Here is a 144179-nt window from a genome sequence, read left to right as displayed (position 1 = left end):
CTGCAAAATATACTATACACCTGTAACTTAAAATTTTCTTAATGCTTTTTTACCAAGCACTATTCCGGAACTTTCATGTTCCTGTACTTTTAAACTATATTGGGGGAACTTTCTGTTCCTATTAACCTTCCCTACACACAAGTACTACAGCATAATTATGTAACATACATTTTAAAAACAGGTTAAGTACATTAAAATACACACAGTAAAACATTTAGCAATTGAAAATATTAGCTATGGAAAATAAAACACAGTTAAATTATAAAGAAAATGACTTAATCAAGACAAAGATGCAGGTGGTTAGAAATCAGATCTTTAAATGGGCTAAACTGTTATTACTCCTTTTTTTAAAACCACTAACTAAAACTTATCCCCTCACCAACTGTGAGTAAAATATATGACTACCTGCTTAGTTCCTACACCTAAAACCATAAGTCCAGATGCTGGTTTTCCCACGCTGATCTCACCATGTGGCTTCTTTAAACTTTCTGCGGGCTGGTTCGCTCCCGCCATTTCACCTTTGTGATCTGGAGGGTGGATTCCAGGCTTGCCACTTTTCCATAGCAGAGCCAAGCCGCAGGTGTTGCCATTTTGGGGCTGATTAGGAGTTTTTCGCCGCTTCTTTGCAGCAGGACGGGCACTGTTGGCTGATCACTGCTGCCGCAACGCAACTTGTTTGCAGCTTTTTTTCCGCAGGGCATGTGTGGATGTTGAGTTCAAAGTAAAAGTCCAGTCCAAAATTTCCAAAGTCGAAATTCAAATTCAAGCCGAAGGTCATTCTCAGAAAATCAGTCCACTTGTAGAAGCTTTTTCTTTCTGAACCTTTTCCAATTAAGGCCCTCCATCAGTCTCTGAGGAGGCCGAGGTTTTTGGAAAAAGAATTTTCGGCAACAAAGTTTCAGTCCTGAGTCTTGGATGGGAGTGATACAAGTTTTCAACTCCCCTGTTTTACTGATATTTTTGCCCCTAGAAGGGGTCGCGGCCATCTTTGAACATGGCTTCACGTGGCCAAACACTTTGGGCTGACTCCATCTGAAAAGAGCCAAAATCAAACAGAAGAGCAGAAATCTCACCATATTCGCTGTTTTCTTGGGTCCAGGTTTTAGGTCAGAGTTCGGAGCGCCAGATGTAGCATTAAATAATTAACAATAGAGCAGGATAGAGGTGGAGGATTTTTCTCTGCCATCCCAGGCCACGTGGCTCCGCAAACCCCATCCAGCTGGCGGGTCCCAGGTTTAGGTGAACAGTTTAGGTAGATACACCTAAATCCAGGGTGGAGTTACACTTATGTATGGTATGAAGGATAAGATTCCCTAAAGTGTCCAGAAGAGAGCTTTTTAGTTATGTTTCACTTTGGCATGTGGATTGTTTCAAGATGAGTTCAATCAAAGGCCTGCCATCTCAAGAGGAAACTTGTATCATCCCTCAACAGAAAAATAAAATTAAATATATTATCCAGAATTAAAAACGTTACCAGAAACATCCTTTCTACTAGAGAAACCTACCTATATAATAGGAGCATTTGATTTTAGTCATAAGAGTTGCCCTTTCCTATTCAAATGAGTTCTCTTTTCATACTTTGAAGAGCCCTCATCCATTATTTAACTTGGGATTAAAAACCCTTGTTTAAAGCTATCATACTCAAAACTGCATGACACTGGGATCAAGGTAGATGGGCAGATTCATGGATCAGAACTGAGTCCTGAGATAAGCCCCCCCAGATTTATGGGCAGTCTATCTATAACAAAGGAGTTAAGTGCATGCGGTATATGAAGCAAAGAAAGTCTCTTTAGTGTTGGAAAACTAGATTTTTTTTTAGATTGTTTAAAAAAAAAGAAATTAGTATCTCACACTATTCATAGAAGTCAATTTAAAGTGGATTAAAAACCTCAAGATTAGACTAGAATTCATAAAACACATTGAGTAGGTAGAACTCTCCAGGAAATGGGCCTTTGAGGTGTCTTCAATGAGATGAGCACAGAGATAAGGTCAACAGAAGCAAAAATAAACAAATAGGACTCCATAGTCTAAAAGTCTTTTTGCACAGCAAAAACAAAACAAAACTCAAGCTAAAATTAAAAAGACAATCTACTGAATGGGAGAAAATATTTGCACATAACACATCAAAGAAAGGGCTAAGTTCCAAAATTTAGAATACACTCACACAGCTCAACAACAAAAGCATCCAACAATTCTATCCAAAAAATGGGGAGGAGATAAACTGACACTTGCCCAAAACAAGACATAGAGATAGCCAATAGGTATCTGATGGAGAGTATGGTGTTGGAACACTGCATGCATAAAACCCTATCAAGAACAGCATTGTATCATGGTGTCCAATTATATATATAATGTATATAAAGCATACATATAAAATATAGATATTATGTACAAATGCTTTAAATAAGAACTAGAGACACTAAGTAGGGCACAGGCCTTGCCCCTAGCAAACCCAAGTTTAATCCCTGGTACCACAAATGATCCCAGAGTGATCCCTCAACAGAGCTGGGAATGAGCCCTGACCTATACTTGGCGTAGCCCCCAAACAAAAATTAATTAATTAAACTAAAATAAATCTTGTAGTTATCTGTGCAAGATATGATTATGCTATATGGTAATTTTGGTGAATAAAATTACTCACTGACTTAAAAAGGAACTCCATAAGCGGGCCCGAAGAGATAGCACTGCGGTGTTTGCCTTGCAAGCAGCCTATCCAGGACCAAAGGTGGTTGGTTCGAATCCCGGTGTCCCATATGGTCCCCCGTGCCTGCCAGGAGCTATTTCTGAGCAGACAGCCAGGAGTAACTCCTGAGCACCGCCGGGTGTGGCCCAAAAACCAAAAAAAAAAAAAAACAAAAAAACAAAAACAAAACTCCATAAGCGTGAGTATTACCTTAAGTTAAATTGTTCATAGCCATATAACCCAATATAATCTATCAGAGAAAAAGAACTATGTTTCTAGGAACGTGAGTGATCCAAATAGGAACACTCATGCAATTTTGCAGTCACATAAGTCAAGAAAAGGTATTCTATGTAGGGATTTATGTAGGGATCTCTACAGAGACAAACTGACCGTACCTTCTTCATTTAAGATCCACCAATATGCATAAAACGTGTCAGTGACAAATGAGGCATTCTTTCCTTGTGATCCACATTACCCAGAAGCCTTTGGTTTCCTGGAATTTGTGTTAAGTGGTTTTCAAAAAACATAATATTTGCCAACATTCCCTGGGGCACTACTTAACATTTTCCTGAAACCAAAAGTGGATTATTTGGTCCATATTTCTCATTTCTATGGGATTTTGCATATATTAATTCTTCTTCCCCTGGCATTAAATAACAATATGTTTTCATTAAATTTCAGGATTATGCTAGTGTTGGTTAAACATTGGTTGTCAATTATAGTTAACAAATCTCCCTGACATTCTCATGCACATTTTACTCAGCAAGTATTAACTTCTCACTCATTTTAAGAAATATTGCTCAGAGCAAAGTGATAAAATCTGTGTAAGGAGTTTGCCTTGCACGCAGCCAATCTGAGTTCAGTCTCCAATAGGAGTCAAGAGTAACCTTGAGCACAAAGCCAGGAGTAAGCTTTGAGCATTGCCAGTGGGAGAGGGAGTGGCCCTAGAAGAAGACCAAAAAGAAAGAAATGAAAGAAATATTGGTCACAGACATCCCAAAATCAATACTTGAGAATCTGATTTTTAACAACCTCTCCCAATGCCTATCCAGTCTAAGTGACTGCATGTTATATCAAGAAATAATCTTTGATATTATATAGAAAAAGAGAGCTATTGTATTGTCATCTTATCAACAAAAATACTCACGAGTGATGACTTCTTATTTTCCTTCTCTGGACTTTTTTCTACTTTTTCAGATCCTTAAAGGATGTTGCATCATACTTCTTCCTACCCAAAGGGAGTCAAAATTCTAGTTTTTCTGGAAAATCCATTTTTTCAACATCTCCACGTTGCTCTCAGGAATCTCGTCACTGTATTACCTGCTCTAATATCTTAGATTACATTTTCAGATATTACTTAACTTTCTTACTGTACCACATAGTCCATAAAAAATCATGTACCCTAGCTCACCACAAAGAGTGATGAGTGTAGTTAGAGAAATAACTACATTGAGAATTATCCTAATAATGAGAATAAACAAGGGAAGTAGAAAGGCTGTCTCTAGAGTATGGGGGGGGGACGGTGGGGGGGATGGGGAGGAGGGAGATTTGGAACAATGGGGATGGGAATGTTGCACTGGTGAAGAGGGGTGTTCTTTACATGACTGAAACCCAACCATAATCATGTTTGTAATCAAGGTGTTTAAATAAAGATATTGATTTTAAAAAATTATAATGTGGGCCTGGAGAGATAGCACAGCAGCGTTTGCCTTGCAAGCAGCCGATCCAGGACCAAAAGTGGTTGGTTCAAATCCCGGTGTCCCATATGGTCCCCCATGCCTGCCAGGAGCTATTTCTGAGCAGACAGCCAGGAGGAACCCCTGAGCGCTGCCTGGTGTGGCCCAAAAAACAAAAAACAACAACAACAACAAAATTATAATGTAAAAAAAACTCTTACTATAATGTTTTTGAGGTTCTATCAGCATAATTTAATTTATTTATGATTTTTTATGAGTGAATGAATGACGTTTTTCTACTAATAATTTTATATATTTTCTTTACAAATTGTTGCTTTAAATTTAAGATATAATTAAGGTAGATCTGGAACATTTTTTATCATTACTTTTAGAACATATATTAATTATATTTCATGTATTATATAATATATATAAATATATATTCAATATTTCACATATATCATGAAACTTCTATTGCTCTTTACCTCAGAGTTCACCCTGTTTGCCACACTGATGACTACAAGAAAGTAAACTTCCTGAAGACAGAGATAGTCTTTGGTGATTCTCTCTTTTGACTAATATAAATTAAGTACTCTCTCATTTATGTATGTAGACATATACACATCAAATTAATCCTTAATATCCAACTAAATTTCTTTTTTGGTGGGGCAGCTTGAACCACACCCAGAAGTACTCAGGAGTTACTTCTGGCTCCTAGATCAGAAATCATTCGTGGTAGACTCAGGAGACCATGTGGGATGCCAGGGATAGAACCCAGGTCAATCCCAGGTCAGCTGTGAGCAAGCAAAGGCCTTATCACTGTACTATCACTCCAGCCCTCAATTAAATTTCTTTCAAGATCTTTTCTAACCAACTCAGGATTCACTTAGGGACTTAGGCCAATGCTACAAATATGTCTATTCCTGTTTTCACTTATTCTTTGTGTATAAATGTTTATATAGAGTTGACCTTTATACAGCACAAAAGTTAAGACCAACCCAAATGAAGCCTGAAATATATATAAAATATATATCAAATATACACACACCACACACATAGATTGCTTTTTTAATTATTGATTTGGGGAATCTAGCTAACAGTGATCAGGGCCTAACTCCTGGCTCACTGCTCAGGGATGATAGCCAGGCATACAGTTCCAGGACTAGAACTCCAAGTCTCACTTGCAAAACAAATGCTTTATCAAGGAGCCAAATTCCTGGCTTTTTTTCTTTTTTTTGGGGGGGTGGGGGTGGGGGGAAGGGAGTGTGTCACACCCAGCGGGGCTCAGGGATTACTCCTGGCTCCTGGCAGTCACGGGGAACCATATGGGATGCCGGGATTCTAACCACTGTTCTGGATCAGCTGTGTGCAAGGCAAATGCCCTACCACCGTGTTCTCTCTCCAACTCCTGCTATCTCTCTGGTGCCCAAATTCCTGGCTCTTGACACTACAAAATCTTACTTAACTGCTAATATCACCTATTGACTAGAAGCCTTACAAATACTGGCAAAAGTCAATTAAAATACATTTTGTATGTTAGAAATAATAATCCTTGTAACTCATTAAGCTAAAGAAAGTAAAAAGTTAAGTTAATTGTAAGAGAAAATTCATGTACAGAGCTATTGAACCACATTGCATAGGTATGTAATTTTATTTTATTTGTTGACAAAATTCACATGTAAGTGTTTATATATATAATTGAAAATTGTCGAGACCGGAGAGATAGCATGGATAGCAAGGTGTTTGCCTTGCACGCAAAAGGTCAGTGGTTCAAATCCCGGCATCCCATATGGTCCCTGAGCCTGTCAGGAGTGACTTCTGAGCATAGAGCCAGGAGTAACCCTGAGCGCTGCCGGGTGTGACCCAAAAACCAAAAAAAAAAAAACCCTGAAAATTGTCCTGTCAACTGTATACTTTTGGGGGTGAGGAGGAAACTATGTAAAGCCATACTCAAACCTTATTTCTGACTCTGCACTCAGGGATCACTCTTGGTAAGACTCAGAGATTGAACCAGGGTTGGCTGCATACAAGGCAAATACCAAAACTATTTTTTCCAGCCTTATTCAATTTTTTTTGTGGGGGAGGGGGGTTTGGCCCATACCCAGAGATGCTCAGGAGTTACTCCTGGCTATGCGCTCAGAAATCGCTCCTGGCTCAGGGGACCATATGAGACTCTGGGGATCAAAACCAGGTCTGTCCTGTGTCAGTCGCTTGAAAGGCAAAGGCCCTACATCTGTGCTATAGCTCCGGCCCTTATTCTTTCTTTGTTTTGTTTTATTTTTGTTTTGGGGTCACACCCAGCAGTGCTCAGGGTTACTCCTGGCTCTACACTCAGAAATCACTCCTGGCAGGCTCGGGGGACCATATGGGATGCTGGGATTCGAACCACTGTCCTTCTGCATGCAAGACAAATGCTCCTCTATCTCTTTGGCCCTTATTCATTTTTTTTTAAACAATAAATTTGTTAAATCACACATAAGTACTTAAACTGGTGTATTTTTCTGCTGGGCCAGAGTGGTTCTGTATCCATGGGCCCAAGTATCAAACTGGCAGGTTCTTGGGGGCGGAAGCAACAGTAAAGCAGGCAGGGTTCGAGCACTACATAAGGTCTCCCCCAGTACCATCAGGAGTGATCCCTGAGCACAGAGTCAGGAGTATACCTTGAGCACTGCCCCTTATGACGCCAAAACAAAGTAAAAACAAAAACTGTCATCTCATGTTGGCTGAGATCCCCCGAGATAAAACAAAACTGATCCTCCAAGTCCTTCCCCTTTCCCTGAATACCATGATTAAGCTTCTCAGACTCAATATTAGAGGCTCAAACAAGGAACCTTGGGAGGGCGTCAGGAGCTCACCAATGCTTCTCTTTCTTAGCCTGGCTGCATGACTAACGAAGGGCAATTTGTTTGTTCCCTTATTCTTAGCTGCGCTGAGTGGCCAAAGTGGGCAAAGTGTTTAAACTGCTCTGCCATATTCCAGACTTGAAAGAAGGGTAATAGCCTCCATGGTCCTCTGTGGCACAGGACTCGGCACATGTTATTTGGTGTCAGTTCACAGAGACACTGCTCAACTCTGTAGATTAAGCAAGATTATATTGCTGAAAAGAAATCAGCATCACTTTAAAAAAAAATGTATGGGAGGTCACACCCCGAGATGATGGGAGCCCTGTGCCACTCCAATATTGTGATGCTCCAGAAGACACAGCCAGCCACCAGGGCCTCTACCTTGCAACGCTGCAGGGGAGCATAAGGAGGGGCAATAGTGCCTGCGATAGACCTGGTGTCTGCCATATGCCAGATTGTGCTCTACATTACTGGCTCCTCCACCAGAGATGTGGGTTTGTGTATATGTTTTGGGGTTACACCCAGTGGTGCTCAGGGGTTACTCCTGGCTCTGCACTCAGAAATTGCTCCTGGCAGGAACTGGGGATCATATGGGATGCCAGGATTCGAACCACCGTTCGTGCTAGATCAAGGCAAACGCCCAACTGCTGTGTTATCTCTCCGGGCCAGAGTTGTTTTGGTTAGGTTAAGACTCAATCTAGGGGCCGGGTAGGTGGCGCTGGAGGTAAGGTGTCTGCCTTGCAAGCGCTAGCCAAGGAAGGACCGCGGTTCGATCCCCCAGCGTCCCATATGGTCCCCCCAAGCCAGGGGCGATTTCTGAGCACATAGCCAGGAGTAACCCCTGAGTGTCAAACGGGTGTGGCCCAAAAACAAAACAAAAAAAAAGACTCAATCTATATAACAATGTTTCTCTCAACTATCCTTATGATCTTTTACTTCACAGGTTACAAGTAGATTTTGCTGACGTTTTGTACTATGCTAATATGTTGTCCCATGCCTATAATTTCTCTATAATTAAGTGTTCCTTGAGGACTGTATATGTGAACAATAAAAAAAAAAAAAAAACAATCCTTGGAGCCGGAGCGATAGCACAGCGGTAAGGTGTTTGCCTTGCATGCAACCAACACAGGATGGATGGCAGTTTGAATCCCAGCATCCCATATAGTCCCCTGAGCCTGCCAGGGGTGATTTCTGAGCACAGAATCAGGAGTAACCTCTGAGCACCGCCTGGTGTGACCCAAAAATAAAAAACATAAAAAAGCAATCCTCCTTACTTGCAGATTTTATATGAATCATTAAAACTTCCTTGTTTAAAATAGGAAAGCCTGTTTAGTTTTGTTTATATTTGCATGAAACATTTTTGAAATTATTTTTAATTCAAGATTTTGGGGCCACACCCAGCAATGTTCCCACTGCTCGGGGAAGCATGTGGTGCCAGAGACTGGTTGTACACAAGGCAAGAGCCTTAACCCCTGTACTTTCACTGGGGCCTGTAATTCAAACACTTAGCCTGGTACAGGACCATGATTTGATTGACTGGCCTACTGAATCAATAAATACTGATTAAATTTTATCTGTTTCCTCATTTTAGACATGTCTTCTTTTTTGGGGGGGGCCACACCCGGCGGTGTTCAGGGGTTACTCCTGGCTGTCTGCTCAGAAATAGCTCCTGGCAGGCACGGGGGACCATATGGGACACCGGGATTCGAACCAACCACCTTTGGTCCTGGATCGGCTGCTTGCTAGGCAAACGCCGCTGTGCTATATCTCCAGGCCCTCACTTTTATATTTTTTACACGTGCATGTCTCTGTTCATAAATGAACAGCACCATTTGATGTGTCCTGTGAACATTTAAATATGATATGAACATTTAAAATACATGTTCTCCAGCTCTCGCCCTTCTACCTGTCATGTAACTCATGATCAATTTGTGCATCTTTTTGGTCCCAGTGTCATTGTTTGTATATATGAATATGACATATTTATATGCATTTACATATATAAGTACATATATGTAAGTGCATTGTTTTGCAAATCTATCTTCTTTATAATGTGATTTCTGTCGATTATGCAGCCATATTTATTTACATTTAATGATTTCAAGACTCATTGCTATCATCAAGTGTACCTGGAGTTGTTTCAGCCCTTTAGGAGATTTTATTTATTGGTAAATAAACGTTTTAATTTTAGTAAACCAAAATTAGTTTAATTTGCGTTTTTTTTTTTTTTTTTTCAAAACAGGTTTAGGATGTAGTTCTGGGATTTTAAGTCTTAAGTATCTGAAAACAACATCATAGTTTTGGAGTTGACAGATTGACTGTGTAGAACTCCTAGTCACAAATATTTGTAGATTTCTCTGTCAGTTGCTCGGCAATTCAAGTTTGTCGGTAGGAAATATGAAATCAATTTTATATAACAATTAACACCCCCCTACACACACAAAACTTTTGATATACATGTATACATACAGAATCAAGCAGAAGTCCTAGGGAGTTAGGAAAAAACTTGTGAGAGCAACTGAGTAGACAACCATTGTGAATTATTAATATTTACTAAGCACCTACTGTGTACCCAGCAGAAAATAAATAGGAAATTATAGCAGGGGCCAGAGAGATAGCACAACAGTGGGGCCTTTGCCTTGCACGTGGCTGACCCAGGACAGATGGTGGTTCGATTCCAGACATCCCATATGGTCCCCCTAACCAGCCAGGAGTGATTTCTGAGTGCAGGGCCAGGAGTAACCCCTGAGCGCTGCCGAGTATGCCTCCCCCCAAAAAAAAAAAGGGGTGGGGGAGGAAATTATAGCAGCAGAAGCCTCATAAAATTAAGTTCTAGCAAGAATTTTCTGGGCAAAGTATAAGTTCTCTGTTCTATTTTTGTTGTTGTTGTTGTTTACAAAAGTTATGTTTTTTGTTTGTTTGTTTGTTTTGTGGTTTTTGGGTCACACCCGGCAGTGCTCAGGGGTTATTCCTGGCTCCAGGCTCAGAAAATGCTCCTGGCAGGCATGGGGGACCATATGGGGCGCCGGGATTCGAACCGATGACCTCCTGCATGAAAAGCAAACGCCTTACCTCCTTGCTATCTCTCCGGCCCCAAAAGTTATGTTTTTTAAAGTCAGCAAGATTCTTCTAGGTGGGCCCGGAGAGATAGCACAGTGGCGTTTGCCTTGCAAGCAGCCGATCCAGGACCAAAGGTGGTTGGCTAGAATCCCGGTGTCCCATATGGCCCCCCTTGCCTGCCAGGAGCTATTTCTGAGCAGACAGCCAGGAGTAACCCCTGGGCACCACCGGGTGTGGCCCAAAAAAAAAAAAAAAAAAAAAAAGATTCTTCTAGGTGATGTTGATTTCGCCATGAATTTGATCTCAGGCCTGTGTTACATTTCTGGGTTTTTCTTTTATTCTGAAATATTTTTGTTCTATGTGTTTTCTCCCTTTCAGGATAGCTAGTTACCCGCATGTTACTTATTTACTTTTTGTCTCCCATATCTATTCTGATCCTGCCAATTCACTCAATCCTTTTGTCCTTTTCCTGTGTGTAGTTAAAGAGCTTCTTCTATTCAACTCTATCTTGACTGAGCTGATTCTCTGCAGTATTAATTCTCCTCTTTCATTGATAATATTTTTTTCACGGTCATTTATATGTATTCTCTTCTTCTTAGTCTCACATTTCCTTTTTATTCTAGTGTTGTTTCACCAAACAATGTTCTATTTATTATTCAAGGAATTCTCAATTTTTAAAATACTCTGAAAATGGTAAACAAATGTTCCTTAAAATTTAATAGCTTTTCCAGAATTATGCTCATCCTTTGGCTTTAAACTCTGTGGTAACCTTCTAATTTTATGTGACAGATTTTTTTCCCACCATATTTCCCAATCTTGCTTCATTTTTATTGCTGTTTGCTAATTTTTTAAAGTATCTGTTTAATTGAAAAATACTTTAAGCAAGGATCTCCATGGGGCAAGCAGGCTTTGGAAGAAAAATGGGAAAAGAAATAAATCCTGCCATCAATTTAGCTTATAGTTTTATTGTTCCAATGTGAAAGACAGACTAGAAACTAATGAGGACAAAAATTTCACATAAAACAGGAAAAATTACTGAAGAAAAATTGAAAAAATAAGGGAATCCCCAGGGTGAATACCTGGGGAAACCTTTATTTTAGGAGATTTTTTTTTTTTTTTTTTTTGGTTTTTGGGCCATACATGGCATCATGCACAAGGCAAACTCCTTACTTGCTGTGTTATTGCTTCAGCCCCTTCAGATGAGATTTTTTGAAAAGCAAAAATCCATAGGAAGAAAGTAAGTATGAACTTTGTTTAAAAAGCAACACATAATGGGGCTGGAGTGGTGGCTCAGGTAGGGCCTTTGCCTTGCATGAGGCTGACTAGGACAAACCAACCGAGATTCGATCCCCCAGCATCCCATATAGTCCCCCAAGCCAGGAACAATTTCTGAGCGCAGAGCCAGGAATAACCTGTGTGACCCAAAACAAAGGAAAGAAAGAAAGTAAGAAGAAAGAAAGAAATAAAGAAAGAAATAAAGAAAGAAATAAAAAAAGAAAAAAAGAAAAAAAAAGAAAGAGGAAAGAAAGAAAGAAAAGAAAGAAAGAAAGAAAGAAAAAAAGAAAGAAAGAAAGAAAGAAAAAGAAAGAAGAAAGAAAGAAAGAAAGAAAGGGAGGAAGAAAGAAAGAAAGGAAAGAAAGAAAGAAAGAGACAAATAAAGAAAGAATAAAAGAAAGAAAGAAAGAAAGACTGAAAGAATAAAGAAAGAAAGATAGAAAGAAAAAAAGAAGGAGAAACAAAGAAAGAAAGAAGAAAAGAAAAAAGAAAGAAAGGAAAGAAAAGAAAGAAAGAAGAAAGAAAGAAAGAAAGAAAGGAAGGAAGGAAGGAAGGAAGGAAGGAAGGAAGGAAGGAAAGAAAGAAAGAAAGAAAGAAAGAAAGAAAGAAAGAAAGAAAGAAAGAAAGAAAGAAAGAAAGAAAGAAAGAAAGAAAGAAAGAAAGAAAGAAAGAAAGAAAGAAAGAAAGAAAGAAAGAAAGAAAGAAAGAAAGAAAGAAAGCAGAACATGACTGGTGGAAGAGTGGTGTACACTGTATAACTGAAATTTGATCAGGAACAATGTTGTAACCACAAAATTTATTTATTTATTTGTGTTTAAATAAAGCAGTTAATAAAAAGCAGCATATGCAAAATCCCACAGGTCAAAATTACTTTTGCTGAGTCAGAAAAAAAAAATATCAGATGTTCTGACCCCACACATTATAAAGAAGCAAAGTAAAAAAAAAAAAAAATAGCTAATCCCCAGTGGAAAAACAGCTCTGAAAAACTGACAACATTATAGTGAACTGCAGTTGTAAATGAGAAGAGAAGAAAGAAGAGACCTTGGAATAGCATGCAGGGTTACGGACACTCTCTGATGGGAGAAATAGAGACCAAACAGATAAGGAATAAGGACAACAGAAAAAAAATCACCAAATGTTTCGGGGTTTCTCAGCTGGCTGCACCCCAGGCAGACACACCCCTCCCCAAACATTCCATGCAATCAAGGGTCAGATGGTGGAGAAATTGAGACCGCAGATAGCCCCTTGGAATCCTGTCCCACAACCTGCACGTGCCAATTAAGATTTGGCAAGAATTCTGTGCCATCCAACATGTCACTCTAACAGACCCCAAAGCACCTTCCCTCACACCATAGTCATAAAAAATGTCCCAAAATATGTTCCTAAGGGTCTTGAGACTCAATCTACTTGGTTGACTCTGCTTTTTATGAGTGAACTTGCTTTCTGGTAAACCATTTCTTGATCAATGGTGTGTCCTGTTCCATATTTTGTTCAGGTAACAAGGATCTGGCTGAAGTCCAGTAGTCAATAAGAATTGTAGCAACAGGGATATGAGGCAAAATAGGGGTCAGAGGAATATAGTACAACAGATAGTTTGGCATGTACATGGCAGATCCCAGTTTAGTCCCCAAGATCTTATATGGTTCCTAGAACTGAGTCATTCCTGAGCAGAGAGCCCAAATAACTCCAGAGAACTGATTGGTATGGTCCCCCCCTCCACCTTCACTCCACCCCCAAGCACTAAGAACTTCCTTATCTTTCTAGAATTGACCTGGAATCAACAAAAATCAAGGAAAAAAAAAAAAAAACAACAAGGTATTTCAAGGAATGGTAGACAACACTTTAAAAGGGAAAAGTTAAGGTTCTTTGTACACTTTTCCTCAAAGTAATCTCCAAACATAGAGAATGAGAACAGAAACAACTTTCAACTCTAAAGAATCCTGGAGACATTGGGAAATGACACAAACATGAAAAATGAAAAAGATATTAAGACATAGTAACTACTTGTCAGAACATTAGAAAGTAAAACTTGAGTGAAGTGAAAGATATTGAAGAGAGAAAGTAAACGCCAATTTCCATCAAACCCTGAAAATAAACAGGAAACAAAAATAATTGTCTTAAATTGTTAAAAAAAAAAAAGGGGGGGGCAGCGAGGTGGTGCTAGAGGTAAGGTGTCTGCCTTGCAAGCGCTAGCCAAGGAAGGACCACGGTTAAATCCCCCGGTGTTCCATATGGTCCCCCCAAGCCAGGGGCAATTTCTGGGTGCTTAGCCAGGAGTAACCCCTGAGCATCAAACGGGTGTGGCCCGAAAAACCAAAAAAAAAAAAATTGTTAAAAAAAAAAAAAGCAGGAGGCCAGTAACATTGAAAATGGCTCTTTGGAATTTAGAGCTCTTGCTTCTCAATCTGACTGAACACCCAAGTTATAGCTAGAACAACATTTCCACTGTTGTGGAAACAAATATTTAAGCTAACAAAACAAATTGTGATGAGACACTTGACTAAGAAAAAGAAAAAAAACAATGCCAAGAAGATCAGAGGAAACCTTGAAATGTTTTAAAATGTAATTTCCTCAGAATGATGAGATTTCCCCCCTCTATAAATCAACAATAGGAAGCCACAGGAAAGAAAAATTCAGGGAATAAGAGATCTTGGATTATGAAAATGTATCTTTAATTCTTTTTTTTGGGGGGGGGGGCACACCTGGCGGTGCTCAGGGATTACTCCTGGCTGTCTTCTCAGAAATAGCTCCTGGCAGGCACAGGGGACCATATGGGACACCGGGATTCGAACCAACCACCTTTGGTCCTGGATCAGCTGCTTGCAAGGCAAACACCGCTGTGCTATCTCTCCGGGCCCTGTATCTTTAATTCTTTAGCTAGATCTCCCCAACTTCTGAAGAGCTAACAAGCATATGAAAAAAAAAAGTGTTTGTTATCACTTATCAGAGAAATACAAATCAAAACTACAGCGAGCTATCACCTCAAATCTGTGAAAATGATATATATCATAAAGGTCCGTAATGGCAAATGTTGGCAGGGAAATGGAGGAAAAGGCAGCTTCAAACATTGTTGATGGGAATGTAAACTGTCCAGATCTAGAGAAAATAGTAGAGAATTTTCAAAATGGTAAAGATAGAACTACTCTAAGATCCAGGGCCGAAGAGATTGCATGGAGGTAAGGCGTTTGCCTTTCATGCAGAAGGTCATCGGTTCGAATCCCGGCACCCATATGGTCCCCCGAGCCTGCCAGGAGTGATTTCTGAGCATAGAGCCAGGAGTAATCCCTGAGCACTGCCGGGTGTGACCCCCAAAATAAAAAATAAAAAAGAACTACTCTAAGATCCAGCAGTTCCATTCCTGGTATAGAACACAAGCATAACATCAAACTAAAATAAGTTTTCCTGTGTTTGTTAAAGTTCCACTTACAATAGTCAAGATCTAGAAATTTCCCAAATTTCCCAAATTGGTGAGTTAGAAATATGGGGACTGTAGTGATAGCACAGCTGGTAAAGGGTTTGTTTGCCTTGCAGAACCTGAGCATCCCATATGGTCCCTTGAGCCCATCAGGAGTATTTCCTGAGTACAAAGTCAGGAATAAACCCTAAGTGCCACTGGATATGGCCAAACAACCAAAAATAAAAAAGAAAAAAAATAAAATAAATATAAAGCCTTAGGGTTCTGACAGGAGAACCAAGGATATCAGAGTAAGACAAGGAGTTGGGAGTAGAGCACGGACCAGATTGACTCAATGGACTGTGGTGAAGAAGGAGAGGTAGGAACTTCGTGGTAACATACATTTAAGAAGATACTTTGGGGGGTTCTTTGGGTCACTCCCAGTGGTGCTCAAGGGTTGTTATTCCTGGCTCTGCATTAGGAATAATTTCTGGAAATCTTGGAGGGCTCGGGGACCATATGAGATTCTGGGGATTGTACCCCTGTTGGCTGCATGCAAGGCAAGTACCCTACCCACTGTGCTATTGTTCTGGCCACCTAAGATTTTTTTTTGAGGGAAGGGGTTAGTAGGGATTATTTCTGGCTATTCATTCAGGGCTCATTCTTAGTTGGGCTCAAGGGACAATATGGGGTGTCAGGGATGGAACCAGGGTCAGTTGCGTGCAAAGCAAGAGCCTCACCTTCTCTGGCCAGAGAAGAAATGTATACTCAGTGCTGCAAAGCAATCTTTCTCTCTCTATATATATAAATATATTATATATATATATATGTTTATATATGTATATATGTATGTATAACCAAATATTATTCTTTTATCTCGATGTATTCATTGTAGACATTGAACCATTCATTTCTCATTTTGATGGATAAGAATCTAACTCTTGGGCCCGGAGAGATAGCACAGCGGCATTTGCCTTGCAAGCAGCCGATCCATGACCAAAGGTGGTTGGTTTGAATCCCGGTGTCCCATATGATCCCCCGTGCCTGCCAGGAGCTATTACTGAGCAGACAGCCAGGAGTAACCCCTGAGCATCGCTGGGTGTGGCCCAAAAACCAAAAAAAAAAAAAAAAAATCTAACTCTTTTACCCCACTTTTCCTCTTTTTTATTACCATACATCCATATCTCAGAAGTTATTGATAAAAATTATTCATCATTGTTTACATTATAATAATTTATATTTATTTATAATAATTTATATATAATTTATATAATAAATTTCTGAAAAGAAATAATCATTTGTAACAAGACATTCTATCTTGTTCAACCCTTCATTTTTCCTGTGATTTCTTACTGTCTCACTCTTACATTTGATTTTCAATGTACTGCAATCTCCAAAATTTCCCTCTCAAATGCTCCAACATCTCTGTTACTTATCAATAAATAGCCTTTGGCCTACACTCAAACATCAATCCCATTTTTTTTCTCTTGTAGATATTTCTCCCTAAGGACGCCACATTTCTGCTTCAAGCTGAACTGTATTTTTCCTAGTCCTGTTACATAGCTTTTATTTTTAGAACTTCCCTTTACTGTTCCCTCTCCCCTTTCCCAGATCCCATGTCTTCCTCTTTCTTGGTTAACTTCTGCAATTTGTTGGAACATATTCTTCCATACCTTCCCCTAAGATGTTGCTTACATGGGAAAGAGGCTTCTGACTCACTAAGTACCTGAAATTTCATATCAAATACCTTTATATTTGATCAATAATTTTTGAGTCTTAGAATATTTCTTATTTTATTCTACAAGGGTTTGAATTTAAATTTGTAACTAAATATTAAATGAATGTAAGCAAATTAGTATTAAGTAAATAAAAGATGAGTAAATGAAATTTAAGGTAATCAAGGAAATAGAAGATTGTCTCTTTTACCTTGGCTTTTGTTCATTTGTTTGTTTTGTTTGGGCCACATCGGCAGTGCTCAGGGGTTACTCCTGTCTCTTTGCTCAGAAATCATTCCTGGCAGGCACCAGGGACCATATGAAATGTCAGGATTCGAACCACCGTTGGTCCTGGGTTGGCTGCTTGTAAGGCAAACACCCTACTGCTGCTGTACTATCTCTCCAGCCCCTTAGCCTGGTTTTTTAAAAGAAGAAAAGATAGTGATAACTAAGTAAAACTTAAAACAAAAGTCTTCTCTTTTTTCTCTCACTTTACTAAAAAAAAAAAATGGGAGGAATTTAAGAATATTTATAGCTTTTAAGAAATGATCCATGGGCCGGAGAGATAGCATGGAGGTAAGGCGTTTGCCTTTCATGCAGAAGGTCATTGGTTTGAATCCTGACATCCCATATGGTCCCCCGAGCCTGCCAGGAGCGATTTCTAAGCGTGGAGCCAGGAGTAACCCCTGAGTGCTGCTAGGTGTGGCCCAAAAACCAAAGAAAAAGAAAAAGAAAAAAAAGATCCAAAAGAGATTTAAATGTTGAAAATAAGACATGAAAGAGATAATTCAAAAGAAAGAAAGAAAGAAAGAAAGAAAGAAAGAAAGAAAGAAAGAAAGAAAGAAAGAAAGAAAGAAAGAAAGAAAGAAAGAAAGAAAGAAAGAAAGAAAGAAAGAAAGAAAGAAAGAAAGAAAGATAGATAGATAGATAGATAGATAATTCAATATATGGTCTCTCAGTTCTGGAAGAGAAAAAAGAGCACAGCAGAACAAAAGCACAGGACCATGAACAAAAAGAGAAATCTTCTCCCTAAAATTATGGAGAAGCATATGGAGAAAGGTAAAGGATTTATTGATGCTGGAGCTAAGGATGAGGCATAGAAGCAGTTCATAACTTAACTATGATCTTTTTGGTTTTGTTCGTTTGTCTGTTTGGTTTTTGTCTTTTTCTATCTCAACAAAGTCTGGGGAGGTTTTGAGAAAGAGAAGGAAGGAAGGAAGGAAGGAAGGAAGGAAGGAAGGAAGGAAGGAAGGAAGGAAGGAAGGAAGGAAGGAAGGAAGGAAGGAAAGGAAGGAAGGAAGAAGGAAGGAAGGAAGGAAGGAAGGAAGGAAGAAGGAAGGAAGAAGGAAGGAAGGAAGGTAGGAAGAAGGAAGGAAGGAAGGAAGGAAGAAGAAAAAAGAAAGAAAGAAAGAAAGAAAGAAAGAAAGAAAGAAAGAAAGAAAGAAAGAAAGAAAGAAAGAAAGAAAGAAAGAAAGAAAGAAAGAAAGAAAGAAAGAAAGAAAGAAAGAAAGAAAGAAAGAAAGAAAGAAAGAAAGAAAGAAAAAGAATGGAGAAAGTGGAAGGGAAGGGCTGATCTAGACTAAGATGGTCTAGAAAATGGGAACCAGTAACCAGAGTGGTGTAAGATAGATAAGCAGTACTTGTTACAAAAAGCATCACTATTAACCGACCATCCTATCTGAGATTCAGACAGAAGTATGTGAGGTAAACTTTTTACTCAATTCCATGCTGTCATAAGGACTGTCAGTCAGTTTTCAATGGAAAAAGGCAAAGAGAAGTCACAAACAATGAATCTTTTTTTGTTTGTTTGACCAGTAGTGCTTAGAGGTTACTCCTGGCTCTCTGCTCAAAAATTATTCTTGGCAGGCTCAGGGGACCAAATGGAATGCCAGGGATCGAACCAGGTTGATCACATAGAAGGCAAATGACATCCCTGCTGTACTATGGCTTTGGTCCCTGAACCTTTTGGCACATTGTTTTTCTCTTCTGGATATAAAACTTCTCCTTCCCCACAAATGAATGATTCTTTACCAAAAGATCAAGTTGCTAAGGGTATCCAGACAGTCAAAAATAAAAATCTACTACTATACAAACATTTTATTTGCTTCAGAACCATGCTACACAGGGAGTGACAAAAGGCAAGGAAGTGAGGCCATGCTTAACAACTTGGTTATAGGTGAGATATTTTATTATGGATTTTTGTTGTTGCTGCTATTGTTGTATACGGTTTTCTCTTGCAAGACATGCATTGTACAATAGCATTGCCAACTATGTTTAGATACATGCCAGGTTTCTGGAGAAGTTATCTATGTTTATTCAAAATTGCACCTGCAAATTTCATTTTGTGTTTTATTAATCTATAGTTTTTTGTTTTAGGACCAATACCCAGCGGTGCTCAGAGGCTATTCCTGGCTCTCTGCTCAAGAATGACCCCTGGAAATGTTGGGGGAACCATAGGTGTTACTGATTTGAACCAGAGTCAGAAGGATGCAAGGCAAGCAGCTTACTATTTTTTCAACTCCTGAAGGTCACATTTTACAAATGAAGATGTCGAGACACAAAATGGATGAATAAGTTCAGAACACTAGTAAGAAATTGTATTGAAGAGTGAGAGCAATATTACAGCAGGTGCTTTTACTTATGTTTGCAAGCAACTGACCCAGGTTCAATCCTCCATATCTCATATAGTTCCCTGAGCCCAACATGAAAGATCCCTAAGTTCAGAGTCAGAAGTAAGCCCTGAATATCATTGAGCGTGGCAAACAATAAGGAAATAGCATTAAGAACTGAGGGGCCGGGAAGGTGGCCCTAGAGGTAAACGCTAGCGTAGGACGGACCTCGGTTCGATCCCCTGGCGTCCCATATGGTCCCCCCAAGCCAGGGGCGATTTCTGAACGCATAGCCAGGAGTAACCCCTGAGCGTCAAACGGGTGTGGCCCAAAAACAAAAAAACAAACAAACAAAAAAAAAAGAACTGAGCTAGCTGAATGACCCAATCTAAAACCTTAACCTGGAACTATCATGTTTTACTTTAAAACACAAATATATTTCCTTGACTCCATTAATTACTTCATTTAGTCAATAATTTTATTTACTCAAATAATACATTTTGAACAATTTTCTACCTGAATAAAGAGACAAAATACCAAATTCCCTTTCTCATATCAAGTCTCCCTCTCTACCTCACCCATCATTACCTTGCCCACCACTGCCAAATTCTGAGGAAGAACTAATAGGAATTTGCATCTTCCTCGAAGCTTTAACACACAATATAGACCAAACCTTATCTTCTGTGAAATTCTCTTGTCAAAACAGTGACAAAATCCTGGGGAGCTCCAGCGAGTTGGGTGTTTGTCTTGCATGCAGCCAACCCCAATTTGGTCCTCAACATCCTATATGATCCCCCAAGCTTCACCACAAGTGATACTGGAGCACAGAGTAAGGAGTAAATTCTGATCGCACCCAGGTATGGCCCCAATATCATCACTATCATCACCAAAAAATACAGAAACAAGACCCAGTCCCTGGATAGGTAATTCAAAAAGTAAACAAACAAATATGAAAGTAGGCTCTTTTTATCAATAGTTTTACGAGGCTAGTGGGCTATGGTAGTAGACGGGATACAACCAGAAAGTTATTTCATGTCAGTCAGAAGTGACCCTTCCAAGCTTTCTGAGTATGTTCTACTTCTAGTTCAGGAAGTTTGAGAGTAGAACACCGTCCCATCCCTTTCAAGGTCCTTTGCTCTTCTTGGATGCTAAAGTTATGAAGAATTAGAAAGATGGCTCAAAAATGCCTGGAGTGAATGCTTTGTTTTTGGAGGCCCAAATTTGATCAACGGCACCACATGATCCTCAGATCCCAGAGAATGACGCTTGAGCACCAACCCAAAAATAGACCCTTGACAAAATAGACATATTGCCAGGTATGTGCCCCCTTCTCAATCCTCTGGATTGAGGCTCTCAGCCTGAATCTTGATATACAAATATAACATATTTATCTTATCTGTTAGCTCTTAAGAACTTTGTCAGACTTTTTTTTTTTTTCCTGTTGTTTCTCTATGTCTCTGTGCCTTTCTTGGTCTGTCTCGTTCTGTCTCTGTCTCTGTCTCTCTGTCTCTCTCCATTATTCTCTCCCTTTCTAGCCCCCTTTATTGCTCAAATAATTGTTAAATATTTCTCTTTGCTGTTCATTTTGAAGGACTTATCTTTTTACACCAAAGTTGGCTTTTATTATCAGTAATAAAGATTGTTGGCAGGACACTTTCTCATTTGTTATTTAGGCTTTTGGTTTTTGCTTGCTTTGTAAAGCCAGCCTTTAAGTTAAAAGGCAATAGATTCCGTGCATTCAAATTCAGTTTCGCTGCTTATGAGCTGTAAAACGGAGGTATTTAAAGTAGTCTTCCAACTTTTTGTGCATAAAATGAGATAAAACTATCTTGAAGGGTGGGTAAAGTATGTAAAATGTTTACTACAGTGTCTGGCATGTACTGTAGGCTCAGAATAATGTTTATTCTTTCCTATCTCTCCATCAGTCCTCCAGTACTTCATCTTAACTCTCTCCAGCCTCTTGGTTTTTAGCTGCTTTCCCTTCTTTTCTTCCTTCACTTTTCTCTATGTGCTCATTCATTTTGGTATCTAGGAAGCTGACTTATTACAAAAAAAATTATTACAAAATGAATTTTAAATATGTGACCAGATTTTTGAGGCAGTATGTTACTTAACTTCCTTGTGAAAAACCCAGGTTGTCAAGATGTAAAGATGTCAAGATCTCCTAGCCAAGATTTACCTCAAGAAATCAAGCTCAGGGATTGGAGAGATTGTATGGGGATGGGTGTGGGGTGTAAGATGTTTTCCTTTTGCACATGGCTGACCCAGGTTTGATCTATGGCACCCCATATGGACCCACAAGCTCACTAGGAGCAATCCCTGAGCCCAGAGACAGGAGTGATGCCAGAAGTAACAACTCGTACTCACAGTGAAGTTTGTGGAATTTTTTGTTTTTCAGTTGGCTTTTGGTCAACATGTCGTAGTGCTTAGGTGCTATTCCCATCTATTAGCTCAGAGACTGCTCCTGGGGGTGCTCAGGAAGCCTTATAGTTCTGGGGATCAAACCTATACTTTTCATGCACTCCAATCCTTTGAGATATCTCCCTAGTCTTTTTTTTTTTTTTTCTTTTTTCCTTTTGGTTTTTGGGCCACACCCGGTGGTGCTCAGGGGTGACTCCTGGCTGTCTGCTCAGAAATAGCTCCTGGCAGGCACGGGGGACCCTATGGGACACGGGGATTCGAACCAACCACCTTTGGTCCTGGATCGGCTGCTTGCAAGGCAAACGCCGCTGTGCTATCTCTCCGGGCCCCTCCCTAGTCTTCTTGATTGGATTTTTTCTGGAAAGGCTTCAGTGTTCTCCAAGGATAGTTAACACACCTGGCTTCTACTGAGTCTCCCAAAATGAAAATTTAAAAAAATGTAATTTTAAAAACAAAGTTTGCTAATTAAGAATTGATGGGACAAAAAAAAAAAAAAAGTTACAGGAGCAAGGTCTTGTACCCAAAAGACTTCAATTCAATGCCCAATTCAATGCATGTGCTATGCTGAACACTGTTAGGAGAACTCTTTTGCACAGAGCCAGGAGTTAAACCCTAAGTATTTTGAGTATGGCCCAACCCCTCCCAGCTCTTCAACCCTAGAAATATAATTGTTGTTTGTTTGTTTTTTTTGTTTTTTGTTTTTTTTGTTTTGTGTTTTTTTTTTTTTTTTGGTTTTTGGGTCACACCCGGTGGCACACAGGGGCTACTCCTAGCTCTACGCTCAGAAATCGATTCTGGCAGGCTCGGAGGACCATATGGGATGCTGGGATTTGAACCACTGTCCTGCATGCAAAGCAAATGCCTTACCTCCCTGCTATCTCTCCGGCCCCATTCATTGTTTCTTTATTGAGGATTCTTTTTTTTTTTTTTTTTTTTTGGTTTTTGGGCCACACCCGGCGGTGCTCAGGGGTTACTCCTGACTGTCTGCTCAGAAATAGCTCCTGGCAGGCACGGGAGACCATATGGGACACCGGGATTCGAACCAACCACCTTTGGTCCTGGATCGGCTGCTTGCAAGGCAAACGCCGCTGTGCTATATCTCTGGGCCTTATTGAGGATTCTTAAGTAAAATATTGGACATTCCTGTCAATGATATGGAAATATTAAAGAAAACTAAGAAGTTTATTCACATTTAAAATAGATTTCTCTTCCTTACATATAGTAAGGATTGAGAAATTAACAGATTTTGGTGGCTAAGGAGAGTGCTCAAAAGGATGAGGCACATATATTGCATCCTGGAAGCCCAAGCTCTATTCCAGTGACAATATGGTCCCCTGAGCATCAAGTGTGACCCTGATTGTCCCTATGAGCCTCAACACTGCCAAGTCCAAGCACTGCAGAGGAGGCCCTGTACCCAATGAAAAATAAGATCTCGGGCCCGGAGAGATAGCACAGCCGCGTTTGCCTTGCAAGCAGCCGATCCAGACCAAAGGTGGTTGGTTCAAATCCCGGTGTCCCATATGGTTCCCCGTGCCTGCCAGGAGCTATTTCTGAGCAGACAGCCAGAAGTGACCCCTGAGCACTGCCGGGTGTGGCCCAAACGCCCCCCCCCCCCCAAAAAAAAGAAAAATAAGATCTCAATTTTAAAAACATAATTGTAACTGAAAAGCATAGATATGGTCTGATTTGCTAACAGTGTCCTAATTAATATGTTATAATATGTTTTATGATAAGTTAACTGAGGACTTTAACTCTGCTTTATTACATACAGAATACTTTCATACTTTGATTTTTCAGAGATTGTATTTTAAAGTTTCGACATGTCTACAGGTTACATTTTATGCTCAGTATTACTGAGCAGAAAAAATACCAAAATAAATGGCCTAGCTCAGAAATTTCAAGAAGAGACAACAAAGTGTTGAAATCTTTAAAAACAATTTCAAGAATAAACATTATTGTAAAACCATGTTTATTTCTTGGAAAATTAAGTTTGAGTACTACTGAAGTTTATTTTGGAGCTACACCCAGCTATGCTCAGGGATCATTTCTGGAGGTGCTCAGGAACTTTATGAAGCACCAGAGATCAAACCAGAGTTGACCACATATATGCAAGACAAGAATCTTAACCTATGAACATCTCTCCAGTCCTTCCTTATCAATGTTTAAAGGAATAATTCATATTTTATTGGAACGTACTTTCAGATTCGACTGCCATAAATTCAGGGTCATTCCCTGTAAATGAAATTTAACCCTTAAACCAAGACCAAATGCATTTCCCCCAAAATTTACATGGCAGTCTTGCTGAGGAAATTCATCCAACTACCTTAAATTCTTTCAAAGCAAATTTTGCAATGTCTCACTTGATTCAGAATAAAAAATAAAATACACAATTAGCAAGGACAATGTCCTTAAAAATCAATGTTTTTGATTAAGAACCAGAAAGATAAAAGTTAAAGTCATATTTTATTATTGATTTTTTTGTTTATTTTTTGGGGGGTTTTTTTCGAGCCATACCTTGCAGTGCTTAGGGTTTACTTCTGGCTTTGTGCTCAAAAATCACTCCAGCGGGCATGGGGGATCATATGGAATGCTGGGGATTGAACCTAGATCAGCTGTGTACAAAGTAAATGATCTACCATAGTTGTTGTCTTATTCTAAAGTCTTATAGCTCTAGCTCAAAAAGCAATTTTTTAATCTCATGCCAAATTGTACATATTTATCCCAAGGAAGGAAAAAATTTAAAATTAGGAAAGACCAATTAATATTGGTACTAGTGATAGGGATGGTCAGATAGTATTGGAAGTAAGATTCTTGCCTTGCACACATCCACTTTTACCATGTCCTAGTTTGATCTTTAGCATCCTAAGCACAGAGTCAGGAATAATCTCTGAGCACTGCTGGGTGTGGACCACGGAAAACAAAACAAGACAAAACAACACCACTCTGATAAATATTCACCAATTTTTATATTTTCAAGTTATATTATTATCAAAGGTTAGGGGATCATATGGGTGCCAAGAATCAAATCCAAGTTGGCTACTTACAAGGCAAACGCTCTACCTACTGTGCTATTGCTTCAGGCCCAGATTTCTATTTTGGTGGTGGTGGGAAAGTAACACCCGGCAGTGCTCAGGGGTCACTCCTGGTTCTGCGGGGGACCATATGGGATGCGGGAGTCAAACCACCATCCGCCCTGGGTTGGCCATATGAAGGCAAATACCCTATCTCTGTGTTATCTCTCTGCCAATTTGTTTTTTGTTTTTGGGTCACACCCAGCAGCACTCAGGGGTTACTCCTGGCTCTATGTTCAGAAATCACCCCTGGCAGGCACAGGGGACCATATGGGATGCTGGGATTCAAACCGCTGTCCTGCATGCAAGGCAAACGCCTTACCTCCATGCTATCTCTCCAACCCCGCCAATTTATTTTTATCTAAGACCATACCATATGGGGCCGGGCGGTGGCGCTAGAGGTAAGGTGCCTGCCTTGCCTGCGCTAGCCTTGGACGGACCACGGTTCGATCCCCCGGCGTCCCATATGGTCCCCCAAGCCAGGAGCAACTTCTGAGTGCATAGCCAGGAGTAACCCCTGAGCGTTACCGGGTGTGGCCCAAAAACCAAAAAAAAAAAAAAAAAAAAAAAAAGACCATACCATGTTGAGTGCCAGAGCCTACTGTACAACAGGGAGAGCATTTGCTCTGCGTATGACTGACAGGAATTCAATCCTTGGCCCCTTGTATGGTCTCCTGATTGATCCCTAAATAGAGTAAGCCCTAAGCACCACCAGGTGAGGTTCCCCCCCTACACATTTCATTTTATTTTTGTTAACTAAAACCACCCATGTAAAAGACAAATCTTGGAGCCAGAGTGGTGGCGCATGCGGTAGGGCATTTGCCTTGCACGTGCTAACCTAGGACGGATCGAGGTTCAATCCCTCAGCATCACATATGGTCCCCCAAGCCAGGAGTGATTTCTTTTTTTGATTTTTGGGTCACACTCGGCAGCACTCAGGGATTACTCCTGACTCTATGCACAGAATCTGCCGCTCCTGGCAGGCTCGGGGGACCATATGGATGCTGGAATTCGAACCACCCGTCCTTCAGCATGCGAGGCAAATGCCCTACCTCCACACTATCTCTCTGGCTCCCCGGGAGCAATTTCTGAGTGCATAGCCAGGAGTAACCCCTGAGTGTCACCGGGTGTGGCCCCAAAACAAAAAACAAAAATCTTTCAACAAATGGTGTTGGGGAAACTAGATAGTCACATGAAAATAATAAAACTGGAGTATTTTCTAACTCATCATTAAAAAAAAAAGCCCTCAATATGTACTAAAGACTTAAAAATAAGACAACTATGAACTACACAGATAACACAGGTGAAATGTTCCATTTCAGGGGTGATTTGATCACTAGGGAAATGAAAACATGGATAATTGTTTGGCTTTTTAGTCTTTCGGGGTTTTTTTTTTTTGGGGGGGGGGGTCACACCCTGTAATGCTCAGTGACTGTACTCAGGAATCACACCTGTAATGCCCAGTTATCAAATGGGATCCTGAGGATTAAACTCAGGTTGGCCTTGTGCAAGGTAAGTGTCCTACTCAGCTAGCCCCTACAGATAAGCAATAGAAATTAAAGTTTTGTATAGTAAAAGAAAATATAAATAAAATAAAAAACCTACTTAATGAGAGAAAAATATGTGTACATCATACATCTGACTAAGGATGTTAGTTATATGAAGAACTCATTCCTATTAACAACAAACCCAATTGAAAGGACAGAGAGGCTTAACAGAACAGAGACCAGGACATATCTGAGGGGAAAAGCTCACCATCACTGATCAACACTGAAATTCAAATAAAGCCACAAATAGCTCCCACCTGTGTGAATGGTTTAATTCAAAAGTGGCAAGAATAAGTGTTGGAAGGGTATGAAGAAAAAGGAATTCTCCTGCACTCTTCGAAAGATTGTAAATTGACACAACTGTTTTGGAAAACAGTATGGAGAGTCTCTGGAAATTCAGCACAGACCTGCCATTTGGATCCACCAACTCCATTTTTGGGTTTCTAGTCAGACATGAAAACATTAACACAAAATGTTACACCCAATGCTTTTTGCAGTATTATTTACAATAGTCAAAATATGAAGGAACTTATGTGTTTATTGACAGATGATTAAATAAAGATGAAGTATAGCCACACAATGAAATACTATTCAGCTATTTGAAAAGATGGAATTTGGGACCAGGGAAATGGCCCACTAGGCCGGAACAAGGCCAAGTTTCAATGCTTGGTAGCATAGTCCCATAAACACTGCTTTTGCACAGCAAAATGAAAAAGTTTCAGGAATTGCGCGAAGGGAAATTTCAGAAGGAAAAAGGACAAGTGTTTGATGACTTCATCTATGTGTGGGATATAAGGATATTAAAATTCATAGACATAAAAATAGTTAAAAACAAAAATCTTTAATAGAATTAATAATACTTAGGGGCCTGAGAGATAGCATAGCGGCGTTTGCTTTGCAAGCAGCCGATCCAGAACCTAAGGTGGCTGGTTCGAATTCCACGTCCCAGGAACTATTTCTGAGCAGATAGCCAGGAGTAACCCCTGAGCCGGGTGTGGCCCAAAAAAACAAAAACAAAAAAACCAAACCAAAACAAACAAACAAAAACAGAATTAATAATACTTAGAGAAATGGTAGGAGAGAGATAAAGTGTGATTATATAAAAGTAAATAAAACAAAAAATGAAAAAAGAAAATAGCTAAGTTTCAAATAAGAAGTGTTCAAAGAGGAAGTTTAGATAGCTCATGTCCAATTATTTTATTTTTATCTTAAAATTTCAAGTTAGGGGCCGGAGAGATAGCATGGAGGTAAGGCGTTTGCTTTTCATGCAATAGGTCATCGGTTTGAATCCGGCGCCCCATCTGGTGCCTGCCAGGAGCAATTTCTGAGCCTGGAGCCAGGAATAACCCCTGAGCACTGCCGGGTGTGACCCAAAAACCACAAAAAAAAAAAAAAAAAAAAAAAAAATTTCAAGTTAGGTCAGCAGACGGAAAATTTCTTTCACTATATAAATATTGGTACTTCTCCAGAGATTTTTGCTTATGTATTAAAAATTAAAACATATAGCACTAAGGTCATAAATTTTATCTTTGTTTCTCAAGCAACTCAAAATTTATAACTTGTTTCCTACCAGTAAATCATAAATGACATTTCCTTTAAGCTTTACAGAATGTTTAAGACTATAACTGTAGTTTCAACCAAAACTGAGTATCATGTATTTTTAAAGCATAAACACATATTTAGTAGATCATAAAGAATATTTTTTACAGAAACAGAATAAAAAGAAATAGATTTTATAGATTTGGCCAAGCCAATTACAAAACTTAGAATATTATAATTAAGTGAGATAATATTTTTAAACACTCTGCCTAGGTATACCAATAATGATTTTTTTTTTTTGGTTTTTCAGGCCACACCCGTTTGATGCTCAGGGGTTATTACTGGCTACGCCCTCAGAAATTGCCCCTAGCTTGGGGGAGCCATATGGGACGCCGGGGGGATCGAACTGTGGTCCTTTCCTTGACTAGCGCTTGCAAGGCAGACAGACACCTTACCTCTAGTGCCACCTCGCCGCCCCCCCCCCTTTTTTTTAAGCCAGTCAGATTGACCAATAATGATCTTTAAGACAAAGTAATTAGGGGCCAGAAAGAGTACAGCAGGTAAGGTGCTTATCTTGCATGTGGCTGAACTGGGTTTAATCCCCGGCACCTCATTTGGTCCCACAAGCCCAGAAAGTAGTGATCTCTGAGAGCAAAGCCAAAGGGTAAATCCTGAACACCTCCAGGCGTGACCCCAAAATGAACAAGCAAAAGACACAAGAATTAGCATTAAGTTGCAAAACGTGAGAATAAAATTTTATGGAGACTTAATTAGTGCATCTTGCTCTTGAAGTTTCAATAACCAGACTCCCTACAAACTGGAGTATGGTATGCTGATTGTTTAATATTTATGATTCCTGGGTGAACAAAAACCTCTAAAGAGGAATCTGCTGTGGACCCATGCATGTATCCAAAAGTACTTAGATTAATGTCTGACACATAGTCTGTGCTCAGAAACTGCTGAGTGACTTGCAATTCATTTCCTATTGCATCATGTTTAAATGTCATTTTTTTCTTTGCTCCATTCTGGGGAAGCTGGAAGCATAATGTTGTTACTAGAATAGGGCACAGGAGTCACTCTTAGCAGTGTTTTTGAGCCCTTGTGGTCCTGGGGATTAAATCTAGGGCTGCCATATGTAAAACATGTGCTCATCCTTTAAATTCTATCTCCCCGGTTCATATTAGGCCAAAACCTGCCAGTGCTCAGGGCTTATTCCTTCCTCTGCACTCTTGGTGGGGCTTATATCTAGTAGAGGAAATGAACCCTGGTCAGCTACATGCAAGGCAAGAAACTGTCCTCTGTCCAGCTCTCTATTACACTCCCTCTGTTGTTCAAGAAACCCTACCCAGATCCTTTCAAAGGATTAGGCAGAATATAATTATACTGTGGTAACAACATGTCCCAGAATTTCAGTAAAAATAGTAAGTTTATTTCTTGCTCATACTAATATCTTAACATGTTGTGTGCATGTGGGGGAAGGGGAGAGAGAATTAAGGCACACAAAGACAAAGAACAACACAGATGGGACCACCTGGAACATGTCAAATCTTTGGTTAGAAGACATACTGAAGAATTATGCATCAATTTAATGTTTGTTTATTTATTTATTTTAATTTTTTGTTTTTTTTTTTTTTGGCCACACCCGGCGGTGCTCAGGGGTTACTCCTGGCTGTCTGCTCAGAAATAGCTCCTGGCAGGCACGGGGGACCATATGGGACACCGGGATTCGAACCAACCACCTTTGGTCTTGGATTGGCTGCTTGCAAGGCAAACACCGCTGTGCTATCTCTCCGGGCCCCAATTTAATGTTTAATATCTTTTGTTTTTGTTTTTGTGCCACACCCGGCAGTGCTCAGGGGTTACTCCTGGCTGTCTGCTCAGAAATAGCTCCTGGCAGGCACGGGGGACCATATGGGACACCGGGATTCGAACCAACCACCTTTGGTCCTGGATCGGCTGCTTGCAAGGCAAACGCCGCTGTGCTCTCTCTCTGGGCCCAATGTTTAATATCTTGACTTTGGAACTCCTATTATTTTAGAAATACATCCTTTCATTGGAATGATCTTAGATCCATTGACACCACTACGTAATAAGGGGGATTTGCAACCCCATTAAGGAAAGTGATTACATGCATATTATACATGTATGTTATATGTACATTACTCAGTACATAATACTGTTTGAATTTTTTTGTTTAAAATTATTTTAATAAAATCTATTTCCTCTATTAGAATAAAAACTTAAATGTAAGATAGGGAGTGTGTCTGTTTTGATCACTAATGTTATAAAATATCTACTATATATAGCAGAGATTTGATGTTGAATAAAAAGTTTAAAACCGATATTCAAAATAATTAAATTTTAATTTTTTTAAAGGAAAAATACTCTCCACAGGAAAGCATCTCTATGAAGTCCATCAGTAATCAAATGGAGCTTGATACATTTCCAATACACCAACTTTGGTTAAATGCACAACTCTGAAAGTAACTCACTAACGCACAAATTCAGACACTATCAGCAAATTAATAAATATCCAAAATTCAATACTTTATGTCAAAGGTCATCCAGGGTTAACATTGCTTTCAATACAAATAACGGTGACATTCCACTGAGAACTGTTTGCCTGCATTAAACTATTTAAACTTAATGTTGGAGTCTAGCACTCTAAAAAATTTATTTAACCCCACCACCATACATTTGCATGAGTGCATGTAATTACACACACACACACACACACACACACACACACACACACACACACACGCATACACGCTACCCCTGGGGGCAATATAAAAAGAAAACAGAAATTGAAAAGGACATCTTTAAACCATGTGCTATAATTTGAACAACTGTATAGAGTAGACAGAATATCCTAACAACCTACATAAATAAAAGCCAATAAATGATAGGCTATAAAGACGAACCTGAACATGTTCAGAATTTCACTGTAGTAAGCAGATTTAATAACACTAAAACCATGACTACAAACCTTGTTCCATTCCACACAAATAAAATCGCTAGCCATTGTCAAGCTAGGTAAGAATTCACATGCAACGAGATCTATAAATTACTTTTAAATAATAAAAAGGGGGAAATATAAACTTGAACACTTGGTAAAAGGAATGTAGATTGTAAAATGTGGTAATGCTCACATGACAATAGCTTGTTATCTATGTAAGCATCAGAAGCATTAGAGTCCAATCACCATCCATTTCTTCAAATAACTAAACATTCTACAGTCATTGACGATGCTAAGCTTCAAAGCTTTGACAGGATGTACCACACATTTCATTTTGTAAAGAAAATATATAGAGCTACACAGAACAGTTTAGTCTCTAAGGTATTAATAATGGCTACGTCTCCATGTGGTGAAAATTTTGAGCGATTACCTTGTCATGGAAAAGTATTTTTAAAGAAGCTAATTTAAGAAACAGTGATGAAAAGTCTTGTTCTTCCTGTATCATCTTATACCTTTAAAGCTGCCAACCAACACGAATTTGTCAAATGGCTATCTACATTGATATACTTTAAGAAAAAAAAAATCTCTTCAAAGATGGAAAAATAGCACAATTTGGTCATTGAAGAATACATGTTCTAAATTTTAGGATCGAAAACAAAAAACTGAAAAGCAAACTGAATTTTTAGGCTTTGTATAGCAAAATAATTAGTTCTATGGGAAAACCAGTCTCAACATCTCATCCTTAAGCTTAAAAATATCTTCTCTATTGTCTCATTTGCTTATTCCATGCTGTCCTTGTAACACTTTGGACTAAGTTTTAGTTTTCATTCACAAACATTTGTCTCTGTACTGCTAACGTTGTTAAAGTTACTTTAGTCTTTTTGGGGGGAGGGACGGGGCACATCCAGCAGCAGTGAGATACTTCTGGCAGGTTAGAGGAACAAATGGGATGCTGGGGATAGAACCAGATCCCAATTTGCCTCTCACGCCACCCCGTACAAAGCTACCTGCTGTGCTACTGCTCTCCCATGCCCCCCTTAAGCCTTTTAAGAAAAAGCCTTAGATTGGTGGTTAACTATTTGGCAAGAATTAAATGACAGTTTTTGTTTGTTTGTTTGTTTTGGGTCACACCCAGCAGTGCTCAGGGGTTCCTCCTGGCTCTACGCTCAGAAATCGCTCCTGGCAGGCTCAGGGGACCATATGGGATGCCGGGATTTGAACCACCGTCCTTCTGCATGCATAGCAAAACGCCTTACCTCCATGCTATCAATCCGGCTCCTAAATGATAAAGTTTTACATTAGCAGCAATAACTACGGTTAAGGGTCTTCGGGGTTTGTTTGTTTTTTTTTTCTTTTTGGAAGCCTGCAAGTTATATGCTGGTGATTTTTAAAAATTCTCAGTGGAAATGGCGATGGCATTCACTTATTCAAAAGTAGTTCCAATAACAGTGCAAGAACATGTGGGAGGGGAGATGCCAGTAATTCTTATTTTTCAGACATTACCAAGACTTTTTTTTTTATAAATCAGAGTAACTTTATAGTATTCAATAATACTTATACATTAAGATAACTTAAAAAATATGGGCACACATGTAAACTTTTCAACTTGTGTTATTCACATCTTTAGTAAGTCATGGAAGAAAATGTAAACTTGAAATAACATTGAAGTCCACTGTTACATAAATGATCTGATTTTCAAAACATTGTACAGGCTGTATCTTCACTTATTATCTTACTATGTTTTGTTAAAAGAATATTACTTGGGTCTTTAAATGTTTATAAATTTAAGCAAGAACAAGTTTCAATTCAAGTACACCAAGTCCTTTACACTAGAGTATCAACTTATACGGCACATTACAATGAGAAATGAAGTCTTCCATATGTTGACAGAATAAAGAATCCATAAAGAGTAAATCTAGGACATGGAGTCCATTCTAGGAATAATCCCCAGACATCAGCTTACTTAAAAAAAATATGCACAATTCAAGAATCTCGGAACTTTTCAGAATTAGAACGGTTAGTTTACGTACTTAAGTAGACCATTGAGTGTTGACTAAGACCCTAAAAAAAGGGAAAGTGCCTCTCTTAGACATGAACTCCATTTTCTACTTCCAACCTGAAAAAGGGCCATCAGGTAGGAAGGGGAAGATGGGGATGGTGGAACAACAAAAAACCCACCTACAGAAAACTTACTTACATTTGGCTGCTTAGTATTTAAAATCCATGACTTCAAAGCAATTTAAATGGTAAACTCTCATTTAATAAAACACCCACACAATGACAAGAATGAGACTTTAATCAGTTTTAAGTGGAGTTTATAACACTAAGAGATAAAGGGTTGTTAACAAACACAATAACAAATGGACATCTGATTGGTATGAGGCATTATCCTGTACACATATTTTTTGTGTATCCTCAGTGCATAGCATTTACACACAGAGCCACTGCTGCACAGCACAAGAGTATCTGAAGAGGCTGCATCAGAGTAAGGCTGTTTAACAGACTGAAGTTTTTTTTAGTATATATATTCTATATGAAAACAGATTGAACTGAACTGGTGGGGTAGAAGGCGACTCTGCCAAACACTGTGGTTTTAAGCCCACCCTTCAGTGCACAGTTCCACCCCTTCCGTCTGCATGCATGACACATTAACAGTATTTAAAGGTAAACGAGGCACTTTGTGGCAACCACAGCCATCGTTATGGACATATTGCACAATTTTTCTAGAACTAGACATGTAACTTGTACCCTACTTTTATTTATTTTTTTTAAAGCTGAAACATTTGATGCTGCTGGTAAACTCCACTGTAAGTTTTTAACCTGTGCCACAGCAAAGAATGGTGATGCTACTTATTCAACTACCCTTTAATAATTATGGCAAAAAATGTTCAAGAGGAGCTCTACAGAGGACTTGAGATGGTACGGGGCCCAATTGTAAGCTTTCTTAAGTGATGCCTTCAAGTAACTTCAGACAAGTAAGAGGCTGCACATCCAAAAAAAAGTCTAAGAGAACATTCCAGAAAGTCAAATATATTACCTAACAGAACGCATTTCAGGCTAATTGTGAATACTGTCATAAATAAAGTTTTTATTAGGTCTTGAAAACCTTTCAGTCATAGTAATTCTTGTCAAATTCTATGGGAATAGTAACTGAAATAAAGGAGAGTAGTAGTATGTATAATATATATTTATATATATAATATATATAATGCCATTTTTTCCATTTCCAATGACTACACCATAAAATGTAAGCAAGGCTTCTCAAAAACATTGAAACATTCAAAATCAAAACCCTCATTCAGACCTTCACATTCCAAAGGAAAAATATTAACAGTGCAAAAGCCCATTATAATGTCATTATTTATGACCTGGCCTTCCATGTTACATATTGGTACAATAGTTTTTTTTAAATATACTGTGCCCAAAACTGTAACAAATAACAGTATTAATAACTATTTTCAAAACATGAAGAGTTGATTTTCGTTTTAGTCAACAATTTTCAGCTTTTATGAAAGAGAACGTGGCATATAAATTTCAACATTGAGATCTTAGGAGTCTTCTCATAACTTAACCAATTTAACTTATGAGCAGTCAATCAATTCTCTATATACCAATGTTTAAGTATAAATGTGTAAATCCTAAGAGCTTTGTTAAAAATTTACATTTGTTAAATGAAACTGATGAGGTATGGAACATGTCAACAATATTACCTAAAAATATTTTTGAGTAAGTTCTGTCTAACCTATTTTCCATCAAACTCTACAAATGCTGCTCTAATAGGTCCTAAGTAATCTGTATTTGTAAATTAACTAGGTCAGACCACAGCTAATGAACAATTTCAGCACCAATAAGTTGTTGAAAATGAGATTTTACACCATTAAGAAATAAATTGCCTGGAAAGTCAAATGTTTTAAGGTCAGGTATAATTTGAAAGACACCAAATTTCTGGGAAAATATTTTCTTTAATAGTATCTTCACATTAGTTTTACAATAGTTGTACTCTGCTAAAAATTATGCAGTCTGGGCATATCAAATATGGTATTTAAGAAGTTAAATCGAAGCCCTAATTCTAACTCTAGCACTATGAAGAAATGATACAACACTGCACACTTTTACAAAAATCTATTTTTTCAATAGCAAATTAATAAAGCATGTGGGATACTTTCTACTGAAAAAAAAAGTATTATTTGTGCAGTGTTGAAAATTTACTGCAACTCTAATTTCCTTTTTAACACAAATAATGTCCTTTTAAATATAAACATTATATGTATTCAGTATTCAAGTAAATTCCCTAACAGTTAATGACATTTAAAAAATGTGCAAAACTGCAAAACTCATTGTAATAGAATGTGTAAGGTCAAAGGGTGGAACGGCTGACAGCTACTGGATTGAATAAGTGCATCATAAAACTGTAGAGACAAAAAAAAAAACCGCTTACTGTATCATCTCAAATTGAAATTTCCTGTGCAGCATTACAAAATATTTTATATTTAATGAGAAAAACAAAGTTTGCAGGCAGCACGTGAAGCATCCACAGCAGGTATACGATTGAAAACTAATAAAGTTAAGTGTATGTTGTTGACTGATGTAGGTACTATAGCATCTGACTTTCAGCACTGGCCTTGATTACACAGGAGATGGAGCCGTCATTACAACTTAAAACATGTTTAATAAATCATCAATTTTTATGTTTCAAGCCCGTTCTTTGTTGGTAGCCTCCACATTTGTATGGTTAAGTCATTGTTGCTGTGTTTCTATCTATGATCATTTTAATTTGATATCATCCCTTCATTTGTGTATTCTTAGATGTTCTTAGATGTTGTGAAAGGTTCATTCCTGTACCCCAATACAGATTCACTCCCTCTAGCTGCCTTTACTAGCACCATTATGCTTAAAAAAAATTAAAAAATGCACAAACAACAAGCAGTGACAGCGGCCAATTCTTCAAATGTCCAGATTAATAACTGTAGCATGCTAAAGAAAGGTGTGTGTAAATAGCCGGAGATGGTATATGGTCCAGAGTCCAGCATAAAAGAGATTCCTTTCTGAGCATTCCCTCCATTCCCCTAACCTGAATACATGCAATAGAATGTAGCAAAAACCTTTTAGAAACTTCTCTTAGCCAACTGCAAACTTATCTGTTGCCACAAGTGCAAAGGGGTTGGATATGAACCTGCATAACACAAAGTTCTTTTAGCCACATCAATTGGTGACAGAACACAAAATGAAAAATTCCTAGGTATACACATCAGTCTGTATCCACTTTTTATAAAACTGGAATAAAATGGGAAAGTGCCATCTTTATTTATCCTAATTGGATTTTAAATGTCCTTTTGACACAAAAAGGTATATACATGACACAGCTACACAATCTTTTTTTTTTTTCAACTGGACAACAAGTTGTCGAAACAAGTCAGAACCCTGTGGATGTATTGGGTAAAACAAGATTGGTCGGAAAAGAAAATTGTTCCTATAACTGGTAATCTGATACAATGTCCTATTGATATTTTAAAAAAAAGGTCCATTTTCAGTTTATTCAAGTTTGTTTTCAAGGTGTTTATCCCTCTTGATAAAAAAAATTCAGACTTTTGTAATTTGTGTATGCTGATCTTCATCAAAAGGTTCGTTCTCTGGATCAGAGTCAGTGGTGTCAGAATATCTATAATGATCAGGTTCATTGTCACTAACATCTGGTGTTACAGAAGTTGAACTGCTAGCCTCTGGATTTGATGGCTCCTCTACTGTTTTTGTAAAGTATAGTTTCACCTAGAAAAACAAGAGAAAAGCAAATTTTAAAAACCCTTAAGGACATTGTTAAGCACCATGACAAATGTATTTATGAAGCTCACTTCACTCTATTGATATGTCCTGAAAAGATAAACTAGGAAAAAACATACTAAAATAAGTTTCATCAACAGTTGACTTTTCTTTTTGTGGTTTTTGAGTCACACCCGGCAGCGCTCAGGGGTTACTTCTGGCTCTACGCTCAGAAATCGCTCCTGGCGGGCTCGGGGGACCATATGGGATGCCGAGATTCGAACCGCTGTCCTTCTGCATGCAAGGCAAACGTGTTACCTCCATGCTATCTCTCGGGCCCCAACATTTGACATGTTTTAAATCACAAAATTTAATTCCTAAGTGTGTGAGTTGTCTCACTACCTGCCTGAAATTTCATGCATTTGGAACAAACACCATGACAAAAGTACTATGTTATGATTAAGATTTTATTTCCCTGAAGTCTTATCAAATTTAAGGAAGAGAAAAGTTAACATCAAAGAAAGGTCTAACTCGGATTTTTTTTTTCCTTTTTTTCTCTTTTTTGTTTTGGGGACATACTCAGCAATGCTCAAAGTCTACTACTAGCTCTGTGCTTAAGGAACATTTCTGTTGTGCTTAAGGGTCCACACATTTACTGGAGATTAGAACCTAGAGTTAGTTCCTTTGCATGCAGAATATGTTACAGTCTATAACGTTCTCTCACTTTCTCTAGCCCCCAAATCAACAGTTTTCAAAAATCTGCTGACAAGAATTCCATAGTCTCCTGTACCCTCCCCCTGGAGTGATCCCTGAGCAGAGCAAGAGTAAGATCTGAGCATTACCAGATATGTCCCCAAAACACCACCACCAAACAAACAAGCTTCTGGGGAAGGGGATAAAGATATTCTGTGCGATCTTGAATTCTATTACAAAAAAAAAAAAAATCTTGCTACTGTAATATAAAAAACTTCTAAGTGATATAAAAATAAGCCAAGGGCCAGAGTGAAGGCACGTGCCACTTTGCATGCGGCCAGCCTGGGTTCGATCCCGGAAACATACATAGTCCTGAACCTGCCAGGAGTGATTTCTAAAAGAGAGCCAGGAATAACTCCTAAGTACTGCTGGGTATGGCCCAGAAACCAAAAGATTAAAAAAAAAACAATTTTAAAAGAAGTCAGGCAAAAATTTACCCATATATCTAGAACACCAAACACCCCCAACTCCAACACATAACCACATCAATCCTCAAGAGTGTTTTATGACTGACCTTAAAATTTGGAGAAAAGTATCGGTTGGCTTTATCTTTGTTTGCTTTGTCAAGATCATTTTTTGTTAAAGTGAGTACTAAGTATTCCTTGTCATTATCTGCACGCTCTATACTGCAAATGCTATCAATTTCTTGATCACATAGACTTCCATTTTCTACTTTTTCTGAGGTTTCCTCTGGTCCTGGTATGAAGAATGTATTTACCCAAAAGTGAAACATTTTGTCCTAAGGGGGGAAAAAAAGATTATTTATTTTAAAGTCCTCAGTGTAATATATCATTTGATATTTTGAATAGATACATAATATAATATTTTGCCATCTATGGGTTCTTTTCCATGTCAATCACATATTACTTTCCTTTTATTCTATTTTTAAAACCAAAATTTTAATTCCAGAGTTCTTAGATACTTACTTTTAGTTTTACAACCATAAGTAAAGATCATCCATCCATCTAGCATGATATTATATTAGCCTTACCCTTTCCTTTAGTTTGCCAAACAAAAGGGCCTAGACAGTGGAAGAAGTTGGTATCCTGAGGAAGGGTATGGTAGAGTAACAATGTAATCTTCAAGCACTGATATTAACTTATTGTAAATTGTGTCCAAATATGTGAAATCGTTTGTTTATATTTATATATTCAAATTGATTTAAGTTTCTGTTTCAACAAGCTACCACTACATTTCAACAAAAGTACTTAAAAGTACTCTTCCTGGGGTGAAGAGATAGCATGGAGGTAGAGTGTTTGCCTTGCGTGCAGAAGGATAGTGGTTTGAATCCCGGCATCCCATATTGTCCCCCGAGCCTGCCAGGAGCGATTTCTGAGCGTAGAGCCAGGTGTAACCCCTGAGCACTGCTGGGTGTGACCCAAAAACAAACAAACAAACAAAAAAAAAAAACAAGCAAAAAAAATAAAACCCCCAAAAACAAACTAAAAAAGTATTCTTCCCAAGAGCAAGACAAACACATTTTTTCCTATTGAAATGCAAACATAAGGTGTTCTACTTTCTTATATTGATATGGCAATGTATACGTTTAAAAAGCTACAAATGTAACATTTATGTTATAAAATGCCTATTTAAAAAAATAGGGCCTGAGATACAGCACAGTGGTAGGGCGTTTGCCTTGCAAGCAGCCTATCCGGTGGCTCGAATCCCGACATCCCATATGGTCCCCTGTGCCTGCCAGGAGTGATTTCTGAGCACAGCTTGCAGTGCCTCGAATAATCCTGAGCACTGCCAGGTGTAACCCCAAACCAACCAAACAACAACAACAAAAAAGAATACAGGGGGGGGGGAGAAGGGGTGCAGAGTGACAGTACAGCAGATAGGGCATCTGCCTTGCACAGGGTCTATCCAGGTTCAATTTCCAGCATCCCATATGGTCTCCCAAGCCTGTCAGGCCTAATTTCTGAGCGCAGAGAGCCAGAAGTAACCCCTAAATGCTGCAGGGCATGACCCAAAACCAGAACCAACAAAAAAAAAGAAAAAGAGCCAGAAGTAACCCCTAAATGCTGCAGGGCATGACCCAAAACCAGAACCAACAAAAAAAAGAAAAAAAGAAAAGAAAAAAGAAAGGAAAACAAACTATCAGAAGTTCATCCTTTCAAATCTTTCTTAAACGAGAAAGTTTCTTCTCTTAAATACTAGAACTTAGCCTATAACAAAGCCTATTATTACAGTGTTTTAAACAGCTATGTAAATCCTTTATGCTAAATTATCCTTGATTTCTTTTTATTGGGGGGGGCATGTCCTGTGGCACTCAGAAGTTACTCCTGGCTCTGTGCTCAGAAATTATTCCTGGTAAGCTTGGGGGACCAGATGAGATAGCAGGGATCGAATCCAGCTTGGCTGCATGCAAGGCAAATAAATGCCCTACTTGCTGTGCTATCGCTCTCCACCACCCCCCTATTTTTTTTTTAAAGATGGTAAGACTCAAAGGATCTTTTTTTTTTTTTTTTAAGTTTTTAATTTTTGGGCCACACCCGGCAGCACTCAGGGGTTACTCCTAGCTCTGTGCTCAGAAGTCGTTCCTGCCAGGTTCAGGGGACCATATGGGATTCAGGGAATCGGGAAATCGAATCCAGGTCCGTCCTGGATTTGCCCACGTGCAAGGCAAACGCCCTACTGCTGTGCTATCTCTCCAGCCCAGACTCAAAGGATCTTATCTTAAATTTCTTTTCTTTTCTTTCATTTTTTTTTTTGTTGTTGTTGTTGTTTTTGGGCCACAACCTTTTATGCTCAGGGGTTACTCCTGGCTATGCGCTCTGAAATCACTCCATGCTTTGGGAACCATATGGGACATCTGGGATCAAACCAAAGTCTGTTCTGGATCTGCTGTGTGCAAAAGCAAACGCGCTACCACTGCTCTATCGCTCCAGCCTCTTATTTTAAATTTCTGTATTGAAATGTACCTTAAGAGTAAAGTAATCTTGATCTTCAGTGTCAATTAAAAATATCTGTTAGATTTTTTAGCAAAATTATCTACTAAAATATTACTATTTAGAACAAAAGAAGCAAGTCATACTTAAGTCTACAGAAGTATCGGTTCTCTCTATATCTATAATTATAAAGCTTTGTTCAGTCTTAAAAACATTTTACAAAAAAACAAAAAGTGAATATATATAAAGCTAGATAAATGTATAATAAATAATTTGTCAAATGTTCTATTTCCATGTGCTAAAATAAAATGTGCACATGATACAAACTGAAATAATAAATTCTTCATAAATTTACTGGGAAATAGTCACTGCCTATTTTTAAAAAGAAAATAACATTTTATGTGTAATGGTCAATAAGAAATAAAACTTACTACTTAATTGTAAAACATTTGTCATATATTTCCTTCAAAGAGAATTAAGTATTTACCACTATAATGGCTAATCAAAGATAAAGAAATCGAAGACTGTGTAGGTCCAGTAGAAAAAAATTCTATTTCATGTATGACCAACATTTCATTGATCGTAAATCTTTTAATCTCTGCTTTTACAAAATGATTTTAACTAATTTAACTAATTAAACTAATTTAATCTGCTCTCTATTTACTCCTTAAAGAGAAGAAAGTTTGGATACCTTTCCCAATAAAAGTAAAGTGCAAACCTTTTTTAGCATCTTGTTCTGTTTGTGGAAGAACTCCACTTTGATGTCACCGCACACAGGCAACGGTTGGGGGAACTCAAAGTACATGAATTTGTCTTCCCGTCGTGTGGGTCCTGAATTGGAGGAATAGATCTTCACCTTTAACTGGCAGACCACAAACTGAGGATCTGCATTGTTAAATACAGACTGGTTAGTTTTCACAGGAAAAAAATTCCATCGTCAAACTGTAAAAAGAACTATTTTAATGAATAACATAGCATCACACAGAAAAATCACAATTTTGCATTGTAAACCTGATGTAAAACCAAGTGAATGAAAGAAATATAGATCAAAAAATATAGACAATGTAAATTTCCCAAATTTAAACCTTCAACAAAAAGGCCAAATACTTGTATGAAAGTATACAAATAGTATGTCCCAATTAAGCCTTTTTGCATTATAACGACATAATTTTTCAATTATTCTATATATCACAATATAGTCATCTATCACTTAAGATGGGGCAATGTTCTCACATAACTAGATGATTTTATCAATGTGCCAATATCATGGAGTGTATATTTATAGAAACCTATACATCTAGGATTGTATAGGTATTAATCAAATATATATCAATGGAGGGGCCGGAAAGAGAGCATGGAGGTTAAGCATTTGCCTTGCATGGAGGAGGGAGATGTTCGAATCCTGGCATCCCATATGGCCCCCCGAGTCTGCCAGGAGTGATTTCTGAGCGCAGAGCCAGAAGTAACCCCTGAGCGCTGCCGGATGTTACCCAGAAACAAAACAAAACAAAACAAAAATCAATGGAGTCAATACACATGAGAAGTGTGAACCTGCTCCTAGCATAAAACACTACATGAGTAACAGAGCTATCATACATCAACAGGCAACTGGAATTTTCATTTGACTACAGCTTACGTGGCCTATTACTGTCTGAGAAGTTGTGATGTAGCACGACTGCCTGAGTTATTTTAAGCATTACGAGACTAAAATTAATTTCTGATACTTTATCATCTGTAGAGAAAGTAACTTTTAAAGCGTGTATTTGTGGGCTGGAGAGTTATTCAGTGGGTTGTGCTCAAGCCTGGCGTGCAGGAGGCTGCATTGAATAATCAATGTGTGACTCCCTAAGCACAACGAAGAGTGACCCCAAGCACAGAGCCAGAACCTCCTGACTGCCTCCCACAGAAAGAAGCCCAAAAAGTGAAAGGAAAAGAAAGGGTCAGAGAGACAGTATAACTGGTAAAGTGCCTAAGTGGACAATCTGTTTTGATCCCTGACACACTACAATTCCCAGGGCTCTGCCAGGAATGAGCCCTGAGCACAAAACCAGGAGTAAGCACCAAGCCAAATGAGGTGTGTCCCAAACTCCATGCCCCGAAAGAAACAGAGAAATATTTGCTGTAGTATTTCAGTCTCTACCCTGTGATAAAACCCAAAAAATGCAATGTTTTTAAGAGGAAAAAAAATAATTCTAAAAACCCAAACCAACATTTCTAAAAACATTAACCACTGATTTTACTTATAACTTACTTATTGCTTTCTGGTTTTGCATTGCTGCTGTTTTAACAGGGGGGGAGGGGAAAACCTGCACCACATCCAGCAGTGCCCCTTGAGCAAAGATGCTGGAGGTCAACCTGGGGATCCCACTTGCAAAATATGTGTACCAGCTCTCTAGTCAGAGAGTTTAGTCTACACTCTCTCCTGGGTCCTACAATTTTGTTTGTTTGCTTTGGGACAACACTAGGAGCACACTAGGTTACTCTTGGCTTCATGCTCAGGGTTTGCCTGATGGTGTTGGGAAACCATAAATGATGCTAAGAACTGAACCAATTTAGTTCACGCAAGATATCCACACTTTAATTTGAAAGGTATATAAAGTCACCATCATAAGGAAATTTTACATGTCTACAAAGAAATGTAAGAAATATTAAGTAGGGGCTGGAGAGATAGCACAGTGGTAGGGCATTTGCATTGCATGCAGGACAGTGGTTTGAATCCTGGCATCCCATATGGTCCCCCAGCCTGCCGGGGGCGATTTCTGAGCATAGAGCCAGGAGTAGCCCTGAGCACTGCTGGGTGTGACCCAAACAACAATAACAACAACAACAGCAGCAGCAAATCAAGAAATATTAAGTAAAAACCATAACACAATTTTTACCTCTGTCTACACACTCAAATTTTCATAAAATATATTGGCTGGGATTGAAGTTGCCTTTAAAATAACTAGGACTGGAAAGACAGGCTGGGATGTAAACGAAAGGACTAGCCTTCGCCAGCCCCAGTTCTAATCCCCAGTATCACGTTTAGTCCCTCAAGCAATGTAGGAGTGATCTCTGAGCACTGAACTAGGAGTGAACCTCAAACACTAGCAGGGAGACCCAAAACCAAAATAAGTAGTAAAGCAAAATGATTCATTAAATGTACCATTTTTCTATTAATAACACAATTAAAGGTAAATTGTGCAAATGAAAAGATGGACCATTTTTAGTAATGATGTTTTGGGGGATGATAAAGAGCACTGAGTGATAGTAATGCTGGGAGAGGACATTATGTGATCCCCGAAACAAACTCAGAACCTTGTCCATTCGTAGCCAAGTGTCCAGCCTGTATAAATCTATTTCAAAATAGAATACCTAATGATTAATGATAGAAATGCATTTAGAGAAGCTAAGGTCCTAGGGATTTTAAGTTGTTTACATTACCTGAATAGTCTGACAATGTATAATTCATTTGTAGTACATTTAAGCATTCACTGAGAAGTGATTCAAGGCTAAGTGTTTGTCACTTACTACTATTTTCTTGCTTTGTTTCCTTATATATTGATTGAGATCATCCAGTCCTTGTCCTATTCCTTCTGATTTATCTTACTTAATCTCAAATTTTGTCCAAATCAAAGTAAACGGTACTGTCTGCCTTTCCACTGTTGCATAGTATTCCACTGAGGACATATGCCAGGGTCTATCCATTCCATTGCTGTTGGTTTGACACTGGTTGTTCTGCTAATGCTGCAATGAATGTGGTTGTCGAAATCTATTCAAATTCATGTGTTTGTGTTTTGGATCACAGAATAATGATTAATAGGCCAGGGAAGGATGGGGAAAGTGTTGGGAATGAAGAAGTAGAGAAGTAACATAAGAATATTAGAAGAAAGTAGTAGGCCCTTTGATAACGACTATAACAAAACCATAAACATGAACACAATTATAAACATGTGAGCAAAACTTTAATAAAAAATGTAATGGAAATAATAAATAATGTAAAAGATGATTAAGAAAGCTTTTGAAATGATTAATCTTAGAAGATAAAAATGGGCCTTGGGGCCAGCGAGGTGGTGCTAGAGGTAAGGTGTCTGCCTTGCAAGCGCTAGCCAAGGAAGGACCACGGTTCGATCCCCGTTGTCCCATATGGTCCCCCAAGCCAGGGGCAATTTCTGAGCACTTAGCCAGGAGTAACCACTGAGCATCAAACGGGTGTGGCCCGAAAAATAAACAAATAAAAAAATGGCCTTAAGGGGTGGGAGAGACAGCACAGCAGCATTTGCCTTGCAAGCAGTAGACCCAGGACCTAAGGTGGTTGTTTCAAATCCCAGCATCTCATATGGTCCCCTGTGCCTGCCAGGAGCTATTTCTGAGCAGATAGCCAGGCGTTAGCCCTGAGTACCACCATATGTGGCCCAAAAACCAAAAACCAAAACAAAAACAAAAACCCACCACCTACTGACTCAAATATAAAATACTTAAATGCCAGCAATACATCAAATAATAAATAATAAACTTGATAAAAAATGTGAGTATGGAGCTGGAGTGATAGTGCAGTGGTATGGCATTTGCCTTGCATGCAGCTGACCCAGGACAGACCGCGGTTCGATTCCCACTGTCCCATATGGTTCCCCAAGCCAGGAGTGATTTCTAAGCACATAGCCAGGAGTCACAACCCCGGAGTGTCACCGGGTGTGGCCATAAAACAACAACAAAAAAAGTGAGCATGTCCTACTATGGATTCGTGAGATGTTAATCCTGGCACAAAGGTACTCTAAGGCAGGTGAGTGAGGCCTCATCCTTGGTGAGGCAGGATGAGAGAGTAAAGTAGGCAAAGCACTCATCTTGAATCTAGCAGACTTGGTTCCAACCTGGCACTGCTACTACTAGGTCCCACGAGGCCCTGCCCAGGAGCAAGGACCAGAGGACCGCTGGGTGTTGTCCCTATCTCCACCTTCTCACCCCCTGGCGAGGAGCTGGGGAGCATTATAAAAGCAACCCTGTCATAACAACTTATTTCTGGTAGACTACAAAGTATTATTAGCCATCTTCCGAAAATTTTAAGTGATAGTGAAAATTTTACTGGACAAACTGATATAATGGTTTGAAACAAAAAGGTTGTGAACTTTTTAGTGATTTAATTCAAAAGACCCCCTAATCAAAAAAAAGATGATCCTTAGGTTTTAGGACTTTAACTAAAAAGGTTTTTACACCTAATAACTACATCAAAAACATTATCTCTGGGTCCGGAGAGACAGAATAGAGGTAAGGAGTTTGCTTTGCATGCAGAAGGACAGTGTTTCGAATCCCGGCTTCCCACCTGGTCTCCCGAGCCTGCCAGAAGTGATTTCTGAGCATAGAGCCAAGAGTAACCTCTGAGCGCTGCAGGGTGTGACCCAAAAACAAACAAACAAACAAAAATCAAAATAAAAACAACCCATTATCTCCAAGAATCTTCATATTATATAATTAATTCACAAGCAAGCTGCACATTATCATGATTATTTAGAATTTTTCCCAGAAATTAATAAGAGCCTTAATAAAAATGTGAAAGATTTTCTCAAATCACTATAAAATTTTTCATAATGAATTTCACATTTTAGTTTATCTAAGACCTAACTTATCAGAATCCCACATTAGTAAGGTTCTACTGACTTCTTTTTCTTTTTTTTTTGCTAGCCTGCACCCACTATATTGACTTCTAACACAAAGTTCTGATATATTATTGTCTTTGATACAACTAAGTTCTTCAAAATTAAAAAATAGTACCAATTCAAAAATAAGATTATCTTTCTTGAGTATATAGATATGGCTAAGAGAAAAATCACACTGACCATCTTTTAACATTTGAACACTTTAAAAATATAGAATGTAACTTTTTATCTTGAAATAGTATAAAAACCTTTAACCTTTGCCACTACTTTAGTTTTCTTTTGATTCCTTTCAGCCAAACAGATGCTATTCTCCTTATCTTAATCCTCACCCTATGCCACACACTGAACTTTTTGTTTCTTAGCCTCAAACAACATTATCACAAAAGGTTAACTACTACTATTCCTTTTGGCTACTTCTGAAATTACTTCACATAAAATTTCAGCCTATATTTCCAAAAACCCACTGTATACCTTCCTTCATATGAACTTGCACTTAATTTTAAAATATGGTGCATTGGAACCGGAGAGATAGCATGGAGGTAAGGCGTTTGCCTTTCATGCAGAAGGTCGGTGGTTTGAGTCCCGGCATCCCATATGGTCAGTCCCCTGTGCCTGCCAGGGGTGATTTCTGAGCCTGGAGCCAGAAATGACCCCTGAGTGCTGCCGGGTGTGACCAAAAACCCAAGAAAAAATAAAAGATAAAAATAAAATACGGTGCATTAATATTCATGTGTCCAAATCTCAAATACATACTTATCTTTCCTCCCTCATTTGTAATTTCGGCAAAATCAAAACTTGAACAAGTCTTAAGATATAACTGGTCAAAAAAATAAACAAAACTAATCAAATCATACGACTGCTAAGCATGTGTGGCTTATAGCAAATCTTAACTTTTCAGCATTTTTTCTGTCTTGCAATCACCTATTTCTACAAAAATAATAAAATTAACATAAAACACAGCATAAGCCTCAAGAATTACCATTCATTTATTGGCTGTATTTTACAAATCACATCAATATCAGTAATCCAGAGTCCTTTAACTGTCAGTCATAAGTTCCTTCCTATTTCATTCTGTCCATTTCTTCCTGCTATGCTTCAATTAAGAGTTTTCCATTGCCTCTCCCTATTTCCTTCCATTTTAATGCTGATTAAACTGTTTTCACCAATATTCAAAACCTGAACTTCCTCCATGAAACTATGACATCCTCCTAAACTATCCTTTGAGTACACCAGTTTTAATTGATATTTACAATCTTAGTTATATATTACTTTTTCTATACAATAGCATTAAATCATAGTTATAACAAGCCACTAAAATTATACAAATTTAAAAAGATTTCAGTATGCCAAAGTTTTGTAACTCTTATATGTAACACTAGAAAATAACAGTACTACTACTACTACTACTACTACTACTACTACTAATAATAATAATAATAATAATCCATTTAAATGCAGACACAGCAAAAGTGTAAAAAATTTCGCTAGACAGGTTAAAGTAAAATCAAACTAGATGTAATTAACTGAATGTTCTCTTTCATCATCTCCCTAACATTTTTCCTATACTATAGGAAGAATGAGTTTTTCTCTTTTTTTCTTTTTTTTTTGGTTTTTGGGCCTCACCCAGCGGCGCTCAAGGGTTACTCCTGGCTATCTGCTCAGAAATAGCTCCAGGCAGGCACAGGGGACCATATGGGACACCAGGATTCGAACCAAACACGTTTGGTCCTGGATCGGCAGCTTGCAAGACAAACACTACTGTGCTATCTCTCCAGCCCCTAATTTTTTTTTTTAATTTTGTTTTTAGGCTACACTCTAAGTTTGCTTAGGAATCACTCCAAGTGGGTTACAGGACCACATGGGATGCCCAGGATCAAACCCAGGTCTGCTGCATACAAGGCAATCTACCTATCCACTGTACTATTGCTTTTTTCCCCCCCTATTAATCTGTCAAATTCCAAAGTCAAACAAACTCATCTGACAGTCCAGAGACTTGCACTCAATAATTTTAAGATGATCAAAATATCTCTTACTAGTTTGTTTTGGGAAGTGTCTAAAGAGATACTTAAGAGGACCAGGTGCTACTCCTGATAATTCTCAGCCAATCAGGCTGGTGGTTCAGTGGTTCAACATGAGGGCCAAAGAACACAGTACTGGTAGGGTTCTGAGGTGTCAGATGTCAGAGATCATTTTGGTCACTGGTAGTATTCAGGCACCTCCAGGACGATATCTGGCATACTCAGTGGAACCATGTGGTGTACCTGGATCAGCTACAGGCAACAGAAGTGTACTGGCTCCTGTTTGTTTGTAGTACCAGAGATATCAAACTCAGGTCTTGGGCATTAAAGGCATGAACTTTATTGTTGAGGGCCATCATTGGCCCCTTTAATAGCATCTTAAAAACCTTTCCATGCTATATTAGTAAATCTGTGGTCATTGATAAAGATACCTTGTTCTAAGGACACACAAAACAGCATATGGTGAGCATACCTATCTAACAAAGAAAAACATCAAGAAATTAATGTTCAAGATTAAACAAAAGAACAGAACTTTCCTAAATTATATACGTTTTCAAGAAGCAAAAGTTAAAAAATTAAAACCACTTAAAAATCATGAAATATTACTAAAATATATAAAAGAAATAGTAAAGTGATGGGAGGCCCACAGGCACTGTACCAGAAATCAAACCCAGGGCATTGCACATGTGCTCAAAGCAAGTGCTCAATCAATGAAGTTACCTTGTTGGCCCTCTAGAAACTACAAATAAATGCACTTATAAATAAATAAAAGATTCTGGAGTGGGAGTGGGGGATGAGGAGGGAGAGCAAATCTAAATGTGCTCAAGGCTCTTTACTCCTGGCCCTGTGCTTCAGCATCACACCTAGCAGAGGTTGGGGGGGGGGGGAGGGTAAGGACCATATAGAGTGCCAGGGATTGGACTTGCTTAAGCTGGGTGTAAGGCAAATGTTCTACCTCTGAACTATCTTTCCAGCCCCAATGAAACATACCTTTCCAACATAAAAGACCGATCACTTCTAAGGCAGAAGAAAACTCTAGTGTGGAAAACTGTAGTACGAGTTAAAATATCTTAAGAGGACTGGATAATCCTTGACTTCTTCCCTTGATTACTTTAGAGCCAGGTATTAAGACTTCATTCTGGGACCGGGAAGGTGGCGTTAGAAGTAAGGTGTCTGCCTTGCAAGCACTAGCATAGGACGGACTGGACCGGGTTCAATCCCCCGGTATCCCATATGGTCCCCCCAAGCCAGGAAGGATTTCTGAGCGCATAGCCAGGAATAACCCCTGAGCGTCAAACGGGTGCGGCCCCCAAAATAAAAAGACTTCATTCTACTTAGTAAAACCTCTGGCCAAAAGTTGCAAAGAAGAGTAAGATAAGGATGACTGGGATAGGTCTATTATTAGTAAAAGAGAAATAAACTAAAGAGAGCTATTGATGACAGGAGCTCTAATTAATATTTTTGAGAAGGTTTCCTATTTCAACGTATCTTCATTTTCTTTATGAGCATTATTTACGCAAAAAAGAAAAGGCTAACATGAGCTGATGTGCCTGGGATTAAACAGTATCCTAAAAACCAGCACTGTAACTGGATCTAAATCAACATTTTTTTGGTCACAATCAATATTTTCAAGTATCCCTATTTATAATATACTTCAGTTTGTCACCATGCCTTACCAATTTGTCCCTCCTTTTATTGTGCATTTTCTTTCATCTTGCTGTCAATTTCTAATAAGATAATTTTTCTGAGGGAAAGGTTAATTTGTCAGCTTGTTAGAATTTGAACTGTCTTTGATGGCTGTTACAGCAGAGGCTATTTCTTTAATATATATTTCTTTAATAAATGTATATATATAATATATAAAAAACCTGGTTTTGAAAAGCATGAAAACCCATTATTATTGACTGTCTTAGTCCAATACATTAAACAACTAAGCTAAATTCATTTGGATAATTCAGAAATATAGCATTCCTGCATACATTTGAAAATAAGGTAAAACATTTTTTCTAAGCTTTTTTTGAAAATAAACCTTTAGATACATTCAGAAAAATATTCTGGTATATGGAAGGATGAGAATTTAGAGCACTTACTGCAAGTTCCGCCACTGAACATTGGAATAGTTTCAAACATCATCTTGTGAAACAACAGTGCCACTGGTCTATAATCCAGATGATTCTTTAACAGGTAGCTATAATAATACACATAGCGCCTCTGACTGGGAATAGTTACTCCCTGGTGGACAGAAAAAAAAAAAAAAGGAAAAGAAAAGAAAAGCCAAATTCAAAAGAAAAGTTCCATTATAATTATTTCACTAAATCAAAATGGTAACTAGGTTTACCCACTAAGAAACAAAATCAGAAATTTGGTCCCAAGTAATTAATATTTAAATACAATCAATAACAATAAACCAGAGCAACATCAACACAAAGAAACATACCTGAAGTTTTCTTTCTTAAAATACAGTTAACTTAGTCAACATCCAGAACAATGTTTTGATCTATAAACCCAATAAGCCAAGACCATTGGCTCATCCCAAGTAACTGCCAAAGGCCTCCATACTACAACCTGACATGAAATAATACTCCTTCCACGGTTGGTTTTTTTTGGGGGGTTTTGGTTTTTGGGCCACACCCCTTTGACACTCAGGGGTTACTCCTGGCTATGTGCTCAGAAATCGCTCCTGGCTTGGGGGGACCATATGGAACCTCGGTCCGTCCTACGCTAGTGCTTGCAAGGCAGAGACACCTTACCTCTAGCCCCTCCTTCCACAGTTTGAAAACTCTTATTAAACACACAATTCCTCACAGACTTGGTTACTCACTTTCCAGGCATAAGTATATCAAAATCAAATTTTAAAGGCATATAGCCTTTAAAGGGCAGAAAATGAACAGAAAAGATGATACTTCACAATAAAATAGAAGTGTGTAGCTGACATAATGACAAATAGTCCTATAACACACTTACAGGTGTCACCTGACTACAGGCATTTCTTGATTAAATAAAAAGGAGAAATCATAGTATTTTAAAATTTCAAGTACTATAAATGTTATAATCCTCTCTAAAAAAACACATGTAATCTATATATACTATATTTGACATAACTACTGTAGCTTATCTAAAGAAAATTACTGTGTGGTTATGCATTCACTACAGATGCAGAAGTATTAAATAAGTTTTCTAAAACCTCATTTATTCAGCAAATTTAGTGAATAAATGAGGTTTTAAGACATCTTAACCTAACACACTATTCCAACTAGAAAAATTTGAACATTTAACCTGAAAATAAAAGGCAAGTACCATTAATAAGTATAACCGTTAAAAGTGGCATTGCTGACCCAGTTTCGCTTTCCAGCATCCCATATGGTCCAAGCCTGCCAGGAGTAATTTCTGAGCATAGAACAAGCAGTAAACCCTGAGTACTGCAGATGTGCGCCCCCTCCCAAAGTGTCATGCAAAAATTTACAAGTATGCTCAACAAGAAAATTTTTACATTATTCTTTTCTCCTTCTAGGGGGCTGGGTTTTGGATCACACTCAGATGCGTTCAGGTCTTACTCCTAGTTCTGTGTTCTGGGATCACTCCTGGCAGTGTTCAAGGGGCCATATATGGTGCTAGTGATCAAGGTTAAACCAGCCACATGCAAAGCAAGCACCCTACTGGCTACTTTATATCTTGGGCCCTATAACATAGCTTGTTATTTTTGGCATCTGAATCTCCTGTTGGTTTTTTTTTGTTGTTGTTTGTTTTTTTGCTTTTTGGGCCACAGCTGGCAATGCTCAGGGGTCACTCCTGGCTATGCACTCAAAAATCCTGACTCGGGGAACCATATGGGACACCGGGTGATCGAACCAAGGTCGATCCTTCTTCTGTGCTATCGCTCTCGCCCCATGAATCTCCTACTATTTTTAAAGCTTTAAACAGAAGATATCCCGTGACCAGAGCGATATAGCATAGCCCGTAGGCGTTTGCCTTACATGCAGCCAACCAGGGTTCAATCCCTGAGCGCAGAGCCAGTATGTACATGAGACAAATATTCTACCCCTGAGCTATATCCCAGGTTTTATGGGCCTTTTTTTGTTTTAATGTGATTTAATAAAATATATTTTTTAAAAAGATAAAAATCATTTCAATCATGACAAATAATGTACAATTTTGACCACAGTACCAAGATCATGCATACATCTTTAAATTGAGATTAAATGCTGACGATCAAGACTCTCTTAATTTATTTTCTCAGAAAAATTAAGACTATAAATGCATTTACTATAAATCTTGCTAAATCTGAAAAATGTTATACAAATTCTCATTTAAAATTCCTAAAATTCTATCTGTATTTAAGATATGACTTTGGCAAACAAAAAGTTTTTGTTCATGTCTTTTTCATACCTTATATGATAGCCTTAATTTGAAGAACGGCTACCCAAGTTAATGTAAAATTTATCACTAAAATTTAAACTTAAAAAGTTTCTTTTTAAAAAAAAAATTACTATTATTTTTTCAAACTATCTCCATCAGACACCTTCCTAGCCTCTACATTTAAAAAGTTTAGACATTTATACATATTTAAATGTACATATTTATATTTATGGTAGAAATTCATATCGATCAAGATCAAATAGGGAATTACAAAGCAGGTTGAAGCAAACAGAAGATAGAAAGGGAAAAACATTTGAAACAAATTTATTTTCCAGTCAAAAATTAAGATTTTAAAAAGGGCCCAGAGAGATAGCACAGCGGTGTTTGCCTTGCAAGCAGCCGATCCAGGACCAAAGGTGGTTGGTTCGAATCCCGGTGTCCCATATGGTCCCCCGTGCCTGCCAGGAGCTATTTCTGAGCAAGACAGCCAGGAGTAACCCCTGAGCAACGCCGGGTGTGGCCCAAAAACCAAAAAAAAAAAAAAAAAAAAGAAAGATTTTTAAAAAATATTTGTCACGGGGCCAGAGAGATAGCACAGCGGTAGGGCATTTGGCTTGCTAGTGGCCGACCCAGGACCAATGGTGGTTCAAATCCTGGCATCCCATATGGTCCCCAGTACCTGCCAGAAACGATTTCTGAGAACCAGGAGTAACCCCTGAGCACTGCCGGGTGTGCCCCCCCAAATAAAACCCAATCACAACAAATAAGAAAGATCAAGTTACTTGGAAGTTTAGTGAAATGCTAACATTTCTTTGCTATCTGTGTAAAAGGAAAGGGTTTTCAAAGCTTTACATTCATTCATTAGCAAGTGACAAACAACATTATCAATCTATAGTGTTTAATTACTGTTAACTTTAATCTAAAAGGACTATGTTACTATGTAAAAAATAATGAGTCTACTTACTAGCTGTCAACATTAGATTAGTAATTTATGAGCTTGTGCAATATAACATTACACAATTAAAATAAAAATAAAAGGACAATGGCAAAATAAAAATATTTTCACAGCAAATTAGAATCAATTATGGTTTCTGTAATTGGGGGGGGGGTGGTAGAAGGTCTTTGTTTGGCCACCCCCAGCAGTGCTCAAGGGACTTTATTTGGTGCTTACCCAGGTTGTCTACATGTTAAGTCAAGTGGTCTTACTACCACACATTTCTTAAGACTAGGGATTCTCTATTTTTTGTTTTTGTTTTTGTTTGGGCCACACCCATTTGATGCTCAGGGGTTACTCCTGGCTAAGCACTCAGAAATTGCCCCTGGCTTGGGGGGACCATATGGGACACCGGGGGATCGAGCCTCAGTCCGTTCGGTGGCTAGCGCTTGCAAGGCAGACACCTTACCTCTAGCGCCACCTCACCGGCCCCAGGATTCTATATTTTAACTCTAAAGTTCTTATTCACCTGTTAATGTGCCAGTTTCTCAAATTCAGTATGTATATATTAAAGGTGAAAAAGTCCAAAATGATAGTGAAATAACCCTTATATCTCCTCATATTATTCTACTTTCATAGCCACAATGTACAGTTAGTAATGTTTAATTAATAATGCAACGATAGTGCTAAGTGTAGAATTTAAAATAAAATGAGTAAAATGTCCACACTAAATTGACAGTACATATGCAGCACAAATAGTTCATGAAAGCCAATATTTAAAATGTAACATGTACAGCTTCCCTATAGCACTTTGAATACAAAAACAATTTCAGATATCTTTTTTTTTTAATTGTTTTGGGCTACACCCAGCAGTGATCAGGTATCAATACTTGGAAGTGTCCTGTGGACTATATGTAACTGAGTTACTGAATGCAAGGCAATTGTCTTAACCCCTATATTAACTCACCTGCCTCTCAATTATGTTTTTTATATCAATTAATATTTTATTTACCTCAAAAATTATCTGACCTAAAGTAAAGCTGTTGGAGATTTAATTACTCATTTTCAAATATTCCTTATTTTCATTTAAATCAAGACTAAAAATTATTTTATTCTCTAAGCCAGAAGTTTTATGTTAGTCTATAACAATAACCCAAAGTTACAGCTTTACTCTCTAACCCAATTTTCTGCTATTAAAAAATTACTAGGGGTGGTGGCTCAGGGCATAAGGCTTTGTATCCAAAGTGCTATAGGGAAGCTGTACATGTTACATTTTAAATATAGGCTTTCATGAACTATTTGTGCTGCATATGTACTGTCAATTTAGTGTGGACATTTTACTCATTTTATTTTAAATTCTACACTTAGCACTATCGTTGCATTATTAATTAAACATTACTAACTGTACATTGTGGCTATGAAAGTAGAATAATATGAGGAGATATAAGGGTTATTTCACAATCATTTTGGACTTTTTCACCTTTAATATATACATACTGAATTTGAGAAACTGGTACATTAACAGGTGAATAAGAACTTTAGAGTTAAAATAGAGAATCCTTGGTCTTAAGAAATGTGTGGGGCCCGGAGAGATAGCACAGCGGCGTTTGCCTTGCAAGCAGCCGATCCAGGACCAAAGGTGGTTGGTTCGAATCCCGGTGTCCCATATGGTCCCCCGTGCCTGCCAGGAGCTATTTCTGAGCAGACAGCCAGGAGTAACCCCTGAGCACCGCTGGGTGTGGCCCAAAAAACAAAAAAAAAAAAAAAAAAAAAAAAAAAAAAAAAAAAAAAAAAAAGAAAAAGAAAAAGAAAGAAATGTGTGGTGGTAAGACCACTTGACTTAACATTGTAGACAACCTGGGTAAGCACCAAACAGAGTCCCTTGAGCACTGTGGGGGGTGGCCCAAACAAAGACCTTACATGCATAGCACCTTGCATGCGCTAGCCTAGGAAGTTCTATTCCCTGGCATCCCATATGGTCCCCCAAGACAGAAGTGATTTCTGAGCGCATAGCCAGGAGTAACCCCTGAGCGTCACCAGGTGAGGCCCCAAAACCAAAACCAAACCAAAACAAAAAAACCCACCAACTTACATTTTTACCTTTTTCCCCTAAAATATAACTTTCAAAACAACTCAGCAATTTTCAGTTTAACTAAGTTTTTCACTCCCCAACCATGCTTCTACAGGCTTTACTCAGTCTTACCCATTTCATATCATTCAATGACTCTTTTTGTATTTACATGTATACTCATGACCACACTATCTTAGCATTTTAGTCACCCCACATAACTTTTCTCTCTTGTCCCAAATCTCATTCTCAATTAATTCTGCTCATATTTTCTAGGAACCCAGAATTCAAATTTCCCTTCTCCCATCTTTCATTTCTAATATTTAATAGAAGTGCCCCTTCAAACTCACACAGGTTCTGCTTTGGCAAGTTCTCTATTAGCAGACATTATGCTTTTATTTTCTTAATAAAAGCTGATTTCTCTTAATAATAAACTCAATTAAAATTGATTCTTTCTATCCAAGAGGCTAATATTCAAGGCCAAAACCTAAATTGTTTCCTGTTCTCTCAAACCTCATCTTCTGTGGATTCTTTCAGCAGCAAGCTCAAGGAAAAAAGTCTCTCCTTCCCAATGCACAGAAATCCATTCTTATACTAATGATTTCTTAATGGTCATTAGTGCTTTCAAACCAGATTTCCTAATGTTTTCTAATCCTAGTTCTTCTTTTTGACTGCCGTCTAAAAACAACTTGCTGCTTGCATGCAAGAGAGTACACTCTCCAGAGGGTCTCTTCTCTCTCCACTTTACTGGTTTCTCTCTTCATCGTACTTTCTTCTTATCCCCAAACATAGACAAACCTCTAACCTATATAATAATCAACTTCTGCATTTACTTAGAAAAATTTTATATCTTACTGTGACTTTATGCTCCGTTTACTGCTTGTTGGTTGGTTTTTGGGCCACATCCAGCAGCCACTCAGAAGTTATTCCTGGCTCTGCATTCAGAAATCACTCCTGGAAGGCTTGTGGTATCATATGAGATGCCAGAGATCGAACCCTGGGTCTGACCAAGGTCAGCAGCATGCAAGACAAATGCCCTACCACTGTGCTATCACTCTAAACCCCAAAATTAACAACTGAGCCTTAAACTACTACCACCACTGCTACTTATTGCACCTTCACCATGTTATCTGCATTATTTGGAAAGTCTTCCACATTTAAAATAAGGGTATTACAGGTAATACTGTTTTATACATATAAAAACATACATCTTATAAGTAATGGAAGTAAGACTTCATGCCAGCATTCAAATCCAGAGTGAATGCTCAACCACTATGCTATTCAACCACATTCCTTGTGCTAGAGTCAAAGAAACTATCTCAGACAGCTGTGATATACATAGGATTATAGAAATGAAAAGTGTGAGAACCCTAGCACTAGAGCAAAGGTGAAATAGTAGGGTGGGTCACTCGGCAAATCAATGTACAAAAAAACGCACATATGACAGAGATTTAAACTCATGAAGAATATTATTTTATCCTATATATCTATTCAGATGCCAAAATTCAGATGTGAACTCTGAAATAGCTCTCAAATTCCACTTTTAATTTACCATGGCTTTTTAATTAATTTGGTCATCTCTAAATGGTACTAAGAGAATCGAGTGGTTCATGGGATTGAACCTACATGCAAAGCACGTGCAGTACCCTTTGAACTTTTGTCTCCTCCTTAGCTCTTCCAATTTATTTCATTTTTAGTAGTCCAATTTCTTAAAATCTTTATAAATAAGAGTTAAATTATCACACTACCCATAATTCCAGAGCAAAAGACAGGCCAAATATTTTCCATTCTTTTTTTTTTTTGGTTTTTGGGCCACACCCGGCAGTGCTCAGGGGTTACTCCTGCTCAGAAATAGCTCCTGGCAGGCACGGGGGACCATATGGGACACCGGGATTCGAACCAACCACCTTTGGTCCTGGATTGGCTGCTTGCAAGGCAAACGCCGCTGTGCTATCTCTCTGGGCCCATATTTTCCATTCTTATCTGACAATTCCCTTCCACTTTCTTTTAGCTAAGTATTTTCCTGCATATTGTGTATCTTTTTTAAAATTACCAAATTATGGTATAAAGGCAATGCCAACCTGGGAGGTTCAATATAGTTTCTATTACCTAGATAAAAATGTTGTTGCTTTAACGTTTGAGAGCAGTCATTTAAAAGTGTATATCAAACTGGTTCTTTCAGCGAGCTGTAGAATTATATACAATTTACATTTTATTTTGAAACAATTATATTTTTATTAAAAACTGTCCATTTCAGGAGAAAGAATGAGGAAGAAAATAAACATTCTGCTGCAATATAAATGCCACTAGAAACATAATTTTTCAACTTAATGTTTCTTTTTAATTAAAATTGGTACAAGCAAAAAAACATTGAAAATACATTTCATTATAAATATAAAAAGTGGATATATGAATTTTAACAATGGTTTAGAATTACAAAGCAGAAATCACAAATTAAATCTAAAATAAAATACTGATAAAGTAATAAATTTAACAGCAAATGTTTAAAAAATAACTAATTTATTTTGGAGAGCCATTTATTTTCTACTTCTCTGGTAGAATTCCACAGTCGTATTGTCGAATAGCGTTACCATACTCAGCTAAGTTTTCTTTTTCTTTTTTAAATTTTTGATCCACACGCGGTGACGCTCAGGGGTTACTCCAGGCTATGTGCTCAGAAATTGCTCCTGGTTTGGAGGACCATATGGGACACTGGGGGATTGAACTACGGTCCATCCTGGGTCAGCTAAGTGCAAGGCAAATGCCCTACCACTGCGCCATCGCTCTGGCCCCATCAGCTATGTTTTCTTAAGATGACAATAATTACACCTACTAAGGGTTAAAAATATATTATTCCACTAGAACTGTTAAGTGTGATATATTTACAAGTTCTGAGACAAATAGCAAAGAATTTAAGGGAGCCTAATGGTATTTTAAGATCAACCACCTAATTCTCTTTGTTCTATTAAATTAAGGATGGTTGAATGCCACAGCATCTATAAAGGGTATATAAGTGAGAAGCAATTGTCAAAACAGACTAGCTTCATCTGCATTATGTAATATTTGACCTTTTGAAGATTAACTGAAATTTATCAGAATTCTTTTGTAGTTTTAGGGCCTATAGAAAGAAGCTCAATAGTATGCCAGGAGACTCACATTTACTCAAAATGTTATCATTAATTAAAAAATCTTAAAGCATATTCTGTCAGGGGTCATATGTTTTTACTCCAAGATGCTAAAAGTAATCAATTTCAACTTAATTAACTGAGTTTTGATATCATAAAATAAATAACAATTTTACTGAGTATATTCTTATTTATTTATTTTTTTTTTAATTTTTGGTTTTTGGGTCACACCTGGCAGCGCTCAGGGGTTCATATGGGATGCCGGGATTTGAACTACCGACTTTCTGCATGCAAGGCAAGCGCCTTACCTCCATGCTATCTCTTCGACCTCTACTGAGTATATTCTAAGTATGACATTATGACAAGATGTCATAATGAGAGACAATGTCATTGTTCTTGCTTGCATGCAGCAGACCCGAGTTCAAACCCCAGGGACCACACATGGTCCCCAAGTACCCTCTAAATATGATCCTTGAGTGTAGAGTCAAGAGTAAATCCTGAGCACCACCCAGAGTGGCCCAAACAAAACAAAACATTATGACTGACACTTCTCCAGTTATTTTCTCATCCTTTTTTATTGGGAGAGATTCTAACCTTATGAAGATGGAGGATAAGCTATGCTTAAAGCAGTTCAGCTAATATACTGTCACAATAATAATACTTTACTATGTGATACTATACTATACCCATTACATTTCATTTTCATAAATAACATCCTGTTGTCTTTTCAACTCTGATCCCGTTTCACAACAGCATCTCATAAGGTTTGCCATTTCATCAAACATCCTTTTACAAATAGAATTGCTTAATGAAATTTTCTAATGTTTTAATAGAAAACTGTCTCATTAACTCTGAAAACCGTCCACCACACGGGGGAAGTGGAAAAAATACTCATCACAAAAGTTGTGGTCACTAAAGTATTGTCCCTCAAATTAAAATTTTTATTAAAGCAATTATTTTGGCTCAAACTTCAATTGAAACCAACAAAGTAATATATAACAAAGTCTCTATATACTTAGATTGCCATGTATTTGTACATAGCAAGAACTTGAATTCAAGTCTCATGCATGCAAAGTATGCAATTTTCACATCCCAGGCTCTTGAGTTTTGATTTTTTTTCCCCTGAATGACAGGATGGAAAGTCCCAATTCTACTTTATGTCTAGATTTCACTATCAAATGCAAAAAGCCAACTTTTCTCAAGAAGCACCTACATCAGACAAGGCATGTTATGCCTGAGTATAAGGTAGATGAATAAGAGAAAGGATGAAGGAGAAGGAGAGAACATGTAAAAGTCAAGTTTAATTAGAAAAAGACAAGGAAAAACATTTATTTAAAATACTAGGTTAAGCCACCCTTTGGAGTTGTTGGCTCTAATGTCAAAGAAAGAAAGTCACAACTGAAAATGATAAAGGCAAATTTTTCAGAAATTATTAGACATATTTTAAGTTACAATAGGAAACACTGGTTCATTATATTTAGAAAATATAGAGGTAATAATATATAAATATAAATCAGTATATGAAAGGGTTGAAAAATATTGCTTCCTTTCAAGTAATGACTAATTACAATTACTAAGTTTCATCAAATACATTAATAGTAATGTAATTTTAAAAAATTCTTTCTATTTGAGAATACCTTATGGAAACTAACCAATATTTAGTATTTCAAACTGGTGAGGATTCTTTGCAAAGCAGATAAGAAAAAGAAAGAAAACTCCCTCTGATACTTAAATATTCTCTAGTCAGAAAAGTCACCTTAATGTCTAGCGAAAGATTTGACTACAATAATAAATACAGAAACTCTATTTGCCACTATGACTCACTGCTTTTTGTTCACTGGCATGCAATATCTATTGTTATGAAATAATGGACTACTTCATGAGGGAAAACTTTTTGTTTGTTTGTTTTGTTTTTGTTTTTGTTTTTTTGTTTTTGGGCCACACCCGTGACGCTCAGGGGTTACTCCTGGCTATGCGCTCAGAAGTCGCTCCTGGCTTGGGGGACCATATGGGACATGGGGGATCGAACCGCGGTCCATCCAAGGCTAGCGCAGGCAAGGCAGGCACCTTACCTCTAGCGCCACCACCCGGCCCCGAGAGACAACTTTTGAATTACAGTCTGTAAGACTGATTATGAAGGGGCTGAAGAGATAGTGTAACAGATAAAGTACTTGCTTTGCACAAAGCCAACCAGGGTTCAATCCCCCAATCTCTTATCTCCCATTAGCATTGCTAGGAGTGAGCTCTTCGTGAAGAGTCAGGAGTAGAAGTCCTCAGCATTGCCAGGCATGGCCCCAAAACAAAAGATTTGTGTCATCAGGAAAAGAAAATAAGTACATGAATGTATAGGCTATGTCTCAGAGAACCATGCTTTTTCTTCAGTTTTTGAGTTTGGGTTTGTTTTGGGGGCATAACCAGCAGAACTCAAAGGTTACTACTGGGTCTGCACACAGTGGTCATTCCTGGGACTACTGTTGGGGATTTTCGAGGTGCCAGGGGTCAAACCTGTTTGCCCGTGCGTCAGGCAAATCCCTACCCACTGTCCTATCTGTCAAGTCTCATCTTATCTTTTTTTTTTTCGGGCCACACCCATTTGATGCTCCGGGGTTACTCCTGGCTAAGCACTCAGAAATTGCCCCTGGCTTGGGGGGACCATATGGGACCCCGGGGGATCGAACCGTGGTCCTTCCTTGGCTAGCGCTTGCAAGGCAGACACCTTACCTCTAGCGCCACCTCGCCGGCCCCTCATCTTGTCTTTTTTAAAGATAATTCAGCATCTTACCATTCTTATAATTTTAATTCCTTTGGTTTTGGGTTACACCCAAACAGTCAAATTTCAATCCTGGAAATGATTTGGGGATCATATGCAGTGCCAGGGTTTGCACCAGCAATTGCCTTTACCCTTGTGCTATCCGTACAGTACCAGGAATCTTTATTTCCTCACATAAGCTTACTTTCCACCAGGCAGAAGATTATATATATTACATTTGCTCTCATTTTTCTATGACATAGGACTTTCTGTTAGAGCTGACTGGCTCTAACAAAGGTTACACCCAAGTTGCCAAATGAAAGACAAGAGCATAGCTTCACCATATCATTTTTTAAATAAAAGTTAAAATAAAAACAGACTTTGCACTACTATTGAGAAAACTAAAACTTAATTTTGACTAATTTAAGTTTAAAAGTATCATTCTTAAGTAGGGGCCAATGATTTTTACAAAAAAAACAAAAAGACATAATTCTTATTGCAAGAAATATTTTTCAATGCAATTAAAAACTATAAGCAAAATTGTATATACCATACATACCCTTTTATACAAGGTATTTATAAGTATAACACATTTTCAAAAGAAGATAATACATATAATTTTAAAATCCCTGGTTTAATCTAGTGTTCTAGCTCCATGCTACAACTGTTCCTTTAAAAATGATTTGTTTTGGGGCCATACCCTGGCAGTGCTCAGTACTCACAGCTCTGTGCTTGGCAACCATACGATGATGAGGATAGAACTGGTGTTCCTGGATGGAAAGCATGCACTCCAGTGCTTTGAATCGTTTCCTGAAATCTATTATAAAATTCTTATTTTCTGATCATATTTTTCACTACCAAAATGTCTGCTGTCCCATTAATACTATTTTAAATCTCCAATACTTTATAATGGAACTTTAATTTGACCTATTTCTTCTAGTTCAGTCTCTTAAACCTATGGTACCCTACATTCCTTCTCCTAAAGAGTAGAACAATTTACCTTCTGTATTTTTAAGCAGTAAAAGCATGTTTCCATGAAGAGGTGAACCTGAAGTCAGTATCTGAGGGCCTCTGCTATGTTTTTTCAGTGCATATCACCCCAAATGTACATAAGATACAGCAATGTAAAGGTAATTATAACCGACTCAAATTTCATAAATTATCGCTAGTAAATCCTGACATACTTTTTAAAAGTTCACAAAGTCAAATAAAGCAAGAGATAAGAAAGGAAGCAGTACAATAAGGAATCAATGCAGCTACTCAGTTCAAGTAAAAGAGAAAATCTTTTATGTGGGGCCAGAGAGATAGTACTAGAAGGAAAGTGCTTGCCCTCACTAAGCCAATCCCAGCAAAGCAAACGGGTTCCGAGCCCTACCAGAAGTGATCAACACACATAGAACGGGGGTAAGCACCCTAAGCGCTATTCAAGTGTCACCTATAAACCAAAACATCCTTCTACAAATAAAACAAAACAAAAGATTACTTATGGGGCCAGAGTGATAGCACAGAGGGGTCAGGCATTTGCCTTGCTTGTGGCTGACCTGGGTTAGATCCCTGGCATCTCATATGGTTTCCTGAACCCGCCAGGAGTAATTCCTGAGCACAGAGCCTTTTAAGAAGTAACCCCTGAGTTGTCACAGGGTATAGCACAAAAATAAAAGACCAAAAAAAAAAAAAATCTAAAATGATATCACTTATTGATGATCACATAACACTGTGATGTCTACCTTAATAACTTTTTAATTAAGTTTATCAGGAGTGGGTTTAAATTTTGCATTTTGAAAACAAATATAGAAAATCTCTTTGTTAGAAATGCAAGCATATTTTACCACACCATGAAAAAAAGAGAAGGGATAGTTAAAACCACTACAGAAAGTTCTAGTTTGCTGTGTGTAAATTAAAATTTTCTTTTTGCTAAGAAGCATAAATTACTTTCAAAATATTACTACATAAATCACATTTATCACTGATTTTCAATAGTGATCTTGAACTAATCTTGCTTTTTGAATAAACAATCTTCATTATAACTAATATTCATATAAAAGCTTGTTTTGTTTCTAAAAACAGTCTTTATATATATAAAGATAATACTTCACTTAATAATGGCATACAAGTTATAAACCAAAAACCTTTTAATTTCAAACTTATTTTTGAAAATAAATTTACTTTTTAAAAATATAATGTATTTCTTTGTTTTTGGTTTTGGGACCACACCTGGCAGGCTAGGGGGACCATATGGGATGCTGGGGATTGAACCTAGATTGGCCAGGTACAAGGCAAAACAATCTACCTCCTGTGCTATTGCTCCAGCCCCCTCAAGCTTACTTTTAATCAACATACTGTTTTAGAACTTTATAAGAATTGTATGAGGCCAAATAAACAATACAATTAAAGAATAAAATTAGCTTGCAATATATGAAAAACTGCTAGCATGAAAAACTAAAATAAATGGAATTATACTTTGGCTCTCAAAAAATGTTATATATATTTGATTTAAATCTTAAAAAGAAACAATTAAGGGCTACCGAACAATGTTTTTAAATATCAGTTTCCAATAGCTTTTCAGAATTGAAGAGTTAAAAACAAAACAAAAAAACCCATTAATTATAACTTACCTTTTTGTCTCTGGTCCTTACTTCTCCATAGAAATCTAGGGCCTCTTGAGCCTTTAAAAATTTGCCTCGATGTAACAAATATGCACAAATCATGACACCAGTTCGTCCCTTCCCAGCTTTACAGTGAATTGCTGCAACATGATTGTCATCTTCACTTAGCCATTGGTCAAGATCTTCACAAAAAGGTTTGATAAGTTCTAGCTGTGGTGGATTATGGTCTTCAAAAGGATACTGTGCAACTATAACAGAAATATAAACTCAGAATAAGAAATCTCTCCTGAATTGTTTACCAAAATAGGTTTCACGTTAGTTATGTTGCATATGATTTTAACATGTTTTAAAGAAAAAGAGGAAAAAAACCCTCATTTTTTTTTTTTGGTTTTGGAGTCACACCAGGCATCGCTCAGGGGTTACTCCTGGCTCCACACTCAGAAATCGCTTCTGGCAGGCTCGGGGGACCATATGGGATGCCGGGATTCAAACCGATGACCTTCTGCATGAAAGGCAAACGCTTTACCTCCATGCTATCTCTCCGGCCCCAAATTTTACTAATTTATTGAAAAACATTATTCATAACTTTTAAAATTATTAATAAGATAGTAAAAAATCAGTGGAGGTAAACTCAAAATAAAAATATAACATGGAAAAAAAATATAACATGGATCTCTTATCAAAGCTCTCAATCATTTTAATAAAGGAGAAAATTTTTTTTTTTTTTTTTTTTTTTGGTTTTTGGGCCACACCCGGCAGTGCTCAGGGGTTACTCCTGGCTATCTACTCAGAAATAGCTCCTGGCAGGCACGGGGGACCATATGGGACGCCGGGATTCGAACCAACCACCTTTGGTCCTGGATCAGCTGCTTGCAAGGCAAACACCGCTGTGCTATCTCTCCGGGCCCAAGGAGAAATTTTTGTACACTATCCCACCACAACAAAACATGTTCTCTAAGGACAGCAAAAATTACTAAAAGATCAAAAAAATTAAAAGATGGTAATTTATTCTATATAATTAAAATGCTAAATAATATTTAAAGATGATTTTGAAAATGTATTCATATACACAAAATTTTAGTCATTTACAAAAAAATTAAATATTACTTGTAAATACCATAATTGTAGTAAAATGTGTACTGAATGAAGTTTTGGTGTCTCATAAAAATTATTAAGAATCCCTAGTTTTAGGCCAGACCAATATAGCACAACAGGTAGGGCGCTTGCCTTACATATGGCTGACCTCAGTTCTCTTTTTTTCTACTTTTTTAGGAAGGAAGGAAGGAAGGAAGGAAGGAAGGAAGGAAGGAAGGAAGGGAGGGAGGGAGGGAGGGAGGGAGGGAGGGAGGGAGGGAGGGAGGGAGGGAGGGAGGGAGGGAGGGAGGGGGAGGAAAGGAATGGTAAAGGTAGGAGAGAATGAAGGAAAGGAGGATGGAATGAGAAAAGGGGAGGGAGGGAGAGAAGAAGGGAGAAAGGGGAGGGAGAAGAGAAGGAGGGGGAAGGAAGGGAAGGCAGTGACCTCAGTTCTATCCTCAGCTTGCCAAGGGTGATTCCTGAGTATAGAGCTAGGAGTAACCCCTGGGCAGTGCCAGATGTGGCCCAAAGTCCATTGAAAAAAGAACTCCAAACTTCTCTGATCCTATGGCCAAAGCTGAATTTTCAATAAATTTGTCTTGCAGTTAAATATTTGGTATGACAGGAGACCTCCCCCTGCAGAACAATTACAGGGAGTCATCATGGTTGATTTCATTTAGTCATCTGCCTAACTGGATTATCATTCCATCTAAACTTTCTCCCTGCAACCAAAAAAAGGGTCTAGGGTAGCTTGTTAAATGTCTATTTAACAGAATAGAACCTCAAATAAAATATGATTTGCCTAATAAATAGTAGCCTAATTCAGCAAAAAAAAAAAAAAGTATGTTAATGATCCTTTAATGGTTCAGTCTTTAGTTCTTAAACTCAAACCAACCACCTGAAAGTCTTTCTAAAACCTCGTTTCTTTAATTTGGCCTTGAGGGTCACACATGGTGGTGGTCTTCATGGGTCTATTCCTGGCTTGCTACCTGGGGGATCACAGGTCTCAGAGACTGAGCCCCAGTTTTCTTATGCGTAACACATATGATTCAGCCGTTTGGGTCATCTCTAAACCTCATTCTAGATTTAAAGAGGTATTGGATAACAACTAATCTCCAACTCATAGCACTCATTTCCGCTTTTCAGCTCACACAGCAACAACTCCCAAGCTTTCAAAATTCCAATATTTGTATGGTTCAAGTTGTCTCATAAACACAAGTTTTTATGAAGAGAAAAGAATGATTTACTATGCCTGAGAAAAACAACCTCCTGCTTTCATCTATAAAGCTCCTCTACCTGTATTTGCTATACTCATTTTTCCTACCTTTTAGGTCATGCTCGCTCTGTTTCTTCTCAATCTCTTAATCCAAATGTTTTCAATAGCTAAAAATAATCTTGTTCCTCTTTTATCGTTTGTTTAGGAATCTCTCCTGTTCTTAGACTATTCTGCATCTTATTAGTTTTCCTTATATTATTGCAGTTATACATTTTAATAACACTGCCAGTAGGTTTATATGATACTTGTTTTATATAGGAGTCTCACAAGCAGTCCCTGAGCACCACTGGGTATGACACGCCCCACAAAAAAGTTGAAGAAAATTTTCCTTTCATATTTTTGAAGACCACCTGTACAATAAATATTTCTCACTTATTACTGCCAAGACTTAGTGTATTAACTTTAAGTTACATAACAAAATCCATTTATACCTACCTCTGCAGTTAAATTTGGCGGTATCATAATGTCTTTCAGCACATCTAGAAGAAAGTTTTGAACAGATACAAGGTTATCTTTTGTATTTGAGAAAAAAGTATGATAGCAACAAACATTTTTTATCTTTATAATATTCTAAGCAATATGTTAAACATTTGTACCAACTAATTCTTTTAATCGTAAGAATTCTATTTAGGGGCCGGAGCGATGGTGCAGCGGCAGGGTAGCACCTTGCATGCGGCTGATCCAGATTGGACCCAGGCTAGATCCATTATCATCCCATATGGTCCCCCAAAGCCAGGAGCGATTTCTGAGAGCATAGCCAGGAGTAACCCCTGAGCGTCACTGGGTGTGGCCCAAAAATTAAAAAAAAAATCTATTTAGTAAATTCTGTTATTATCTCCTTTTACAATTAAGGAAATTTGTTTTTGTTTTTGTTTTTTTTGAGTCAGCACTCAGCGGTTACTCCTGGCTCTATGCTAAGAAATCGAACCTAGGGGCCGGGCAGTGGCGCAAGAGGTAAGGTGCCTGCCTTGCCTGTGCTAGCCTTTGATGGACTGCGGTTCGATCCACTGGTGTCCCATATGGTCCCCCAAGCCAGGAGCAACTTCTGAGCGCATAGCCAGGAGTAACCCCTGAGCGTTACCGGGTGTGGCCCAAAAACCAAAAAAAAAAAAAAAAAAAAAAAAAAAGAAATCGAACCTGGCAGGCTCGGGGAACCATATGGAATGCCAGGATTCGAACCACTGGCCTTCTGCATGCAAGGCAAAAATGCCTTACCTCCATGCTATCTATCCAGCCCACAATTTAGGAAATTTAAGGAAATTATGGCTTCAAAGGTTAAGAATGCAAACCATATGATACCATAAATACCGAATACTGCAAAATTAGTATACACATCTCTAACTTTACAATAATATAGTCCTATTAACAAAACGATAGTTCCCGCCACCTCAAAAGAAATAGTGTCCAGGATACAAGAGCCACCCACCGTGTGGGAGAAACTATTCACCCAATACCCATCAGATTAAGGGGCTATTATCCAAAATATACAGAGCACTGACAGAACTTCACAAGAAAAAAAACATCTAATCCCATCAAAAAATGGGGAGAAGAAATGAACAGACACTTTGATAAAAAAGAAATACAAATGGCCAAAAGGCACATGAAAAAATGCTCCTCGTCACTAATCATCAGGGAGGTGCAAATCAAAACAACAATGAGATACCACCTCACATCACAGAGATTGGCACACATCACAAAGAATGAGAACAATCAGTGCTGGCGGGGATGTGGAGAGAAAGGAACTCTTATCCACTGCTGGTGGGAATGCTGTCTAGTCCAACCTCTATGGAAGGCAATATGGAGATTCCTCCAAAAACTGGAAATTGAGCTCCCATTCGACCTAGCTATTCCACTCCTAGAGATATACCTAGGAACACAAGAATACAATACAAAAACCCCTTCCTCACACCTATATTTATTGCAGCACTATTCACAATAGCCAGGCTCTGGAAACAACCAAGATGCCCTTCGACAGAGGAATGGCTAAAGAAACTGTGGTACATATACACAATGGAATATTATGCAGCTGTCAGGAGAGATGAAGTCATGAAATTTTCCTATACATGGATGTACATGGAATCTATCATGCTGAGTGAAATAAGTTAGAGGGGATGGAGAGGAGGGAGAGGGGGGAGGAGAGAGAGAGAGAGAGAGAGAGAGAGAGAGAGAGAGAGAGAGAGAGAGAGAGAGAGAGAGAGAGAGAGAGAGAGAGAGAGAATAGTCTCACTCATCTATGGGTTTTAAGAAAAATAAAGGTCATTTTTGCAACAATCCTCAGAGACAATGAGAGGAGGGCTGGAACTTCCAGCTCACTTCATGAAGCTCACCACAAAGAGTGGTGAGTGCAGTTATAGAAATAACTACACTGAGAACTACCATAATCATGTGAATGAATGAGGGAACTGGAAAGCCTGTCTAGAGTACAGGTGGGGGTGGGGTGGGATGGAGGGAGATTTGGGACATTGGTGGTGGGAATGTTGCACTGGTGAAGGGGGGTGTCCTTTACATGACTGAAACATAATCACAATCATATTTGTAATCAAGATGTTTAAATAAAGAAAAAAATGATAATTCAAATATTAAAATCATAGGGATAAAAAATAAACTGAAAAACGTTAATATTTAAGACATACTAATTAAAATTTAAAAATTAGATCTTTTAATCTTTAATCAAATATAATTTTGGGAGGCCGGAGAGATAGCATGGAGAGAAGGACAGTGGTTCAAATCCCGGCTTCCCATATGGTCCCCCAAGCCTGCCAGGAGCGATTTCTGAGCATAGACAGGAGTAACCCCTGAGCGCTGCCAGGTGTGACACAAAACCAATATATATATATGTATGTATGTATGCATATAATTTTTTAAAAATACCCTGATTACAAACTTGAGTAGTAACATCGATACAGAATATTGAAGTATTTAAAACATGATAATATTTGTCTTTGGGGGACGAGGGAGGAAGATGGTCACACCCAACAGTGTTCAGGGCTTACTCTTGCTTCTATTGCTTAGGAATCACACCCCGCAATGTTCAGAGGACCTTATGTGATACCAAAAGTAGAACTGTGATTGGACACGTGCAAGGTAAACACTGTAACCCCTGTGCTTAACTATATTTCTCTGGTATTTTGTTTATTATTTGGGGAGACTGGGAGGCTCATGGACATATAGCCAGTAAGGGTCAAACTGGAATCAGTCATATGCAAAGCAAGTGAGCATCTTAAAGCTCTGCATTAATTCTCCAACTACCAATTTTTCTTTGAAACAGTAGTGACATATTGGTTACTGTGCACTGGCTTCTTCATAATTAACAGACCATGTTTCTAAAAGGTAATAAACTCAGGAAGGAATCCTTCATTCATTTGTAGTCAAAGATATTAAATAACTCAAAAATATGAACCAAATCTATTTTTTGTCTAGCTTTATTTTGTTTTTCATTTTTGGACTATACCCAGCAGTGCACAGATCTTACTCCTGGCAGAGCTCTGGGGACCATAGGAAGTATGGGAAGTCCGAACTCAGGTTGGCCACATGCAAGACAAGCATCCTACCCAATATGCTATCACTTTGGCCCCCTAACCAAATCAAATTTTTTTAATTACTTAAAAGAGAAATAGCATTAAAAAAAAAAGGCAATTCTAAACTTCCCCAATTTAAAATGTCTGGCATTTTCTCCTGTTTATGGCAAACACAGCTGCAAGCAGAACCAGATCTTAAGAGACCAAGAGTTAAGATCCAAACTTCTCATTCTAAGTGATTTGTCCAAAATCCCCTGGGGTTTTTAATAATGCTTCCATGTTCCCTTCTGTAAGCTGAGAAATTCTGAATGCTGAAATAGGCCCAATTTTCAATAAAGTGTTTGTGAATCTGTGTTATATGTATTTGTATATGCAAATAGAAAATACTATCCTATATTCAAGATGGTCAACTTAAACCCACATGAAGATTATCATTATTATAAGCAAACTAATACAATGATTCAAGTGTCAGATTTGATATTTCACTTTCACATTACAGCTCAAAGCAAAACTTTTTTTAGCACAACTGAGTATATTGAGTTTTGACAGAAAGAAAATTTAATAATATTGAGCTCTACTAAAAAGAAAATTTGGGGGCCAGAGAGATAGCATGGAAGTAAGGCATTTATTTGTCTTGCATGCAGAAGGACAGTGGTTCAAATCCCGGCATCCCATATGGACCCCCAAGCCTGCCAGGGGCGCTTTCTGAGCGTAGAGCAGGGGTCTCAAAGTCACTGGCGTAGAGCCAGGAGTGACCCGAGTGCTGCTGGGTGTGACCCAAAAACCAAACACACACACACACACACACACACACACACACACACACACACACACACACACACACACACACACACACGAAAAAGAAAAGAAAAAGAAAAAAGAAAGAAAATTTAATGGCATGCACATTTTCTAAATATTGCCCTCTTTAGGGCCAGGGTGTGACTCAGTGTTGGATCAATTGCTTTGCTTTGCATGCACAAGGGCTCAATATACAGCAAGACAGACACATACAAATACACAATCTTGCTCTTCACTCATATATGACATATTTAAGAACAGAAGAAAAGGGGCTGGAGAGATAGCATGGAGGTAAGGCATTTGCCTTGCATGTAGAAGGACAGTGGTTCGAAGCCTGGCATCCCACATGGTCCCCCCGAACCTGCCAGGAGCGATTTCTGAGCAAAGAACCATGAGTAACCCCTGAGCACTGCAGGTGTGAACCCCCGCCCCCAGAAAAGAAAACTACAACCACAATCTAAAATTTCTCTAGTGCACACTGCAGAAGAGGTACGACCAATATTGTCAACAGTCAAAAATTCGTATTGAAACTGAATCCAGAAAGAGTAATCATCATAAAAAGATGTGGCTTAGGAAATGAGAAGGGAGGTATAGATTAAGAAACAATTCTAAGAAGTTGGTCTCATAACATCTCAACTAAAAAAATAAACATGAGGGGCCAGAGCGGTGGCGCAAGCGGTAGGGCATTTGCCTTGCATATGCTAACCTAGGACGAACCGTGGTTCTATCTCCCGGTGTCCTATATGGTCCCCTGAGTCAGCCAGGAGCAATTTCTGAGCAGGTAGCCAGGAGTAACCCCTTGAGTGTCACCGGGTGTGGCCCAAAAACAAAAAAACAAAAAACAAACAAAACAAAAAACCAACATGAGTTTATGTAACTTTGTTTCTCTAAAATTCCCATGCTTTCTAAGGAGCTCAAAATGTGTGGGTTGGCAAATACTGCTTCCAAAAGTGAGACTTGCCAAAGAATTAGCCAACATCTAATGACTCTCTCAATAAAAAAAGTATGTATATTCTTATAAAAGAAAACAATAAGGGCTGGGCGATAGCACATCAGTAAGGTGTTTGCCTTGCACACACACAGGATGAAACCCGGTTCGAATCCTGGTATCTTATATGGTCCCCCGAGCTTGCCAGGAGCGACTTCTGAGCGCAGAGCCAGGAGTAACCCCTGAGTGCCTCCAAGAGTAATCCAAAAACCAAAAAGAAAAAAAAAAAAAAAAAAAAGAGAAAACATAACCGATTTTTAAAAAATCATCTATATGTTATAGTAGTCACAGAAAGTTTAATGTTATTAAGCAGAAGCATATATAGGCAAATATTTAAGATCTTTCAATTAATATGTTTGCAAAGACATTACATAAATATGATTAAATCCTAACATACAAGAAACAAAACAGAAACAGCTGCTAAATGCAAGATTCATCTGGAGTTAGAAACATAAACAGAAGTAGGAAAGAAGGTAAAAAATGGAAAGTGATCAGGAATTAAAACATGCTACACAAAGATAGTACTAGAAACTAATTTTACAAGGTGGGTTTTTTTTTGGGTACATTAGAATAAACAAAAACCAGAAAGGAACAACTGGCATAAATAGTGGACAGTTTGCTACCTGTCAGATATCCCGTTTATAAAAATGAGAACACGGGAAAAAATAATTTTTAAAGTATTTCCTATCTGAAAGTTTAAATGGAGTGGAGATGAGAAGTTAAAATATATACACCAAAAGCTACTCTCAGCTAATGGTGACAATTCATTAATCTGAGAGTCTAATGTATCTGGAAATAACAGTCTAGTTTCCCATTGCCAGATTTCACAATAATGCAAGTGACTAATAATATTGTTAGTTCAAGCCAAAATTCTAAATTCTGGAAGAAGCCACTATATAAAGGAATGAAAAGAATCTCCTTTGCCTTCTTCAGATATGTTAAATTTAAAAAGGCACAAAATTTTTAGTATACCCTTTTATCTTTCTTCTGTCTTTCTCTAATGGCCTCATTCTGAAAAGTCTAAGCCTGAAGGGATTCATTTAGTGGACAAAGTTTACTGTAGGTGAAATTAATCCAAAAACAAGCACAGCAGGTAGAGTATCTATCTTGTATATGGCTCACCTTTGTTAGACCCCCAGCACTTTATATGGTCCTCCAAACCTGCCAGGAGTAATCCCTGATTCCAGAGCCAGGAATAAGCCAAGTATCACGGGTGTGTTCCAAAAACAAAACAAAACCAAGCAAACAAACAAAAAGGCAGCACAGATTATATAAAAACTGAGGACCACCTAAACTTACATTAACACAGCACCTTTCAATTTCATCTTCATAATTACCACCATATCTTTTCTGTTGTTTTTTGTTTTTGGGTCACACGCGACAGTGCTCAGGGGTTACTCCTGGCTCTATGCTCAGAAATCGCTCCTGGCAGACTTAGGGGACCATATGGGATGCCGGGATTCGAACCACCAACCTTCTGCATGCGAGGCAAATATCTTACCTCCATGCTATCTCTCCGGCCCCACCACCGTATCTTATATACCTATGCCTCTCTCCCATACTCACACACCCCATAATCTGAATGTAACAATATCTACCATCTTCTAAACCTAGAAAGTCAACAAGTTGCATAAATATGACAGAAAGTCTCCACTGGTCATTTTCAATACCCTGGCTCAAAAGTGCCTTTTTGGGGAATGGGGAAGGGTTCACACCCAGTGACACTTGGGGTTACTCCTGGCTCTGCTCTCAGAAACTGCTTCTGGCAGGCTTGAGGAACCATATGGGATGCTGGAATTCAAACCAGGGTCTGTCCTGTGTTGGCCGTGTGCAAGGCAAAGGCCTTACCAATGTGCTATCGCTTAGGTCCTCGCAAAAGTGCCTTTTTTGACAAAACCTTCTTTGAAGTACAATTACTATTCTATTATTCTCTGTGCAGCTCTGTTCTAATTAAGAAATTTCTTTCTACCATACCGTGTTTAGATTTCACATCATACTGCAAGTTCCCTTAAAAATAAAACTACATCTATTCATCTCTGTATCACCAACATACTTTAAAATGAGTAGTGTTTGGCAAGAGCTACATATGTCTGTTCTTTGTGACTCTGAAGAAGTAACAAATTACATGAATAAAAAAGTTGAAGTAGACTTCATTGAGATCTTCTGAGTTCTTACTTGAACATAAAGGTCACTAGTAAAGATAGAAAAGCAACCTCCCATTGGGCAGAGCAATAAGCACTGTCAGGTAGGGTGTTTGTCTTGCACGTGGCCAACCCAAGTTCGATTCCCAGCATCCCATATAGTCCCAAGCCTGCCAGGAGTAACCCCTGAGCTCAGCCGATCTGACCACCTCCAAAAGCAACTTCCCACAGCCACAAAGCACTAAAAGCTTTCATTCCTTCTGATAATTTAAGTGCCTACTCAAAGCAAAAAATTATTCTTACACTGGATTAAAATAAACTATAAAAATTCTAAGTTAATACATAATAAGTTTAGATTTAAATTTTTCCTACTGTATAATCAATGTATGTCATAGGAAAAATAAAACACCAAGCAGAAAAATAGCACATTATATATATATATATTTTTTTTTTAAGTGGGGAAAAGTAATTCTCTACATTTTCTCTTTCATATCTTTATTCAAAAAGTCAAAATGAAAATAAGTGTCAAAGTTACAGTCAGTTGGCTGTTAGGTGAGAGATCCTTATTAGTCCAGCTCCAGACAAGAAAAATCACCCAATTCAACAACTTTAACTACATTTTGTATTAATACAGTTAACTTACAGTAGATCAGTAATATGAATCTGTGTCAAGAGTGATTTAAGCATATTATCAATCTTTATTTTATTTTTTCATATCACTTTATAAATGGTCTAACAATATTCTCCAGAAGAGTTCTTGGAATTGTTTTAGGAATACAGTTCTATTAAAGCATATCTCCAATTCTATTTCACTGTAACAGGGAAATAAATTTCATTTGATAGTTATTTTAGAAGATATATGCAGGTATAGAAATAAGAAAATATACTTACAGATTGTATATCTTGTAATGGTTTTTATGCTTTGAATCCAAAAACCTTAAACAAAACAAAATGTCACTATTAATAACAAATTAGTTAACGTGAAATTACATTAATACTATTAAGACCAAAAGAAAACTAATTTTTAAGCTCAACTACCATTTAAGAAAAAAAAATTTTAAATAGGGGCCGGGCGGTGGCACTGGAGGTAAGGTGCCTGCCTTGCCTGCGCTAGCCTAGGACGGACTGCAGTTCGATCCCCCAGCATCCCATATAGTCCCCCCAAGAAGCCAGGAGCAACTTCTGAGCGCATAGCCAGGAGTAACCCCTGAGCGTCACAGGGTGTGGCCCAAAAACCAAAAAAAAAAAAAAAAAAAAAAATTAAAATAAACTCTTCTAAATATACCCTCTGTGAGCTTAAGCATGCAATCAAAGCATTCTTAATTTTTTTCTTTGTTTTGTTTTTGGGCCACACCTGGCGGTGCTCAGGGGTTACTCCTGGCTATCTGCTCAGAAATAGCTCCTGGCAGGCACGGGGGACCATATGGGACAACGGGATTCGAACCAACCACCTTAGGTCCTGGATCGGCTGCTTGCAAGACAAACAACGCTGTGCTATCTCTCCGGGCCCAGCATTCTTAATTATTGCATTACATAAATTTATACAATCTGCAGTAAGCTAGAGTTTTCATGAAATAAATGCTTTCATTATCTTCATCTTAGATAATGATGCCTATTAAAAAGTAAGTTATAAAAGATAGCATTAACATTTAGCCAAGGTCATCTAAGTCAAATACAATAGACATGTACATCTTAAAAATACTCCAAATATTCAATTATTACCTTTCAAACTAGAGCTTTTTGAATTTGGAAGAAACATGTATACTATTAATTCTGAATAGTTTATTAGCCTTTATTTATATATATATATATATTTTTTTTTGGTGGTTTTTGGGTCACACCCGGCAGTGCTCAGGGGTTACTCATGGCTCCATGCTCAGAAAGTGCTCCTGGCAGGCACGGGGGACCATATGGGATGCCGGGATTCAAACCGATGACCTTCTGCATGAAAGGCAAACGCTTTACCTCCATGCTATCTCTCAGGCCCCTTATTAAACTTTTATATATTTCATTTGATGCTCACAGATATCAGAGAGGTAGTTTATTCATTTCTTATAATGCCCCCATAATATAACAATGTTAAGCTAACATGTATGTCTTAGAAACTAAAAATAGCCGGAGAGATAGTTCAGGGATTAAGGCATTATCTTACACTGACTGACCCCAGTTAAATCCTGGTACCAAATCTGGTTCATTGATCACTGCCAGGAATAATCCCTGAGCAAAGAGACAAGAGTCGGTCATGAGCATTGCCAGGTATGTCCAAGGAAGGGGGGGGGAGAGGGAGGGAGGGGGAGGGAGGGAGGGAGGGAGGGAAGGAGGGAGGGAGGGAGGGAGGAAAAAGGAAAGGGAGGGAGGGAGGGAGGGAGGGAGGGAGGGAGGGAGGGAGGGAGGGAGGGAGGAAGGAAGGAAGGAAGGAAGGAAGGAAGGAAGGAAGGAAGGAAGGAAGGAAGGAAGGAAGGAAGGAAGGAAGGAAGGAAGGAAGGAAGGAAGGAAGGAAGGAAGGAAGGAAGGAAGGAAGGAAGGAAGGAAATTATAAATACTGGTTGCAGGGCACTATTTTAGGTACCCTATGTTTACAAATTTGTTTAATCCTATGAGTCAGGCAATAAGATTACAAGTATATAAGAATAAGAAATACTAAAATTAAAAAGGAACAAAAATTAAAATTTTAGGAATCCAATAAATTCCAAATGCCCAACAATAGAAAAATGAAAGAAGCAGCTGCAGTGTGTACGCGCGCGCGCACGCGCACATTCACACACACACACACACACACACACACACGTTGGGAGAGAGGGAGAGGAATACTATGCAACTGCAGGGAAAGATGAAATCATGGAGTTCACTACAACATAGATGAATCTGGAAGTTATGCCAAGTGAAGTAAATCAGAAGGGTAGATACCACATGAGCTCGCTCATCTGCGGAATAGATTCAAAACTAGGGAATAGAAAGAATCAAACAACAACAGACCCTTGACCTTGATTTACAGAGCTAATTAACCATCAGGGGTGGGGGTGCGGTGTCAGACAGAAGCAACAGTGGGTTGTGAGCACTGGTGGTAGTTAGGTACCAAGCTTTGTATATCAATACCATAAAAATGAACAATATTGTAACCATGTTGCCTAAACTTCTAAAAAGTTTAACACCAATTGATGATTAAAAACTCAATTATATTGGAAGCATGTTCTCCTAACTGCAGTAAGATTATAATGTATATAATTTTTTTGTTTGTTTGTTTTTTGGGCCACACCTGTTTGATGCTCAGGGGGTTACTCCTGGCTAAGCGCTCAGAAATTGCCCCTGGCTTGGGGGGACCATATGGGATGCCGGGGGATCGAACCAACCACCTTTGGTCCTGGATAGGCTGCTTGCAAGGCAAACGCCGCTGTGCTATCTCTCCAGGCCCTAATGTATATAATTTTAAAGTAGATAATAAATTCAAAAAATTGCTCCAAAGAAATAAAATCCAGGAAAGGGCACAACAAGTATCCAAGAATGATAATGAAAATGGATGCATATAATACAAAGGCACACATATCTAAGTGAAAAGTCTGAATACTGGGGCCGGAGAGATAGCATGGAGGTAAGGTGTTTGCCTTTCATGCAGGAGGTCATCGGTTCGAATCCCGGTGTCCCATATGGTCCCCTGTGCCTGCCAGGAGCAATTTCTGAGCCTGGAGCCAGGAATAACCCCTGAGCACAAAAAAAAAAAAAAAAAGAAAGAAAAGAAAAGAAAAGAAAAAAGAAAAAAAAAGTCTGAATATTAAGGAGACAAATATAAAATCTTAGAAGCTTCCCAAGAGGAGAGAGGTTTAAGAATTTGGAATCAGGGGCTGGAGAGATAGCACAGCGGTAGAGCATTTGCCTTGCACGCAGGACGGTTCGAATCCCAGCATTCCATATGGTCCCCTGAGCCTGCCAGGAGTAATTTCTGAGTATAGAGCCAGGAGTAACCCCTGAGTGCTGCAGAGTGTGACCCAAAAACCAAAAAAAAAAAAAAAAAAAAAAAAGAATTTGGAATCAGAATAGTAATAGTATTACCTAACTTAATGAAAACACAAGCAGTTAGTAATTAACTAAATAAAAAACATCCAAAATTATTAAATTATTAAAAATTATTTCTACCCTAGAATTCATAGGAAGAAACACCATAATTAATATCTATAATATTAATAATAATAAAGGCATTTAATAAGATGTGTTCTGCCAAGAATGAGAAGCCATGAAAGATTAAAGACAAGTTTCAGAAACAGAAGAATCCAACTTAAGAGAGAGGCAAAGAATGTCTGGAATGAGATAAAGAAACTGTACAGCAGGGCCCGGAGTGATAGCACAATGGTAAAATGTTTGCCTTGCCTGTGGCCAACACAGGACAGACCCTGGTTCAAATCCCAGCATCCCATATGGTCCCCTGAGCCTGCCAGGAGTGACTTCTGAGCATAAGCATAGAGCTAGAAGTACCCCTGAGCACCACTGGGTGTGACCCAAAAACCAAAAACAAACAAACAAACAAACAAAAAAAAAACACAGGAAAAACTATACAGCACAGCCAAAGAACAGCTGGTCTAAAATTGGGCAGACCACAACTATGGATGAATGGGTTGAGAAGTTATGTTAGTTATACACAATAGAACACTATGAAGTTTTTTTTTTTTTGTAGTTTTTGGGTCACACCCAGCAGTGCTCAGGGGTTATTCCTGGCTCCAGGCTCAGAAATTGCTCCTGGCAGGCACGGGGGACCATATGGGGTGCCGGGATTTGAACCGATGACCTCCTGCATGAAAGGCAAACGCCTTACCTCCATGCTATCTCTCCGGCAACACTATGAAGTTTTAAGATCAAATTCATGCGATTTGCAGCTATGTGGTTATCATGACTAGTTGAAGTCAATCCAGAAGAAAGGATAGCTATAGAATGATCTAAGTGGACTTAAAGATACCCAGCAAGGTGGCGCAAAAAAAAAAAAAAAAAAAGTACCAAAGATAACACAACAGGAGAGAACTGACACACAAAATAGAGTTGGCCAAGGGGTATTACAGTCCTTGAGGGAGAAAAGTGGGTAAAGAGTAGTGGGTATGATGCTGAATTATGTACCTAGAAAGCCACCATTAATAGTATAGGATATCAGGCCTGGAGAGATAGCACAGCGGCGTTTGCCTTGCAAGCAGCCGATCCAGGACCTAAGGTGGTTGGTTCGAATCCCGGTGTCCCATATGGTCCCCCGTGCCTGCCAGGAGCTATTTCTGAGCAGACAGCCAGGAGTAACCCCTGAGCACCGCCAGGTGTGACCCAAAAACCAAAAACAAAAAAAAAACAAAAAACAAACAAAAAAAAAAGTATAGGATATCATTTTAAAGAACCTCAAGTTGGCAATAAAGATGCTAAAATAAAATCTATGTATTTCATGTGTTGAAATAGGAGAGAAGGTTAGGGATGTATTACAGTACACAGAAATTAAATGAGAAAGAACAAAGAAACTCATAAGGGGCAGAAAATGTGTAAGAAATATAGTACAGAATAAGTTGACACCATTTTAAAAAATTTATTTGAAGCAGTGATTTACAAAGTTATTTTGGTTGAGTTTTTAGACATGAAAAGTTTCAGCACAAAATCTACCACTAGCTTTAACCCCCTTCCTAAAATATATTTTGTATTAGTTTTTGCAGATGTTATAAATATAATCAACTCTCAATGCATTAACTGTTACTGTATTAGATATTTAGCCTTTATTTCCATAACTATACTCAAAATCATATATAATAGGTCTATTAGTAGCCTCATCTGAGAGATGAGAGATAGTACAAAGGTTAAGGTGCCTTAATAAGCATTAAATCCCAGTTCACTCTCAGCACCATATATATAAGATCACCCTGAACTGCTCTAGGTGTGGTCTTAAAACCAAAAATAAAATACAATCACTTTGAAAGAATTTCACAAGCTTCAGTAGATGCCTTGTAGCACACACACACACACACACACACACACACACACACACACACACACACACACACACACACAATCAATAAATAAAAATTCTTGCTAAGCAGGGCTGAGCAATAGTATAGTGGGTAAAGCGCTTGCCTAGCAAACAAGTGACACAGGTTCAATACCTAGCTTCTCAAGCTATCACTGAACACTGCCAGGTGTGACTCCCCCCAAAACAAACAAACAAACAAACAAACAAATTCTTGTCCAGGGTAAAAGAGCAACTGCTTTTGGCCGGAGAGATAGCACAGTGGTAGGGCATTTGCCTTGCATGAAGCCGATCTAGGATGGACAGTGGTTTGAATCCTGGCATCCCATAAGGTCCCCTGTGCCTGCCAGGAGCAGCTTCTAAGCACAAAGCCAGGAGTAACTCCTAAGCGCCACCAGGTGTGATCCCAAAACCAAAAAAAAAAAAAAAAAAAAAAAAAAAAAAAAGAATAACTACTTTAATTGTAGTGAATGCTAATAAAACCCTTTAGAACTATTTGATATTTTATGTGCACAACTTTTTGGATTGGGAGGTGGTATTCAGAGATTACTCCTGCCTGTATTCTCAGGGATCACCTCTACAGAATTTGGGTGTCAAATATGGTACCAGGCATGGAATGTGAGCCACTGTGTGTCACTCACTATACCATTTCTCTGATCCCACAACTTTTTAAAAGTAAATTCAGAAAATGTTCTTTATGCTTCTCTCTCTCTCTCTCTCTCTCTCTCTCTCTCTCTCTCTATATATATATATATATATATATATATATACACACACACACACACACACATATATACATACACACATATCCCTACCACTTATGCTATCTCTCCAGTCCCTATGCTTCTATATATATGTTTTGTTTTGTTTTGTTTTGTTTTTGGGCCACACCCGGCATTGCTCATGGGTTACTCCTGGCTGTCTGCTCAGAAATAGCTCCTGGCAGGCACAGGGAACCATATGGGACACCGGAATTTGAACCAACCACCTTTGGTCCTGGATTGGCTGCTTGCAAGGCAAACGCCGCTGTGCTATCTCTCCAGGCCCGTGCTTCTATAATTTTTTTTTTTTTTTTTTTTTGGTTTTTGGGCCACACCCTGTGACGCTCAGGGGTTACTCCTGGCTATGCGCTCAGAAGTTGCTCCTGGCTTCTTGGGGGACCATATGGGACGCCGGGGGATCGAACCGCGGTCCGTCCTAGGCTAGCGCAGGCAAGGCAGGCACCTTACCTCCAGCGCCACCGCCCGGCCCCGTGCTTCTATAATTTAATTCACTACTACTTCAACCAACCAAGCAATCACAAATTCCACTAAGGCTTCTATTGAATTGTAAATTTCACTATCAGAAAAAGGTTATTTTACACATTCGTTCACTCTAGTCTCTTTCATCATCATTATCACCTACATTTCTGTACCTTTTTCCATTTGAACTTTATTTTTCTTTTCTAGCTTAAGTAAAAGTTGCAGACAATAGAAGTCACAGATCTTAGATATTACTATTTTGATTGGGGGGGGTTGGTTTGTTGTTTGGGGGCCACACCCAACAGTGCTCAGGGTTTACTCCTAATTTTGTCTGCATTCAATTCAGGATCACTTCTGGTTGTCTAGGAGGACCAAGGGGGTGTCAAGATCTGAGATCAGCTTTGTCCAAGACAAGCACCCTACCTTGCTGTACTCTCTTGATCCCCCAGTTCTAAGTTTAATAGCCATCCCAATCAGAGCACACAATACTCCACTCCCAATCATGCCCTCTAGAAAATACCTCGTTTATTTGAAAACATACCTTCAAGTTCCCTCCCAGATACTTAATTCTATTAGCACAGACCAGTTCGAGTCTTGTTCTTTACTTTCATAAAAATGAAAAGTGAGGGGCCGGAGCGGTGGCGCAAGCGATAGGGTGTTTGCTTGGCACGCGCTAACCTAGGAAGGACCACAGTTCGATCCCCTAGCATCCCATATGGTCCCCCCAAGCCAGGAGCAATTTCTGAGCACAAAGCCAGGAGTAATCCCTGAGCATCACTGGCTGTGCCCCAAAACAAACAAACAAAAAACTGATTAAATAATTTAGAAAACAGAGCTGGACAGTACAGTGGGTAAGGCACTTGCCTTACACATGTCCAACCCAGATTCAATCCCCATTCCCTGAATGGTCCCCAGAGCACTGCCAGAAGTAAAGCCAAGGATGGCCAGTGAAAATCCCTGGGTGTAACCCCCAAAACAGAACTGGATGGGAAGGAAAAGAGAAGGGGAGGGGAATAGGAGAGGGAGGAGGAGAGTTGGGGAGAGGGAGGGGAGTAATGGGGAGGGAAGGGGATTGGAAAGGTTCTGGGATAAACAGACAGATTGGAGTTCCTGGGAGCAGAGGCAGCTGGATTTTGTAGAACAAGGTACAAGAGAAAAGGAGGTAAATAAAGAAATTTCAGAAATCTATCAGGAGGGGTCGGAGCAATAGTACAGCAGTAGGGCATTTGCCCTGCACACAGCCAACCCAGGATGTACCCCAGTTCGATTCCCGACATCCCATGTGGTCCCTGAGCCTGGCAGGAGCGATTTCTGAGTGCAGAGCCAGGAGCAACCCCTATGCGTTGTTGGGTATTGTTTATAATAGAAATAACAGAATAACAAACAACAACAACAAAGAAATCTATCTGGAAATTCTGGGTGCTAAAATGCTAATATTGTAGGGAAGGTGTCCGCCTTACACACAGCCAACCCAGGTGATCCCTGGCATCCCTGGATGGTCCGCCAAACTCTGCCAGGAGTGATGACTGAGTGCAAAACCAAGACTAAGCCCCAAGCACAGCCAACAAAACAGAAATTTATCTGGAAATCTGCCTCGAGTCTTTGGCAAAGTATTGGGCTACATCTATGCAAGATTTGAAATGAAGAAGGTGGCATAGTACTGAGAGAAGTACTAGACCTATCCCTTATGGAAAGACCTCAGTAAGTACCCCCAGTGTCAGTTGAGACCCAAAGAAAGGTTATACCACCCAGAAGACAAAAATCAAAACTGAAACCAGCTTGCCTTAACAAACAACAACAAAAAGAAAAAAAACAAATCCTGGGGGCCAGAGCAGTAGCACAGCGTGTAGGGCATTTGCCTTGCAAGTAGCGGATCCTGGTTCAATCTTCAGCAGTCCCTATGATTCCCGAGCCTGCCAGGAGTGTTTTTTCAGTAGAGATAGGAGTAATTCTAGAGTGCCTCTGGGTGTGGTCCAAATTTGCCCCCATCAAAAATCCTAAAAATTCCAGACTTCATTTAGTTTCTACCAAAAGGAAGATCCTTACTGTTAATTTAAATGCATACCAAAAAGAAAAGCTAGTACCTTTAAAGTAATAATGTAGTTTCCCTGTAACTAATCTTATAAATATATGTAATATTTGACAACTAACATTTATGAGAAATGCAAAGTAGACCTATCACCGAGGAAAAAATGACAACTAAGTGACAGGTTATAAGACAAACCAGATGCTGGAATGAGTGATCATGAACTTTAACCAATTGTTATAAATAAATATATACAAGAATGCAAAAGAAAATGACCACAGTAAATTGTTTAAGCCTCAGTAAAAATATAAAAACAATAATTCTTGGCTTAAAATTACAATATCTTGGGACCGGAGAGATAGCATGGAGGTAAGGCGTTTGCCTTGCAATCAGAAGGTCGGTGATTCAAATCCCGGCATCCCATATGGTCCCTGAGCCTTCCAGGAGCGATTTCTGAGCATAGTGCCAGGAGTAACCCCTGAGCACTGCCGGGTGTGACCCAAAAACCAATAAATAAATAAATAAATAAATAAATAAATAAATAAATAAATAAATAAATAAATAAATAAATAACAATATCTAAAAAGAAAAACCTGCAGTCTTTTTTGGGGGGTGGGGACTTAGGGGGTACCAAATACCAGAGAAAACGCCCAGCTCAGTGCTCAAGGGCTCCAATGGAGGTCTCCAACATGCAAAACATGTATCCAAGCCCTTTCTCCAGCCCCTGTAATGAATGGTTTTAAAAGAAGCTTGGAAACAACAGAATAAATTGATGCAGGGGTCTCAAACTCACGGCCCGTGGGCCATTTGCGGCCCTCCCGTACAACATTTTGTGGCCCTGTCCTAGAGGAATCTTTTTTTGTTTTGTTCTGTTTTAGTTGTTTGGGTCACACCCCGCAATGTTCAAGGCTTACTACTGACTTTGCACTCAAGGATCACCCCGACTTTGCCTCCTGTGGCCCCCAGGTAAATTGAGTTTAAGACCCCTGAATTGATGGCATGAGGCTGGATCATAAGGCAATTGCTTTGCATACAGCCAACCCGAGTTTGATCCCTGGCACCCCATATGCCCCCTAAGCCTGCAAGGAGTAAGTTCTGAGTGAAGAGCCAGGAGTAATAATCCCTAAACCCGCCCCCACCAAAAAATACTATGCATATCAAAGGCAAATCCCATACCTCCAGGCATGACCACAAAACAAAACAAGATGGCAGACTATAGTTTCCAAGAATGATTACATCTCCCATGCTCACCATAAACTCTTGACAAAACAATAATCTCAAGATTTCTAAGGATGGGCCCGGAGAGATAGCACAGTGGTGTTTGCCTTGCAAGCAGTCGATCCAGGACCAAAGGTGGTTGGTTCGAATCCCGGTGTCCCATATGGTCCCCCGTGCCTGCCAGGAGCTATTTCTGAGCAGACAGCCAGGAGTAACCCCTGAGCGTGGCTGGGTGTATCTCAAAAACCAAAAAAAAAAAAAAAAAAAAAAAGATTTCTAAGGATGTTCATATAGTCCTCCTCCTTGAACACCTTTGTGACACCTCAACCAAAAGACTAAGACAATAACATTAAGTGATTTCTAATTACAAACAATAAAAAATAGCAAGCACTCCCATCTTGAATTTGGATCTTCACTCCTGCTACAATACTGCTTTGCCATAATCAAGACTAGTTATAAAACTGGAACATAAGGATATTGACAAGTTGAAAGATTTGCCAAGAATAAACTAGAACATACAAAGTTTACAAGAAATTAATACTGATTCATCTGAATAGGAGGAAAATTTCAAGGGAACAACTCATCAGTGCACTGTACAATAGGAAAACAAAAGCAATTTATTGTGTTACTGCAATCTTTTAAAAAAAATTCATCAGCCAGAGACATTAAGGCAAGGAGCAGACATCAGTTCAATCAGTGCAATCCATGCACGCTCTTCGAGCACTGTGGTGGGGTGCTACCCCCAAGCATAGGCCAAGAGTCCCTAAGTACTATGGGGTTTGGTGTACATGCACACACACAAACACACTGGATAGAAAATCCTCTATCATGATGATGTAAAGCATCTACATTTAAGTACTAGAAACTCAATAACCCCCCCAAAAAAAAACAATACTATGCATATCAAAGGCAAATCCATAGAACAACAAAAGGAAATCAAAAAAGTTTAGGGCCAGAGATGATAATGGGTAAGATAAAAAGATTTAATAAAATGACAACCTTAAAGTGATAAAAGGGATGCCAGGATGGCACTGGCCTTGCATGTAGCTGACCCACATTAGATCTCCAGCATCCTATACTGTCCCCTGAGCCTCTCCAGAAGCACAGCTAGGTGTGGAATAAAAATAAACCAATAAAAATACTGGAAAGAGGATGAAAGGGGTAAAGGGAGAACTGATTACCACAGACTTGCCCTCAAGATAACAAATTCCAGAGGAAAACGTGGACCTACAAGAATGAACGAGTGATAAATACAGGAGTAAATATAGAAGAGAATTAAAATGGGGTTTCTGAAAATATATAAACCAAAAATAAAAGGTAAGAATGCATGAATATTGAAGATCTAAAAACAGAAAAGTAGACTTAAAACATATTAAAATATTATAAATTGGGGCCGGACAGATAGCATGGAGGTAAGGCGTTTGCCTTTCATGCAGAAGGACGGTGGTTCAAATCCCGGTATCCCATATAGTCCCCCGAGCCTGCCAGGAGCAATTACTAAGCATGGAGCCAAGCGTGGAGCCAGGAGTAACTGAGCACTGCTGGGTGTGACCCTCCCAAAAAAAAGTATAAATAGGGACCAGAGCAATAGTGAACTAATAGGGTGTTTGCCTTGCACACAGCTGACCCAGGACGGACCTGAGTTCGATCCCCAACATCCCATATGGTCCCCAAAGCCAGGAACAATTTCTGAAAAAATAACCAGGAGTAACCCCTGAGCATCACTGCGTGTAGCCCAAAACCAATATATATATAATATATAAATATAGTACATACGAATGAACCAAAAGTTCCATTAGAATTCAAGACTGACAAAATATTTATGATGTACATATCAATATGCCTACATATAATTGCTAAAAGGTACAGCAGCTAATTGGCAAAATATGCAATGTGACTTCTAAAATAGAACATAAATCATTTATAAAACTAATTGCTCTTGTCTTGAATGCAACCAACCTGAGTTGGAACCCGACATCCCATAAGGTCCCACCCTCTACCACCAGGAATGATTCCTAAGCAAAGAGCCAGATAAACCACTGAGCATCACCAGGTATGGCCCCAAAACAAGAACTCCTCACATAAAAAAACCCAAAACACCCTTAATTGCTCTATACATTAATGCTATGTTACAGAATTCAGTCCAAAATCAATGAGTGAGTTGCATTTAACATTTAGTTCATTACTATTAACAGATATTTGAATTATCATTTTGATGAATTGTCTTAGTTCAAGCCCTAATCCTCTATCTTTTAGAAGTAGAACTAAGTATGTCAATATACCCCCCCTTTTTTTTTTTTTGGTTTTTGGGCCACACCCAGCGATGCTCAGGGGTTACTCCTGGCTGTCTGCTCAGAAATAGCTCCTGGCAGGCATGGGGACCATATAGGACACCGGGATTCGAACCAACCACCTTTGGTCCTGGATCAGCTGCTTGCAAGGCAAACACTGCTGTGCTATCTCTTCGGGCCCAATATACCAATTTTGGGGTTTATTTTTCCCCAGGCAAAAATTCAAACTAATATGACCGATGTATAAATGTCAAAATTAAAGTAACAATAATAATAATGATAAAAATAATAAAAACTTGGAAAACTCAACTGTCACAAAAATTATTCATAGCTTTATCATCAGTTCAGTCTCTCACCATAGAGACCTCTGAGGAAAAAAAAAACCAGGATGCCAAGTCAAAGTGGAATTAAAGAAAAGCTAAAGGAAGTCATTTTTAATAGACCATGACATTCTGATGTTCCCACATCTTGCCAAAATCATCCAAATTGCACTAGAGGTTTCTTTCCATTTTTTTTTTAAATAATATCTTTAAGTACCATGATTACAAGCATGTTTATAGTTGCGTTTCAGTCATAAAAAGAACCCGCCCTTCACCAGACCCAACATTCCTATCACCAATGTCCCCAATCTCCCTCCTCCCACCCCATCCCCACCCCGCTCCTGCCTGTATTCAAGACAGGCATTCTACTTCTCTCACTCATTGATATTATCATGATAGTTGTTAGTGTAGTTATTCTCTAACTATGCTCACCACTCTTTGCATCACTCTAAGCTTCATATCGAGGGCTGGTCTTTCCAGCCCTTATCTCTATTGTCTCTGGATGTTATTACAATAATGTCTTTTATTTTTCTTAAATCCCACAGGTAAGTGAGACTCTTCTGAGTCTATCTCTCTCCATCTTATTTCACTCAGCACAATAGTTTCCATGTCCATCCACGTATAGGAAAACTTCATGACTTCATCTCATGACAGCTGCATAATATTCCATTGTGTATATTGTACCACAGTTTCTTTGGCCATTCATCTGTTGAAGCCATAAGGTATAAAGAACACCACGTAAGTAAAACACTCCATGACACTGAGACTTTTAGGCATCTTCAAGGAGGAAACATCACTCTCCACACAAGCAAAGTGGAGATAAACAGATGGGACTATATTAAGCTGAGAAGCTTCTGACCCTCAAGAAAGTGTGACTGGGATACAAAAGCCACCCACAATATGGGAGAAACTATACACCCAACACCCATCAGATAAGGGGCTAATAACTAAGATATAAAAGGTACTGACAGAACTTAACAAGAAAAAAAACCCATCCCATCAAAAAAAATGGGGAGAAGAAAGGAAGACAATTCCTCAAAGAAGAACTACAAATGACCAAAAGACACATGAAAAAAAAATGCTCCACGTCACTAATCATCAGGGAGATGAAAATCAAAACAATGAGGTACCATCTTATGCCCCAGAGACTGGTACACATCACAAAGAACAAGTGCTGGTGGGGATGTGAGGAGAAAGAAACTCTCATTCACTGATGGTGGGAATGCTGTCTAGTCCAGCCTTCATGAAAAACAATATGAAAATTCCTCAAAGAAACCTGAAAATTGCGCTCCCATATGATCCAGCAATACCACTCCTAAGGATATACCTTAGGAACACAAAAACACAATACAAAGTGCCTTCTGCACAACTATATTCACTGCAGCGCTATTTACAACAATCAGAATCTGGAAACAACAATTTTTCCACTTTATTTATTTATTTTTTTTCCCTTTGGGCCACACCCGGCGGTGCTCAGGGGTTACTCCTGGCTGTCTGCTCAGAAATAGCTCCTGGCAGGCACAGGGGACCATATGGGACACCAGGATTCGAACCAACCACCTTTGGTCCTGGATAGGCTGCTTACAAGGCAAACGCCGCTGTGCTACAGGCCCCGATTTTTCCACTTTCAATAGCTAACCAATTCTTCTTTCCCCAGAAAAGCTTTCTGTAGCAGCCAAAATAAATAAATATATTCTACCAAATTAAATTAAGTCTTATCATAAAGTCTGAGAACCCTTCTGTTTCTTTAAGTTGAACTGGCAAAACTCTGTACTGGCACCTGTACAAATTTAATCTTACATTAGTATTAGATTATTTTCAAATGCTTTGGGAAATAATAAAAATGCAGCCAACAATACAAAACTAAAATAGTGCTATTTGACAAGCACTATTGTAGATACAGTGGTAACAAATATCCAAGTACTAACAAATACACCATAGTAACACATGCTCCATGCAAGCAGCTTGACAGAAACCCAAAGGTTAATTCTCTTTTCAAGTCTCCTTTTCAAAAGACCGAAAAACCCTGGACAGCTCCCACTAATTAAAATATAGACTTTAGGCCGGAGAGATAGCATGGAGGCAGGGTGTCTGCCTTGCATGCAGAACGAAAGTGGATTAAATTCCACCATCTCATATGGTCCCCCAAGCCTGCCAGGAGTGATTTCTGAGCGTAGAGCCAGGAGTAACCCCTGAGTGCTGCCAGGTGTGATACAAAAAACAAAAAACAAAAAAAATAAACAAAAAGTACTTAAAAATTAGCATCTGAAAAGAACCATTTTTTTTTTCATCAGATCTCGGAAACTAAGCAGGGTCAGGCCTGGTTAGTACTTGGATGGGAGACTGCCTGGGAATACTGGGTGCTGTAGGCTTAGAAAAGGTGCCTATGATTAGGGACCAATCACTGCAAGGCTACTCGGACAGCCTCTCTAACTCAGCCAACTCAAGCAGGCTTTTTATGCATGCAAATTAGACAATGTTCTGGACCCGAATCTACACTGTCAAAAGCCTACCCAGATTGGCCAGAGTCAGAGAGGAAGTCTATTACAGTATAACCTTTGAACCTTTGCTTGTTGTGATTGGCTCACTGTGGTACATACAATTGCAGCACAAGACCGTTCTGTCTGATACAGTGAATATAGGCCTAAACCTATGTTTTAACTGCAAAATTAGGGGGTCATCTTATACGCCGGAAAATACGGTAACCCCTGAGAGCGGCCAGGTGTGACCCAAAAACCAAAAAAAAAAAAAAAAAAAGAGTATCCTTAACTAGTGAATATCCTGGCACTATGTTCAAATATATGTATGTGTATATATATATTTATACATCCACGCATATATATACATATATATTTGGGAACATATAAAGAGCGCACTTTTTTTCATCTGTTCCACTGATGACCCAGTAAATCTATACATGAGTATTTAAGCAACAGGAAGGAAATTTCATGTCCCCACAAGTTTTATACAAGAATGTTCCTGGGCCAGAGAAATAATATAGCCAATAAAGAGCTTGCCTTACATACAGTTCATATGGGTTCAATCCTTATCACCAACCACATATGAGCCCGCTCCATATATGGAGCATGGTGAGCAGTTGGCCCTAAGTACCACTGACTATGGTCTAGTAACAAAAAATAGCTTGTTTTTATTTTTTAAAAGAATGTTCCTGGGCCCGGAGAGACAGCACAGCGGTGTTTGCCTTGCAAGCAGCCGATCCAGGACCAAAGGTGGTTGGTTCGAATCCCGGTGTCCCATATGGTCCCCCGTGCCTGCCAGGAGCTATTTCTGAGCAGACAGCCAGGAGTAACCCCTGAGCACCACTGGGTGTGACCCAAAAAACAAAAAACAAAAAAAAAAAAAAAAGGATGTTCCTAGTACTTTTGTTCATTTCAGACTCAAACTGAATGACCTAAATATTCCAATCACAGGTAAAGTCATAAAATGTGCCATAACCATTCAATGAGAACAAAAAACTAATACTAAAGAAATACTATTATTAATAGAAGTAACTTTCAATATGTTAAGAAATAGGAGCCAGAGCAATGGCGCAAGCAGTAGGGCGTTTGCCTTGCACGTGCTAACCTACGAAGGACCATAGTTCGATCCCCGGCATCCCATATGGTCCCCAAGCCAGGAACAATTTTTGAGCACATAGTCAGAGCATCTGGCTGAGCATCACCCTGAGCATCACTGGGTGTGGCCCCCAAAAAACCAAAACCAAACCAAAAAAAGTTTAAGACATAAAAATCAGGGGCCAAGTGGTAGCACAGCGCGTAGGGCATTTGTCTTGCACATGGTTGAGCTTGGTTCAGTCCCCAACATCCCAGGTGGTCCCAAACCTTACAGGAGTGATTTCTGAGATAGAGCCAGGAGTAAATCCCTGAGCGCTGCCAGGCGTGACACAGCCCCCACCCCCAAGGAATCACTGGTGGTGGTATATAATTTAATGTCTAAAATAACTATTATGAACAACTTGGTAAATTACAGTTTATAATAAAAAAAATTTTAAAGAAGGCATAAAAATCAGACACAAGAGAGTAAATATTATATGGCTAAATATAAATGAAAAGCTATATGGGAAAATATTATAATGAGAGCAAACTATTACAGATTACAGACTGCCTGGCATCAGGGTTAGGAACTGATGCCTGAGAAAACTTGTTACAGTAATAGAACTGTTCAATGACTTGTTTGGTGATATTTATATTGGTTATACTTATAAATGTCTTTGTATATTTTAAACTGCTTGTTTAAATAAAATATGGTACATCTGTTGGCCAAAAAGAGAGGATAGAGGATAAAGTGTTTGCCTTGTCTGTGGCTGGCAACTACTTGGACCCTGGAACAAGGGCTGGGAGCAGCCCCTAAGCACAGAGCTACTGTTTCCCATACACGCAAATTGATCAAAATAAGTTATGTTTTCCTGAATAGGAATTTTCCTCAAGAGGTGATTCTGAATTGAATAGACCTATCAATACCTAAAGTCCAAGTTACCTCAATAATATCAAAGTCATTTCCACAAATACTCTATACAGCAGAAGTACATTCTAGAAACCAAACTTCTAAAATACAAAGAAACTAGAACAGAATGTTCAAGAGAATTTCATAATGATGAAAACATTCTTTATCTGGCCATCCAACATAGCAGTCTACAATGAAACACTTAAAATGTGATTGATGAAAATAAAAGAGTAAATTTATGCTATCTTTCCAGTTCAATAAGGCAGAGAAGAAAATGACAATCCTGAACACATAGATCTACATAAGAATGAGAAACAGGGGCCAGAGAGATAGCATGGAGGTAGGGCATTTGCCTTGCATGCAGAAGGACCGTGGTTCAAATCCAGGCATCCAATATGCTCTCTGAGCCTACCAGGAGTGATTTCTGAGGGTAGAGCCAAGAGTAATCCCTGAGCACTGCCGGGTGTGACCCCAAAACCAAAAACCAGAAAACAACAACAACAACAAAAAAAGAATGAGAAATAAAAGGCTGGATGGATAGTACAGGGGGCAGGGCATTTGCTTTGCATGATTCAATCCCCAGCATCCCATTAGTCCCCAGCACTGATAAGAGAAGAGTGATTCCTGAGTGCAAAGCCACAAGTCATTCCTGAGCATGGCTGAATATGTCCCTCCCCATGCAAAAAAAGAACGAGGAACAAGTTTGAACTGAAGTACCAGGAAACAAGAGAAAGTCTTCATATAACTTTTAGAGTTCATCTCAGAGAAGGAAGGAAATACTGGCATACTTAGATATGATACAGATCAGTGAAAAGATTTAAAACCCTTCATTTTAAAAAACAAGCTACAAATTAACAACTTCAAATCTAAAAGAAAGACTTCAGAGAGACTTTAAAACTAAAATTATATATAAACAATTTACTATTTTTTGTCTTATTTGGTTTGCCTTATCCAGCTCTACTCAGGACTTATCCCTGGTGGTTATCAGGGGACCAGATAGAATGCAGGGGAATGAATTCGGGTCAGTTGTATTCAAAGTAAGTGAGGGCTTTTACCTGTTGCACTATCCCAATCTCATCTTTATTTTTCATTAAAAATAGGGGAAAGGGGCAGGAGAGACTAACTTGCAGGCAGTCAACCCAGGTTCATCCCTGGCAAACATATAGTCCAGCACCATGAGTGATTCCTTAAGTGCAGAGACAAGAGTAATCCCTGGATATTTTCCAGTTTACACCCCAGGAAGAGTTCTGGCTCTGGGTTTGACTGATCCCCAGAAGGAACCCATCCCTCTTCCTAGAACCGATGGTCTAAAGTCAAGTAAGCAGTGCCAAATTAAAAATTGAGCATCACTAAGAAAGGCAGGCGCGCGCGCACACACACACACACACACACACACACACACACACACACACACACACACACACACACACACACACTCCCACACACACTCACACACCCAGGATCACAAAGGGTGTCTTCTATGGGGAAAAAAACCTGCCCCCCCCCCCCGAACATGAGTTTTAAATTGTTTTAAGACATATAAAGTGGGGACGAGAGAGATAGCATGGAGGCAGGCATTTGCCTTGCATGCAGAAGGACAGTGGTTCGAATCCAGGCATCCCATATTGTCCCCAAGCCTGTCAGGAGCAGTTTCTGAGCATAGAGCCAGGAGTAACTCCTGAGGGCTGCCGAGTATGGCCCAAACACTAAATAAATAAATAAATAAATAAATAAATAAATAAATAAATAAATAAATAAATAAATAAATAAATAAATAAATAGATGGATGGATGGATGGATGGATGGATGGATGGATGGATGGATGGATGGATGGATGGATGGACAGACAGACAGACATATAAAGCAGTTTTCTATTAATATATTTGGGCAGATGTTCTAAAGCTAGAACATGTATTTGTCATCTTTAGGCTGCTAACTTTCCAAACACTAATCCAATATAAAGAGAATTTCAAGAGGTGAAAAATTTTCTAGTTTATTCTTAACATGTGTGCAGATCACAACCAATCAAGTTCTCCTAGACCCTAATCACTGAACCTAGGTAGCAACAAAGAGTAAGGTACAGTGTGATCAAAGGCAATTCCTGAAAAACTAGTAGTTTATGGTCGCAGTCTAACATGGCAGCAGTACGTAGGGCCATAACTATCCAATCAATAATCCCCTAAGTAAACTATTCTCATCCCTTAACCAAATCTTCCTTCCCTTAGCTTCCACAATCTTTCAGGCCCTGTGTTCTAATTAAGAACTATGGAGGGACAGAGAGAGCAGTAAGGCATTAGTTTTGATCTCTGGCTACACATATTTTTCCCCTTAGCACAGAGCTAGAAATAAGCCAAGTACCTCTGGGTGTGGCCCAAAAGACAAGCAAGAAAAGAACTACTCAATACATTGTCTATAACTTTTTTTTTTTTTTTTTTGGTTTTTGGTTTTTGGGCCACACCCGGCGGTGCTCAGGGGTTACTCCTGGCTGTCTGCTCAGTAATAGCTCCTGGCAGCACGGGGGACCATATGGGACACCGGGACACGAACCAACCACCTTTGGTCCTGGATCGGCTGCTTGCAAGGCAAACGCCGCTGTGCTATCTCTCCGGGCCCTGTCTATAACTTTTTAAAAAGCAAAAAAATAAGTTTCTATTTAAAGAAAAAATTGGGGGGGGGGGGCATACCTAGTGCTGCTCAAAACTTACACTGGGAGTGGCTTAGGGACTATGAAGCGTCAGAAATCTTAACCTGGGTCAACTGCATTTACAAGGCAAGCTATCTCTCCAGCTCCTATTTAAAGAAACTCACTTAAGAAATATGAAAAGAAAAAAGAGAGCGAGAGATTCAAGAGAGAACCCGGGCTTCTTCAGAGGAAGAAAAATTGAGAGTACATATCTCAGGTTGAGATGCCTGCCCATCTCCAGAGTGGAGAATGAGCCTATTCCTAGAACTTTGTTCCTTTCTGATCAAATTTAGACTTAATTTCTGTCACATGTAACAACAACCACCCTACAGTACTTTCCTAATTTTTATTTTGTTTCTTAAGAGAGTTAATAAAAATCAAACTTCTCTTTGTGTGTTGTTCTCTCAACAAACTCAAAACATTACTTGGAAACATTCACCATGGCTACCCCTCCCACTTCCTCCACTCTCCTCCCAAGGATTTCATGCCCACAATTGGCTCAGTGCCTCCTAGGTTTGATACAATGGAAAGGCGGAAAAAAGGCAAGAAAACAGCACTTTCCAAAGGGAAATGAGAAATTTTAATTGTAGGTACTTAGAAAGTAGAAACTAAAACTTAGACAAGAGCAGGGAATGGCACTCTCAAAACTTGGAAAATTTAGGAAACAAATCTAATACAACTAAAACTTATTTAGTTTAATGTATAAAAGTCTAAATTGATTTAAAAATGACTATATCTACTTTTAAATTTTTACCTTTCTCAAAGAATTCCTGCCAAATTGTTCTAAAGAAGCCACTAAAATACATTTTTTAAATTTGTGTCAAAACAATATAAAAAGTTAATAAAATGGTAATTTTGGGATGGCGACTAAGTAGGAAGCACCAGGACTCCGTCTTCCTACCGAGACAAAAACCATATTGGCATAACATCTGAGGTCACTTTGGGAACTCTGGACGCCATTCAAAAGTTTGCGATTTCAGGAGAAGGCTCAGACAGAAAATAAGGTAAGTCATTTCAGTTGACTTGATCATGGCAATGCAACCTTCCCCTGCAGTCAGCCATATAACTTATTCCAGAAGGAGCCTGCACCCGTCTGCATCCTCTGCCTATCTGTGTCCTGTCTGTTGACTGCTGCTTCTGATTATGGATGTGGAGAAACAGAAGCAGGCTGCCACTGTTGCAATCCCCACTGACTAAAGTAGTTTACAGAGGATTTACTACCCAAGTCCTGTTTTTCTTCCTTCACTTTTCTTTACCAGTCCCTGTGTAGGCCAGTCCCTCAAGCACAACATTCATTTATGGGTGTTTTCCATGTGAAAGTAAGTTTTCAACTCCTCTGAATAGAATACCAAGAGGTGCATGTGTTTGACCATATGGTCCCAGTCTATTTAAATTCTCTAAAAATCATAAAATTGTCCTCCACAATATCTATACCACTGCTATATTATATAAGAGGAGGTGTTTTTTTATCTTTTGGGAGCCATATTCCACAGCAGCTATTCCTGGGTTTGTGCTCATGAATGACTCCTGATGGTGCTCAGGGAATCATATGAAGTACCCAGAATCAAACCATGGCATGGTGACCATAAATAAGCAAGGCTCCCGCCTTCAATGCAAGCACAGGGACTCAGAGCTAGCTCGCATATTCTTATGCTCTCTCCTATGTTCTCTTGCTCTCTCTTTCTCTCTCTCAATTCCTACTATATGAAATTATTTTGCCTGATACTATAATGAAGGACATATATCACCACGAATATACTCAAATCCATAGATGTAAAACACCAAGAATGAACTCAAAATGATGTCAGTAATTGAGGATGTATCAATTATCACTGATGCTGTAAGTGGCCACACAAGTCGAAGGAGGAGTATACAGGAAATTTCTGTACTTCATACTCAATATACTTGTAGAACTGAAAAGGTTTTTCAAAAAATAATAAATTGTATGTTAGATAGTTAATAGGAGATATGGGGCTTACCTTGATTGCTGCTGACCCATTTGATCCCAGGTACTGTATATGATACCCCCAAGCACTAGCAGGAATTATTCCTTAGCAGAGGACCAGAAATAGCTCCTGAGTACCAGTGGCAGTGACTCAGACACTATATAATCCACTACCACCATCACCAACAGGTTATTAAAAAGGAATGCGGAGGACTAGGAAAATGGTACAGAGGATAAGGCACTTGACCTGCAAGCAACCAAACTGAGTCTGATCTCAGACACTCCATACTGTACCCTACCAGGAATGATCCCCAAGTGCAGTCAGGAGTAAACTCAAGAACACAGCAGGTGTGGCACAAGAACCAAAAGAAAAGCAGTCCAAAGCTAACATATTAGACAATAATCGAAGACTTAGATAGATTTAGCAATGTAGTAGCATACAATATGCAAAAATATCAGTTGTAGCTCCATACTAAAAATAAACTGGAAAGAATAATTTTCAAAATTATATTTCAATATGAAAAGGAATATATTATCCATTCATTTTGTTGGTAGCTGTTGGGAGGCACTAAGGAAACCACTTCAGATGGTGTTTGGGTCACCAGAATTATACTCAGTGCAAGGATTGGATTTGAAGGGGTGGGCTTGTGCAGTGCAAGAATCAAACCCAGAGCTACAGTCCTTCCCCTCATTTATTTATTATCTAACAATCAATATATCTATACACCAAACAAACAAAAAATATTAATGAAATTAAAGACCAAAGTAAGGGGCCAGAAATAAGACTGAAACAGACTGTAAAGCACTTGCCTTGCAGTTGGCCAATCCGAATTAGAATCCCATCATCCCATATGGTCCCCTGAGAACCACCAGGAATGATTCCAGAATGCAGAGTTAAGAGTAACTCCTGAGCACTATTGAGTGTGGTCCACTAAACAACAACAAAAGACAAAACGAAGACCCAAATAAAATGGAAAGACCTCCTATGCTTGTGAACAGACCTGATACTGTTAAGATCTTAATGCCACCCAATACAATATGCTCAAGTTAAAGTTAATTCCTAGGGGCTGGAGAGATAGCACAGAGGTAAGGCGTTTGCCTTGCATCCAGAAGGATGGTGGTTCGAATCCCAGCATCCCATATGGTCCCCCAAGCCTGTTAGGGGCGATTTCTGAGCATAGAGCCAAGAATAAGCCCAGAGCGCTGCCGGGTGTGATCCAAAAACAAAACAAAAAGTAAATAAGTTAATTCCTACTAAAACTTTTTTGGGGTGAGGGGATTGGATTTTGGGCCATCGCCTGAGGTCCCATATGGTCCCCACCAAGCCAGGAGCTATTTCTAAGCACAGAGCCAGGAGTAACCAGGGGCAGCCTGGTGTGACTCAAAAACAAACAAACAAACAAAATTCTAGTGGAAAAATAAATATTGTGCGGAGGCAAGAGATATATATAACTCTGCTACAGATATGTAGTCAAGACAGGTTTAATCCTCAGCACCCCATATGGTTCCTCGAGCTGGCTAGGAATAATCCCAGAGCACAAAACCAAAAAGCACAAATCAGGAGTAAATCCTGATTACCTATTTAGGGTAAACCCTAAAGCAAAATAATTAAATAATGATAATAATATAGAGTGGGGGTACAACCCAAGTGCCCCATCAATGAATGAAAATTAAATATGTGGGGCTGGAATAATAACTCAAATTCAATCCAAGACATTCTATACGGTTCCCAAAGCCCACCAGGAGTGCTCTCTCCCTGAGCAGAGCCAGGGTTAAGCCCTGAGCATTACAAGGTACAGACAGAAAACAAAGAAAAGAAATTAAACATGTCCCAATATGGATAAATTTTATTGACATTACACTAAAAGAAACAAGTCAGTAATAAAAAGACAAATGTTTTATTATTCCACTTTTAGGAGTCAAGCACATAAAAAAGAGAATAAACAAACAAACAAAAGAACAAAATTACATGTAGGGGGACAGTCAACCCAAGTTCAAACCCCAGTATGAAATGATACAGGGTTTTCTTTTGCGCTAATAAACAGTTTTCCAGAAACTAATAGAAATGGTAGTTAGAAAAACTGTGGATGTGGTTGAATTGTATTTTTATATTTTTGTTTTTGTGTTGCACCCAGAGGTGCTCAGGGGTTACTCCTGGCAGGCTGGGGGGTGGGGTGGGGACCATATGGGATGCTGGGGATTGAACCAAGATCAGCCATATATATGCAAGGCAAATACATTACCAACTGTCTTATTGCTCTGGAATGGCCCTGAAAACTGTACATTTTTAAATGGTTAACTATATGTTTTTTGTTTTTTTAACTCAAAGAACAAAAGAAATAGAAAACAAATATGACAGAAAATAAGTCAATTTAAAAAGACCTGTTGGGAAAGAAGCCAGATAATACAATAGCCTTGCACACTAAGAACCGGTTTTCTCTTCCCATATCATATATCCCCACTTGTTATGGTCCCCTGACCCCTGTCAGGAATGATACCTGAGCAGAGCCACAAGTTAAGCCCTAAGCATTTCCAGTTGTGGCCCAAAACAAATTATTGGGAAAGGAGACTGGACCTGATATTATCTTTCCTCTTATTAAGAAACTTTCTTCTAAATAACTTTTTGCCAATTCTTTTTTTTTGTTTGTTTTTGTTTATTTTGTTTTGGGGCCACACCGGGTGATGCTCAGGGGTTACTCCTAGCTATGTGCTCAAAATCATTCCTGGCTTGGGGGACCATATGGAACGCTGGGGATCGGACAGGGATCAAACTGAGGTCCCTCTTGGGTCAACCACATGCAAGGCAAACGCTCTCCCGCTGAACTATGCTGAACTATCGTGCCAGACTCAATTCTTTCTTACTTTATTTTTCTTGATTTTTGGTGGAGCTAACTAAATCACATCCTTAGCCCATCTTTTCCATTCTTGTTATTACTTGTTTATTTATTTTGGTTGGGGGCCACACTCAGCTATGCTCACATCTTAATCCTTGGTCTACATTCAGGGATCACTACTGGCAGGGCTCAGAAACCAAAGGAAGTAGGTCAGCAACATGCAATGCATTCTACCCACCATACAATCGCTCTAGCTTTTTTTCAATTCTTTTTAACTGAAGAACCAATAGTGCTAACATTGGGCCGATAAGTTCTACCCTTTTCTAGTGAAAAATCAAGACATAGTTATGGTTGACTGAAATCAGATATTAACTAAAAAAATTGGGGAAGCATCTTCAGTAATAAAACATTTTTAAATAGTATAAAAGGAAGACAATGGTGGGCCAGAGTGGTGGCGCAAGCGGTAAGGCATCTGCCTTGCACACGCTAGCCTAGGACTGACCGTGGTTTGATCCCCTGGTATCTCATATGGTCCCCTAAGCCAGGAGCAATTTCTGAGCGCATAGCCAGGAATAACTTGAGTGTCATCAGGTGTGGCCCAAAAACCAAAAAAAAGGGGGGAGAGGGGAAGACAATGGACTCCTGAATTAAAACAAGTTGCTAATATAAAATAAAAATAAAGCTGGGGCCAGAGCAATAGCAGAGGTATGGCATTTGCTTTGCATGCAACTGACCCAGGACAGACCTTGGTTCAATCCCCAGCGTCCCATATGGTGTCGTCTCCCCACCCCCCCACCCTGAGCCAGGAACACATAGCCAGGAGTAACCCAAGCTGACATCACTGAGTGTACCCCCCAAAAAAAACCAAACAAATAAATAAAGCTATAGTATAAAAGATAATATAGTCTCGGGGCCAGAGTGATACTAAAGTGAGCAGAGGGCTTGCCTTATAGCTGGCATCATCAGTTCAATTCCTAGTCAGGCTCTGAGTTCAGAGCCAAGAGAAAGCCCTGAGTACCGCCATGTGTGGCCCCGAACCAAACAACAAAATACAGTCTTGAGGCAGAAGAGATAAAACATAAAAGTATGGGCCAGATCGGTGGCGCAAGCAGGAAGGCGTCAGCCTTGCGGGTGCTAGCCTAGGACAGACTGCAGATCAATTCCCCTATCCCCTGGCATCCATATAGTGCCCCAAGCCAGGAGCAATTTCTGAGCTCATAGCCAGGCCTGAGTGTCACCTAGTGTGGTCCAAAAACCCACCACCAACAAACAGAAAGTAAAGCATTTGTCTTGTGTGCAGCCCAGCCAGTTAGATGCCCATATGATGCCCCAAGCACCTCCAAGTGATCTCTGAGTAAGAACCAAAGAAACAGTACATTGGTTTTGCTTTGTACTGTCAACCCAGGTTCAATCCTCAACATCCCTTGGTCCCCTGAGACTTCCATTAGTGATTCTTAAATACAGAGCCATTAGTGACCCCTGAACATCACCTGGTTTGCCCCCACACACCCCAATAAAAGAAATCACTCTCTGAGATCAGAGCCAAGAGTAAGCTTGAGTACTTCCTGGTATGGCCCAAAACTAACAATAATAATAATAGCTTTTGTAAATCACCACTTATCAACAGATTGAGTTTGGATCATTTATTATATACGATTTCCCAGATCTGAAGTAATTCTAATAAAAGTATTATTCCATACTAGTTGCAATCGGAAGAAAATATTGCTATATTTGTCATTTGAACAGTTACTCAATTCAGTTTCAAAAATAACATTTAGCAAAAGTATTTAATATGCAAAAGAAAAGAGGCGGAGGTATGTGAGAGGAAAAAAGGGGAAATTTTAATTCTAGGGAGATTTATAATGCTTAGTTGCATATTAAAGGTTCTGAAGTTAGAAAGGTGGCTCACCTCCACTAAACATACATTTCTTGATTGATTAAGGGCAAGACTCTTAAGCTCTGTCTATTAAACACACGAGGCACCAATTTGTAAGAGTGCTTAGAATTATACCAGATAACATAGATTCAGTATTAACCCCCTGGGTAAAGATTAACATACTTATCAAAGAATAATCAATTATCTGAATAAAACATTACTACATGTTATCAGTAGGTCGGAGTAAGAACTTTGTAGCAAGACACAGGAGACACAGTGATAGCAGGACAAGAAGAAATCATTTTTGAAGAATAACTTCTTCAGTTTTCCTTCTTGAAATGTCTATCTTAACCATACCCTCTCCGATCACTTATTAAACAAGAGCTGCAGTTGAGATACTGCAAAATTTCAACTTGGTTTACTACCCTTCTTACCATTTAGTCTAATTTTTATGTTTTTGGGTGGGTGGGGCTATTTTTGTTTTCATGCCATCCTGGAGATGTTCAGGATTACTCCAGGCAATGCTCAAGGGATGTGATGCCACAATCAAACCTGAGTTAGCCTCGAGCAAGGAAAGCACCCTACCCGCTGTTTTTTTTTGTATTAAGTCTTTATCCTAGGAGGCAACCTCAAAATGAAAAGTTAAAAATGACATAGAAGTGTTTGCATATACCTCAGTGTAAAATTCCCATTGTCACTGCAAACCATATCCCAAAGTAATTCAAGAATACTTAACATTTTTAGGCTGAAGATATCTGGATTTGGGGGAAGGAGAGTGAGCCACAAACAGTGCTACTCAAGAGTCATTACTGGCCCTGAGTTCAGGAATCACTCCTGATAGTAGAGGAACACTGGGCTGGTCAGCTGCATGCAAGTCAAGCAAACTACATATTGTATTATCTCAACAGGCAGGGAATTTAAATTAGTTTTACTCAAACAATAATACACAACAATAAAGTCTTAAGTCTGCATAAAATCTCCTATTTGGGGGAAACTGGAGAGAGAGTAAAACAGGGAGAGAACATGCTTTGCATGTGGCTATCCTAACTAGGATCTCTGGCACCAAACAGCCCCCCACCAAGCCCACCAGGAATGGTCTCTGAGTGGAGAGCCAGGAATAAGCCCTGAGCAGAGACAATTATTCGCAAAAACCAATGAACAAAAACTAGAGAAGATTTAATTCAACAGAAGGCAAAAGAAAATCCAACTAAAAGTTTCGGTGAAAGATAAGGTAGCAGGACAAAAAGTTAAAGAGTATAGAAGTTAAGGAATTTGCCTTTCATGCAGTTGATCCCAGTTTGATTCCCAGCACCATATAAGGTCCCCTAGTACCACCAGGAATGATCTCTAAGCACATATGGTCCCTCCCTCAAAAAAAAGAAAAGGTAGAAGAAAATAGACACATTGTTCACATTATCATCTTTGAATTGAAAAAGAAATCATCGTCACTCACTACTATCTCCAGTATGAAACACCCAAGAAAAGACATCATTTAGGAGCTGAAGACAATTATTCTCTTGGAGTGTTTTAACTAATAAATTACTTAAGAATTATTCATTTTGGGTTGAGTTGTTCACTTGCCTTGCATGAGGCCAACCCAAATTTGAGGCTCATCACCCCTGAGCATCACCATCATTGAGCACAAAGCAAAGAGTAAGCCCTGAACATTGATTGCTGTGTGTAGCCATCCCCCCAAAAAGACTTATTTATTTTGGTGATGGAACCATGGCTTCAAGGGCTGTAGTGCCTCCCTTGTCAGAAGGACCTGATCCCTAGCAATAGGGAGCAATACACAAAACAATGAACTGGAAGTAGTTATCAAGCATTGCCAGGTGTGATCCAAGAAGAAAAAAAAGCACATTTCATTTTTTATTTCAGAGAAAAGTCTGCATAACTTCCTTCATGGTCACTATTTAGAAGAAAAAGTTAAAGAGATCAAATCAATAGTACAGCAGTTAAGGTGCTTGCCTTGCACTGGGGGACCGCAGTGCACCCCAGTGCTATCTCCAGAACAATATTTAGTCCCTACAGTACCCTCAAGATCAAGCCCTAAGAGCCAGAATTTTGTAAGCCCTGAGAACTACTAGGTGTGGCCACAAAACAAAAAACTAAAAATAAATCAATAAGGGGCTGGAGTGATACCACAATAGTAGGGTGTTTGCCTTGCACTCGGCCAACCCGGGATGGACCTGGATTCGATCCCTGGCATCCCATATGCTCCCCAGGGCCTGCCAAGAGTGATTTCTCAGTGCAGAGCCAGGAGTAACTCCAGAGCACCTCCAGATGTGGCCCCCCAAAAAACAAATAAAAAATAAATAAATTAATTAATTAATTAATTAAAAAAAACTGTACGGTGGAGTGGGCACTTTCCTTACATGAGGCTAATGCAGATTTGAAACCTTGCAAATAGTTCCCCCAAATACTGCCAGAAGTGATCGCAGAGAAGAATCAGGAATAAGCTATGAGTCAGCACAGTCCAGTGTGACTCCAAAACCCTTCCCCACAAAATGACCCGGGGGGGGGGGGGGGGGGGACGGACAGACAGAGGAGAGCAACAAATATAAGCCAACTTTGGTTCACAACAGACATTGTTTGGCCAAAGTAGCAGTACAGTGGGTAGGGTTCTATTCTGACCTCCCACATGGTTCTCCAACAACCAGTGGAATAAATTCCTGAGTACAAGTCAGAAGTAACTCCTGAGCATTAGCAGGTATGGGCCCAAAACAAAACACAACGCAGGAGTCAGAGAGAGATCAGTGGATAGAGCATTTGCCTTACATGTTGTCAGCCCAAGTGTAATATACAGGACACCATATTTCCCCCAAGTCCACCAGAAGTGATTCATAATCCCAGAGTACAGGAGTAAGTCCTGAGCTCAGCCGATGTGGCTCAACTCAACGTTGAAAGTACATTCAAGTGTTTACTGATAAATTGTACTTTTTCATAAATACACATTTTTTACTCTGAAATAAAAAGCATATTGTGTTAACTTACACAACAAATACAAATTCCTGAGAGGTCTAGGAAGTACTCAGGTCATAAATGTATTCTGAACTGAATGATATACTTAAAAACTTATGAAAAATTATATAGCAGAAAAAGTTATGATTGGCATCCCACAAAATTCCCTTCCTGTACCAAGTTCAATTCCTTAGTACAATTAAGTCCCATTATAAACAAAGTTAAAATACATGTTATCAGTTATCTAAATCTTAGAGTGAATAAATTTAAATAAAGAACCACTAAAGGTTTTTTGTTTTTTGTTTTTTTTTTTGTGGTTTTTGGGTCACACCCGGCAGTGCTCAGGGGTTACTCCTGGCTCCAGGCTCAGAAATTGCTCCTGGCAGGCACGGGGACCATATGAGGCGCCGGGATTCGAACCGATGACCTCCTGCATGAAAGGCAAACGCCTTACCTCCATGCTATCTCTCCGGCCCCACTAAAGGGTTTTTAAGCCCTTTTCTAATTATGAAATAAAAAAAATAAAAATCACAATCTAACTCATTATATATATATATATATATATATATATATATATATATATATATATACACCTGAGTATGTGAGAGGACAGTTCTTATTCAAGGAGCTATAATTCACTGACGCCCATGAGGTCACTATGAAAAAGATAGGTACTTACAAAAGCGCTAACAATAAAAATAGTTTATTTTTTCTCTGGTCTACATAATTTTTCTAATTGAATATATAGCATGAATATAACAACTATGAAATAGAAAATTAAAAGAGTTCTTACCTTACTACATCATCAATATTGTTCCTGTATACACCTTCAAGTCTTTCTGCAGGAAACCCCATAGCAATAATGTTTGGATAAATATCTGAGTACCTAAGTTAAGGAAACATCTGAAATATGCAACAATGAAAACACATACATGTTATAAAACAGCTAATTATTAAAAAAAGAAAGCTTTATGTACATAAAACACACATATGCTAATAAAAGGCCAATAATGTAAACTTGCACATCTAATGAAAAACCGATTAAAAAAGAAATACAGATAAATTAATTAACTTCTTAAATATCATCAAAACAATACATGACATAGTTTTCAAATTGCTCTCACTAGCACAATGAAATTTTACCAAAATTGGCAAGGGCTATAGCTGAATCAAGTGGATATACTTGAGGCTCCCTATATCCAAGTCCCCCTCTTTGCCATAAAAAGGAAACTTCCATATTTAACAGTATTAAGAAGCAACAGCTTCACATGTTCACATTTCATAGTCAAAGAATCAAAACAAGACAAGAACAAAAACAGGGACCAGAGCGATAATACGAGTAGAGTACTTTCCCTACATGCAGCCAACCTACCTGGGTTAAATCCCAGCACAAATAGTTTTCTCAGCCCTGCCAAGAGTGATCCCTCAGTGCAAAGCCAGGAATAAGTCCTGAGCACTAACAGGTGTGGCCATAAAAACCATAATTAATAAATAAGGATGCATAACTTCTAATTTTTGATGCTTATAAAATGCACTACTGGAAAAAAAAAGTAAACAATAGTTAGGACGTTACATCAAACGCTGGTTATAACACAGCTGGTTATGACATAGCTGTTTAATTCAGTCAAAACATTTAACCTTTCTGAGTTTCAATTTCCTACCATAAATGATGGTTAAGACAACCAACTACTAAGAGGACTGGGGATGTGGCTCTGTGGTAGCTAGCATATGTGAGGGTCTAGGTTTCCAGAAATGCAGAATAGCAGCAGCAGCAAAAAACAACTAAGATCTCTCCTAGTGTTTGGAATTTATGTCATAATACTACAATGAATTTCCAATCAAGGTAATCAATATTTAACATGTTCACTTCTGTTACACACAACAGTTACAGAAAATGAAACTTCTAGGGCCAGAAAGATAATAGAGGAGGAAATGCATCAGCCTTGCATGCAGCTGACCAGGGTTCTAGACAGCAAAGCCAAAGATCAGTCCTGGGCACAGTGACAGGAAAAGTTCTGAGCTCCCAGAGATGGCCCCCAAATTAAAGCAAACAGAAATACAACTCATAGGAATTCATATAACGGGCCGGAGAGATAGCATGGAGGTAGGGCATTTGCCTTGCATGCAGAAGGATAGTGTTTTGAATCCCGGCATCCCATATGGTCCCCCTGAGCCTGCCAGGAGCAATTTCTGAGCATAGAGCCAGGAGTAGCCCCTGAGCCCTGCTGAGTGTGACCCCCAAAAAACAAACAAAAATTCATATGAAAATAATCTCTGTGGGCCAGAGATAGCATGGAGGTAGGGCATTACCTTGCATGCAGAAGGACGGTGACTCGAATCCCAGCATCCCATTTGGTCCCCCAAGCCTGCCAGGAGCAATTTCTGAGCATGGAGCCAGGAGTAACCCCTTAGTGCTGCCGGGTGTGACCCAAAAAATACAAAACAAATAACAAAAAAAACAAAAAAAAATTAACTCCATGTCACAACCAATTACATTTTGCACATTTTGTCTGAGTCACATTTTCCCTTGATTTTATTAAAAACTCTCAACTGATTTTTTTTTTTTTTGCACACACCTATACCTGCCACTGAAGCTAATCTGTTTATGATCATCTGTAAGCTTTGCACATCTTCTTCTGGGTTCATTTCTAGTCAAAAATAACTCAAAAATCAACAAATTCCACTGCCCTCTTCAAGACTTTTTTTTTTAAGGGGGCCACACACACTCAGTAGTTACTCCTGTCTATGTGCTCAGAAATTGCTCATGGGGGACCATATGGGATGCCAGGGGATCGAACTGAGGTCCATCTAGGCTAGCGTGGACAAAGCAAACGCCTTACCACTTGCACCATTGCTCTGGCCCAAGACTTCTTTTTAAAAAAAATTTCTTTAGGGGCCGGAGAGATAGCATGAAGGTAAGGCGTTTGCCTTGCATACAGAAGGTTAGTGGTTCGAATCCCGGCATCCCATATGGTCCCCTGAACCTGCCAGGAGCGATTTCTGAGTGTAGAGCCAGGAGTAACCCCTGAAAGCTGCTGGGTGTGACCCAAAAACCAAAAAAAAACCTTTATTCATTTACCTTTTAAGATGGCGATGGGAATTTCCCTTTGAAAACTACTAAAGAGGCACATATGTTGCCCTGGTACATCTCTCCTCCAGCACCCATTATGGCTCCCCTGAACACCCCACCCCAGGAGTAATTCTCAAGTTCAGAGCCAGTAGTAACTCATGAGCATCACTGGGTGTGGCCCATAATCCAACCAAGGGAGAAAAAAAGAGAAAAGGTTCTCTTCCTCCCTACTACCTCACATTCCTTTGGGTAATATTCAATTTATTTATCTTAAATTGAAATGTAATTTACATACAACAAAATACAGACTCTAAGTTAAGATTAGCTGATGAATTTTGAAAAAGCTAAACTTTGACCAAAGGTTTTATTCAATTGCTTTAATAAGCAATTTTTTTTTTTTTTTTTGGTTTTTGGGCCACACCCGGTAACGCTCAGGGGTTACTCCTGGCTATGCGCTCAGAAGTCGCTCCTGGCTTGGGGGACCATATGGGACGCCGGGGGATCGAACCGCGGTCCGTCTCCTAGGCTAGCGCAGGTAAGGCAGGCACCTTACCTCCAGCGCCACCGCCCGGCCCCTTTAATAAGCAATTTTTCAAAGTAAACTTTCAAAGCAAACAGTATCCCCCAATGGGGGAGGGGGGAGAGAATGGTTACAAAACTCAAGCCACAGAAATCAGTATAATCCATAATATCACTAGATCTATTATAAATGAGCAAATGATTTTTTCACTACTTTTGCAAGCAGTCAACCATAATTTAAAGCACTAAAAATAAACAAGTTATGGATCTGGAGAGATAGCACAGCGATTGGGCGTTTGCTTTGCAAGCAGCCAATCCAGGATGGCCGGTGGTTCAAATCCTGGCATCATATGGTTCCCCACGCCTGCCTGGAGAGATTTTTGAGCACAGAGCCAGGAGTAAACCCTGAGCACCGTTGGGTGTGACCCAAAAACCAAAACAAACAAACAAACAAAAAACATCAAATTATTTTTTGGTTTTTGCTTTTGGGACATACGTGGAAGTACTCAGGGATTAGTTACTCTTGACTGCACTCAGGAATACTGGCAGCGCACAGGGAAACCCTATGGAATGCTGGGGATCAAACCAAGGTTGTCTGAGTGTAGGGCAGGTACCACACCCATTGTACTACCTTTCCGACCCCAAATGTAGCTAGTCAACTATTAGTAAAATATCTTTTAGGAAACAATGAGTTGAGATCTCATAAGTGGGGCCGGGAAGGTGGCGCTAGAGGTAAGGTGTCTGCCTTACAAGCGCTAGCCAAGGAATGGACCGCGGTTCGATCCCCCGGCGTCCCATATAGTCCCCCCAAGCCAGGGGCGATTTCTGAGCACATAGCCAGGAGTAACCCCTGAGCGTCAAACGGGTGTGGCCCAAAAACCAAAAAAAAAAAAAAAAAAAAAGAGATCTCATAAGTTTAGCTTAACTCAAATTTTCATTTAAACCCTAATTAATGGATTTAGGCTATAAATTTAACAAAAGTTTTCAGAGTAAACTAAAACTGGCTCCTTAAAGCTAACAGTTTATGTTCCTAACTGTAGATTGAATCTTATTTTAAGAACCAAACCTACTACCAACAGTAGTTTTTGTATTTCTCTGTACTGCTTCAGAATATATAGTTGTTTATCCCCCCCAAAAAAACCTTAAAAATGAAGCTCCAATACTGGGATATAAACCTTTATTTATATTTTACCCTGTCTTAATTATTTGTAAATAAAATTATTTGCAACTCATTCACTGCTGGTGGAAATGTCGACTGGTCCAGACATTTTGAAAAAAAAATACAGATATTCCTCTAAAACCTAGAAATTGAACTTCCATGTGACTCAGCAATAACACTCCTAGGAATATAGATGATATGGAGCTCAGAAACACAATGCAGAAAACCACTCTGCATTCCTGTTTATTCATGATACTCACGGTAACCAGAATCTGGTCATCAGCACTATTCACAACTAGAATCTAGAAACGGCTCAAGTGCCCAAGAACAGATGAATGGATAAAGAGACTGTGGTACATCTATACAATGAAATACTTATGCAACTGCTAGGGGAAATATGGCAGTAATATCAAGACAAGTGGCAGTAGAATCAGTCCATGGCAGAAAGCTTGCCACAAAGAACAGGGAGTACAGTTAGGGCAGAAAAGGGACCACTATAGTTGAAAATGATCTCTGAACAAGTAGGTGCTAAAAAGAGAAAGGGAGTGATGTGCATTGTTCAGTAACAATATTGCAAACCACAGTGTCTAAACGGGGGGGGGGGGGAGGTGGGGGGGGGAGAGAAAGGGAAAGAGACAGAGGAGACAGAGGAGACAGAGAAATAAAAAGCCTTACTGCTGTGCTATCACTCCCGCTACAGTTATCTATCAGTACTTTCAACCAAGAAGTTCCTATGGCTTAAGTAAGAGAAAGAGAAATTCAGCTACTAATTTTAAACCTGATTAGATCTATGTTCGGGCCAGAGAAGACAGTATAGAGAGAGGTTAAGGTCCATGCTTTGCATGCAGTCACCATTGGAGGACTTGAAGCTCCACTAGGTAGCACTGAAAATTGCAATATAACAATATCCCCAATGACCCCAAGAATCCTTAGGAACTGCGTCTGGGTGCCCTCAGAACTGCCAGTCCTTCTGGTACCAAAATAAGTTAACAAACATTTCCCAAGTATGTTACAGTTATCGCCATATTGCTAACTTTTCTCATCATACTATATATTTAAATAACCAGCCACGCTAGTGGACTTGTCATTTTTTAAATAATTTATATTTTGTTATATTTTATATTCCCATTTTAAGTGCTGGGTGGAGAGGGAGGGGAGGCCAAATGCAATGCCAGGATTAGAACAATCAGAGCAGCAGCAAGCAAGACAAGCTCTTTAACCCCTCCATTAGCTCTCTGGTCCCTTAAGGACTAAAGATTCTTATTAGAGGAAAACAGAAATGGGAGTGACATATTTCCTGGCAGAAGAAGTGTTAAGTATTCATCATTAAACAATTTGTTGAAATAAATCAAGAAAATAACCATTCTTTTTTTTTTTTTTTTTTTTTTTTGTTTTTGGGTCACACCCAGTGGTACTCAGGGGTTACTCCTGGCTGTCTGCTCAGAAATAGCTCCTGGCAGGCACAGGGGACCATATGGGACACCGGGATTCAAACCAACCACCTTAGGTCCTGGATAGGCTGCTTGCAAGGCAAATGCCGCTGTGCTATCTCTCCGGGCCCACAAATAACCATTCTTATAGAACAAAATTATTCCAAAATCTTATTTTCTGATGCAGAAAATCTAGATATCAAAGCTTCAGCTACATAAATGTTTAAAAAAAATTGGGACTTTATGGGACCAGAGTGATAGCACAGTGGTAAGACGTTTGCCTTACATGCGGCTAACACAAGACGAAGAAGCCCAGTTCGAATCCCGGTATCCCCTATGGTTCCCCCAAGCCTGCCAGGAATGACTTCTAAGCCAGGAGTAACTCCTGAGCGCCACCAGGTGTGACTCAAAAAAAAAAAAAAGGGAGGGGGACTTTTAAAACAAAAGGAATAGGGGCCTGAGCAATAGTATGGCAGATAGAGAGCTTACCCTGAAAAGGACAAACCCAACTTGAATCCTGGGACTCCATAGGTTCTCCAAGCCTGCCAGCAGAGACCCTGAGCAAAGCCAGAAGCAAGTCCTGAGCACAGCCAAATGTGGCCAAAAATATATATATATTTATATATGACAAAAAGGAACAATATAAAGGGGCCGGAGAGATAGCATGGAGGTAGAGCATTTGCCTTGCATGCAGAAGGATGGTGGTTTGGATCCTAGCGTCCCATATGGTCCCCCAGGCCTGCCAGGAGGAACCCCTGAGCGCTGCTGGGTATGACCCCAAAAACCAAAAAAAAAAAAAAAAAAGGAACAATAATATAAAAACAAAAAGAATTTATACTTGGTGATGAGTCCTATACTTATAAAATTGCCATTTTCAGATTTGTAATTTAAAAAGCCTATGAGAAAGGGGCAGAGTGATAGTATAGTGGGTTAAGAGGCTTGCTTTGAACATAGCAACTAAGGTTTCCCCGCTCCAACTAAGATTTAATCCCTGATATCCAGCACTCCACATAATCACCCAAATACCTCTCGGAGTGATTCCTGAGCAAACAGTCAGGAGGTAAACCCTAAGCATAGTCAAATTGCCCACCCTAAACAAAAAAAAAAATAATAATAATAAAACACAGAAACTTCCAAAAAAAAAAAATGGGGCCAGAGAGATGGCATGGAGGTAAGGCATTTGCCTTCCATGCAGAAGGATCATGATTCGAATCCCAGCATCCCATATGTCCCATATGGTCCCCTGAGCCTGCCAGGAGCAATTTCTGAGCATAGAGCCAAGAGTAACCCCTGAATGCTGCTGGGTGTGAACCCCTCCCCCCCCCAAAAAAAAAGTAAAAGAAAAATTAGTAAATTTGTTTTTTTGCATTTAACAAATAAGTAGTTAGAAATCTTATCTTGGGTCTGTTTTTCTTTTCCTTTTTTTATTTTTTGGGAGGGGTTCACACCCAGCAGCACTCAGGGGTTACTCTTGGCACAGACCCAAGATAAGATTTCTAACTACTTATTTGTTAAATGCAAAAAAACTAATTTACTAATACTTGTCTGTTATGCAGACAAGGCACTAACAGTTCTAATCAAATGTGTTTTTTGCGACAGGGTTTCAGTATTCCTATTAACCAAAACTGTAAAAATTTATCAATCAGCTTGTAATAAAGTTGTCTTTCAAAGATGAAAATGTTGAATTTGGGCCAGAGATAGTGCAGGAGATAAGGCTCCCTTACTAGTCAATTCCTAGCAACACAGGGCCCACAGAGCAGAGTTGGGAAGAAGCCCATCACTGATCTCTGGGTGTTGCCCCCAAACCCAAATATAAATAAAACTCCAAATTTTTGTCTGCTTTATATTTTGCACTAACAATAAAACCACATATCTCTAGTCAATATTTAAAGATGAGAAGTAATTTAGAAATGATTTGCCTTTTTTTTTTTTTTGGTTTTTGGTTTTTGGTTCACACCCGGCAGCACTCAGCGGTTACTCCTGACTCAGAAATCGCTCCTGGCGGGCTCAGGGAACCATATGGGATTCGAACCACTGACCTTCTGCATGCAAGGCAAACACTTTACCTCAATGCTATCTCCCTGGGCCCTTTAGGTTGTTTGTTTTTGGTTTTTTTTTTATTGATGTGATTTGCATTTTTTCTAAATAGCAAAAATAGTTCTGCCTAAATGCAAAGAAATATAAACTAGAAAAACATACGGCATTTGGGGCCGGAGAGATAGCATGGAGGTAGGGCATTTGCCTTTCATGCAGAAGGTCATCAGTTCAAATCCCGGCGTCCCATATGGTCCCCTGTGCCTGCCAGGAGCAATTTCTGAGCCTGGAGCCAGGAATAGCCCCTGAGCACTGCCGGGTGTGGCCCAAAAACCACAAAAAAAAAAAAAAAAAGAAAACATACGGCATTTAAAGTAGGAAATCAACTCATAACATTACAAATTATGGTTTATACTTCCACTGGAAATATTTTAATATTAATATTCCCACTGGAAACAATTTCATAACTATAAATCACCAAAATAAATGAAAATAGGTGGATCTCAAATAAAAATCTGAAACCAGATACTAAAATATCAACCAAATTTCTATCTTAAAATTTGTTATGTGCCCAAAAAGCAACAACAACAGAATTTAATAATATGTGTGGCCGGAGTGATAGCACAACAGGTAGGGTGTTTGCCTTGCAAGTGGCTGACCACACTTTGGTCCCAGCAAACCTTATAGTCCCATGAGCCTGCCAAGAGTGATTTCTGAGCACAGAGCCAGGAGTAAACCCTGAGCACTACCTGAGCTCCAAAACAAAATTAAAAATGTGGGACCAAAGTGATAAAACTGGGCCCAGAGAGATAGCACAGCAGCGTTTGCCTTGCAAGCAGCCGATCCAAGGACCAAAGGTGGTTGGTTCAAATCCCGGTGTCCCATATGGTCCCCCGTGCCTGTCAGGAGCTATTTCTGAGCAGACAACCAGGAGGAACCCCTGAGCACCGCCGGGTGTGGCCCAAAAAAAAAAAAAAAAAAAAAAAAACCCAAAGTGATAAAACTACAGATAGGGTATTCACCTTGCAAGCAGTCAACTCAGGTTCGGATCCCTAGCCCATTTGCCCCGCCCCGCAAGCAGGCTAAGAGTGATTTCTGAAGGCAGAGCCAGGAATAACCCCTGAGCACAGCTGGATGTGGCCCAAAAACCAAAAACCAAAAATCAACAATATTAAAATATGCAATATTAAAATATATGAATATATATGACAGGGTGGAGAAAGAATACAGCAATAGGCCGTTTGCTCTGCATGGTCCAGGTTCAAATCCCAGCAAGCCACACTTGATCCCCAGCACCAAAAGAAATAATTTCTGAGGTCAGAACCAGGAGTAAACCTTAGCAGCTAGGTGTAGTACAAAACAAAAGCAAACAAAAATGCTACTGACTTTTAAAATAAAATAAAACGCTTTCAACTAAACTCAACTTTAGTTCTCAACCATTATCTTTGTATTTAAAACACAGAAGGGGGTCTGAGAGCTAGGAGAGGGTGGAGAGCTTGCCTTGTACCAGGTGGACACATATGTGATCTATCCCTTACACCAAAGGCCCCTGGAGCCTGCCAGGAGTAATTCCTGAATACAGAATCAGGAGTATAAAATGGGGCCAGAGTGATAGCACAATGGGTAGGGCATTTACCTTGCACCCGACTGACCCAGGACAGACCTGGGTTTGATCACCAGTGTCCCATATGGTCTCCTGAGCCAGGAGTGATTTCTGAGTGCACAGCCAGTGTCACCGTCACTGAGCGTGGCCCAAAAACCAAAAACCAAAAAAAAAAAAAAAAAAAAAAAAAGTAAGTACTAATGGGTATGCCTCTCCCCGCCAAAACCAATCATATTAGTCTTTAAAAATTTATAAGAGATAATTCCAGAAATGAAAAGTCTAACAACCACTTCTTTCATGAGACTATTTTAACTTTTTCCTAAACTTGGGTAACAGATGGCAAGACTTCATTCTTGGACACTGCACAATAATCACAATCTGTGTGACCTTTTCAGTACTAAAGACTCCAAGTAGCCTCAATGATCACCACCGTACATATTTTACATTATTTCATATAACCTTGATCACACTGAATGTAATTCAGAAAGCTAATTATACTTTCAGTTGTACTAGGTTTGCTATTCATTAATACACAAACATATATTATCACACCTAAATCAAAACTTCCTTGTTACCTTACTTAGAAAAGAACTACTCGAATTATTTTACGAGCTTTCTACTTCATTATTTTTGCTTACCTAGTTAATAAATTCATAGAGAAAGCATTATCATTTAACTAATAGTCAAAATTATGTCCTGGTTTGTTTCAACATATAAAACCTTAAAAAATGCTATTTTTGGACCACAATAATGGATTCTGAGTGCAAATACACAGCAAACCTTTATCAAATTAATATCCCCAATTACTGAGGAAACATACAAATATAAATCATACACATCAAAATATGCTCTAGGGGACAGTACTATCATGACAAGCCATATCCTCTCTGATTTAAGACAGGACAACAAGAGGATTAAAAAAAAAAACTACTTAAGGGGGCTGGAGTGATAGCACAGTGGTAGGGCGTTTGCCTTACATGCTGTAGACCAGAGAGAGACCTGGGTTCGATCTCCAGTGTCCCATATGGTCCCCCGAGGCTGCCAAGAGCCATTTCTGAGCTCAGAGCCAGGAGTAATCCAAGTGCTGCCGGGTGTGACCAAACATCAAAAAAAAGAAAAAAAAATATTTGCATATAAAATACAACTGGTTGCTTATTCAACTAAATTTCTATATAACTTCATTGTAATACATTTCAATAATAAGAAAAGGAAGTTTAACAGTTCAAAAGCAGATAGATTTTCTCACTTGCTTAAAATTTTAAGTAATTGGGCCCGGAGAGAAAGCACAGCGGCGTTTGCCTTGCAAGCAGCCGATCCAGGACCAAAGGTGGTTGGTTCGAATCCCGCTGTCCCATATGGTCCCCCGTGCCTGCCAGGAGCTATCCCTGAGCACTGCTGGGTGTGGCCCAAAAACCAAAAAAAAAAAACAAATTTTATTGACAGTTTTCCAATAATATAGGAAAAAGTATTAGTAAAATATGAAAAACAATCTTCATATAACATTATGGTAAAATAACTTCAACCTTTAAAATTAAGGCATTTGTGAGACATTTTGGTAACTGTTAAAATTCATATGTTCACCATGATGAGAGAGGGGCTGGAAAAATAGTACAAAAAGGAGGGTAGGGTACTTGCCTTGCACACAGGCCACCTGGGTTCCACACCCAACCTTACATATCATCAATCCCCTGAGCAGTAGGAATAATCCCAGAGCCAGGATTAAGCCCTGTGCTTGGTGTGACTCAATAAAATAAAAATAATTAATAAGGAACAAATAAATATAAAAACTAATATAAAATATGAAGCCTGAGAAAAATGTTCCTCTTACAAGCTCCAAAAGAAAATAATGGCCACCAAAACTTCCCAGGTGGTCTAGTCAATACCTCTATGGCATTTCCAGAAAAGGGGGGGGGGCAGATTTCTCCTTTTCTTTAAGAACTACAGCCACAACCCTCTGCAATAGAAATTTGCCCAGCTCAAAAATTTAACTTTTGTTTTTTTTTGTTTTTTTTTTTTTATGGCTTAACAAATTTATTAAAAGTCAAATTAATCTTTTAAAACAATGCTTCTATCTTGAGTTGAGGCTCTTCCAGAACTCTTCCTTTCCAATAGTTCACAGGATTGCTCTAAAATACACCCTAAGAGCAAATGTTACACATATTAGTAATGGAGAAAAATCAACTTCACCCACTTAACAAGTCAAGTAACCTCAGAATAAAAATGGAACGGTTTTTGAGTAATATCACTTTATCTCATTTGGCAGAATCATAACATCACTGGTAAATTTAACTTTTGTCAAACTACCAGGCTACCAAATTTGTTTCAGATCTATACATCCTGAACACTTCAAAATTGTAGTTATGTCAGCCCAGTAGTATCACAGGAAATGTGATGGGAAAGTTACATAGTAATCTACCAAGTTCAACACGTCTAAATAGTAACACAAAAGCCTCAACTAGCACCAACCACAGACCAGTAAATCTGTAAAACACTAACTTTAGTAACACCCTGGAGAGATAAATCATTTCAAACTTACTGATTTAAGTTTTGATAATTCCATCTGCCTTTGTGTTGTAACAAACAGTATGAAGTAAGTTTGTGCTTGCAAAAAAGGCAGGCAGGCAATGGTGGTAGGTGGGAAATTGGAGGCACTGGTGAAGGGAAGGTTACACTGGTGGTGGAATTAGTGTTTGAATATTTAATGCCTGAAACAACTGTATTATAAACAACCTCGAGTGGGCCAGAGTGATAACACAGCAGGTAGGGCATTTGCCTTGCATGAAGCCAACCCAGGTTCGATCCTTGGCATCCCATATGATTCTCCAAGCCTGCCAGGAGTGATTTCTGGTCACTGTGCAAGGAGTAACTCCTGAACGCTGGCCAGCTGTGGCCCAAAAACAAAAATAAATAAATAAATAAATAAAACAAAACAAAAAAAAAAGAAACAACTTTGGTAAAACAATATTATAATAAAAATTAGAAAAATAGGGGCCAGAATGATTGCACAGTAGGTAGAGCACTTGTCTTGCATGCAACCAACTGGGTTTGATGCCCAACATCTCAAATGGTCCCCTAAACCTGTCAGGAGTGATTTCTGAGCACTGAGCCAGGAATAATCTGAACACTAGTGGGTATGGCCCCAAAACCAAAAATAAAATTAAATAAAATAAATTTTAAAAAATTAAAGAAAAAAATTCTAAAACTATAAAACATGAAGCCTTTGAGAAGTAGGAAATTCTCTGCATTTTATTTAGTCATATTTAAATTCTATTTAGCTGGTCACACTTCTATAAAAGAAATTTTAAGGCAAAGTATTTTTTACTTATATACTGAAATAAGCCGTAAGCCTCATTAAATTGATTACAAAAGTAAATGCTATTTTTAACACTTTAAAGCTACCATATGAATAATTCTTTTAAAATATTTTTACCAGTACCTCAGAATATCTCCTCTAATTTAGAAAAGTAGCAATATTCAGGAAAAACTTCACTTATGAAAAATTTTAGTAGTGCTTGACATTTTAATTCTTGTTCAAAGAGAGAAGCAAAGTAAACTGCAAAACGAACCAAACAACTATCAGAACAAAGCCATTTCTCAGAACACTAGCAATTATATTTGTCTGTTCTAAAACCAAAGAAAGTAAAAATTTTAAGAATCTTTTAGGAGTGATAATAGAGTGGGGTAGGTAGGGTGTTTTTGCACGTGGCTGAGGTTTATTCCCCAATACCCTCCCTATCTAGTCCCCTGAGCCTGCCAGGCATGATCACTGAGCAGAACCAGAAGTAACCCTGAGAATAACCACCTGTATCGCCCGCCCCCAACTCTCAAAAAAAAAAAAAAAAATTCCTCTTAAGCTACTCACTTGGCATCTTCTCTTTGCTAGCTGAACATTCTATCCGGTATTTTCCTAATAACTTCCCTCACATTAGTACGTTTTAAGAGTATTAATGAAAAACTTTAGTTCAACAAAGCAAATTTAGGATCTAGAAATGCATTACATCATCTCAGATTTCTTCGTAGTTAAAGTTTTTGTTAGAAATGTGCCATTTTGGGCCAGAGCAATAGCACAGGGATAGTGTCTTTGCTTTGCATGCTGCTGAACCAGGATGGACCTGGGTTCCATTCCCGGCATCCCATAAGGTTCCCTGAGCCTGCCAGGAATAACCCGAGTGCCACTGGGTGTTGCCCAAAATAAAAAAAACAAAACAAAACACGGTACCATTTTCATAACTTTAATGTTTCTGACTACAATAAAACACCTTTGAATTTACAAGACTAAAAAAATGCACTAAGCAAACAAAAAAAGAAAATTGTAAGTAAATTATCTGCCAACAACTCAACAATGATAATTAAAAACAGGGGCTGGCAAGGTGGCACTAGAGGTAAGGTGTCTGCCTTGCAAGCTCTAGCCAAGGAAAGATCAGACCTCGGTTCGATCCCCCAGCATCCCATATGGTCCCCACAAGCCAGGGGCAATTTCTGAGCGCTTAACCAGTAACCCCTGAGCATTAAACAGGTGTGGCCTAAAAAAAAGAAAAGAAAAAGAAAAAAAAAGAAAAACCAAGAATTACTGCAGAAACTTCAATTAGAAATAAAAATTGGGGGGCCAGTGAGGTGGCGCTAGAGGTAAGGTGTCTGTTTTGCAAGCACTAGCCAAGGAAAGACCGCGGTTCAATCCCCCGGCGTGCCATATGGTCCCCCCCAAGCCAGGGGCAATTTCTGAGCGCTAGCCAGGAGAAACACCTGAGCATCAAACGGGTGTGCACCCCCCCCAAAAAAAAACAAAACAAAACAAAAATTGGGGTCGGAAAGATAGCATAGTGGTAAGGTGTTTGCCTTACATGCAGCAGATTCGAACAGACAGTGGTTCGAATCCCAGCATCCCATATGGTCCCTCATGCCTGCCAGGAGCAACTTCTGAGCACAGAGCCAGGAGTAAACCCTGAGTGCTGTCAGGTGTGACCCCCCCCCCCCAAAAGAAAAAGTTAAAAAAAAAAAATTTCAGGGGCCGGAGAGATAGCATGGAGGTAGTGTGTTTGCCTCGCATGCAGAAGGTTGGTGGTTCGAATCCCGGCATCCCATATGGTCCCCTGAGCCTGCCAGGAGCAATTTCTGAGGATAGAGCCAGGAGTAACCCCTGAGCACTGCCAGGTGTGACCCAAAAACCAAAAAAATAAAATAAAATAAAATATATATATATACACACACATATATATGTGTGCATATGTATGTATGTATGTATGTGTATATATATATATATATATATATATATATATATATAAAACTTTTGGGGCCGGAGAGATAGCATGGAGGTAAGGCATTTGCCTTTCATGCAGAAGGACGGTGGTTTGAATCCAGGCATCCCATATAGTCCCCTGTGCCTGCCAGGGGTGATTTCTGAGCAGAGCCAGGAGTGACCTTTGAGTGTTGCCAGGTGTGACCCAAAAACCAAATAAATAAATAACACTTTCAAAAATGCTATCCTTGGGCCCGGAGAGATAGCACAGCAGTGTTTGCCTTGCAAGCAGCCGATCCAGGACCTAAGGGGGTTGGTTCGAATCCCGGTGTCCCATATGGTCCCCAGTGCCTGCCAGGAGCTATTTCTGAGCAGACAGCCAGGAGTAACCCCTGAGCACCGCCGGGTGTGGCCCAAAAACCAAAAAAAAAAAAAAAAAAAAAAATGCTATCCTTTGGGGCTGGAGATATAGCATAGTGGTAGGGCATTTGCCTTGCATACACAAAAATGGTGGTTGGAATTCCAGCATCCCATATGGTCCCCCGAGTCTGCCAGGGGTGGCAATTTCTGAGCATAGAGCTGCTGGGTTTGACACCCCCCCCCCAAAAAAAATGCTTTCCATTTACTAAAACTTAGACATAGTATCAGAAGTTCTAGGTAACATCCATCCATTATCACATTCACTACATTCTACCTATTGAAAGCCTCTTCTTTTAATAGTTCAAAACACTTTTGCAATCAGCAAAGAACATGCAAGTCTCCTTTAAATAAACCCTTTCTAGATATTTGGATATATCAGGTTCTCTTTTGTTAACTAAGTTTTTATTATAAAGAATACTAGCCTACCAGTAGACATGAAGCTTAGGTGGTAAAAGACTAGATCCATTATTTATTATCAATTTAAGATTTCTTATATATAGGGGCCGGCGAGGTGGCGCTAGAGGTAAGGTGTTTGCCTTGCAAGCCCTAGCCAAGGAAAGATCGTGACCGCAGTTCAATCCCCTGCCGTCCCATATGGTCCCCCCAAGCCAGGGGCAATTTCTGAGCACTTAGCCAGGAGTAACCCCTGAGCATCAAATGGGTGTGGCCCGAAAAAAAAAACCCAAAAAAAGATTTCTTATATATCACAGAGGGCCAAAAAAAGTGGCTTTATAGAAAGTAAAAAGTTATAATTTTAAACAAAACATAGCATTTTGGACTAGTTATTTTATATCTCCAAACCAAGGTCTCAAACTTGGCAGTTTGGAGAATTGGGAGACTAACTGTAGAAATGCCTGTCAATACTGTATTGTAAGATGTTCAGCAGCATCCTTGGCCTCTACAAACCAAAAGCATTCCCTTTCCCAAACCCTCAACTGGGACCACCAAAGTATCTCTAGACATTACCAATGACAAATGCCATACAAGGTGGAATCACCTCCAGTTGGGAATCTATTTTCTAAAAGCATTTATATACTTTAAGGGAGTATGCGTGCAGAGTTGGGGAAGGGAGTGAGCACAAGGAATTATGTTCAGGACTTATTCCTCCATGTATATGTGCTGCCAAAGCAAGCACATGGGCTACTTCCTAGACTTGTGTGCTAGGGCTTGAACTGGGGTTGGCAGTGTGCAAGGTAAGCACCTAAATCCCTGTACTATCTTTTTAGCCCCTAACCCAGTATTTTTCTACCTTTCTGTGCAAAGGCACACTTTTTTCATGAAAAAAAAAATTTATGAGGCACACCACCATTAGGAAATGTTAAAAAAATTTAACTCGGGCCCGGAGAGAGAGCACAGCGGTGTTTGCCTTGCAAGCAGCCGATCCAGGACCAAAGGTGATTGGTTCGAATCCCGGTGTCCCATATGGTCCCCCGTGCCTGTCAGGAGCTATTTCTGAGCAGACAGCCAGGAGTAATCCCTGAGCACTGCGGGTGTGGCCCAAAAACCAAAAAAAAAAAAATTAACACTGCTTATATTGACTATATATAAAGTAATCCTCTTGAATAGGAACCAAATAAACACATAGAAATTATTTTATAATTACCTTATTATGAAATAATCTAAATGATTAGTCTATTTGTGAGCCGAAGCCACATGTTACAGATGAAATTGGAATTTTTCCCATGGCACACCAGACAATCTCAAGACACAGTAGTGTGCGATGGGCACAGTCGTTGAAAACGCTGCCCTCAACTATACTTCTAAAAAACTTAAATAACCACCTAGAAGAATTTTTACCACCAGACTAGGGTGGGAACTAAGGTTCATTAAAGTTAAGTAGTCTTTTATTATGTAACTAAATGACTGATTAGTCTTTAACTAGACCCTAGTCTAGGCAGGTTTCTTAAACTTTTTCTCAAACAATCCCTCCCCCCCCCAGAAACTTACATATATTAATATTCTATTTTTTGTTTTTTTGTTTGTTTTTGGGCCACACCCGGCGGTACTCAAGGGTTACTCCTGGCTGTCTGCTCAGAAATAGCTTAGCTGCTGGCAGGCACGGGGGATCATATGGGACACCAGGATTCGAACCAACCACCTTTGGTCCTTTGCTTTTGCAAGGCAAAGGCCGCTGTGCTATCTCTCCAGGCCCTAATATTCTATTTTTTAAACAGTTGATTAATTGATTGGTTCGGGGGCTACACACAGCGATGCTCAGGGGTTACTCCTGGCAAGCTCTGGGGACCATATGAAATGCCAGGAATCAAACCGGGTCGTCTAGGGTCGGCCGCATGCAAGGCAAATGCCTTACCACTGCTCTATCTCTCCAGCCCCATATATATTAATATTTTAAACCTGTATATAGGCTGGCCAAAGAGATAGTTCAAGGGGTAGGGTGCCTGCCTTGCATGGGGCCAACCAGGCATCCCTAATATCCCAAGCACTGCCAGGAGTGATTCCTGAGTGCAGAGACCAGTGTAACTGCTGAGCATCGCAGGGTAAAATAAAAATAAACAAATTTTAAAAAATCAATATATATGTAAATTAGATATTTACAATGATTTTATAGATTTATTTAGTAAATAAATTTGATTAATTTATAAATTTAATAATTTGATTAAATTAAATAAATTTGGGGCCGGGCGGTGGCGCTAAAGGTAAGGTGCCTGCCTTGCCTGCGCTAGCTTTGGACGGACCTCGGTTCGATCCCCCGGTGTCCCATATGGTCCCCCAAGCCAGGAGCGACTTCTGAGCGCATAGCCAGGAGTAACCCCTGAGCGTTACTGGGTGTGGCCCAAAAACCAAAAAAAAAAAAAAAATTTTAAATAAATTTATTTTCTTTTAATAAATAAATTTATATTTAATCTCACATATAGTTGTAACTGTTTTTAGAAACTAGGTAGAATCTAGCAGTCTCTCGAATCTATGCAACTTCCTTTACACTATATATCTTTTGTTTTTGTTTTTGGGTCATACCCGCAGCTCTCAAGGGTTACTCCTGGCTCTATGCTCAGAAATTGCTCCTGGCGGGGGCCGGGTGGTGGCGCTAGAGGTAAGGTGCCTGCCTTGCCTGCGCTAGCCTTGGATGGACCGCGGTTCGATCCCCCGGTTTCCCATATGGTCGCCCAAGCCAGGAGCGACTTCTGAGCGCATAGCCAGGAGTAACCCCTGAGCGTCACCGGATGTAGCCCAAAAACCAAAAAAAAAAAAATTTGCTCCTGGCAGGCTTGGGGGACCATATGGGATACCAGAACTCAAACCATTGTCCTGCATGCAAGGCAAACGCCTTACCTCCATGCTATCTCTCCAGCCCCCTATACTATATCTTTTAAGAAAAAAATGAGGGCCCGGAGAGACAGCACAGCGGCGTTTGCCTTGCAAGCAGCCGATCCCAGACAAAGGTGGTTGGTTCAAATCCCAGTGTCCCATATGGTCCCCCATGCCTGCCGGGAGCTATTTCTGAGCAGACAGCCAGGAGTAACCCCTGAGCACCGCCGGGTGTGACCCAAAAACCAAAAGAAAAAAAAAATGAGGGTTATTTGGCCCATGTCCAGAAAATTCAGTGGCTACTCCAAGTTCCATGCTCGTGAGTCCTGGCAGTGCTAAAGAGACCAGGCAGTATCAAGGACTGAAATGGAGTCAGCACATGCAATGTACCTTAATCCTGAACAATCACTCTCCCCTTAAACAGCACTTCAAAAGCTCATTTATGGCACATTACAATATTGGGATAATACCTGCCTTACACAGCTATTTAGGGTTTGTAGATACAATTACATAAAATATGTGGTCAATTATATTAATCTAAAGGCGGTAACACATTAAGGAATTGCTTCAAATGAGGTATGTGTCCACAGAATGGGATCCCCCAAACCAGGGTCCTCAAACTTTTTAAGCAGGGGGCCAGTTCACTGTCCCTCAGACCATGGAAGGGTCAGACTATTGCTTAAAAAAAAAAAACTATGAGCAAATTTTATGCACAGTGCACATATCTTATTTTGAAATTAAAAAAAAAGCAAATATGATATTTAAAATGAAGAACAAATAAAGTTAAATCAACAAATTTACCGGTTTGTCAATAGGAACCACTTGCCAGTAGTTTGAAGACCCTGCCCAAGACTGAGGAGTGAAAGGAAGAGGAAGGGAGGGGGAGAAAAGTGTGGCAACATCCCACACAAGCTCACTGCCTGCCCTGGGGGACCAGTGCTAAGTAGGACAGGCAGTGACAGCAAAAGCACCCAGCAGACAGGCTGGATAAACCTCCTTGAAGGGCCGCATATGGCCATAGTTTGAGGAACTCTGCCCCAAACCAACCACTTGCATTACCACCTGGGAACTTAGAAATACATATTCTCAGACATCCCCCCCCATTAGTGAGCCAGAAACTCTGGGGGTGTTATAAGTAATCTATAATTTAACAAACCTTACAGACTATTCTGATACTCCCTCAAGTTTGAGAACCACTAATAAAAGAAAACAAGAAAAAGAAAATACATCACTAGACGCCCAACAATCCCATAACCTTTGGACTCAATTTCCTATTGGCTTTTTTACAAGTTACTAATGCTATTGAAGCTATGATTACTAGCTACAAAAAAAAAAAAGAAAGAAAGAAAGTTATGTTTGCTCTGCCCTTAGGTTGCCTCTTATTTTCTCTGTAAATGAGCTAGTAAATAGGAAAAGGCTTTGCTAATTTTAAAATATTGCTAGACAAATATAAGACATTGTTCTTAAATATGCTAATCCTATCTCATTAATCAAAGTGGAAAAATTATGTTTAAAGCCCTGTTTTTCATATTTCATACACTGAGAAAACATCAATTAAAATTTATGTGACTTAATAAAAAATATTGATTTTTGCAAGAAATAAACAAAAGCACAATGTTTTATCTCTTAAGATTCAAATTCACAAAAATTCATTTATAATATAAATATATGAAAATCAAACTTAGTAACAACCTCCCAAGTCTCATTTTAAAAGTAGAACAATATTTTTCAACCTATTTCTCTCCTATCGGTTCAAAACAATAAAAAAAACTTAAAACTTATTTTACCATTTTAATGAAAATACTTTTTGACTGATATGACTAAATTTTCTTTCGTCAACTTTTTATTTTTGGTAAAACAGCAAAGTCACAGACATGTTGCACAGAACTCAACACAATATTCCTAGTTTTTAAAACCCTCATTGTTGATTGGGGCCGGAAGGATACTACAATGGGCAAGGTGCTTGCCTTGCCAGCAGTCAAACTGGCTTGAATACCTAGCAGCCCACATGGTCCGGCAGCACTTCAGGAGTGATTCCCGAGGGAAGGGCAAAATCAAGAGTAAGCCCTGTGCACTACTGTGTGTGACTCAAAAACCAAGATAAATAAATACCCTCATAGTTGAAACCCATTAAAAATTTTACATGCTCAAACTAAGAAAATTTAATTCCAATTACTGTTTCCACATGTGAAAATACAAAATTTTTCATAACCAGAATAATCTGAAATTATATTTTTAAGAGCAGCAGTTACAAGTATTTATAGCATAATAGCAGTAAATATGCCAAAAGAATTATAATACCTCATTTATCTTTAAAAAGTATCTAGGCATCATTATCAATCCATTTTTCCAGATAAAATAGATCAGACAGCCTACTCAAAGTCATTTACTAAGAAGCATAACCAGAATTCAAACCCAGGCAACCTAATTTGTATCCAGAGCCTACACTGTACCTAAAAACCTAAAATGAAACAATATATGTATACAAAGTATGGGTTAAAGCTATGAACATAACTGGTTAATCATATTTAAGATTATGAAACCAACTACACCAAGGATATCTCATTCACAAAAACTGAAATAGCTTGCTAACTTTTCATTTCTTTAAACACATAGTTAACAAACGCTTAAAAGATTCATTCCTATATCTAAAATAACAATAATTAATGGTGAGTATGTAACAATCTAAAACACAATAAACAGTCTTCTTTTCCAAGCCAAGTAATGAATCTTTTAGCTGTCAGTATTCATCTACAATAGTCTCTTACATCTCTTACAAGGTCCTCTCATCTCTTAACGAAAACTACTGCAAATGAAAAGAATCTGTTTCAACGCTATTGAAGTAAACTCAGACAACCCAACCCAAAATTAAGTCACCTGCTAAATGACTTTTATTTTTATACATTGTCCAGTAGGCTCTCTTATTTCCTTGCATATTAATTTAAAAGAAAACAAACTGTCAACTTCTTTAAAAGTGAAAAAAAATTTTTTAAATTAAGAGGATTAAGTGAATAGTCAAATCCCATATTTCTCCTTCCCTAACAAATTTTACATTATGTTCAATACTCACAAAGACATCATTATTCACAATCCAAAACACTTTAACCACCCAGCAAAGGTGGTAGGAAGCAGTCATATGGCCTAGATGAAAGATTTAAAGTTATCAATTTGCTTGGAAATCCTGACCAATTAAAAGGATTATTCAGTCTAAACACAACGTTATTGCCATTTCTGAGGGCAAATCATTCATTTTAAAGTTACCTGACAGAAAGCAATTGGAATACAGAATTGAGTATTCACTGAAATCATTACTGACAATCTCACAAGATACAAATGTTCCTTACAATGAAATCTAACACCTTTCTCAATCGAGGCCATTGAAGAATGGGGGGAGGGGGGAGAGTAGGATGAGAGAAAAAAAAAAGGAAAAGTGGGGGGAGGGGAGTGGGAGTGGGTGTATAGAAGGAAGAGGAAAGGGCCGGGCGGTGGCGCTGGAGGTAAGGTGCCTGCCTTACCTGTGCTAGCCTAGGAGACGGACCGCGGTTCGATCCCCCGGCGTCCCATATGGTCCCCCAAGCCAGGAGCGACTTCTGAGCGCATAGCCAGGAGTAACCCCTGAGCGTCACCGGGTGTGGCCCAAAAACCAAAAAAAAAAAAAAAAAAAAAAAAAAAAAAGAAGGAAGAGGAAAGGAGACAGAAAAAGAAATTTCAAAGAAATTTAAATAAAATTTCTGAACAAAAACTGTCTACATAATAGATAATTCTAATATCACCATTAATATCTTCCATTATGTTATAAATCCTTGTAAACTCTACCAAGCCTAACATGTCAAGGAAGTGGAAACTATCATACCCATGCACACGTCTAAATTCCTCCTTTAAAAAATCCAATTTCAAAAAAAAAATCCACTTTCATATATAATATCAAAGCATTTCCAACATTTTTTATCTTACTAAAAAGATTACAGTAGAAATTATAAAATAGAATGCTTACAGGAAGTTGATTAATGCTGAACCGTTGTGACTTGGTTTTCCATAATAAAAACTGTCTCAGTGAAAGTCACAAAGTCACTGTAAGTGGCTTAAAAATTTAGACGAAGCTATTATCAAATGCTTAAAAATTAAGATGAGTCTATCACCAAATGAACAAACAAATACTGAGATAAATTTCTAATTGAGAACATCTGAGTATAGAAACTGAAGGCTTCACTTACCAAAAATGAGGAATTTTGTATTAAGAGGTTTTGTATTTTATGTGGTTATCAGGGAAAATACAGATCTATTGCTACCCACAAAAATTAAATAACAGTGTGATGTGTGTGATATAGCAACAGTGTACCCAGGAACATTAGTATTAGCTGTATTGCAAATCACAAGGCCTAAATTAAAAAAAAAAAAACTTCAAAACATCTCATTCTCAACATCGAATCTTCATTTTCTAAAATACTAAATACTAAAATACACACAAATGCCACTTTCTCTACCACCCTTTTCTAAAGCTAAATTTAAAATCAAGATTATTTTATTTATCACTATATTTTATGACGTTTCTTTATTTGCTATCTAGTGCAATATAAGCAAATGTAAATCTGTATCGATGATAATTACTACTGGGCAAATACTTACAAAACACAGCAAAAATATCCCATGTATGAAAAGTCAGAAATTTTAAATTAATCTCAGATATACTTTATTTCTTAGTAAGCTTTATGAAACGAAGTTTGTAATTTACCATGGAATAATCAAGTGGCCCCTTAATATCATGCAGAAATAAATAAAATTCAGCAGCTACCAAACTATTAAAGCAAACTGTAGTGATATGGTCAGTTCAATAATCACTAATCTTAGAAGGTGATACTGATCGTTTCAAAAGTCAAATTAAAAGTACTCTCTATAAAGGTTAATATTTGAACAGATTCAAACTTATCAATGAATAAAAATACAAGAGAAGCCCAAAGTTTCCAATGAATCCAACGACATTAAAGTTTTTCTAGTCTCCTGTTCAGGACTACTTTCCAGACTAACATTGAGAATAAAAACCTACCAACAAATTATTTTTACAGTAACACAGTTGGTAAAAAAAAAAAAAAAATACTTTAAAACTACATATGGCCCTCAATTTCCCTGAGAAATTACTTACCAATCTTTAACAGATTAAAAAAAAACAAACACTCCAATCACTACTTATATAAAAGGATAAACTTTTAATTGACCATTTGCAACAAAATCTTCAATGGCCATTTCAAATTCTTCCCCACAATAAACACAAGGTACCAACGTTAGGCCAAGCAAACCAAAAATGCTTTGGCATGTCAAAATTATTGGAAATGCAACTGTCAAAAAAAAAAAAAAAAAAAACGAGTCCTTCACTGACCTTTTCCTGAGTGACTTTGATTTTCGTATCAACATTTGGCTCAATAAAACCACCATTTCTAGAAACTGAGTGTTATTAGTCATTTAAGTCAAAATTCAATAATGCTTTCTATGCATACCATAACTAAAAGTGCAGTTTTAGAGACAGTGTTAAGCCACTTGAATTTCACTTACAAAAAAACACACACCATACTCTGACAGAAAAGGGAAAATTGCCAATCATGTCACAATTCACATAGAGGAGCCTCCTATCTCAGCCTTGCAACCCTAATAAAATTAAAAATACATAAATGTATTTAGAATACCAAAAGCAAACCTACCAACTTGTTTGAGGGCATTTTAAAATACAGTTACTAAATAACTTTTCCCACGAATCTACCATCATTCAATCAATAGTGAACTGCTTTTGAAACATGTTACCAATCACAAGATTATTATTCCATAATTATCTCCTGGGCAGGCAGATCCAGTGACCCTTAGTGAAGCTTTTTTAATTACTGAAAGCTTCCATTTTCCAAATCGTACTTTCAAATATATTTTAATGTTACATGAAATTATTGTTACTACTTCTTCAAATAACTTGATTTCAAAACAAAAACGTGGGCAAAAGTTCCTTGCACATCTCTGTGCAGCAAATAATCCAGAAAGAACAAAACCCCTGGAGATATATATGACATTTTCTTCATAAAATTCCACATAATTTTTAACAAGACATATAGACACTTTGCTATTTATTACTCTAACCTTAAGCAAAATGTTTAGAGGTATTGGTTAAGAAAAAAAAAAACTTTTAAGAATAGTCTATTGGGCCCGGAGAGATAGCACAGCTGCGTTTGCCTTGCAAGCAGCCGATCCAGGACCAAAGGTGGTTGGTTAGAATCCCGGTGTCCCATATGGTCCCCCGTGCCTGCCAGGAGCTATTTCTGAGCAGACAGCCAGGAGTAACCCCTGAGCATCGCCGGGTGTGGCCCAAATACCAAAAAAAAAAAAAAAAAAAGAATAGTCTATTAGCAATTACGCAATTACATAATTGCACTGCCACAATACACATAATCAAACTTCTGATTTTAACAGGGGCCTTAATGGAATATACTAGTTATTCCACATGAAGAATTCTGAAGTCTGCTTTTCATGACATATTACTGGCCTACCAATAATTCTCAATTCCTGTGATATTTTCCATTCAGCAAAAAGACCTCTATCCTCATCCTTGATTTAAAAAAAAAAAAAAAAGTTTGTTATACCTGAACTGCAAAGTGTAAAGCCTGTCTTTCAATAGCCACTCATTTTTTGAAGTACAAAAGGTTGAAGACGACCACTATTATGGCTGATAAAATTCCTGGGTTTCTTTCATTCAACAAGCTGACTCAGTAAATCTAGGACTAAAAAAAAACTCACACACCTACAATCTTAAATCGGACCGATCCACTCTTCACTTACGTGCCTTGGTATTATTACTTAGTAGATTATTACTGATTTCATATACAAGAAAAATGAACGGGTATCCAAAGGTGTCAGAGGACCTGAAACCCAATAAGGTGAGTGGCAATTCTGGTATCACAATAAACCCTTACATTTAAACTGAGAATTTCTATTTAATCTGGACCATTTGCTGCTACACAACCCCCAGGAATCCACACCGTCTTATCTCTGGAATCAAAAGGCACTCCGTTCAATTATTAGGTATGACTAAATATTTAAGGCTACTGTACAGGAAAAATGTCATGCACCAGCCTACACCAACTGCATCAGGAGAGGAAAAAGCAGATTTAACAAAGCTCCATCCAGCATGAACGAACGCACGGGAAGATATATTGATTGACTCCGAAGTTCCAATGCAGTGTAAAGTTGCAATTAGCCAGGATGAAACCGAAAAACCTATTTGGGCCTGCAAAAGCGCTCCAGACACCATTCAGAAAACCATTCTTCTCCCAAAGTTAGATATGCAAACCAGTTCACAGCTCTTTAATATATATATTTTAAATCTAGCCATGCAACCCAGGAAACTAAAACAATCACGGCACAGGATTCTGATGCAATATGCTTACGTGCACCACTCATTTTCATTTTAATCTCATCTCTGTACCCTTCATCTAGGGCCTGACGCCAAGATTTAATCGAAATAGGTCCCATCTCCAATCTCTTTTTTTTTTTTTCTTCTTTTTGCTGTACATTTGAAGGAGACCAGATTAACGAGCTCTCTAATCCACTAACCGTGCACAGTTTGCAGTTATTAACGGACAATAGCCTCAGGAAGAACAAGCCCCCCCCCCCCCTCCAGGACCCAGAAAACCAATTGGTGCCTTGACATTTGCCACCAAACCAGCAGAGTTCCGACTGAGTCGAACACACACACAGACACACACACACCTACAGACACCCTGGACTTGGATGCATTTAAGATTAGACCCGAATGCACAGGAGGGAGGTAGAAATTTCACCAGGGCTTTCAATCTGAGCAGCCAACCCGGACAACGCATTGGCCATCATCGGTTTGGGGTTGACAGGGAGGGTAGGTTAAGAGTGACATCCTTCTACCCCCCCGGGAGGGGCTTTAAAAAATGACATAAAGGCCAAGAAAATGGGGTTAGCGCGCGCACGCACAAAATAATAATAATAATAATAAACTAAAATTTAAAAAAAGGAGCAGCCCCCCCCTTTTTTTTTCCTTTTTTTTGGGCAGAAAGGGATACAGGTCAAGTCCAAGTCGAAGCCATCCTCTTGGTATCTCCTTTTGTTCCTGCTCACGATCTCTTTGATGATGGCTGTCATGTCTGGGAGCCGGTGGCTGAAGAAGAAAGAGGAGAGCGACGGCAGGAGCTGCTGGTGGCGGGGCTTCTTCTGCAAGATGGAAACGGCCCTGGACTTGACGGCGGTGGCAGTGGCGGAGGAGGCCCCGCGCTCGGCTGCCGCTGGGGCCTGCACCGCCGCCGGGGAATGGCTGCTGCGGCTGCTGCAGCTGCGGCTGCTTTGGCTGCAATTGCAGTTGCAACGGCAGCTGCTGCTGGAGCTGTCACTATTGCTGCTGGAGCTCGAGGACGGCGGGGCCGGCTTGTCCTCAGAGAGAGCCGCACCACTACCACCAGCAGCAGCAGCAGCAACAGCAGCAACAGCAGCAGCAGCAGCAGCGCGGGCAGAAGACGCCTCAAGCGCCTCTTGGGGTGCGGGAGCCCGGGCCTGGGAGAGTGTGAGTGTTGCTGCTGCTGCTGTTGCTGCTGCTGGGGCGGCGGCGGCGGCGATCGGGATGTTCAGAGCCGGCCCGGGTCCCTGCAGGAGCTGCTGCTGCTGTTGCTGTTGCTGCTGCTGCTGCTGTTGCTGCTGTTGCTGCCGTTGCTGCCGCCGCCGCCGCCGCCGCCGTGCAGGAGGCAGGGCGAGGGGAGACAGCCACTGTCCGGCGTCGCCAGCCCTGGAAATGGTGCCGCGCTGGGGGGACGACGGGGCCGCGGCGGCTGCTGCTGCTGCTGCTCGGGGCTGCTCCAGGGAGCGGGAGGTGCCGCCTCAGTCGCCCCAGGGGCCTCCGAGGCCGCCCTGCGCCCGGGCCCAGCCGCGCCGGCGGCGGCGGCTGCCCCGATCGCGCTTCTAGCACCGCCGCGCCGGGCGCCTCCGCTGCTGCTGCTGCTGCTGCTGCCGCCGCCGCCGCCACCTGAGCCGCGCGCCTCTGCTGCTGCTCCTGCTGCTGGCCCCGATCGCGGGCGCGGGGACGGGCTGTGGGACGTGGCCGCCGCCGTCTCTCATCTCCCTGCGCCCCCCCGGCCTCGCCTCTCTCGCGGCGCGACTCCCTCACACTTCCATCATGGCTGCAGCCTGCTTCCGAGCTGGGGAGACGGACGGACGGGCGGGCGGGCGAGAGCGGTCGGCGCCTCAGCGACGCGAGGCGACGCGACGCGACGCGCGCGGAGGGAGTGCTGCGATGCGGTGCGGGGCGGTGCGGTTCGGTCGCACGGTGTGTCCTGCCGCCGCGCGCGGGGCAGAGACAAAGAGTCCCGCCACATCATCCGGCCCGCCCCCTCTCCGCCGCTGACGCCGCTACGCCGCGGGAGGGGGCGGAGGGGAGAAGGCGGGGGAAAAGGAAGGGCCTGGGTGCAACTGCGCATGCGCCACTGTGACTGGCTGCCTGGCTGGCCGGCTGTGTGTTAGGAGCCCCGCGGCCTCTGCTGCTGTTCTGTTGCTGTTGCTGGGACTGTTGCAGCTTGCAGCCACAGCAACGCAGGGCCCAGTGGGGTGAAGGGGCGTAAGAAGACTCAGCTTTCTTGGCGCGTGTGTGCCCCAAATTCTAGTCAGGGGTTTAGGTTTTCTGGTGCCCCAAAATCTAGTCAGGGGTTTAGGTTTTTTGTGCCCCAAAATCTAGTCAGGGGGTTAGGTTTTTAGGGGCACCTAAATCTAGTCAGGGAGTTAGGTTTTTTTTGTGCCCCAAAATCTAGTCAGAGGGTTAGGTTTTTAGGTGCCCCAAAATCTAGTCAAAGGTTTAGGTTATTTTGTGCCCCAAAGTCTACTCAGGATTTTAGGGTTTTTTGTGCCCCCAAAATATAGTCAGGGGTTTGGTTTTTTTGTGCCCCAAAATCTAGTCAGGGGTTTAGGATTTTTTGTTCTCCAAAATCTAGTCAGGGGTTTAGGGTTTTTCTGTGCCCCCAAATCTGTCAGGGGTTAGGCTCTGGGGGGTAACTAACGAGCTGGTCACAGGCCCTGAGATGAAAGCTCAGAGGTGCAAAAGAAGGGGTTACTTCAAAAGGTGCCACTGATTGAAATGTGACTATGTTCAGGTGGAGAGGACCTGGTCAGGTGAAGGGGAAATGCAAGGCCGGTCCTAACCTCTTGCTTCCATCTTTCTTCTCTTGCACTTGATGGTCGAAAATCACTCCCCCCGCCCTCTTTTTTGGTGCCCCAAAACATAGTCAGGGGTTAGGTAGGCTCTGGGGCCACTGAGGGGATTACCTCAAACAGTGCCACTGACTGCAGTGTGAGGTTACCTGTGTGCTCAGGTGGAGAGGACCAGGGGATTGCTCTGGTCAGGTGAAGGGGAAAAGCAAGGCCCGTCCTGATGACCTCTTGCTCCCATTTTTTCTCCTCAGGCACGTACTATGATGATCAAGGGTCACTCTTCTCACCCGTCTGGGTTTTTTTGGTGCCCAAAAACCTAGCCAGGGGTTAGGGGATTGGTGGAGGTGGTCAGGGGCCCTGAGGTCAAAGCTCAGAGGTGCAAAGGAGGGGGTCACTTCAAAGGGTGCCACTGACTGCAATGTGAGGTTACGACCATGGGGCTGTTCTGGGGTCAGGGGAAGGGAAAATGCAAGGTCCATCCGGACCTCTTGCTCCCCATCTTTTCTCCTTAGGCACTTGATGATCAAAGGTCACTCTTCCTTTATTTTTTTTTTATTTGCACCACGGTCAGCTTTCCAAATCCTTCCTTTCTTTTCCTCGGGAATTTTTTATGTATTAATTTTTTTTTTTTGCATGCAGCCGCTTTTGCAGAAATCCCACCTCTCCTCCGCTCCCTTCTTTTCCCTTCCCTCCCCCCCTCGCCCCCACACCCCGTGTCCTCAAGGTGTCAGTCTTCAGCACAAAGAACAACCCCCTATTGTGTGCTGCTCTCCAGCGTGGATCACCTCATCTCAGCATCTCATCCGGCTCCCATGACGCCGCCCCACCTCCCGCTTCCCTCTCCCAACCACCACCCCCCCCCCCCAGCTTGCTAGCAAATCTAGGATCTAGGATCTCTCTGAGCACCAACCACCTCGTCCTCCGGGATCGAGTCGATCGATCCGATCGCCTGCCCAGCACATGAAGCCCAAGGTCCCTAAGGGCAAGTGTCCAGAGAGCCCTGAAAGCGGGGTGCATGCATGCATGGCCCCCCGCGCGCAATCACAGCTGCACGGTCCCCCCCCCAACAAACACACCCCAGTTGGGGCTCTGAGATCACTTGGCCCTGCCCCCCTTTTGGGTCAGCGCGAAAACCCGGCTGCTGAAAGGATCGACTGCCTGGAATAAGGGGAGAAAAGGAAAGAGGCAACCCCAAGGATCGGCGCCTTCTCCCCACCCAACCGCGCTTTGCACCCCAACCTAGGCCCGGGCGGCCGGGCCCAGAGTGGGAAGAGCAAACCCGGGAGGAAGCAGCAACGGCAGCCCGGTGAGTGGGCGTGGCCTCGGTGGTGTGGGCGTGGTCTTGGATTTTGGGGCGTGTCCTTGTGGCGGTGGGCGTGGTCTGCGGGGATGGAGAGATCCGCTGCCGGGACTACTTTCCCGAGCGGGTCACGTGTGCGCCTGTAGTTGGGGAACTTTCCAAATCCTGGCTCCCTTAGGGGAGCTCTGGTGGAGAATGCGTTTGGGCCCGGTTGAGTCCTGCCTGGTGTTTTCTGCGGGACTCTTGAGTCTCCCAAGCGATCGGCGGGAAGGAAAATGGACCGAGCTGGTGCCTAGGGAGCTGGTTGCACAAGCACCCACTTCCCCAGCACGTGCCCCCCCATGTCACCCTCCAGGCTAGGCACCTACCTACCTACCCACCCTGGTCTGATGGCTGCAGAATCATACACACACACACACACACACACACACACACACACACACACACACACACACAGAGACACACACACAAACACACAAAGAGTGCCTAAGCATGCAAGCCCAAGCGCTGTACCCACTTTCGGAACAAGATTTAAAAAAAAAATGGGGGGGGGGGTTGCTGATTTATGGCTTTGCATAAGGCTCACCTATGTTGGGGCTTTTCTCCAACAGTAGTTCTTATTTGGGGGGCTTGGCAGGGCCCTGGAGTTTGTAGGTGTCTAACCTCCTCGCTAGGAACCCAGCGCCTTACGGTGAAGATTTTTTTTAAATACGATTTTTATTTAAACACCTTGATTACAAACATGAGTGTGGTTAGGTTTCAGGTGCAATCTTGAGGATCTGTGCATGCCAGGCCAAAAAAAAGGGGGGGTATCTGCCTCCTGGAGTGTCCCCCTGCTTGCAATCGAAACCGATCCCAGTGTCGCAACCGACAATAAGTCGCTGCATGCTCTCCACCAGCACTGGACAGCGCGCTTTGCCTATTGCAGATGTTGCGTGTGGCCGAGCGATGTAGCTTTAGACTAGGGTGCGCGATCGTAGTCCAGCGATGGTGGTTACCCTTCTTGAGCTCAAGAGCCCAAACTGCCGCACAGTGTCCGGTCTTTCCAATGGTCAGTTGGGCCCTGTAGCCAGGTGAACTGCAAAGCAGACACCGGCATACTCGCGTCCCGCCGCGCGCCGCAGATCTTAATTGCGGACCCCTTCCCGTGTACCAGCTGCAAAGACCTTCGCGTGCCACCGCCGGTAGGCATGCCATAGGTTCGCCATCCAGGCTAGTCTCTGGCTGCCCGCCCGCCCAGAATAAACCTGTCAAGTCGGTTTACAGTCCCATTGGTTGGCCTATCCCTGGGCGATGCGGATTCAGAAGCGCTGACAACTGGAACTCGCTTATTGACTTACCACCGCTGCTGTCCGCTCCAAAAGCAAGTTGTCAACCTTTCCACCTGCAGAAATTTATGTATCCATGAACAACCATGTAGAATATAGACACACACACACCCCAAAAGCAAGTTGTCACCCTTTCTACATGCAGAAATTTGGTATCCAGGGGCCGGAGAGATAGCATGGAAGTAAGGCGTTTTGCCTTTCATGCAGAAGGTCCGTGGTTTGAATCCCGGCATCCAATATGGTCCCCTGAGCCTGCCAGGAGCGATTTTTTTTTTTCGGGCCGCACCCGTTTGATGTTCAGGAGTTACTCCTGGTTAGGGGCTCAGAAATTGCCGCTGGCTTGGGGGGACCATATGGGACGCCGGGGGGGGGGGGGATCGAACCGCGGTCCTTTCCTTGGCTAGCGCTTGCAAGGCAGACACCTTACCTCTAGCGCTACCTCGCCAGCCCCGCCAGGAGCGATTTTTGAGCATAGAGCCAGGAGGAACCCCTGAGCGCTGCTGGGTGTGACCCCTCCCAAAAAAAAAAAAAAAAGAAATTCGTTATCCATGAACAACCATGTAGGAATCACACACACACACACACACACACACACACACACACACACACACACACACACACACACACACACACACACACCCTTCGTCATTTCTTTGCCGCTGGAAAGAACATCTCAGTCCAGGAGTACTCTAATTTCAGACTCAGGCAATATGCGCTGGGTGGTTTTAGACCGGAGCGATGAGGAGTCATTGCGTGTGCATTACAGTAATAGCGACTTGGTGCCTGCAAAGGTCCAAAGAGAATTTCTGCTGTGTCTGAGACATAAGATTGTATATGAGCACATCAGAGTCGCAGGCAGTCCCTCAAGACTACAAGTCACAAGAGACCTAACTTAGAAACCACAAGGCTATTACCTAACTCCAAGATTACTAATTAAACCGGGAATATTTACAGTGTTCATAGACATCTAGGAGGCTCCATAAAAACTTGGATGGAGTTTATATACAAAAACCCTCTTAAGACTGTCCTACAGGAGTAAGGGACTTGCTGAATCTTTGATGTTGATGTTTGCAGGATCTGGTTTTTGTGTATAGGTCTAAGTCAGTTTAGGCTCAGCAGAGATCACAAGGGGAAAAGGAAGTGGAGCACATCCTGGAAGAGTAGGAGAAAGGCCTCCATTTGCATTCCCAAACATGGAAATCCTGATCACACATCTCCTGTGAACTAGAGGTTTCATTATTTATCTAGGTGCCTACCTAGATCCCTTAGTAAAAAAACAAAAAACAAAAAACTTGAACTGTGTTTATTTAAGTATCATCTACAGCTTGGTAGCAGAAAGACAAAATGAAGACGAAGTTAAATGACGCAAAGATTGGGGAAGGGTAAAATGTCCCCATGGGTTCCACAAACTGTTAATCCTGTCCCCAGTGTCCCTGCCATTAGCACTGCCCTACTTTGCGCCTTCCCTGGAGCCTGCAGAGGTGAGGATTAGTCTCCCTGCATCTGAGAAGTTCTGTAATTCGATGCCTTGGGGAAAAGAATGGGTTCATTCCTGCCCATAGGTGTTAGGCTTTCCAAGAGAGGGGGGTGGATCCTTTTCCGTTTGCACCCCGCAGAGCCTTTGTCCAGAGTAGAGAAGGTGCCTGTCACCATGACTAAAGGGTCTGCAAAGAAAACTGGCCCCCGGCAATTCCATCCCTGTAGGAATAAAACAGGAAATGCTTCAGCCATTAAAAACAAAAAAACAGGGCCCGGAGAGGTAACACAGCGGTGTTTGCCTTGCAAGCAGCCAATCCAGGACCAAAGGTGGTTGGTTCGAATCCCGGTGTCCCATATGGTTCCCCGTGCCTGCCAGGAGCTATTTCTGACAATGATCTTTGTAGGATGACCACTCTGGATTAGAAGTGGATGCTGGAAGGAGATAAAGTGATATGCATTATGCCCCTTCAATAACAACATTGCAAACCACAGTGTCTAAAAGGAAAAAAAAATAGAAAGGAGGGAGGGTAGGAGGAAGAAAAATGTTACACAGAGAGACAGAGAAACAGACAAAGAGACAGAGAGAGAGAGGAAAATGTCTGCCACAAAGGGCGGTAGGAGAAAGGGTGGGGGACAGGCAAGGGGACAGCTGGTGGGAAACTAGGGACTTTGGTGGCAGGAAATGTGCTCCAGTAAAGAATGTTTTACAGGGCCCGGGAGAGAGAGCACAGCGGTGTTTGCCTTGCAAGCAGCCGATCCAGGACCAAAGGTGATTGGTTTGAATCCTGGTGTCCCATATGGTTCCCCCCCCCCCCATGCCTGCCAGGAGCTACTTCTGAGCAGACAGCCAGAAGTAGCCCCTGAGCACCGCCAGTGTGGCCCAAAAACCAAAAAAAAAAAAAAAAAAAAAAAAAACAAAGAATGTTTTACATTGCATGAGTGAAACTCAATCATGAACAACTTTGTAACTGTGGAAAAAGTAAATAAATGTATGCATAAAAAGTATTGTAAATCGGGCTGAAGCGATAGCACAGCAGGTAGAGTGTTTGCCTAGCACGCTGTCCATCCAGGTTCGATCCCTGGCATCCCAGATGGTCTCCCATATGGTCTCCATATGGTCTCTCAGAAATCTGCCAAGGGTGATTTCTGAGCACAGAACCAGATGTAGCCCACAAGTACTGCCAGCTCTGGCCCAAAAATAAAACAACAAAAGTATTGTACTTCCTTGGGGCAGAGCTAAATAGCACAGCAGGTAGGGCATTTGCCTTGCACATGACCAACCCAGGTTCGATACCTGGCATCCCATATGGTCCCCCGAGCCTGCCAGGAGTGATTTCTGAGCACAGAGCCAGGAGTAACAACCCCTGAGTGCTACAGAATGTGTGGCCCAAGCTCTACCCCTTCCCAAAAAATGTATTGTAAATCCTGGTACCTGAATAAAAATGGTTTAAAAAAAATTCAATGTCCTCCCCTTCCCTAGCATCAAGTAGATTCTTGAAGGAAATACTCGTTTCCCTTTTTCCTTTTTTTTTTTTCTTTTGCTTTTCCACCTACCCAAGGGATCTCCTTGCCCTGCGGTTAGTGTTGAAACTTCTAGTTAACCTTATTTAACATATAGGAATATTTTTTAAAAACTTGTTTTCAGAGGCGGGGAAGGTGTTACTTGTTTTCTTTTTCTTTTTTTTTTTTTTTTTTTTTTGGTTTTTGGGCCACACCCGGCAGTGCTCAGGGGTTACTCCTGGCTGTCTGCTTAGAAATAGCTGCTGGCAGGCACGGGGGACCATATGGGACACCTGGGATTCGAACCAACCACCTTTGGTCCTGGATCGGCTGCTTGCAAGGCAAACGCCGCTGTGCTATCTCTCCGGGCCCTTTCAAGTTCAAGTACAAATACATGTATGCTCAACAAGTGCACATACTATAATAAATGAGTTTCTATGCCCTTCTGTTCTTTACCTGTCTGGATTCAGAATGCTCTAGGGAGAAACAGAAGCTTATAACAAAGGGGAAATTATGTAAAGCTTCAGGGAGACTAACCGTATAAAATAATTAGTGAACACAATAAATCAACTTTAATTATAGTTCCTAACAGCTGCTTCCAAAACTGCATTGTTACTAAACTCAAAGAATGTCCAAATTAAATTTCTTTCTTATTTTTCTTTGATTAGGAAAATGACCAGCAACTTGATGTGTATGATATAAATAGTGATGTGCTCTTTGTAGATCCTGCTGCTAAAATGTATTATCTCGAATCACTGTAATGCCTTTCTCATCTCCCACACACTGACCTTTTAAATAGAGACCTAAATCAATGGCTTTAATTTTTAAGCAATCTCCTCTATTTTTATCCGTTTCATCACTGTTTTCTAAATAATACAGAATAGAAAAAAATAACATAGTTATAGATTTGAATGTAAGTATTCTCTCTTCCAGCAGTCTAAAAGCTTGCTCTTATTTCATTTGTCATCATTACAAATTTTTGCTGATCTTTGTAATAGAGAAATTTTGTAAAGGATCTTTCTCCAGAAAGCTTTGCTATGAATCATACAAATAACTGTATCTTAAAAGAAAGTTTCCCATTACTGTCACTAAGCTTTTCATGTCTCACCTCTCTTCTGAAGCTATTTTAGATGGTACTTGTACTACTTAGATTCTCCTATCACATCTCAGTAGAGAGAGCTGTGCTGTAAGAAACTATCCCATTCAGGCAAATAAGGGTTAATTTGGTACTCCTGGGAGAATCACAATGTAGATCAGACGCGCATTGTTTCTAAGTGGCATTCAGAATTGTGACTGACACTATTAATATAGGATATGGTTCTGTATATGTGAAAAAAATAAAATGTCAAATATGGGGCTAGAGTGATAGCATAGTGGTAGGGCATTTGCCTTGCACATGACTGACCCAGGACAGACCTGGGTTTGATCCCCAGCATCCCATATGGTCTCCCAAGCTAGGAGCAATTTCTGAGCATAGAGCCAGGAATAATCCCTGAGCTTCATTGGGCGTAGCTCAAAAACAAACAAACAAACAAAAAATCAAATATATATAATTCAAAAGATTCAACCAAACTGAGCCAAAGAGTTAGGACATGTACTTTGCCTTGCATGCAGCCAAGTCAAGTTGGTTCCCCACATCTCAAATGGTTCTCTGAGCAGCATTGCCAGGGATAATCCCTGAATACAGATTCAAGAGTAGTTAATGCCTGAATATCACCAGTTTTGACCCAAAAACCAAAAAAAGACAGGGAAAAACAAAGGATGGAGTTAATCAGTGCTTTCAACAAAGGATAAAAAGTCAGCACATAGGAATCAATTGCATTTCTATACACTTAGAATGAAAAACAGAAATAATAAGATCAAAACCAAACCAATAATTCTTTTTTATTTTCTTTTTGTTTTTTGGGTCACATCTAGTGTTGCTCAGGCATTACTCTTGGTGCAAATTTTGATTAATGAAAGTATATAAAAAATTCAGATATTAGTTTTAAATAAATGAATATACCAAAGATTCCCAGGATTTTTTTTTTTTTTTGTGGTTTTTGGGTCACTCCCGGCAGTGCTCAGGGGTTACTCCTGGCTCCATGCTCAGAAATTGCTCCTGGCAGGCACAGGGGACCATATGGGACGCTGGGATTCGAACCGATGACCTCTTGCATGAAAGGCAAACGCCTTACCTCCATGCTATCTCTCCAGCCCCAGATTCCCAGGATTTAAGAATAAATGTCTAGGGGGCCAGAGAGATAGCACAGCAGTAGGGTATTTGCCTTGCATGCAGCCAACCCAAGGCTGATGGTGGTTCAATTCCAGGCATCCCATATGGTCACCCAAGCCTGCCAGGAGCAATTCCTGAGGGCAGAGCCAGGAGTAATCCCTGAGCCAGCTGGGCGTGACCCCCCCCAAAAAAGAGTAAAGATTTATTTAGTATCCATTGTACTATAGAAATTCATGGGGGACCAGAAGGTTAGTACAGCAGTAGTACAGAAGATAGGGCACTTGCCTTGCAAGAAGTGATCCCTGAGGGCAGAACCAAGCGAAAATCCTGAGCATTACTGAGCATACCCCCCACAAAAGGAATACATGAGACCATTTGGCGTAAATGCCATTTAGTTGAAATGCATATTGATGTTAGAAAGGTGAACTCGGGGGGGGGGGAAAAAAAAGAAAGGTGAACTAGACTTACTTCTTTCTCTCCCTATATCAAGCTTCAGCTACATCCACCCTTTACTCGTGGCACTATTTTTGTTTTGTTTTGTTTTTGTTTTTGGGTCACACCCATTTGATGCTCAGCGGTTACTCCTGGCTAAGTGCTCAGAAATTGCCCCTGGCTTGGATGAACCATACGGGACACTGGGGGATCAAACCGTGGTCCTTCCTTGGCTAGTGCTTGTAAGGCAGATACCTTACCTCTAGCACCACCTCTCCGGCCCCTCGTGGCACTATTTACTCTACACTGCCACCACCATTCAGGATGGTGGCACACTGCTCCATATGAGTTAGAAGAAACCTCAAAGAAGAGAAAAATGGTGTAAGGGTAAGGAATTTGCCTTGCCTGTGGACTGCCTGGTATCCTATCCCTGAAACCACATATGGTCTCCTAAGCCCCACCAGGAGTGATCCCTGAGCATAGACACAGGAGTAACCTTGAGCACTGCAGGATGTGCTCCCCCAGAAGGAAGGGGAACAGGAAGAAGAGGAAGAGCAGCAGGAGGAGAAGAAAGAGAAGGAGGAGGTAGAGGAAGAGGAAATAGAAAAAGGAAAAAAAAAGAAATTTCACAAAGATCCCTAGTTAAGTTTTTCCTTAACTTTCCCCCTATGTTGGCTCTATTTTCAACGATTTCCTTCCTGTGCCCACCCCTTTGTCCTATAGGATAACTCTTTGCTTTGTGCCATGATTCAATTCCTCCTTTATACAATTTTCACCTGTAACCCTCTTGGAATATTCTGAGATCCCACAAGGAAGCCATGAGGCCCCACTTGAGAAACACTGCTTTAATTTGCACATTCTGCTTTATAAATAAAATACTAAAGCCCAAGGGTTTATAGGCTCAGATTATATAGGTACTCAGTAAGGAATCCTGCAATAAAATCTAAAGATATTCTAATTTCTTCTCAGTGAATAAAAACAGATAAGGCCAAAAAAATATCACTTTTCTGGAAAGTTAGACAAGTGAAAGAGAAACTTTACTGCAGATGGGTTTAAATGTTGTTTTCAATTTTTGGGTAGTACTGACTGAAGAAGACTGATTACTGCCTAAATAGATAGAGACAATTGGTAGGTTCTAGAATAGGGAAAGATGACAGGCAGAAATAAACAATACAATTATTGATGTTCTCATCTGCCTTAGGGATCCAACAGAAAATTTCTACCTGTTGTGAATTTGCTTCTCCTCCTCAATTCCAACATTACTGGGAGAGCATCTTCCAGACAAGGATGCACAGAAGGCAGCCATTATAGAAAAGCTGAAAATAAAGAAAAGGGACCGTGTTCTTTGAACAGAAACTCAAGAAGTCAGGGTGAACAGTGCCACCTGCTGGAGTCGTTGTCATAGGCAAATAGAAAATGATGCTCATGGCAAAGGGAACAACTACAGTAGGACTCAAACCTCTCGAAGATTTGATTTGCAGCCTGAGCAGGTGAATGAGGAAATCAACTTTAATCTTGGATTCTATCAGGCCAAATAGTGCTGGATAAAAGTCAGTTATCTAGTGGGAGAGTAACGAGACTCTGATCCAAACCCACGTATTTCCACAAATGTCCTTGTTTATTTAAGCTGGATTTTTTCTCCCCAAAACCCGCAGAGCAAAATTCCAAAATAATATAATCAAGTTTATGGTGCTGTAGGTACAGTCCAGAGGTTAGGAGCTTGCCTTGCATATGAACACACAGAGCCTCAATAATCTGTGTGTTCCTCAAGGGCCTGCACCAACAGCAAAAAATAAAATAAAATAAAAATCCCAGTGGCTCATTAATTCCATTTTCTAGATTTTTTTTTTTTTTTTTTTTTTGGTTTTTGGGTCACACCCGGCAGCGCTCAGGGGTTATTCCTGGCTCCAGGCTCAGAAATTGCTCCTGGCAGGCACGGGGGACCATATGGGACGCAGGGATTCGAACCGATGACCTCCTGCATGAAAGGCAAACGCTTTACCTCCATGCTATCTCTCCGGCCCTAGATTTTTTATTTTTGCTTTGCTCTTCCCATTTATTTTACTTCTTCTCATCCTGAGATATGCATACAAGTTTCCCTGCTATCCAAAAGTAGAGGATTCCTTACTTGATATGATTTAGTTGGTTATTTTTAATTTGGGAATGCTCCAAAAATATTCAATAAAAATTGATGGTACTAATATTTCTATACTCAAAAAATAACCTTCCAAATCTATTAGGAACTTCTGGTTTTGGAGAGCAGAAAAACCCATACACTCTTAAAGGGCAGGTAATTTGCTTATCATTTCTTTCTCTTTCTTTTTTTTTTTTGGTTTTTGGGTCACACCCAGCAGTGCTCAGAGGTTACTCCTGGCTCCACGCTCAGAAATTGCTCCTGGCAGGCACAGGGGACCATATGGGACCCCGGGATTTGAACCGATGACCTTCTGCATAAAGGCAAACGCCTTACCTCCATGCTATCTCTCCAGCCCCTGCTTATTATTTCTATCCAAACTGCTGATTCCCTCTATGATAGACCGAATTTCTGTATCTCCTTCCCCTAATTCATTTCTTTTCTTTTTCAGAAGGAGATGTTTTATTTTTGTTTTTGAGCCACACTCAACAATACTCATGCCTTACTCCTGGCCCTGCACTTAGGGTTCACTTCTGGTGGTGGTGGGGCAGTGAAATGGGTTGCCTGTATTGAACTCAGATCAGCTGTGTGAAAGGCAAGCACCCTACACATGGTTCTATCTTTCTGGGGCCTCTTTCCTTACTTATATTTAAGCCTGATCCCTGGGTAGTAGGCAAAATTTTGTGAAGGTGATTGGGTCCTCATAAATAGAATCAGTGCTCTTATAAAAAGCACATGAAAAGCCTTAGCTCACTGTCACAATATGCCTGAAATACAAACATAAAAGACTTATGTTCACAATAATCTCAATATCAAAGAATTAAAAAAAATCAGATAGGGAGAGAGAGAGAGACAGAGAGAAGTAAAATGCCTGCCCCAGATGCAGGCAGGCAGGGAATGTGGGTGAGAGGGAAAAAAAAACATTGGGTTGGGTGAGAGGAAAATTGTTGACATTGGTGGTGAGAAATGAACACTGGTAAATATTGTTGTACATTGTATGACTGTAACTCAATCATGAATGACTTTATCTGCAGGGGAAAAAAAAACATATGAACAACCTTGTAACCATGATGTTTAAATTAAAAAGAAATACCACATTGGGGCCTGGTAAGATAATTCTGTGGGCAAGGCGCTTGCCTTACACACACCTGGCCCAGATTCAATACCCAGCACTTTATATGATCCTCCAGCATCACCAAGAGTGATAATACTTGAGAACAGTTAGGAGTAACTGTACCCAAAACAAAATTAAATAAACAAAAAACAGGGCCCAGAGAGATAGCACAGCGGCGTTTGCCTTGCAAGCAGCCGATCCAGGACCAAAGGTGGTTGGTTCGAATCCCGGTGTCCCATATGGTCCCCCGTGCCTGCCAGGAGCTATTTCTGAGCAGACATCCAGGAGTAGCCCCTGAGCACCGCCGGGTGTGGCCCAAAAACAAAAAAACAAAAAACAAACAAACACTGAAGAACTCTGGCCCTCTTTGATCAAGCACTTGATATTTCATTTTACACTCAACTTGGCCCAGAACCTGATCCTGCTGGTACT

The 144179-nt window shown here is 39.8% G+C and overlaps 1 protein-coding gene and 1 non-coding gene across 2 annotated transcripts; both read right to left on the bottom strand.

Moving 5' to 3' along the window:
- Positions 1-33070: 33070 nt before the first annotated feature.
- PTEN (phosphatase and tensin homolog) lies at positions 33071-130399 on the bottom strand. Its single transcript, XM_049764656.1, has 9 exons — positions 130121-130399; positions 104110-104194; positions 74369-74413; positions 66468-66511; positions 63692-63930; positions 49935-50076; positions 40912-41078; positions 37817-38041; positions 33071-36558 (listed from the first exon to the last, which is right to left on the bottom strand). Exons 1-9 carry the CDS (start codon positions 130197-130199, stop codon positions 36373-36375), a joined length of 1212 nt encoding a protein of 403 aa, XP_049620613.1. The 5' UTR covers positions 130200-130399; the 3' UTR covers positions 33071-36372.
- On the bottom strand, positions 115337-115413 carry LOC125995531 (small nucleolar RNA SNORD47). The gene has a single exon (XR_007491035.1). It is a non-coding gene; the product is annotated as a small nucleolar RNA SNORD47 (small nucleolar RNA).
- Positions 130400-144179: the final 13780 nt, after the last annotated feature.

The sequence above is a fragment of the Suncus etruscus genome, chromosome 17 (assembly GCF_024139225.1).
Source record: "Suncus etruscus isolate mSunEtr1 chromosome 17, mSunEtr1.pri.cur, whole genome shotgun sequence".
NCBI lineage: Eukaryota > Metazoa > Chordata > Mammalia > Eulipotyphla > Soricidae > Suncus > Suncus etruscus.
Note: the sequence above shows the minus strand (reverse complement) of the source record. Positions and strands in the feature narration are given on the sequence as shown.

Excerpts from the sequence above, each read along its gene's own strand:
- PTEN (XM_049764656.1), bottom strand. The coding sequence starts at position 130,199 with ATGACAGCCATCATCAAAGAGATCGTGAGCAGGAACAAAAGGAGATAC. Across the intron at positions 63,931-66,467 it reads CGCCAAATTTAACTGCAGAG|TTGCACAGTATCCTTTTGAA; the intron begins GTAGGTATAAAT and ends TTTCTGTTATAG. Across the intron at positions 38,042-40,911 it reads AGAACAAGATGCTAAAAAAG|GACAAAATGTTTCACTTTTG; the intron begins GTTTGCACTTTA and ends TTCCCCCCTTAG.